General features: G+C 66.2%; 27 protein-coding genes and 1 pseudogene across 27 annotated transcripts; all 28 read right to left on the reverse strand.

Annotated features, from left to right (window-relative positions):
- Window positions 1-18,645: 18,645 nt before the first annotated feature.
- On the reverse strand, window positions 18,646-19,914 carry LOC129532360 (double homeobox protein 4-like protein 4). The gene has a single exon (XM_055381475.2). It carries the CDS (start codon window positions 19,912-19,914, stop codon window positions 18,646-18,648), a length of 1,269 nt encoding a protein of 422 aa, XP_055237450.1.
- A 2,039-nt stretch (window positions 19,915-21,953) lies between these two features.
- Window positions 21,954-23,297, reverse strand: LOC101128508 (double homeobox protein 4-like protein 4). Its single transcript, XM_063703463.1, has 3 exons — window positions 22,602-23,297; window positions 22,377-22,436; window positions 21,954-22,220 (listed from the first exon to the last, which is right to left on the reverse strand). Exons 1-3 carry the CDS (start codon window positions 23,220-23,222, stop codon window positions 21,954-21,956), a joined length of 948 nt encoding a protein of 315 aa, XP_063559533.1. The 5' UTR covers window positions 23,223-23,297.
- A 1,964-nt stretch (window positions 23,298-25,261) lies between these two features.
- LOC129532378 (double homeobox protein 4-like protein 4) lies at window positions 25,262-26,530 on the reverse strand. Its single transcript, XM_055381570.2, has one exon. The coding sequence runs from the start codon at window positions 26,528-26,530 to the stop codon at window positions 25,262-25,264; it is 1,269 nt and encodes a 422-aa protein (XP_055237545.1).
- A 2,140-nt stretch (window positions 26,531-28,670) lies between these two features.
- LOC129532380 (uncharacterized) lies at window positions 28,671-31,236 on the reverse strand (annotated as a pseudogene).
- Window positions 31,237-31,877: 641 nt separating this feature from the next.
- Window positions 31,878-33,146, reverse strand: LOC129532381 (double homeobox protein 4-like protein 4). Its single transcript, XM_055381572.2, has one exon. It carries the CDS (start codon window positions 33,144-33,146, stop codon window positions 31,878-31,880), a length of 1,269 nt encoding a protein of 422 aa, XP_055237547.1.
- A 2,039-nt stretch (window positions 33,147-35,185) lies between these two features.
- Window positions 35,186-36,454, reverse strand: LOC129532382 (double homeobox protein 4-like protein 4). The gene has a single exon (XM_055381573.2). The coding sequence runs from the start codon at window positions 36,452-36,454 to the stop codon at window positions 35,186-35,188; it is 1,269 nt and encodes a 422-aa protein (XP_055237548.1).
- A 2,039-nt stretch (window positions 36,455-38,493) lies between these two features.
- Window positions 38,494-39,762, reverse strand: LOC129532414 (double homeobox protein 4-like protein 4). Its single transcript, XM_055381760.2, has one exon. The coding sequence runs from the start codon at window positions 39,760-39,762 to the stop codon at window positions 38,494-38,496; it is 1,269 nt and encodes a 422-aa protein (XP_055237735.1).
- A 2,039-nt stretch (window positions 39,763-41,801) lies between these two features.
- Window positions 41,802-43,070, reverse strand: LOC129532419 (double homeobox protein 4-like protein 4). The gene has a single exon (XM_055381765.2). It carries the CDS (start codon window positions 43,068-43,070, stop codon window positions 41,802-41,804), a length of 1,269 nt encoding a protein of 422 aa, XP_055237740.1.
- A 2,039-nt stretch (window positions 43,071-45,109) lies between these two features.
- LOC129532420 (double homeobox protein 4-like protein 4) lies at window positions 45,110-46,453 on the reverse strand. Its single transcript, XM_055381766.2, has one exon. It carries the CDS (start codon window positions 46,376-46,378, stop codon window positions 45,110-45,112), a length of 1,269 nt encoding a protein of 422 aa, XP_055237741.1. The 5' UTR covers window positions 46,379-46,453.
- A 1,964-nt stretch (window positions 46,454-48,417) lies between these two features.
- Window positions 48,418-49,686, reverse strand: LOC129523578 (double homeobox protein 4-like protein 4). The gene has a single exon (XM_055381767.2). The coding sequence runs from the start codon at window positions 49,684-49,686 to the stop codon at window positions 48,418-48,420; it is 1,269 nt and encodes a 422-aa protein (XP_055237742.1).
- A 2,039-nt stretch (window positions 49,687-51,725) lies between these two features.
- LOC129532425 (double homeobox protein 4-like protein 4) lies at window positions 51,726-52,994 on the reverse strand. Its single transcript, XM_055381775.2, has one exon. The coding sequence runs from the start codon at window positions 52,992-52,994 to the stop codon at window positions 51,726-51,728; it is 1,269 nt and encodes a 422-aa protein (XP_055237750.1).
- A 2,039-nt stretch (window positions 52,995-55,033) lies between these two features.
- Window positions 55,034-56,302, reverse strand: LOC134757997 (double homeobox protein 4-like protein 4). Its single transcript, XM_063703515.1, has one exon. It carries the CDS (start codon window positions 56,300-56,302, stop codon window positions 55,034-55,036), a length of 1,269 nt encoding a protein of 422 aa, XP_063559585.1.
- Window positions 56,303-58,341: 2,039 nt separating this feature from the next.
- LOC129532423 (double homeobox protein 4-like protein 4) lies at window positions 58,342-59,610 on the reverse strand. Its single transcript, XM_055381770.2, has one exon. The coding sequence runs from the start codon at window positions 59,608-59,610 to the stop codon at window positions 58,342-58,344; it is 1,269 nt and encodes a 422-aa protein (XP_055237745.1).
- A 2,039-nt stretch (window positions 59,611-61,649) lies between these two features.
- Window positions 61,650-62,918, reverse strand: LOC129532421 (double homeobox protein 4-like protein 4). Its single transcript, XM_055381768.2, has one exon. The coding sequence runs from the start codon at window positions 62,916-62,918 to the stop codon at window positions 61,650-61,652; it is 1,269 nt and encodes a 422-aa protein (XP_055237743.2).
- Window positions 62,919-64,957: 2,039 nt separating this feature from the next.
- On the reverse strand, window positions 64,958-66,226 carry LOC129532417 (double homeobox protein 4-like protein 4). The gene has a single exon (XM_055381762.2). The coding sequence runs from the start codon at window positions 66,224-66,226 to the stop codon at window positions 64,958-64,960; it is 1,269 nt and encodes a 422-aa protein (XP_055237737.2).
- Window positions 66,227-68,265: 2,039 nt separating this feature from the next.
- On the reverse strand, window positions 68,266-69,534 carry LOC134757998 (double homeobox protein 4-like protein 4). The gene has a single exon (XM_063703516.1). It carries the CDS (start codon window positions 69,532-69,534, stop codon window positions 68,266-68,268), a length of 1,269 nt encoding a protein of 422 aa, XP_063559586.1.
- Window positions 69,535-71,573: 2,039 nt separating this feature from the next.
- LOC134757999 (double homeobox protein 4-like protein 4) lies at window positions 71,574-72,842 on the reverse strand. The gene has a single exon (XM_063703517.1). It carries the CDS (start codon window positions 72,840-72,842, stop codon window positions 71,574-71,576), a length of 1,269 nt encoding a protein of 422 aa, XP_063559587.1.
- Window positions 72,843-74,881: 2,039 nt separating this feature from the next.
- LOC129532377 (double homeobox protein 4-like protein 4) lies at window positions 74,882-76,150 on the reverse strand. Its single transcript, XM_055381569.2, has one exon. It carries the CDS (start codon window positions 76,148-76,150, stop codon window positions 74,882-74,884), a length of 1,269 nt encoding a protein of 422 aa, XP_055237544.1.
- A 2,039-nt stretch (window positions 76,151-78,189) lies between these two features.
- On the reverse strand, window positions 78,190-79,458 carry LOC134758000 (double homeobox protein 4-like protein 4). The gene has a single exon (XM_063703518.1). It carries the CDS (start codon window positions 79,456-79,458, stop codon window positions 78,190-78,192), a length of 1,269 nt encoding a protein of 422 aa, XP_063559588.1.
- A 2,039-nt stretch (window positions 79,459-81,497) lies between these two features.
- On the reverse strand, window positions 81,498-82,766 carry LOC134758001 (double homeobox protein 4-like protein 4). The gene has a single exon (XM_063703519.1). It carries the CDS (start codon window positions 82,764-82,766, stop codon window positions 81,498-81,500), a length of 1,269 nt encoding a protein of 422 aa, XP_063559589.1.
- Window positions 82,767-84,805: 2,039 nt separating this feature from the next.
- LOC134758002 (double homeobox protein 4-like protein 4) lies at window positions 84,806-86,074 on the reverse strand. The gene has a single exon (XM_063703520.1). It carries the CDS (start codon window positions 86,072-86,074, stop codon window positions 84,806-84,808), a length of 1,269 nt encoding a protein of 422 aa, XP_063559590.1.
- Window positions 86,075-88,113: 2,039 nt separating this feature from the next.
- Window positions 88,114-89,382, reverse strand: LOC134758003 (double homeobox protein 4-like protein 4). The gene has a single exon (XM_063703521.1). It carries the CDS (start codon window positions 89,380-89,382, stop codon window positions 88,114-88,116), a length of 1,269 nt encoding a protein of 422 aa, XP_063559591.1.
- Window positions 89,383-91,421: 2,039 nt separating this feature from the next.
- LOC134758004 (double homeobox protein 4-like protein 4) lies at window positions 91,422-92,765 on the reverse strand. Its single transcript, XM_063703522.1, has one exon. The coding sequence runs from the start codon at window positions 92,688-92,690 to the stop codon at window positions 91,422-91,424; it is 1,269 nt and encodes a 422-aa protein (XP_063559592.1). The 5' UTR covers window positions 92,691-92,765.
- Window positions 92,766-94,729: 1,964 nt separating this feature from the next.
- On the reverse strand, window positions 94,730-96,073 carry LOC134758005 (double homeobox protein 4-like protein 4). The gene has a single exon (XM_063703523.1). It carries the CDS (start codon window positions 95,996-95,998, stop codon window positions 94,730-94,732), a length of 1,269 nt encoding a protein of 422 aa, XP_063559593.1. The 5' UTR covers window positions 95,999-96,073.
- Window positions 96,074-98,037: 1,964 nt separating this feature from the next.
- On the reverse strand, window positions 98,038-99,381 carry LOC134758006 (double homeobox protein 4-like protein 4). The gene has a single exon (XM_063703524.1). It carries the CDS (start codon window positions 99,304-99,306, stop codon window positions 98,038-98,040), a length of 1,269 nt encoding a protein of 422 aa, XP_063559594.1. The 5' UTR covers window positions 99,307-99,381.
- A 1,964-nt stretch (window positions 99,382-101,345) lies between these two features.
- Window positions 101,346-102,689, reverse strand: LOC134758007 (double homeobox protein 4-like protein 4). Its single transcript, XM_063703525.1, has one exon. It carries the CDS (start codon window positions 102,612-102,614, stop codon window positions 101,346-101,348), a length of 1,269 nt encoding a protein of 422 aa, XP_063559595.1. The 5' UTR covers window positions 102,615-102,689.
- Window positions 102,690-104,653: 1,964 nt separating this feature from the next.
- On the reverse strand, window positions 104,654-105,997 carry LOC134758008 (double homeobox protein 4-like protein 4). The gene has a single exon (XM_063703526.1). The coding sequence runs from the start codon at window positions 105,920-105,922 to the stop codon at window positions 104,654-104,656; it is 1,269 nt and encodes a 422-aa protein (XP_063559596.1). The 5' UTR covers window positions 105,923-105,997.
- Window positions 105,998-124,501: 18,504 nt separating this feature from the next.
- Window positions 124,502-126,366, reverse strand: LOC129532418 (double homeobox protein 4-like protein 4). The gene is made up of 2 exons (XM_055381764.2): window positions 125,932-126,366; window positions 124,502-125,899 (listed from the first exon to the last, which is right to left on the reverse strand). The coding sequence occupies exons 1-2, from the start codon at window positions 126,364-126,366 to the stop codon at window positions 124,502-124,504; spliced, it is 1,833 nt and encodes a 610-aa protein (XP_055237739.2).
- Between the last annotated feature and the right edge of the window lie 3,537 nt (window positions 126,367-129,903).

Below are 129,903 nucleotides of genomic sequence, written 5' to 3' on the forward strand. Positions count from 1 at the left end.
TTGTCAGTTGTGGTATAATGAACTCTCATCAGATCTTTCATCACAGCCATTTCATACTTTTGGTCATTTAGATATTATTTCCCCCTGATGCTTTCCTGAAAACTCCTGCAATCAGCTACAGGTCAGAAAATTCGTCTCCAAGACAGGACTCCCTCTGAGACTCACAGAAAAGACTATGACAGGTACTCTGGTTATAGGCTTCTGATGATATTGCTTAAATAACTTTAAGACCATACACTTGACTCAGTTAAGGGCTCCAGAAGTCTGGTTGAGAAATTGATGGGTTCATGACACTGCTAACCCAAGATCCACAAGACTGGAATTGATTACATGGCACTGAATGAACTGATGAAAATTGATTATAATTTTATAGCTTTTTGGAGCATTGCTGGTTATTTAATATTCTAGTTTCTGGATTTAAGAAATCTCTTTCTCTTACTCTAACTGTAACTTGCAACAATTTAGTAGATTATACTTTTGTAAACAGAAATGAAGCATTTATCTTTTTTCCCTGCCTGATTTTTCCAGAATTTTGAAATCCTTACTGAATACTCTTATTTCCACGATGATATAGTTATTAGCAAAAGTCCAATAAGAATCTTTTCACCTTATAACAGGACATAATTGGAAATTTTGGTTATATTATCAAGGTTTTTACTGGAATATGATATTTAGGAAGTGTACCTAAGATCAGTTATGACCAGCAGTTTTAAGGAAGTAAGGTTGACTTTTATGGAGACAATGCTTACAAAGCACTGTGGAAAACTTTAAGGAAAGTTCTTCCTCAAAGATTATAAAGTCACAACTATCCACTATTTTTATATGTGTGTGTGTGTGTGTGTGTGTGTGTGTGTGTGTGTGTGTATTCCAAATCACTTGTCCTAGCTTGCTCCAGCATGCCTGGACAGAACTAGACAAGCCCCAGTCCATAGTACATGCAATTCCTTATTTGGAGATGCTTCCTTAACTATCCCTGTGCAACTTCCTTTTCTTTCTTTCTTCTATTCCCCTTACCTAATTAAGAAAGTTTTAAACTAACAGCCAATCGGGTAAAGTGTAAATTGTGAGGTCCTATTCCAGCCAATGGAAACTGGACACAGCAGTAGGGTAGATACATCAGGTTATAAGTAACTCTGTCTCCTTTGTTTGGTGTGCTCTTGTGGCTGGACAGCTATTGAGTAGCACCCTTTCTGCAGAAAAGTAAAGCTCGCCTTGCTAAGAGATCATTTGTTCCCATGTTAATTCTTTTTTTTTTTTTCTGGAACATCAAAAACTTCATTCCCAACAGCACTCTCAGAAAAGCCAGCCTGATACCTAGATTACAGGGTTCACAGCCTTATAGGTTAGTAAGGAAGGTCATTTCATGGTAGGCCCAGGAATTTAGGGATATTTTGGGGCCTCAAGAAGAGAGGAATTCACACAAAGCTATAAGGACTGCAGCTGAAATTTGATAGTATGTTCTTGGCTTGGCTTTTAGCCTGAATAAGGCCTTAAAAGTCAAATCTGAGATTCTGTATGAAAACTTCCAGCAAAGAAACCTGAAGGCACCTACGTGGTCATCTCCTGTTCTTGCTGCACTTACGTAAATAATCAAGCAAAATCTAACAAAACTAGACTTATTTTTAAAACAAGAATAGTCTTACTTTGATTATGATCAAAAATGATGGTTACTACAGACAGAAATTTAATGTTTCAATGGAAAAGTATAACATGGCTGGGCATGGTGGCACATGCCTATAATTACAGCACTTTGGGAGGCCAGGAGTTCAACATCAGCCTGGGCAACATGGTGAAACCTTGTCTCTACCAAAAATACAAAAATTAGATGGGCATGATGGCATGTGCCTGTAGTCCCAGGTAATCAGGAGGCTGAGGAGGGAGGATCATTTGCACCCAGGAGGTAGAGGTTGCAGTGAGCTGAGATTGCACCTTTGCACTCCAGCCTGGGTGACAGAGCCACACCCTGTCTCAAAAAAAAATTTTTAAAGGAAAACTATAGCCATTGTGGGTTATCAGATTCTAGTCTTGTTTCTTGTTTCTTGACTATTTTTACCTCTTTTTAAACTGGATCCTGCCATCTGATGAATTTTGTCCCACAATGATACTTGGGGAACAAGAAGCCAAGTATTGTCTCTCCTACTAATGCATCTATTTTCAGTTAATTTTAAGGTCTCCAACCCTGGAACAAAGTTAGAAAAGGAAGGTTCTGCTCCCCAAAATGCATAACCAAATTGTGGTACATTCATGTAATGGAATACTATTTAGCCATAGAAAGGAACAAGCTATCAACTCACACAAAGACATGAGTGAATCTTGCATGCACATTGCTAAGTGGAAGAAGACAGTCTGAGGAGGATACACACAGTGTGACCTTATTTAATGAGATACTAGAGAAGGCAAACTACCCAGATGGGAAGCCATTGGCTCCATGGGGTGGGGATTTGAAGCATTCCATATGATACTTTAATAGTGGGATATCTGCCACAATGCATTTTTCAAAATATACAGAATTTTACAGCCAAATGGTTAAAGCAAACTCTATTCAAATTAAATAAAATTACTCAGGATGTGGAGTATCCCAGGACAGAATACATCATGTGAAAAAGAATTTATGCTACAAATTACTATGGTTTGGATGTGGTTTGTCCCCGCAAAAACTCATGTTGAAATTTGACCCCCACTGTGTCAGTGTGGGGTGGTGGGGCCTAGTGGACGGTGTATGGGTCATGGGGACGGATCCTTCATGAATAGATTAATGTCCTCCATGGGGGTGAGTGAGTTCTGTTCTCACAGGAATACATAATTCCTGCAGGACTAGGTAATTAAAAAGAGTCTGTCTTCCTTTGCTTCCCTCTTGCTTTCACTTTTGCTATGTGATCTCTAGTGCACCCCTTGCTCCCCTTCCACTTTCCACCATGAGGTGAAAAAGACTGAGGCCCCACCAGATGCAACTGCCCAATCTCAGACATCCCAGCCACCAGTATTGTGAGCCAAATGAACCTTTTTTACCTATAAATTATGCAGCCTCAGGTATTCTGTTACAGAAGCACAAAATGGACTAAGACACAAATGTAGGTAAAAACTCACTGAAGGTGTAGAGAAAATGGTGTTGACCTAGGTAACTTTGAAAATGAATAGAATCTGTAGGCTGAAGGCAAATGAACTATACTTCATCATTGGATTCCATTTTATAAAGTTCTTTCCAACAGAAGCAATTGTGAACAATTGTAAAACCACGGTGTCTGTATCTGGAATAAAACAATGACTTACATAAGTCACAGATGGTGGGAACCAGGTTTCTCACTGTTGAAGTGGGAGGTTACAAATTAGCAAGGCGAGAAGGCTAGAATGATTCATGTGATAGTAGATCAGAGGTGGAGACATCAATGTAAACTTATGTTTAGTTTAATATAGATACACACAGTTCTACATAGAAAACTTTATAATTAGGTGTGTATAGGTAGGTTAGACACACACATATACTTCCTAGCATTGCCAATGAGGGACAAGATACAATGTGCTCATTCAGCAGCCAGATGCAAGTTTTCCTACCATTCTGAAAGGAATCAGGCTCTTTGAAGAAATGTCTGATACTAGAACTGGGACAGTAAATATAGGAGCCAGGATAATCTGGAAGTATCAGAAAGTAAGTAAGTACTAAAAAAATTAAAATATATCAAAGAAAAATAAGAGCCAATAAAAACAGCTACTGATGGCCAGCACAGGAATGAATTGTGCAACATAATACTGTACTGTTGAATAATAACTAAAGCTTAAAGTAATTATCTAGGTGTCTGTATTTGTATACCTAGGTGAATAAGCAAATGGAGTTGCATAGGAATCTCCTTTGCAAAAGAATTCCAAATAATTGATGTAGACACTTAGCCATTAAGAAGGTGGAGCCAACTCCTCACTCCGTAAGGAGTGAGGCTCTGCATAGTGACTTGCTCCAAAAGAACACATGCAGTACGGACAAGGGGGAAAAATAACTTCACGGTGGAGAAACCTGACAAACAGTAGCTCTGCCAAACGATCCAAGTGAACATCAAAGGTGACAGTTCACCTTGAGAACATGAACAGACAATGGCGGACATTCTACAAAATGCCTGACCCATCCTCCTCAGTACTATCAAGGTCATCATGAGATGGAAAGCCTGACACACTGTCACAGCCAGGAAGAGCCTACGTGATGACTACATGTCATGCGGGATCCTGGATGGGATCCTGGGTCAGAGTAAGACAGAACTAAGGGAGTCCAAATGAAATATGAACTTTAGTTAATAATAGTCTATCAGTGTTGGTTCATTAACTGTGACAAATTATGTAAGATATTAATAAGCCATGTGAGACACACTGATAGAAGTTATTAATAAGAGAGGAAACTAGGTTGCGGCTACATGGGAAATCTCTGCTTTTTTTTTTGACAATTCCTGTGTAAGTAAAAAAGATGATGTAAAATAAAACTTTATTTAAAACACTGTTTTTTTAACACTTCCTTGTTTAATTATTTATACCATGAATTACTAGTAATTGACACGGTTAACTAGTCCTGTTTTTTTAAATAAGAGTATTTATGACACAAAAAATTAAACTGTGCAGACTGATATATAAATCAAATGTTCTTTACATGTTTTCTGTTACAGTAGTAACACATATCTGTAAACTTAATTATCACATGTTTTTCTTGTGCTGTGGTTGTGTCCTGAGTTCATTCTCTAAAATGCTGTTCACCTTAGACCAGGAAAAATATTAACCATACAGACTCTGTTTCAATTCATAGCTAAATACTTTCAAAAGAGTGACTTTGTAAAAATATGTTCCAAAGGCAAATTGATTCATTGTGATGGGATCACTTATTCCAAAGACTTCCTGTCTTTATTTTGTTGCCATGCCTACCTTTTAGCCATAATACAACAGGATCAAATATTGGCCACTGGGAAAAAATATTCAAAGAAAGAAACAATATGAACAGAGCTTATGACCATGATGATTCAATGTTTTACCACAATGCTTTCTAAAACAGAAGAGTGTAAAAGGATATTCAAAGTCAATTTCCTCAGCGAGGCTTTGCAGAAAATGAGGAAACTAGAGAAACAAAAATTGCAGGACATTCTATGGGTGATTTTAAATGTTGCTATGTTTTATGGGAAAAAAATACTTTACCTTTTAAATAATCACAAAGAATTATTGGAAACCCAAACTCTGGAATGTTTGCAAATTTAGTTGAGCTTCTATGTAATTATGTCTATATAGGTAGCCACAAAGTTGATGATTTTTTAAAAACCTGTGCCTTATTTGTGCAGTAAAATACACAATGAATAATTAATGCTCATAGGAAAACCTTATGAAGGGAAAATAAATCTTGGGGACCCAAAATCACTAAGCTAAAGGGAAAAGTCAAGCTGGGAACTGCTTAGGGCAAACCTGCCTCCCATTCTATCCAAAGTCACCCATCTGCTCACCGAGATAAATGCATATCTGATTGCCTCATTTGGAGAGGGTAATCAGCAAAGCAAAAGAATGAAACCATTTGTCTCTTACTTCCCTATGACCTGGAAGCCCCCTCTCTGGCCTTCTCACCTTTCTGGACTGAACCAATGTACATCTTACACGTATTGATTGATGTCTCATGTCTCCCTAAAGTGTATAAAACCAAGCTGTGCCTCGATCACCTTGGGCCCATGTTGTCAGGACCTCCTGAGGAGGCATCACGGGTGCACATCCTCAAGATTGGCAAAATAAACTTTCTAAAAAATCTGAGAGCTGTCTCAGATTTTCAGGGTTCACACATGTAATGTAGGATGTCAATGTTTATAAAACAGACATTATTCTATCTACTATTAGAAATATGCTGCCAATTAACCTTAGACTTTCTCAACAAAATAAAAAATGTTGATGAGGTACAAATAATATATCTAAGCTTAAATAGTGTTGCAAGTTTTAATATGCCTACTTTTCAATTTTCCAATACTATTTTTACTAATTTAACACTGTAAGAAAAGTGAATAATTAAAACATGAATAAAAGTGTTTACAAGGGGTGCACATGTTTCCTCCAGCCTCTGCCTATCCCCAGCTTTCATCCCAACTGTCTTGATGGTGGCTCTAAGCATTTCTCCTTTCTCTATGCCAAGATCTCTCCCAGAAACAAACCCAAATCTTACTATATGTTATGGCACGCTATGACCATGAGCAGCGATGAGCGGCCGAAACCTCAAGGAAGGGATGCTTTTGTAAAACAAGACTTGTAGAATATAACGTGTGAAAGTAAAGCCCATGGCAGAGCTCCCTCCTCAGCACACGGGGAGCAGACAGGAAGCTTTTGCCTCACCTTCCTCAATGGCCTGCAGCCACGTCTCCCAGGTCAGTCTTTAGGACAACGAAACTCTGGTCTTCACTGTGGACACGCCACTCTACCAGGTGCTCCAAAGCCATGGTGACCCATCCTTGGGTGGGTCCTGAGAACAAAGCTGTGGTTCTAATCCTAACCCTAACCGTGTCCCAAGACTTTGAGCCTGAACCTAAATCCTGATCCCTACCCTGGTCCTTAATTCTGACACTTACTTTGACCCTGACTTTGATCTTGACCCTGACAATGACCCCACCTCTAACCATACTTCCGGCCCTGACTGTGACCCAGATCCTAATCCTATGCCTAACCCTATTATTATCTTTACAATCTATCTCTAATCTTACCCTCTAGTGCTAAATAGCTGTACCCAAAAGCACTTTTAAATTATTTAACTTCTTTTCTTGAATTCTCTATGGACATCCTAAAGGAGATGTCAATTTCTATTTTGCATTCCCTCTGAGTGGTATGGTTTCAGATATGAAGTTCTAATACTTTGCAAGACATAAAAAGTTTGGAGGGTAACAGCACTGGGTTGTTAGGGATGTATGTTGGCATTCATGATAGTCATTGGTGCTGTTCTCCAAATATTTTCGGTTCATTTTTTATGAATGCATTCTGACTGTTCCATCCCACCTACTTAAATTTTCCCATGGCCACATGACTTTTTTTTTTTTTTTTTTTTTGCCAATGGCGGTGAGAAGAAATAACATGTAACTTTTTCAGGAGAAATCTCCAAGAAACAGAGTTCTATTCTGCATGCTTTTTTCTCTTTTCTATAGCAATGGGGATCTTATTGATGGTCCCTCCTTCCGTCTGGATTCCTGTGTCAGGATGACACAGCACAGAGCTACCTCTCACCTGACCAGTGATGAGATGTAAATAAATGAGGAAGAATATTTTTGAGCCACTGAAATTTGGAGGTTGTTTATCACCACAGTTTAAGCTAGCCCCCACTGACTGATGCACAGCTGAAGAATGAGTCTGAACTGGATCTGGACAAGACATGTGAAGAGCGCTCCAGACTGAGTAAAATTCAAAGGTTGTCTCCAAGATAACAGTAAGCATAATATGTTATTGGGGTGGGTGCGGGATAAATAAGGTATATCAGCTGAGAATAATAAGAAACTCAACTTTAAAAGACGGTGCTGATTTGGACTGTGGAGAGATTCAAATGCCCTGCTTAGCATTTGAGATTGTGATGGATGAACAAACTAATTAAGAGCCCAAAATGAAAGCTTGGGATAAATATCTGAAGGTGTCTAACATCCCAATTTTTCATCCCAGAATGGGCAGAGTCCTTGACCCCATTCTAGGGAGACTTCCAAAAGAAAAAAGACCTGCATTTCTTCAGCAACCCACACTGAGAGACTTTCCTGCACTTTTGTGGCCTGTGGTTTACACTCCTCACCTTTCATTCTGTCATCAGTGTTTTGGGGAAACACCTTTAACTCTCTGTGACTTACAGGTTATTAAGTGGCCCTTACACTTCCCTCCAGAGATGGAAAAGACTAATGATGATGGTGTCTGAGCTCACAGCAGCAAGCAGGCCTGTGTGCTCAGCAGCTACATGGCTCATCTGCTAGGAGCTTACTAAATACAATGTTCTACAACATTGCTTAACACAAGGGGAGACGCTCCTGACTCAGAGTGTTTAATTGCTCACCTACTTCTTTTTCTGCCCTCTTGGGCTTCTGAAATGAAAAGAAGCCTGGGGTGATACAGTGAGTCAAAGGGGTGCCAGCGACATCACAGCAAAACAGATTCCTAAAAAATCCCTGGCCTAAGATGACAGCCTTGGCTGGATAAGTTTGAATGTGCTGAGAGTGGACATGGTAGAATGAAGGTGGTTGAAATGTTCATATTAAAGAACTTCCACCCAGATTGCAAGAAAAGAGAGAGGAATGGAGATGGCTGCATGAGCCCCTACAATAAAAGCAGATGTTTTGAGATCAGTTATACTTCTTCTGACAAAAATTAAAGACAGAAACCGAAGTTTAGCCTGAGGCTGCAATTAATTGGGCAATAAGCCAGAGGCACATATGGCATAGACAGATTTAAACATTTCTCCCTTATATTAATACAAATACTAAAATTAGAAATACTTTGATTCCAAATAAAACAAATATTTAAAAAATCTAATGAATAAACACTGGGGTCCACAGTAGTATTTGAAGGAGATCTCACAAACAGGTTTGGTTTTTGAAGGTTAGAACTGGTGGTCTAGAGAATTCATTTCATTCCAGAGAAAGAAAGAGAAGAATTTCTTGGGTTCCTTCAGGAATGCATCTAGCTTTGCCTCATCTTTGTTTGAACTATGGATACGGCAGAAGAAAACATGAGGATTTCACAGATTTAAGGTGCAAAGAGTCACTGGGTTTTCTAGGAAGTCTGGGATTCTTCTGCTGGAAAAATAAGTTTGTTGAGAAAAAATTAGTTGGAGGAGGCTGTTATTGAAGTGAAGCAGAATTGTTTTTACTAATCTGCTTATTACCCACTCTGTAGTGTGGAAACAAATTATTCATGAACAAGGTTCTCTTACTGTTCCTAGAATGCAGTGGAAAGAGAACAGATTAGTTTTCCTCCCTCAGAACACAACCCCTAGAGACATCCTACCTCAGATGAGATGTTGCCTAATTATTTTCAAAAGACAGTGAAAAATCATGGATGTAAATGTTTGCTGTAAAATAAATGCATGCTAGAAACAGAAGCATGTGGGTCACAGCTATATTAGAGCTACCTGTGTTCCCCTCTCACTGAGATTAAAACAAAAATGTCCAACACAATCATTCACAGCATGGGAGAGGGGAAGTTGAAGGATGGAAAGGCCAGGCATAAAACGATTTCAGAATTTCCATCCATAAGGAAGTGGCTTTGTGCATTGTCTGTTACTGCGTGCAAGGTGAAATTTGAAGAATGAATACGTGCAGTAACAAGGGCTCCTTTGTCCAACTCACCTCTACAGATATCAAGTTTCAGACATGTTGCATTTTAATTGAAAAGTTGATATAATTTTTTTTAAAGAACACGCGCTGTTTGAAATGACAAAGGCTGCTGTGACAAAAAAGCAGGGAAAGGGAATTTTTTTAAAAAAAGCAAACAACAACAACAAAAACCCCACAGAAAAGCAAACAACAAACTAACAAAAAACAGAGGAAGAAGTCAAACACACTGGGCTGTGACTACTTCCAGGAAGAGGCTACAAGAGGCAGCTGGAAATTCTATTTGCTTTGCAACTGTGGGTTTTCCGGCCTGCTTCCTTTCTAAAGTATATTACTCTGCTTTTGGTTCATGAAGTTATCCATTTCTGTTTTCTGGAAGAGCTATGTATTTTCTTTATCTATCATCTATCTATCTACCTGCCTATCATCTATCTATCTATTTACTATCTATCTTTTCTACCTTTCGCTATCAAGAGCTTGGGTCAAGCAGGATAGAATTCCAGTGTATGTTCACTCTACCATTTAAAACAAGATCTCTTGTAGGCATTCTCCATCACATCATAAACCTGAGCTTTCTAAAACAGGGTGTGGCAAACTACCATGCATGGACTATGTCTGACACAGTCTGCGTTTGTAAGTAAAGTTGTAATGGGACACAGCCAATACATGTGTTATATAATGTCTCTGGCTACTTTCATGGTATAATGGAAGAGCTGAGTCATTGAGAGAGAGACCATATGGCTTGGAAAATTTAAAATATTTAACATTTAGCCCTTTGCAGAAAATATTTGCTGACTCTTGTTTTAAAAGATCTCTGTGGCCGGGCACGGTGGCTCACGCCTGTAATCCCAGCACTTTGGGAGGCCGAGGCTAGTGGATCTCGAGGCCAGGAGATCGAGACCATCCTGGCTAAGCCAGTGAAACCCCGTCTCTACTAAAAATACAAAAAAATTAGCCGGGTGTGGTGGCGGGCGACTGTAGTCCCAGCTACTCCAGAGGCTGAGGCAGGAGAATGGTGTGAACCCGGGAGGAGGAGCTTGCAGTGAGCTGAGATCGTGCCACTGCATTCCAGCCTGGGCGACAGAGGGAGACTCCATCTCAAAAAAAAAGATCTCTGTTTAGAATGCTACCTATTGCCTTCTGGATAGAATCACAACTCTTTACCACAATCGACACAGCTTCAGCCCTGCTTCTATATCCAGCCTCATCTATTTCTGCTCCTCTTCCTTATTTTCCTTCTGGACATGCTGATGGATTGTCAGCTTCCCAGATGTGTGAGGATCTCTCCTGCCTTCCTAATATTCTCATGCTCTCCCTCTGCCTCTGAAGAACTTCCTGCCCCATCTCTCATGCCAAATCCCTTCTTCATTCTTTAAGATGAAGCCCCTTTGCTCCTTCCTTAAAGATGTCTGTCTGGCTTCATTTTGGGGGACGTGCTCCTTCTGCATCTCCCAGAGCCAGCCTGTGTGTGTCAGCTACAACATTTCTTTGCATCTCTGTGTCATATATCACCAAATCTGCCTAAGCTTGAGTGAGTCACTGCATGACAATTTCAGACTCCACCAGCAATGTCCCCACTGACCACGAGGCTTAGACATTTCTCCAGTATGCTCGGGGTTGTGGGATGTTAGCAGTAACCAGCTGGTGAACATCATTTCTTACATCAGAATCAAATCTGTAGATCTCTGCCATTCAGAAGTATTTGGAGTTTAAAATTAGCATAAAGATTTTCCTTAAAATAAGAACAAATGGCTTGAGTAGACTTTTGGAACATAGGATGTTTCCGTTGGTTCATTTCTGTGTTCAGTATTCCCACATGAATCTAAACACGACTCTGCTCTTAGTAGCTCTGTGACCCTGGGAAAGTCACTCAATCTCCCTCAGCTAAATTTTAATGTGTGTGTAATGAGAAAAGAGTTGTGATTTGTATTTAGTGAATAATAACAAACAAAAGACATCTAGCTTTCTGGAACCTGGTATGTAGTAGAACCTCATGGAAATACTAGCTCTGTTGATAAAACTAGACCAAAAGAAGGTTTCAAGGTCAACAATAGTATGAGGCAGTGAAGGACATAGAGGAGAAGCTGCTTCTGCAGCCTGTAGCTCCTGGAGGCCCATTTTGTCCATGATTTAGAAAGAATGCACTACCTTTCCATGAGGAGAAACTGCCCACAGAAATCAAGGCCATTCTTTGAAGACAAACATGTCTTAATAGCCTTTACATTAAGTAATAGTGTAATATAAATAATAATTTATTATTAGTAATAATGTGAAATTATTCACACTACGCTAACCCTAACCCCTAATCCTGACCCTAACCCTAACCCTAACCCTAACTGTAACCCATAACCCTAACCCTAACCCTAACCCAGCCCTAACCCCTAGCCCTAACCCCTAACCCTAACCCCTAACCCTAACCCCTAACCCCTAACCCTAACCCTAACTCTTAACCTGAACCCAAACTTGAACCCGAACCCTAAGCCTTACCCTAAGCCTAAGCCTAACCCCTAACCCTAACCCAAACCCTAAACCTAATGCTCACCCTAACCCTAATCCTCACCCTCACCCTGACCCTCACCCTCACCCTGACCCTCACCCTTACTCTGACCCTCACCCTCACCCTCACCCTAACCCTCACCCTCGCCATTGTGACATATTGCAGGAACCAAAATCCAGGTGATGTAACTCTTGTCTAGCCTCTGCCTACAGGGGGCGTTGTGACATATCTCTACACTGATCACCTAGGTGATGGAACTCTTGTCTAGGCTCTGCCTATGGGGGCACTGTGACAGATCTCTGCACTGATCACCCAAGTGATGTAACACTTGTCTACACTCTGCCTATGGTAGCTTTGTGACATATGTCTGCACTGATGACCCAGATGATGTAACTCTTGTCTAGTCTTTTCCTATGTGGGTTTTGTGACTTGTCTCTGCACTGATCACCCAGATGATGTAACTTTTGTCTAGGCTCTGCTTACTCAGGGGATTGTGACGTATTTCTGCAAAGATCACCCAGGTGATGTAACTCTCCTCTAGGCTCTGCCTACTGGGGGCATTGTTACATATCTCTGCACTGATCACCCAGGTGATGTAACTCTCGTGTTGGATCTGCCTATGGGGGCATTGCAACATATTTCTGCACTGATCACCCAGGTGATGTAACTCTTGTCTAGGCTCTGTCTACTGGGGGCATTGTGACATAATTCTGCACTGATCACCCAGGTGATAGGACTCTTGTCTAGGCTCTGTCTACTGGGGGCATTGTGACATATTTCTGCACTGATCACCCAGGTGATAGGACTCTTGTCTAGGCTCCGCCTACAGGGGGCATAGTGACATATCCCCGTACTGATCATCCAGGTGATATAATTCTTGTGTGGGCTCTGCCTACAAGGGGCACTGTGAAATATCTCTGCACTGATCATCTAGGTGATGTAACTCTTGTCTACACTCTGCCTGCAGGGACGTTGTGGGATATCTCTGCACTGATCAACCAGGTGATGTAACTCTTGTCCAGGCTCTGCTTACAGGGGGTATTGTGACATATCTCTGCACTGATCACCTAAGTGATGCAACACTTGTGCAGGCTCTGCCTACAGGGACATTTCAACATATCTCTGCACTGTTAACCGAGGTGATGTAACTCTTGTCTAGGCTGTGCCCACAGGGGGATTGAGACATGTCTCTGCACTGATCCCGAGGTGATCCAACTCTTGCCTGGTCTCTGCCTACTGGGGACATTGTGACATCTTTCTGCACTGATCTCCCAGGTGATGTAACTTTTGTCTAGGCTCTGCTTACAGGGGGTATTGTGACATATCTCTGCACTGATCACCCAGGTGATGTAACTCTTGTCTAGGATCTGCCTACAGGGTGCTTTGTGACATATCCCTGCAATGATCACCCAGGTGATGTACCACTTGTCAAGGCTCTGCCTACAGGGGCATTGCGATGTATCTCTGCACTGATCACCTAGGTCATGTAACTCTTGTCTAGGCTCTGCCTACAGTGGCATTGTGACATATCTCTGCACTGATCACCCAGGTGATGTAACTCTTGTCTAGGATCTGCCTAAAGGGACTTTGTAACGTAACTCTGCATTGATCATCCAGGTGATGGGGCTTTTGTCTAGGCTCTGCCTAAGGGGGCATTGTGACGTATTTCTGCACTGATCACCTAGGTGACGGACTCTTGTCTTGGATCTGCCTATGGGGACATTGTGACATATCTCTGCTCTGATCACCTAGGTGATGTAACTGTTGTATAAGCTCTGACTACAAGGGAATTGTGAGAGATCTCTCCACTGATCACCCAAGTGATGTAACTATTGTCTAGGCTTTGCCTACAGGGAGTTTTGTGACATACCTTTGCACTGATCATCCAGGTGATGTAACTCATCTAAGCTCTGCCTACAGGGGCTTTGTGACATATCTCTGCACTGATCACCTAGGTGAAGTAACACTTTTATAAGCACTGCCTACAGGGAATTTTGACAAATCTCTGCACTGATCACCTAAGTGATGTAACTCTTGTCTACCCTCTGCCTACAGAGGGCATTGTGAAATATCTCTGCACTGATCACCCAGGCGATGCAACTCTTGTCTAGGATCTGCCTACAGGGGGTATTGTGAAATATCTCTGCACTGATCAACTAGGTGATGTAATTCTTGTCTAGACTCTGCCTACAGGGGCGTTTTGACATATCCCTGAACTGATGACAAAGGTGATGTAACTCTTGCCTAGGCTTTGCCTACAGGGGCGTTTTGACATATCCCTGAACTGATGACAAAGGTGATGTAACTCTTGCCTAGGCTTTGCCTACAGGGGACATTGTGACAAATCTCTGCACTGATCATCCAGGTGATGCAACTCTTCTCTATGCTCTGCCTGCAAGGGGCATTGTGACATATCTCTGCACTGATCACCTGGGTGATGTAACTCTTTTCTAGTCTCTGCCTACAGAGGGCGTTGTGACATCACTCTGCACGGATCACCCGGGTTATGTAACTCTTGTCTAGGCTCTGCCTATGGGAGCATTGTGACGTATCTCTCCACTGATCACCCAAGAGATGTGACTCTTGTCTAAGCTCTGCCTACAGGGGCATTGGGAAATATCTCTGCACCAATCACTGAGGTGATGTAACACTTGTCTAGGCTTTGCCTACAGCGGGATTTATGATATATCTGCACTGATCACCCAGTTGATGTAACTCTTGTCTAGGCTCTGCTTACAGGGGGTATTGTGAGATATCTCTGCACTGATCACCCAGGTGATGTAACTCTTGTCTAGGCTCCGCCTACAGAGGCATTTTAACATATCACTGCACTGATCACCGACATGATGTAACTTGTATAGGCTTCTCCGACAGGGGGCATTGAGACATATCTCTGCACTGATCACTGAGGTGATGCAACTCTTGTCTGGGATCTGCTTACAGGGGGCATTGTGACATATCTGCCCTGATCACCCAGGTGACGTAACTCTTGTCTAGGCTCTGCCTACTGGAGACATTGTGACGTATCTCCACACTGATCACCCAGGTGATGTCACTTTTGTCAAGGATATGGCTACAGGGACATTGTGACATGTCACTGCACTGATCACACAGCTGATGTAACTCTTGTCTAGGCTCTGGCTACAGGGGGCTTGTGACACATCTCTGCACTGATCACCCAGGTGATGTAACACTTGTCTAGGCTCTGCCAAAAGGTGGCATTGTGACATAACTCTGCACTGATCACCCAGGTGATGGGACTCTTGTCTAGGCTCTGCCTACAGGGGCATTGTGACATATCTCTGCAGTGATCACGCAGGTGATATAACTCTTGTCTGTATCTGCCTACTGGCGGCATTGTGGCATATTTCTGCACTGATCACTCAGGTGATGGACTCTTGTCTTGGATCTGCCTATGGGGGCATAGTGACATATCCCTGCACTGATCACCCATGTGATGTAACGCTTGTCTAAGCTGCGCCTAAGGGGGAATTGTGAGAGATATCTCCACTGATCACCCAGGTGATGTAACTATTTTCTGGGATTTGTCTACAGGGGGCTTTGTGACATATTTCTGTACTGATCACCCAGGTGATGTAACACTTGTCTAGGCTCGACCTACAGGGGCTTTGTGACATATTTCTGTACTGATCACCCAGGTGATGTAACTCTTGTCTAGGCTCTGCCTACAGGGGGTGTTGTGACATATCTCTGCACTGATCACCCAGGTGATGTAACATTTATCTAGGCTCTGCCTACAGGGGCGTTTTGACATAGCTCTGCACTGTACACCTAGGTTATGTAACTCTTGGCCACTCTCTGCCCACAGGGGGCTTTGTGAAATATCACTGCACTGATCACCCAGCTGATGTAACTCTTGTCTAGGCTCTGCCTAAAGGGGGTATTGTGACATATCTCTGCACTGATCACCTAGGTGATGTAACTTTTTTCTAGGCTCTGCCTACAGGGCTGTTTTGACATATCTCTGAAGTGATCACCGAGGTGATGTAACTCTTGTCTAGGCTTTGCCTACAGCGGGCATTGTATTATATCTCTGCACTGATCACCCAGGTGATACAACTCTTCTCTAGGCTCTGCCTACAGGGTGCATTGTGACATATCTGTGCACTGATCATGCAGGTGATGTAACTCTTCTCTAGGCTCTGCCTACAAGGTGCTTTGTGACATCATCGAGGTGATGTAACTTTTGCCTAGGCTCTGCCTAAGGGGGCATTGTGACACATCTCTGCACTGATCACTGAGGTGATGTGACCCCTGTCTAAGCTCTCCCTATGGGTGCATTGTGAGATATCTCTGCACTGATTCCCTAGATGATGTAACTCTTTTCTAGGCTTTGCCTAAAGGGGGATTTGCCACATATCTCTGTTCTGATCACCAAGGTGATGTAACCCTTTTCTAGGCTCTGCCTACGGGGGAATTGTGACATATCACTGCACTGATCACCCAGGTGATGTAACTCTTCTCTAGGCTCTACTTTCAGGGGGCTTTGTGATATACCTCTACACTGATCAACTAGGCGATGTAACTATTTTCTAGGCTTTGCCCAGAGGGGGCACTGTTACATATCTCTGCACTGATCACCCAGGTAATGCAACCCTTGTCTACGCTTTGCTTACAGGGGCATCGTGACATATCACTACATTGATCACACAGGTGATGGGACTCTTGCCGACGCTCTGCCTACAGGGGTCTTTGTGACATATCTCTGCACTCATCACTCAGGTGATGGGACTCTTCTCTATACTCTGCCTAGAGGGGGATTTGTGACATATCTCTGCACTGATCACCCAGGTGATGGAAGTCTTGTCTAGGCTCTGTCTATGGGGGCATTGTGTCAAATATCTGCACTGATCACCCAGGTGATGTAACACTTTTCTAGGCTCTGTCTACACGGATTTTTGTGACATATCACTGCACTGATCACCCAGGTGATGTATCTCTTGTCTAGGCTCTGCCTACAGGGGAATTTTGACGTATCACTGTACTGGTCACCCAGGTGATGTATCTCTTGTCTAGGCTCTGCCTACAGGGGTATTGTGACATATCTCTGCACTGATCACCTAGGTGATGTAACTCTTGTCTACACTCTGAATACAGGGGCATTTAGACATATATCTGCACTGATCACCTAGGTGATGTAAGCCTTTTATGGGCTTTGCCTACAGGAGGCTCTGTGACATATCTATGCACTGATCTTTGAGGTGAAGCAACTCTTGTCTAGGCACTGCCTACAGGAGACATTGGTACATATCTCTGCACAGCTCACCCAGGTGATGGACTCTTGTCTTAGATCTGCCTACATGGACATTGTGACACATCTCTGAACTGATCAACCAAGTGATGAAACTCTTGTCTACGCTCTGCCTACAGGGGATTTGTGACATATCTCTGCACTGATCACCCTGAGGAGGGAACTCTTGTCTACGCTCTGCCTACAGGAGGCTTTATGACTTATCCCTGCAGTGATAACCTAGGTGATGTAACACTTGTCTAGGCTCTGCCTACACGGGAATTCTCACATATCTCTACACTGATCACCCAGGTGATGTAACTCCTGTCTAGCTTCAGCCTACAGAAGCATTTTGACATATCTCTGCACTGATCACCCAGGTGATGTAACCCTTGTCTGAGTTCTGCCTACAGGACACTCTGCCTACAGGAGGATTTAAGACTTACCCCTGCACTGATCACTAGGTGATGCAACACTTGTCTGGGTTCTGTCTACACGGGAATTTTCACATATCTCTACACTGATCACCGAAGTGATGTAACCCTTGTATAGGTTCAGCCTACTGGGGAGTTCTGACATACCTCTGCACTGATCACCTAGGTGATGTAAATCATTTCCAGGCTTTTTCTACAGGGGACATTGTGACATATCACTGCACTGACCACCAAAATGATACAAATCTTTTCTAGGCTCCGCAGGTAGGGGTCATTGTGACATATCTCTGAACTGATCATCCAGGTGATGAAACTCCTCTCCAAGCTTTGCCTACAGAGCGTCGGAAGGTGTCGGGAGAGCCTCGGGAGCAATTTCACGGACGGACAAGGGCAGAAAGGCCAGCGGGCACCCTTGCACCTCAGCCGGCCTACACACTGCGCGCAGGTCTAGCCAGGAGGCCGGCAAAGACACCTAGAGGAATTCCCTCCGCCCATCCTTCCGCCCCTCTAGGTCTCCCGTTCCTCTCTCCATCTCTGCCCGCCTTCCCTCCCACCTGGAACGGTCAGCGTCCCCGGCGTGCGCGGGGCCTGCGGTCGGCGTTCCGCCGGCAGGCGCTCCACGGTGGCAGCTGGGAGGCTGCAGGGGCACGGACGGGCGAGCGACGGTGGAGCGGAGGCGCAGAGGAGGCGAGCCGCGGGAGGGATGGCAGGCCTGGGCGCTGCGCGGGCCCGGTGTTTGGCGGGACGGGGGTCTCCACCCAGCCCAGGGGAGGACGCATTTTCCGGGGGTGGGGGGTGGGGGTGGGGGTGGGGAGGGGGTGGTCGGGCGTGGGTGGGGTGCTGGAAAGCCGTGAGAGCTCTGCCCGGGCTGCTCCCACAGCCTAGGCGGCTGCCCGCAAACCCGCGCGTGCGCAGTAGGCGGCCCACCTGCTGCTACCTGGGCCGGCTCTGGGATCCCCGGGATGCCCAGGAAAGAATGGCAGTTCTCTGCTGTGTGGAGTCTCTCGCCGGGCCTAGACCTAGAAGGCAGGAATCCCAGGCGGGTCAGCCCGGCGGGGAAGACACGCCGCTCCACGCCCAGCCAGGTGTTCCCCGCGAAAGAGAGGCCACCGCCCTGCCCCGACCCGACCCGACCCAACCCGACCCGACCCGACCCCGTCCCAACCCCGCGTCCTAAAGCTCCTCCAGCAGAGCCCGGTATTCTTCCTCGCTGAGGGGTGCTTCCAGCGAGGCGGCCTCTTCCAAGGCCTCCAGCTCCCCCGGGGCCTCCGTTTCTAGGAAAGGTTGCGCCCGCTGCAGAAACTCCGGGCTCGCCAGGAGCTCATCCAGCAGCAGGCCGGAGGGGAGTGCAGACGAGCGCCCCGGCTCCTGGAGCGCCTGGGAGGGCGCCCGGATGCCTTGCATCTGCCCCTGCCGCGCGGAGGCCTCCGGGGGCGCGGGCTGGGGAGGTGGAGCTGCCCCGGCTTGGGGTTCCCACGCCGCCCCGGCGACCTGGGGACCCCGGCCCCAGCCCCACCACGGACTCCCCTGGGACGTGGGTGGCGCAAGCACACCTTGGCCCTGTGGCCCCGCTTGAGCGGGCCCAGGCTGTCCCACCGCGCAAGGGCCCGGCGGGCCGTCGCGCTGCGGGTCCCGGTCCTCCCGGCATTTGCCCGGCTGCGGAGGCCACCGAGGAGTCTGAGGGTGGGAGAGCGCCCCTTCCGGAGGAGCCGGGGCAGCGTAGGCAAAATCCCCGCGTGCCGGGGCAGGTTGGGAGATCCCCTCTGCCGGCGCGGCCTGGCTGGGCTGGAGCACGGGGACGGCCCTCGCTCCCTGGCTCACGAAAGCCCCCTGTGGGAGGGCCCCAGGCGCGCAGGGCACGTGGGGTGCGGGAAGCCCCGTTCCCCACGCCCCGGTGTGGGCGAAGGCGACCCACGAGGGAGCAGGGTGACACCCGCCGGGGGCCGCGTCGCACAGGCCGCCTGCGTGCGCGGGCGCCCTGCCACCCTGTCCCGGGTGCCTGGCCCTTCGATTCTGAAACCAGATCTGAATCCTGGACTCCGGGAGGCCCGTCTCTCTGGCCAGCTCTTCCCTGGCGGCGATGCCTGGAAAGCGATCCTTCTCAAAGGCTCGGAGGAGCAGGGCGGTCTGGGATCCGGTGACGGCGGTCCGCTTTCGCCTGCCTTCTTGCGGGCCGCGTCTCCCGGGCCAGGGCCGAGATTCCCGCCGGTGCTGCCTCAGCTGGCGTGACCTCTCATTCTGAAACCAAATCTGGACCCTGGGCTCCGGAATGCCGATAGCCTGGGCCAGCCGTTCTCTGGTGGCGATGCCCGGGTACGGGTTCCGCTCAAAGCAGGCTCGCAGGGCCTCGCTTTGGCTCGGGGTCCAAACGAGTCTCCTTCGCCGTCCTCGTCCTCGGGCTTCCGCGGGGAGGGTGCTGTCCGAAGGTGTCGGGAGGGCCATCGCGGGGAGCCCCGGCCGGAATTTCACGGACGGACACGGGCAGAGAGAGGCCGGCGGGCTCCCGTGCACCTCACTGTGCACTGCGGCAGGTGCAGCCAGACTGTGCACTGCGGCAGGTGCAGCCAGGAAGCCGGCCCAGACAGCCAGCCAGCGGCTCTTATAAAGGCCCACAGGCAGGCAGGCTCCACCCCTTCATGAAGGGCGGTGAGCCCTGGGACAGCACGCCGCCCCCCGCCCCCCAGGAAGGGCCCCAGGGCGTTGAGGCCAGGGTCGGGGTGGGGGGGTTTGAGGTGGGGCGGGGGAGGGCGTGGTGATGGTGGTGGTGGTGGGGCCGGAGAGACGAAGCGGAAGGGGGAGAGGGGGAAGGGGTGAGGGGGGCGCGTTTCGGGGGCTGGCTCTCCCGACCTCTCCACGAATCCCGCGGGAACTGGAAGCCGCTCTCTGGGCTCCCGCGCGTCTTCAGCAGGGAGAAACCAGCCTGGAAGGGTGGAGGGGAGTGTGGAAATGAACCTCCGTGGGAGTCTTGAGCTTTCCAGGCCCTCTCTCCGTGAAGGAGGCAATGCCCGTGGGTGTCGCCGTTGCCGGGACAGTCTCACACACGCAGGCGTGTGGCTCTGGTTCATCTCCACGTAGAAGACCAGAGCGAGACCCCAGAGAGAAGATACATCCCCGGCGCGATGGCCTGACGATGGATTCCTGTGTCCGGCAACATGGGGAGGCTGCAGTGTGGCCGGTTTGGAAACTGGCAAGGAGAGCGAAGGCGCCATGCCGGTCTTCCACCCTTCCCTGGGATGTTTCTGGGTGCCCGCAGAGCTCCGGGAGCAAACAGTCAGCACGGCCAGCCTTTCGGGGGCCCGAGAGACGTGAGCAACAGGCCCCCTTGCAGAGGGCAAAGCAACGTGGAATCCAAAATCGCGCCTCAGTCGTCCTGAGTGTGGCTCCTCCGTGGTCGGGGCTGTCGGCCTCGCGCTCCGTTGCAGGGCTCAGCCTGGGGATGTGCGGTCTGTGCACCAGGCGGTTGAAAACCCGACGGCAACCCGAGTCCCGGTCTTTTGTCTCTGAGGAAACCGCCCACTCCTTGGGCCACGGAATCGGGGCGAATGAGTGCCCCGCCGGCCGACGCGGCGGCGGCTGTGGGCCCAGCCCTCAGCCGACGCCGGGCGCTTACCGTTTTCCCGGAGCGCGGGGGTCCCGTCGCTCCCGGAGGCCGAAGGCCGCTTTTGCTCTCTGCCTTCCTCCCTCTGTCCCTGGCTCCCTGCCGCCCGCCCCCTGTCCCTGCGTCGCTCTGTCTTTCCCTCCGTTCCTCACTGCCTCCCTCTCTCCCACCCTCCCTCCCTCCCTCCTAACGTCCCTCCGCCCATCCTTCCGCCCCTCTAGGTCTCCCGTTCCTCTCTCCATCTCTGCCCGCCTTCCCTCCCGCCTGGAACGGTCAGCGTCCCCGGCGTGCGCGGGGCCTGCGGTCGGCGTTCCGCCGGCAGGCGCTCCACGGTGGCAGCTGGGAGGCTGCAGGGGCACGGACGGGCGAGCGACGGTGGAGCGGAGGCGCAGAGGAGGCGAGCCGCGGGAGGGATGGCAGGCCTGGGCGCTGCGCGGGCCCGGTGTTTGGCGGGACGGGGGTCTCCACCCAGCCCAGGGGAGGACGCATTTTCCGGGGGTGGGGGGTGGGGGTGGGGGTGGGGAGGGGGTGGTCGGGCGTGGGTGGGGTGCTGGAAAGCCGTGAGAGCTCTGCCCGGGCTGCTCCCACAGCCTAGGCGGCTGCCCGCAAACCCGCGCGTGCGCAGTAGGCGGCCCACCTGCTGCTACCTGGGCCGGCTCTGGGATCCCCGGGATGCCCAGGAAAGAATGGCAGTTCTCTGCTGTGTGGAGTCTCTCGCCGGGCCTAGACCTAGAAGGCAGGAATCCCAGGCGGGTCAGCCCGGCGGGGAAGACACGCCGCTCCACGCCCAGCCAGGTGTTCCCCGCGAAAGAGAGGCCACCGCCCTGCCCCGACCCGACCCGACCCAACCCGACCCGACCCGACCCCGTCCCAACCCCGCGTCCTAAAGCTCCTCCAGCAGAGCCCGGTATTCTTCCTCGCTGAGGGGTGCTTCCAGCGAGGCGGCCTCTTCCAAGGCCTCCAGCTCCCCCGGGGCCTCCGTTTCTAGGAAAGGTTGCGCCCGCTGCAGAAACTCCGGGCTCGCCAGGAGCTCATCCAGCAGCAGGCCGGAGGGGAGTGCAGACGAGCGCCCCGGCTCCTGGAGCGCCTGGGAGGGCGCCCGGATGCCTTGCATCTGCCCCTGCCGCGCGGAGGCCTCCGGGGGCGCGGGCTGGGGAGGTGGAGCTGCCCCGGCTTGGGGTTCCCACGCCGCCCCGGCGACCTGGGGACCCCGGCCCCAGCCCCACCACGGACTCCCCTGGGACGTGGGTGGCGCAAGCACACCTTGGCCCTGTGGCCCCGCTTGAGCGGGCCCAGGCTGTCCCACCGCGCAAGGGCCCGGCGGGCCGTCGCGCTGCGGGTCCCGGTCCTCCCGGCATTTGCCCGGCTGCGGAGGCCACCGAGGAGTCTGAGGGTGGGAGAGCGCCCCTTCCGGAGGAGCCGGGGCAGCGTAGGCAAAATCCCCGCGTGCCGGGGCAGGTTGGGAGATCCCCTCTGCCGGCGCGGCCTGGCTGGGCTGGAGCACGGGGACGGCCCTCGCTCCCTGGCTCACGAAAGCCCCCTGTGGGAGGGCCCCAGGCGCGCAGGGCACGTGGGGTGCGGGAAGCCCCGTTCCCCACGCCCCGGTGTGGGCGAAGGCGACCCACGAGGGAGCAGGGTGACACCCGCCGGGGGCCGCGTCGCACAGGCCGCCTGCGTGCGCGGGCGCCCTGCCACCCTGTCCCGGGTGCCTGGCCCTTCGATTCTGAAACCAGATCTGAATCCTGGACTCCGGGAGGCCCGTCTCTCTGGCCAGCTCTTCCCTGGCGGCGATGCCTGGAAAGCGATCCTTCTCAAAGGCTCGGAGGAGCAGGGCGGTCTGGGATCCGGTGACGGCGGTCCGCTTTCGCCTGCCTTCTTGCGGGCCGCGTCTCCCGGGCCAGGGCCGAGATTCCCGCCGGTGCTGCCTCAGCTGGCGTGACCTCTCATTCTGAAACCAAATCTGGACCCTGGGCTCCGGAATGCCGATAGCCTGGGCCAGCCGTTCTCTGGTGGCGATGCCCGGGTACGGGTTCCGCTCAAAGCAGGCTCGCAGGGCCTCGCTTTGGCTCGGGGTCCAAACGAGTCTCCTTCGCCGTCCTCGTCCTTGGGCTTCCGCGGGGAGGGTGCTGTCCGAAGGTGTCGGGAGGGCCATCGCGGGGAGCCCCGGCCGGAATTTCACGGACGGACACGGGCAGAGAGAGGCCGGCGGGCTCCCGTGCACCTCACTGTGCACTGCGGCAGGTGCAGCCAGACTGTGCACTGCGGCAGGTGCAGCCAGGAAGCCGGCCCAGACAGCCAGCCAGCGGCTCTTATAAAGGCCCACAGGCAGGCAGGCTCCACCCCTTCATGAAGGGCGGTGAGCCCTGGGACAGCACGCCGCCCCCCGCCCCCCAGGAAGGGCCCCAGGGCGTTGAGGCCAGGGTCGGGGTGGGGGGGTTTGAGGTGGGGCGGGGGAGGGCGTGGTGATGGTGGTGGTGGTGGGGCCGGAGAGACGAAGCGGAAGGGGGAGAGGGGGAAGGGGTGAGGGGGGCGCGTTTCGGGGGCTGGCTCTCCCGACCTCTCCACGAATCCCGCGGGAACTGGAAGCCGCTCTCTGGGCTCCCGCGCGTCTTCAGCAGGGAGAAACCAGCCTGGAAGGGTGGAGGGGAGTGTGGAAATGAACCTCCGTGGGAGTCTTGAGCTTTCCAGGCCCTCTCTCCGTGAAGGAGGCAATGCCCGTGGGTGTCGCCGTTGCCGGGACAGTCTCACACACGCAGGCGTGTGGCTCTGGTTCATCTCCACGTAGAAGACCAGAGCGAGACCCCAGAGAGAAGATACATCCCCGGCGCGATGGCCTGACGATGGATTCCTGTGTCCGGCAACATGGGGAGGCTGCAGTGTGGCCGGTTTGGAAACTGGCAAGGAGAGCGAAGGCGCCATGCCGGTCTTCCACCCTTCCCTGGGATGTTTCTGGGTGCCCGCAGAGCTCCGGGAGCAAACAGTCAGCACGGCCAGCCTTTCGGGGGCCCGAGAGACGTGAGCAACAGGCCCCCTTGCAGAGGGCAAAGCAACGTGGAATCCAAAATCACGCCTCAGTCGTCCTGAGTGTGGCTCCTCCGTGGTCGGGGCTGTCGGCCTCGCGCTCCGTTGCAGGGCTCAGCCTGGGGATGTGCGGTCTGTGCACCAGGCGGTTGAAAACCCGACGGCAACCCGAGTCCCGGTCTTTTGTCTCTGAGGAAACCGCCCACTCCTTGGGCCACGGAATCGGGGCGAATGAGTGCCCCGCCGGCCGACGCGGCGGCGGCTGTGGGCCCAGCCCTCAGCCGACGCCGGGCGCTTACCGTTTTCCCGGAGCGCGGGGGTCCCGTCGCTCCCGGAGGCCGAAGGCCGCTTTTGCTCTCTGCCTTCCTCCCTCTGTCCCTGGCTCCCTGCCGCCCGCCCCCTGTCCCTGCGTCGCTCTGTCTTTCCCTCCGTTCCTCACTGCCTCCCTCTCTCCCACCCTCCCTCCCTCCCTCCTAACGTCCCTCCGCCCATCCTTCCGCCCCTCTAGGTCTCCCGTTCCTCTCTCCATCTCTGCCCGCCTTCCCTCCCGCCTGGAACGGTCAGCGTCCCCGGCGTGCGCGGGGCCTGCGGTCGGCGTTCCGCCGGCAGGCGCTCCACGGTGGCAGCTGGGAGGCTGCAGGGGCACGGACGGGCGAGCGACGGTGGAGCGGAGGCGCAGAGGAGGCGAGCCGCGGGAGGGATGGCAGGCCTGGGCGCTGCGCGGGCCCGGTGTTTGGCGGGACGGGGGTCTCCACCCAGCCCAGGGGAGGACGCATTTTCCGGGGGTGGGGGGTGGGGGTGGGGGTGGGGAGGGGGTGGTCGGGCGTGGGTGGGGTGCTGGAAAGCCGTGAGAGCTCTGCCCGGGCTGCTCCCACAGCCTAGGCGGCTGCCCGCAAACCCGCGCGTGCGCAGTAGGCGGCCCACCTGCTGCTACCTGGGCCGGCTCTGGGATCCCCGGGATGCCCAGGAAAGAATGGCAGTTCTCTGCTGTGTGGAGTCTCTCGCCGGGCCTAGACCTAGAAGGCAGGAATCCCAGGCGGGTCAGCCCGGCGGGGAAGACACGCCGCTCCACGCCCAGCCAGGTGTTCCCCGCGAAAGAGAGGCCACCGCCCTGCCCCGACCCGACCCGACCCAACCCGACCCGACCCGACCCCGTCCCAACCCCGCGTCCTAAAGCTCCTCCAGCAGAGCCCGGTATTCTTCCTCGCTGAGGGGTGCTTCCAGCGAGGCGGCCTCTTCCAAGGCCTCCAGCTCCCCCGGGGCCTCCGTTTCTAGGAAAGGTTGCGCCCGCTGCAGAAACTCCGGGCTCGCCAGGAGCTCATCCAGCAGCAGGCCGGAGGGGAGTGCAGACGAGCGCCCCGGCTCCTGGAGCGCCTGGGAGGGCGCCCGGATGCCTTGCATCTGCCCCTGCCGCGCGGAGGCCTCCGGGGGCGCGGGCTGGGGAGGTGGAGCTGCCCCGGCTTGGGGTTCCCACGCCGCCCCGGCGACCTGGGGACCCCGGCCCCAGCCCCACCACGGACTCCCCTGGGACGTGGGTGGCGCAAGCACACCTTGGCCCTGTGGCCCCGCTTGAGCGGGCCCAGGCTGTCCCACCGCGCAAGGGCCCGGCGGGCCGTCGCGCTGCGGGTCCCGGTCCTCCCGGCATTTGCCCGGCTGCGGAGGCCACCGAGGAGTCTGAGGGTGGGAGAGCGCCCCTTCCGGAGGAGCCGGGGCAGCGTAGGCAAAATCCCCGCGTGCCGGGGCAGGTTGGGAGATCCCCTCTGCCGGCGCGGCCTGGCTGGGCTGGAGCACGGGGACGGCCCTCGCTCCCTGGCTCACGAAAGCCCCCTGTGGGAGGGCCCCAGGCGCGCAGGGCACGTGGGGTGCGGGAAGCCCCGTTCCCCACGCCCCGGTGTGGGCGAAGGCGACCCACGAGGGAGCAGGGTGACACCCGCCGGGGGCCGCGTCGCACAGGCCGCCTGCGTGCGCGGGCGCCCTGCCACCCTGTCCCGGGTGCCTGGCCCTTCGATTCTGAAACCAGATCTGAATCCTGGACTCCGGGAGGCCCGTCTCTCTGGCCAGCTCTTCCCTGGCGGCGATGCCTGGAAAGCGATCCTTCTCAAAGGCTCGGAGGAGCAGGGCGGTCTGGGATCCGGTGACGGCGGTCCGCTTTCGCCTGCCTTCTTGCGGGCCGCGTCTCCCGGGCCAGGGCCGAGATTCCCGCCGGTGCTGCCTCAGCTGGCGTGACCTCTCATTCTGAAACCAAATCTGGACCCTGGGCTCCGGAATGCCGATAGCCTGGGCCAGCCGTTCTCTGGTGGCGATGCCCGGGTACGGGTTCCGCTCAAAGCAGGCTCGCAGGGCCTCGCTTTGGCTCGGGGTCCAAACGAGTCTCCTTCGCCGTCCTCGTCCTCGGGCTTCCGCGGGGAGGGTGCTGTCCGAAGGTGTCGGGAGGGCCATCGCGGGGAGCCCCGGCCGGAATTTCACGGACGGACACGGGCAGAGAGAGGCCGGCGGGCTCCCGTGCACCTCACTGTGCACTGCGGCAGGTGCAGCCAGACTGTGCACTGCGGCAGGTGCAGCCAGGAAGCCGGCCCAGACAGCCAGCCAGCGGCTCTTATAAAGGCCCACAGGCAGGCAGGCTCCACCCCTTCATGAAGGGCGGTGAGCCCTGGGACAGCACGCCGCCCCCCGCCCCCCAGGAAGGGCCCCAGGGCGTTGAGGCCAGGGTCGGGGTGGGGGGGTTTGAGGTGGGGCGGGGGAGGGCGTGGTGATGGTGGTGGTGGTGGGGCCGGAGAGACGAAGCGGAAGGGGGAGAGGGGGAAGGGGTGAGGGGGGCGCGTTTCGGGGGCTGGCTCTCCCGACCTCTCCACGAATCCCGCGGGAACTGGAAGCCGCTCTCTGGGCTCCCGCGCGTCTTCAGCAGGGAGAAACCAGCCTGGAAGGGTGGAGGGGAGTGTGGAAATGAACCTCCGTGGGAGTCTTGAGCTTTCCAGGCCCTCTCTCCGTGAAGGAGGCAATGCCCGTGGGTGTCGCCGTTGCCGGGACAGTCTCACACACGCAGGCGTGTGGCTCTGGTTCATCTCCACGTAGAAGACCAGAGCGAGACCCCAGAGAGAAGATACATCCCCGGCGCGATGGCCTGACGATGGATTCCTGTGTCCGGCAACATGGGGAGGCTGCAGTGTGGCCGGTTTGGAAACTGGCAAGGAGAGCGAAGGCGCCATGCCGGTCTTCCACCCTTCCCTGGGATGTTTCTGGGTGCCCGCAGAGCTCCGGGAGCAAACAGTCAGCACGGCCAGCCTTTCGGGGGCCCGAGAGACGTGAGCAACAGGCCCCCTTGCAGAGGGCAAAGCAACGTGGAATCCAAAATCACGCCTCAGTCGTCCTGAGTGTGGCTCCTCCGTGGTCGGGGCTGTCGGCCTCGCGCTCCGTTGCAGGGCTCAGCCTGGGGATGTGCGGTCTGTGCACCAGGCGGTTGAAAACCCGACGGCAACCCGAGTCCCGGTCTTTTGTCTCTGAGGAAACCGCCCACTCCTTGGGCCACGGAATCGGGGCGAATGAGTGCCCCGCCGGCCGACGCGGCGGCGGCTGTGGGCCCAGCCCTCAGCCGACGCCGGGCGCTTACCGTTTTCCCGGAGCGCGGGGGTCCCGTCGCTCCCGGAGGCCGAAGGCCGCTTTTGCTCTCTGCCTTCCTCCCTCTGTCCCTGGCTCCCTGCCGCCCGCCCCCTGTCCCTGCGTCGCTCTGTCTTTCCCTCCGTTCCTCACTGCCTCCCTCTCTCCCACCCTCCCTCCCTCCCTCCTAACGTCCCTCCGCCCATCCTTCCGCCCCTCTAGGTCTCCCGTTCCTCTCTCCATCTCTGCCCGCCTTCCCTCCCGCCTGGAACGGTCAGCGTCCCCGGCGTGCGCGGGGCCTGCGGTCGGCGTTCCGCCGGCAGGCGCTCCACGGTGGCAGCTGGGAGGCTGCAGGGGCACGGACGGGCGAGCGACGGTGGAGCGGAGGCGCAGAGGAGGCGAGCCGCGGGAGGGATGGCAGGCCTGGGCGCTGCGCGGGCCCGGTGTTTGGCGGGACGGGGGTCTCCACCCAGCCCAGGGGAGGACGCATTTTCCGGGGGTGGGGGGTGGGGGTGGGGGTGGGGAGGGGGTGGTCGGGCGTGGGTGGGGTGCTGGAAAGCCGTGAGAGCTCTGCCCGGGCTGCTCCCACAGCCTAGGCGGCTGCCCGCAAACCCGCGCGTGCGCAGTAGGCGGCCCACCTGCTGCTACCTGGGCCGGCTCTGGGATCCCCGGGATGCCCAGGAAAGAATGGCAGTTCTCTGCTGTGTGGAGTCTCTCGCCGGGCCTAGACCTAGAAGGCAGGAATCCCAGGCGGGTCAGCCCGGCGGGGAAGACACGCCGCTCCACGCCCAGCCAGGTGTTCCCCGCGAAAGAGAGGCCACCGCCCTGCCCCGACCCGACCCGACCCAACCCGACCCGACCCGACCCCGTCCCAACCCCGCGTCCTAAAGCTCCTCCAGCAGAGCCCGGTATTCTTCCTCGCTGAGGGGTGCTTCCAGCGAGGCGGCCTCTTCCAAGGCCTCCAGCTCCCCCGGGGCCTCCGTTTCTAGGAAAGGTTGCGCCCGCTGCAGAAACTCCGGGCTCGCCAGGAGCTCATCCAGCAGCAGGCCGGAGGGGAGTGCAGACGAGCGCCCCTGCTCCTGGAGCGCCTGGGAGGGCGCCCGGATGCCTTGCATCTGCCCCTGCCGCGCGGAGGCCTCCGGGGGCGCGGGCTGGGGAGGTGGAGCTGCCCCGGCTTGGGGTTCCCACGCCGCCCCGGCGACCTGGGGACCCCGGCCCCAGCCCCACCACGGACTCCCCTGGGACGTGGGTGGCGCAAGCACACCTTGGCCCTGTGGCCCCGCTTGAGCGGGCCCAGGCTGTCCCACCGCGCAAGGGCCCGGCGGGCCGTCGCGCTGCGGGTCCCGGTCCTCCCGGCATTTGCCCGGCTGCGGAGGCCACCGAGGAGTCTGAGGGTGGGAGAGCGCCCCTTCCGGAGGAGCCGGGGCAGCGTAGGCAAAATCCCCGCGTGCCGGGGCAGGTTGGGAGATCCCCTCTGCCGGCGCGGCCTGGCTGGGCTGGAGCACGGGGACGGCCCTCGCTCCCTGGCTCACGAAAGCCCCCTGTGGGAGGGCCCCAGGCGCGCAGGGCACGTGGGGTGCGGGAAGCCCCGTTCCCCACGCCCCGGTGTGGGCGAAGGCGACCCACGAGGGAGCAGGGTGACACCCGCCGGGGGCCGCGTCGCACAGGCCGCCTGCGTGCGCGGGCGCCCTGCCACCCTGTCCCGGGTGCCTGGCCCTTCGATTCTGAAACCAGATCTGAATCCTGGACTCCGGGAGGCCCGTCTCTCTGGCCAGCTCTTCCCTGGCGGCGATGCCTGGAAAGCGATCCTTCTCAAAGGCTCGGAGGAGCAGGGCGGTCTGGGATCCGGTGACGGCGGTCCGCTTTCGCCTGCCTTCTTGCGGGCCGCGTCTCCCGGGCCAGGGCCGAGATTCCCGCCGGTGCTGCCTCAGCTGGCGTGACCTCTCATTCTGAAACCAAATCTGGACCCTGGGCTCCGGAATGCCGATAGCCTGGGCCAGCCGTTCTCTGGTGGCGATGCCCGGGTACGGGTTCCGCTCAAAGCAGGCTCGCAGGGCCTCGCTTTGGCTCGGGGTCCAAACGAGTCTCCTTCGCCGTCCTCGTCCTCGGGCTTCCGCGGGGAGGGTGCTGTCCGAAGGTGTCGGGAGGGCCATCGCGGGGAGCCCCGGCCGGAATTTCACGGACGGACACGGGCAGAGAGAGGCCGGCGGGCTCCCGTGCACCTCACTGTGCACTGCGGCAGGTGCAGCCAGACTGTGCACTGCGGCAGGTGCAGCCAGGAAGCCGGCCCAGACAGCCAGCCAGCGGCTCTTATAAAGGCCCACAGGCAGGCAGGCTCCACCCCTTCATGAAGGGCGGTGAGCCCTGGGACAGCACGCCGCCCCCCGCCCCCCAGGAAGGGCCCCAGGGCGTTGAGGCCAGGGTCGGGGTGGGGGGGTTTGAGGTGGGGCGGGGGAGGGCGTGGTGATGGTGGTGGTGGTGGGGCCGGAGAGACGAAGCGGAAGGGGGAGAGGGGGAAGGGGTGAGGGGGGCGCGTTTCGGGGGCTGGCTCTCCCGACCTCTCCACGAATCCCGCGGGAACTGGAAGCCGCTCTCTGGGCTCCCGCGCGTCTTCAGCAGGGAGAAACCAGCCTGGAAGGGTGGAGGGGAGTGTGGAAATGAACCTCCGTGGGAGTCTTGAGCTTTCCAGGCCCTCTCTCCGTGAAGGAGGCAATGCCCGTGGGTGTCGCCGTTGCCGGGACAGTCTCACACACGCAGGCGTGTGGCTCTGGTTCATCTCCACGTAGAAGACCAGAGCGAGACCCCAGAGAGAAGATACATCCCCGGCGCGATGGCCTGACGATGGATTCCTGTGTCCGGCAACATGGGGAGGCTGCAGTGTGGCCGGTTTGGAAACTGGCAAGGAGAGCGAAGGCGCCATGCCGGTCTTCCACCCTTCCCTGGGATGTTTCTGGGTGCCCGCAGAGCTCCGGGAGCAAACAGTCAGCACGGCCAGCCTTTCGGGGGCCCGAGAGACGTGAGCAACAGGCCCCCTTGCAGAGGGCAAAGCAACGTGGAATCCAAAATCACGCCTCAGTCGTCCTGAGTGTGGCTCCTCCGTGGTCGGGGCTGTCGGCCTCGCGCTCCGTTGCAGGGCTCAGCCTGGGGATGTGCGGTCTGTGCACCAGGCGGTTGAAAACCCGACGGCAACCCGAGTCCCGGTCTTTTGTCTCTGAGGAAACCGCCCACTCCTTGGGCCACGGAATCGGGGCGAATGAGTGCCCCGCCGGCCGACGCGGCGGCGGCTGTGGGCCCAGCCCTCAGCCGACGCCGGGCGCTTACCGTTTTCCCGGAGCGCGGGGGTCCCGTCGCTCCCGGAGGCCGAAGGCCGCTTTTGCTCTCTGCCTTCCTCCCTCTGTCCCTGGCTCCCTGCCGCCCGCCCCCTGTCCCTGCGTCGCTCTGTCTTTCCCTCCGTTCCTCACTGCCTCCCTCTCTCCCACCCTCCCTCCCTCCCTCCTAACGTCCCTCCGCCCATCCTTCCGCCCCTCTAGGTCTCCCGTTCCTCTCTCCATCTCTGCCCGCCTTCCCTCCCGCCTGGAACGGTCAGCGTCCCCGGCGTGCGCGGGGCCTGCGGTCGGCGTTCCGCCGGCAGGCGCTCCACGGTGGCAGCTGGGAGGCTGCAGGGGCACGGACGGGCGAGCGACGGTGGAGCGGAGGCGCAGAGGAGGCGAGCCGCGGGAGGGATGGCAGGCCTGGGCGCTGCGCGGGCCCGGTGTTTGGCGGGACGGGGGTCTCCACCCAGCCCAGGGGAGGACGCATTTTCCGGGGGTGGGGGGTGGGGGTGGGGGTGGGGAGGGGGTGGTCGGGCGTGGGTGGGGTGCTGGAAAGCCGTGAGAGCTCTGCCCGGGCTGCTCCCACAGCCTAGGCGGCTGCCCGCAAACCCGCGCGTGCGCAGTAGGCGGCCCACCTGCTGCTACCTGGGCCGGCTCTGGGATCCCCGGGATGCCCAGGAAAGAATGGCAGTTCTCTGCTGTGTGGAGTCTCTCGCCGGGCCTAGACCTAGAAGGCAGGAATCCCAGGCGGGTCAGCCCGGCGGGGAAGACACGCCGCTCCACGCCCAGCCAGGTGTTCCCCGCGAAAGAGAGGCCACCGCCCTGCCCCGACCCGACCCGACCCAACCCGACCCGACCCGACCCCGTCCCAACCCCGCGTCCTAAAGCTCCTCCAGCAGAGCCCGGTATTCTTCCTCGCTGAGGGGTGCTTCCAGCGAGGCGGCCTCTTCCAAGGCCTCCAGCTCCCCCGGGGCCTCCGTTTCTAGGAAAGGTTGCGCCCGCTGCAGAAACTCCGGGCTCGCCAGGAGCTCATCCAGCAGCAGGCCGGAGGGGAGTGCAGACGAGCGCCCCGGCTCCTGGAGCGCCTGGGAGGGCGCCCGGATGCCTTGCATCTGCCCCTGCCGCGCGGAGGCCTCCGGGGGCGCGGGCTGGGGAGGTGGAGCTGCCCCGGCTTGGGGTTCCCACGCCGCCCCGGCGACCTGGGGACCCCGGCCCCAGCCCCACCACGGACTCCCCTGGGACGTGGGTGGCGCAAGCACACCTTGGCCCTGTGGCCCCGCTTGAGCGGGCCCAGGCTGTCCCACCGCGCAAGGGCCCGGCGGGCCGTCGCGCTGCGGGTCCCGGTCCTCCCGGCATTTGCCCGGCTGCGGAGGCCACCGAGGAGTCTGAGGGTGGGAGAGCGCCCCTTCCGGAGGAGCCGGGGCAGCGTAGGCAAAATCCCCGCGTGCCGGGGCAGGTTGGGAGATCCCCTCTGCCGGCGCGGCCTGGCTGGGCTGGAGCACGGGGACGGCCCTCGCTCCCTGGCTCACGAAAGCCCCCTGTGGGAGGGCCCCAGGCGCGCAGGGCACGTGGGGTGCGGGAAGCCCCGTTCCCCACGCCCCGGTGTGGGCGAAGGCGACCCACGAGGGAGCAGGGTGACACCCGCCGGGGGCCGCGTCGCACAGGCCGCCTGCGTGCGCGGGCGCCCTGCCACCCTGTCCCGGGTGCCTGGCCCTTCGATTCTGAAACCAGATCTGAATCCTGGACTCCGGGAGGCCCGTCTCTCTGGCCAGCTCTTCCCTGGCGGCGATGCCTGGAAAGCGATCCTTCTCAAAGGCTCGGAGGAGCAGGGCGGTCTGGGATCCGGTGACGGCGGTCCGCTTTCGCCTGCCTTCTTGCGGGCCGCGTCTCCCGGGCCAGGGCCGAGATTCCCGCCGGTGCTGCCTCAGCTGGCGTGACCTCTCATTCTGAAACCAAATCTGGACCCTGGGCTCCGGAATGCCGATAGCCTGGGCCAGCCGTTCTCTGGTGGCGATGCCCGGGTACGGGTTCCGCTCAAAGCAGGCTCGCAGGGCCTCGCTTTGGCTCGGGGTCCAAACGAGTCTCCTTCGCCGTCCTCGTCCTCGGGCTTCCGCGGGGAGGGTGCTGTCCGAAGGTGTCGGGAGGGCCATCGCGGGGAGCCCCGGCCGGAATTTCACGGACGGACACGGGCAGAGAGAGGCCGGCGGGCTCCCGTGCACCTCACTGTGCACTGCGGCAGGTGCAGCCAGACTGTGCACTGCGGCAGGTGCAGCCAGGAAGCCGGCCCAGACAGCCAGCCAGCGGCTCTTATAAAGGCCCACAGGCAGGCAGGCTCCACCCCTTCATGAAGGGCGGTGAGCCCTGGGACAGCACGCCGCCCCCCGCCCCCCAGGAAGGGCCCCAGGGCGTTGAGGCCAGGGTCGGGGTGGGGGGGTTTGAGGTGGGGCGGGGGAGGGCGTGGTGATGGTGGTGGTGGTGGGGCCGGAGAGACGAAGCGGAAGGGGGAGAGGGGGAAGGGGTGAGGGGGGCGCGTTTCGGGGGCTGGCTCTCCCGACCTCTCCACGAATCCCGCGGGAACTGGAAGCCGCTCTCTGGGCTCCCGCGCGTCTTCAGCAGGGAGAAACCAGCCTGGAAGGGTGGAGGGGAGTGTGGAAATGAACCTCCGTGGGAGTCTTGAGCTTTCCAGGCCCTCTCTCCGTGAAGGAGGCAATGCCCGTGGGTGTCGCCGTTGCCGGGACAGTCTCACACACGCAGGCGTGTGGCTCTGGTTCATCTCCACGTAGAAGACCAGAGCGAGACCCCAGAGAGAAGATACATCCCCGGCGCGATGGCCTGACGATGGATTCCTGTGTCCGGCAACATGGGGAGGCTGCAGTGTGGCCGGTTTGGAAACTGGCAAGGAGAGCGAAGGCGCCATGCCGGTCTTCCACCCTTCCCTGGGATGTTTCTGGGTGCCCGCAGAGCTCCGGGAGCAAACAGTCAGCACGGCCAGCCTTTCGGGGGCCCGAGAGACGTGAGCAACAGGCCCCCTTGCAGAGGGCAAAGCAACGTGGAATCCAAAATCGCGCCTCAGTCGTCCTGAGTGTGGCTCCTCCGTGGTCGGGGCTGTCGGCCTCGCGCTCCGTTGCAGGGCTCAGCCTGGGGATGTGCGGTCTGTGCACCAGGCGGTTGAAAACCCGACGGCAACCCGAGTCCCGGTCTTTTGTCTCTGAGGAAACCGCCCACTCCTTGGGCCACGGAATCGGGGCGAATGAGTGCCCCGCCGGCCGACGCGGCGGCGGCTGTGGGCCCAGCCCTCAGCCGACGCCGGGCGCTTACCGTTTTCCCGGAGCGCGGGGGTCCCGTCGCTCCCGGAGGCCGAAGGCCGCTTTTGCTCTCTGCCTTCCTCCCTCTGTCCCTGGCTCCCTGCCGCCCGCCCCCTGTCCCTGCGTCGCTCTGTCTTTCCCTCCGTTCCTCACTGCCTCCCTCTCTCCCACCCTCCCTCCCTCCCTCCTAACGTCCCTCCGCCCATCCTTCCGCCCCTCTAGGTCTCCCGTTCCTCTCTCCATCTCTGCCCGCCTTCCCTCCCGCCTGGAACGGTCAGCGTCCCCGGCGTGCGCGGGGCCTGCGGTCGGCGTTCCGCCGGCAGGCGCTCCACGGTGGCAGCTGGGAGGCTGCAGGGGCACGGACGGGCGAGCGACGGTGGAGCGGAGGCGCAGAGGAGGCGAGCCGCGGGAGGGATGGCAGGCCTGGGCGCTGCGCGGGCCCGGTGTTTGGCGGGACGGGGGTCTCCACCCAGCCCAGGGGAGGACGCATTTTCCGGGGGTGGGGGGTGGGGGTGGGGGTGGGGAGGGGGTGGTCGGGCGTGGGTGGGGTGCTGGAAAGCCGTGAGAGCTCTGCCCGGGCTGCTCCCACAGCCTAGGCGGCTGCCCGCAAACCCGCGCGTGCGCAGTAGGCGGCCCACCTGCTGCTACCTGGGCCGGCTCTGGGATCCCCGGGATGCCCAGGAAAGAATGGCAGTTCTCTGCTGTGTGGAGTCTCTCGCCGGGCCTAGACCTAGAAGGCAGGAATCCCAGGCGGGTCAGCCCGGCGGGGAAGACACGCCGCTCCACGCCCAGCCAGGTGTTCCCCGCGAAAGAGAGGCCACCGCCCTGCCCCGACCCGACCCGACCCAACCCGACCCGACCCGACCCCGTCCCAACCCCGCGTCCTAAAGCTCCTCCAGCAGAGCCCGGTATTCTTCCTCGCTGAGGGGTGCTTCCAGCGAGGCGGCCTCTTCCAAGGCCTCCAGCTCCCCCGGGGCCTCCGTTTCTAGGAAAGGTTGCGCCCGCTGCAGAAACTCCGGGCTCGCCAGGAGCTCATCCAGCAGCAGGCCGGAGGGGAGTGCAGACGAGCGCCCCGGCTCCTGGAGCGCCTGGGAGGGCGCCCGGATGCCTTGCATCTGCCCCTGCCGCGCGGAGGCCTCCGGGGGCGCGGGCTGGGGAGGTGGAGCTGCCCCGGCTTGGGGTTCCCACGCCGCCCCGGCGACCTGGGGACCCCGGCCCCAGCCCCACCACGGACTCCCCTGGGACGTGGGTGGCGCAAGCACACCTTGGCCCTGTGGCCCCGCTTGAGCGGGCCCAGGCTGTCCCACCGCGCAAGGGCCCGGCGGGCCGTCGCGCTGCGGGTCCCGGTCCTCCCGGCATTTGCCCGGCTGCGGAGGCCACCGAGGAGTCTGAGGGTGGGAGAGCGCCCCTTCCGGAGGAGCCGGGGCAGCGTAGGCAAAATCCCCGCGTGCCGGGGCAGGTTGGGAGATCCCCTCTGCCGGCGCGGCCTGGCTGGGCTGGAGCACGGGGACGGCCCTCGCTCCCTGGCTCACGAAAGCCCCCTGTGGGAGGGCCCCAGGCGCGCAGGGCACGTGGGGTGCGGGAAGCCCCGTTCCCCACGCCCCGGTGTGGGCGAAGGCGACCCACGAGGGAGCAGGGTGACACCCGCCGGGGGCCGCGTCGCACAGGCCGCCTGCGTGCGCGGGCGCCCTGCCACCCTGTCCCGGGTGCCTGGCCCTTCGATTCTGAAACCAGATCTGAATCCTGGACTCCGGGAGGCCCGTCTCTCTGGCCAGCTCTTCCCTGGCGGCGATGCCTGGAAAGCGATCCTTCTCAAAGGCTCGGAGGAGCAGGGCGGTCTGGGATCCGGTGACGGCGGTCCGCTTTCGCCTGCCTTCTTGCGGGCCGCGTCTCCCGGGCCAGGGCCGAGATTCCCGCCGGTGCTGCCTCAGCTGGCGTGACCTCTCATTCTGAAACCAAATCTGGACCCTGGGCTCCGGAATGCCGATAGCCTGGGCCAGCCGTTCTCTGGTGGCGATGCCCGGGTACGGGTTCCGCTCAAAGCAGGCTCGCAGGGCCTCGCTTTGGCTCGGGGTCCAAACGAGTCTCCTTCGCCGTCCTCGTCCTCGGGCTTCCGCGGGGAGGGTGCTGTCCGAAGGTGTCGGGAGGGCCATCGCGGGGAGCCCCGGCCGGAATTTCACGGACGGACACGGGCAGAGAGAGGCCGGCGGGCTCCCGTGCACCTCACTGTGCACTGCGGCAGGTGCAGCCAGACTGTGCACTGCGGCAGGTGCAGCCAGGAAGCCGGCCCAGACAGCCAGCCAGCGGCTCTTATAAAGGCCCACAGGCAGGCAGGCTCCACCCCTTCATGAAGGGCGGTGAGCCCTGGGACAGCACGCCGCCCCCCGCCCCCCAGGAAGGGCCCCAGGGCGTTGAGGCCAGGGTCGGGGTGGGGGGGTTTGAGGTGGGGCGGGGGAGGGCGTGGTGATGGTGGTGGTGGTGGGGCCGGAGAGACGAAGCGGAAGGGGGAGAGGGGGAAGGGGTGAGGGGGGCGCGTTTCGGGGGCTGGCTCTCCCGACCTCTCCACGAATCCCGCGGGAACTGGAAGCCGCTCTCTGGGCTCCCGCGCGTCTTCAGCAGGGAGAAACCAGCCTGGAAGGGTGGAGGGGAGTGTGGAAATGAACCTCCGTGGGAGTCTTGAGCTTTCCAGGCCCTCTCTCCGTGAAGGAGGCAATGCCCGTGGGTGTCGCCGTTGCCGGGACAGTCTCACACACGCAGGCGTGTGGCTCTGGTTCATCTCCACGTAGAAGACCAGAGCGAGACCCCAGAGAGAAGATACATCCCCGGCGCGATGGCCTGACGATGGATTCCTGTGTCCGGCAACATGGGGAGGCTGCAGTGTGGCCGGTTTGGAAACTGGCAAGGAGAGCGAAGGCGCCATGCCGGTCTTCCACCCTTCCCTGGGATGTTTCTGGGTGCCCGCAGAGCTCCGGGAGCAAACAGTCAGCACGGCCAGCCTTTCGGGGGCCCGAGAGACGTGAGCAACAGGCCCCCTTGCAGAGGGCAAAGCAACGTGGAATCCAAAATCGCGCCTCAGTCGTCCTGAGTGTGGCTCCTCCGTGGTCGGGGCTGTCGGCCTCGCGCTCCGTTGCAGGGCTCAGCCTGGGGATGTGCGGTCTGTGCACCAGGCGGTTGAAAACCCGACGGCAACCCGAGTCCCGGTCTTTTGTCTCTGAGGAAACCGCCCACTCCTTGGGCCACGGAATCGGGGCGAATGAGTGCCCCGCCGGCCGACGCGGCGGCGGCTGTGGGCCCAGCCCTCAGCCGACGCCGGGCGCTTACCGTTTTCCCGGAGCGCGGGGGTCCCGTCGCTCCCGGAGGCCGAAGGCCGCTTTTGCTCTCTGCCTTCCTCCCTCTGTCCCTGGCTCCCTGCCGCCCGCCCCCTGTCCCTGCGTCGCTCTGTCTTTCCCTCCGTTCCTCACTGCCTCCCTCTCTCCCACCCTCCCTCCCTCCCTCCTAACGTCCCTCCGCCCATCCTTCCGCCCCTCTAGGTCTCCCGTTCCTCTCTCCATCTCTGCCCGCCTTCCCTCCCGCCTGGAACGGTCAGCGTCCCCGGCGTGCGCGGGGCCTGCGGTCGGCGTTCCGCCGGCAGGCGCTCCACGGTGGCAGCTGGGAGGCTGCAGGGGCACGGACGGGCGAGCGACGGTGGAGCGGAGGCGCAGAGGAGGCGAGCCGCGGGAGGGATGGCAGGCCTGGGCGCTGCGCGGGCCCGGTGTTTGGCGGGACGGGGGTCTCCACCCAGCCCAGGGGAGGACGCATTTTCCGGGGGTGGGGGGTGGGGGTGGGGGTGGGGAGGGGGTGGTCGGGCGTGGGTGGGGTGCTGGAAAGCCGTGAGAGCTCTGCCCGGGCTGCTCCCACAGCCTAGGCGGCTGCCCGCAAACCCGCGCGTGCGCAGTAGGCGGCCCACCTGCTGCTACCTGGGCCGGCTCTGGGATCCCCGGGATGCCCAGGAAAGAATGGCAGTTCTCTGCTGTGTGGAGTCTCTCGCCGGGCCTAGACCTAGAAGGCAGGAATCCCAGGCGGGTCAGCCCGGCGGGGAAGACACGCCGCTCCACGCCCAGCCAGGTGTTCCCCGCGAAAGAGAGGCCACCGCCCTGCCCCGACCCGACCCGACCCAACCCGACCCGACCCGACCCCGTCCCAACCCCGCGTCCTAAAGCTCCTCCAGCAGAGCCCGGTATTCTTCCTCGCTGAGGGGTGCTTCCAGCGAGGCGGCCTCTTCCAAGGCCTCCAGCTCCCCCGGGGCCTCCGTTTCTAGGAAAGGTTGCGCCCGCTGCAGAAACTCCGGGCTCGCCAGGAGCTCATCCAGCAGCAGGCCGGAGGGGAGTGCAGACGAGCGCCCCGGCTCCTGGAGCGCCTGGGAGGGCGCCCGGATGCCTTGCATCTGCCCCTGCCGCGCGGAGGCCTCCGGGGGCGCGGGCTGGGGAGGTGGAGCTGCCCCGGCTTGGGGTTCCCACGCCGCCCCGGCGACCTGGGGACCCCGGCCCCAGCCCCACCACGGACTCCCCTGGGACGTGGGTGGCGCAAGCACACCTTGGCCCTGTGGCCCCGCTTGAGCGGGCCCAGGCTGTCCCACCGCGCAAGGGCCCGGCGGGCCGTCGCGCTGCGGGTCCCGGTCCTCCCGGCATTTGCCCGGCTGCGGAGGCCACCGAGGAGTCTGAGGGTGGGAGAGCGCCCCTTCCGGAGGAGCCGGGGCAGCGTAGGCAAAATCCCCGCGTGCCGGGGCAGGTTGGGAGATCCCCTCTGCCGGCGCGGCCTGGCTGGGCTGGAGCACGGGGACGGCCCTCGCTCCCTGGCTCACGAAAGCCCCCTGTGGGAGGGCCCCAGGCGCGCAGGGCACGTGGGGTGCGGGAAGCCCCGTTCCCCACGCCCCGGTGTGGGCGAAGGCGACCCACGAGGGAGCAGGGTGACACCCGCCGGGGGCCGCGTCGCACAGGCCGCCTGCGTGCGCGGGCGCCCTGCCACCCTGTCCCGGGTGCCTGGCCCTTCGATTCTGAAACCAGATCTGAATCCTGGACTCCGGGAGGCCCGTCTCTCTGGCCAGCTCTTCCCTGGCGGCGATGCCTGGAAAGCGATCCTTCTCAAAGGCTCGGAGGAGCAGGGCGGTCTGGGATCCGGTGACGGCGGTCCGCTTTCGCCTGCCTTCTTGCGGGCCGCGTCTCCCGGGCCAGGGCCGAGATTCCCGCCGGTGCTGCCTCAGCTGGCGTGACCTCTCATTCTGAAACCAAATCTGGACCCTGGGCTCCGGAATGCCGATAGCCTGGGCCAGCCGTTCTCTGGTGGCGATGCCCGGGTACGGGTTCCGCTCAAAGCAGGCTCGCAGGGCCTCGCTTTGGCTCGGGGTCCAAACGAGTCTCCTTCGCCGTCCTCGTCCTCGGGCTTCCGCGGGGAGGGTGCTGTCCGAAGGTGTCGGGAGGGCCATCGCGGGGAGCCCCGGCCGGAATTTCACGGACGGACACGGGCAGAGAGAGGCCGGCGGGCTCCCGTGCACCTCACTGTGCACTGCGGCAGGTGCAGCCAGACTGTGCACTGCGGCAGGTGCAGCCAGGAAGCCGGCCCAGACAGCCAGCCAGCGGCTCTTATAAAGGCCCACAGGCAGGCAGGCTCCACCCCTTCATGAAGGGCGGTGAGCCCTGGGACAGCACGCCGCCCCCCGCCCCCCAGGAAGGGCCCCAGGGCGTTGAGGCCAGGGTCGGGGTGGGGGGGTTTGAGGTGGGGCGGGGGAGGGCGTGGTGATGGTGGTGGTGGTGGGGCCGGAGAGACGAAGCGGAAGGGGGAGAGGGGGAAGGGGTGAGGGGGGCGCGTTTCGGGGGCTGGCTCTCCCGACCTCTCCACGAATCCCGCGGGAACTGGAAGCCGCTCTCTGGGCTCCCGCGCGTCTTCAGCAGGGAGAAACCAGCCTGGAAGGGTGGAGGGGAGTGTGGAAATGAACCTCCGTGGGAGTCTTGAGCTTTCCAGGCCCTCTCTCCGTGAAGGAGGCAATGCCCGTGGGTGTCGCCGTTGCCGGGACAGTCTCACACACGCAGGCGTGTGGCTCTGGTTCATCTCCACGTAGAAGACCAGAGCGAGACCCCAGAGAGAAGATACATCCCCGGCGCGATGGCCTGACGATGGATTCCTGTGTCCGGCAACATGGGGAGGCTGCAGTGTGGCCGGTTTGGAAACTGGCAAGGAGAGCGAAGGCGCCATGCCGGTCTTCCACCCTTCCCTGGGATGTTTCTGGGTGCCCGCAGAGCTCCGGGAGCAAACAGTCAGCACGGCCAGCCTTTCGGGGGCCCGAGAGACGTGAGCAACAGGCCCCCTTGCAGAGGGCAAAGCAACGTGGAATCCAAAATCGCGCCTCAGTCGTCCTGAGTGTGGCTCCTCCGTGGTCGGGGCTGTCGGCCTCGCGCTCCGTTGCAGGGCTCAGCCTGGGGATGTGCGGTCTGTGCACCAGGCGGTTGAAAACCCGACGGCAACCCGAGTCCCGGTCTTTTGTCTCTGAGGAAACCGCCCACTCCTTGGGCCACGGAATCGGGGCGAATGAGTGCCCCGCCGGCCGACGCGGCGGCGGCTGTGGGCCCAGCCCTCAGCCGACGCCGGGCGCTTACCGTTTTCCCGGAGCGCGGGGGTCCCGTCGCTCCCGGAGGCCGAAGGCCGCTTTTGCTCTCTGCCTTCCTCCCTCTGTCCCTGGCTCCCTGCCGCCCGCCCCCTGTCCCTGCGTCGCTCTGTCTTTCCCTCCGTTCCTCACTGCCTCCCTCTCTCCCACCCTCCCTCCCTCCCTCCTAACGTCCCTCCGCCCATCCTTCCGCCCCTCTAGGTCTCCCGTTCCTCTCTCCATCTCTGCCCGCCTTCCCTCCCGCCTGGAACGGTCAGCGTCCCCGGCGTGCGCGGGGCCTGCGGTCGGCGTTCCGCCGGCAGGCGCTCCACGGTGGCAGCTGGGAGGCTGCAGGGGCACGGACGGGCGAGCGACGGTGGAGCGGAGGCGCAGAGGAGGCGAGCCGCGGGAGGGATGGCAGGCCTGGGCGCTGCGCGGGCCCGGTGTTTGGCGGGACGGGGGTCTCCACCCAGCCCAGGGGAGGACGCATTTTCCGGGGGTGGGGGGTGGGGGTGGGGGTGGGGAGGGGGTGGTCGGGCGTGGGTGGGGTGCTGGAAAGCCGTGAGAGCTCTGCCCGGGCTGCTCCCACAGCCTAGGCGGCTGCCCGCAAACCCGCGCGTGCGCAGTAGGCGGCCCACCTGCTGCTACCTGGGCCGGCTCTGGGATCCCCGGGATGCCCAGGAAAGAATGGCAGTTCTCTGCTGTGTGGAGTCTCTCGCCGGGCCTAGACCTAGAAGGCAGGAATCCCAGGCGGGTCAGCCCGGCGGGGAAGACACGCCGCTCCACGCCCAGCCAGGTGTTCCCCGCGAAAGAGAGGCCACCGCCCTGCCCCGACCCGACCCGACCCAACCCGACCCGACCCGACCCCGTCCCAACCCCGCGTCCTAAAGCTCCTCCAGCAGAGCCCGGTATTCTTCCTCGCTGAGGGGTGCTTCCAGCGAGGCGGCCTCTTCCAAGGCCTCCAGCTCCCCCGGGGCCTCCGTTTCTAGGAAAGGTTGCGCCCGCTGCAGAAACTCCGGGCTCGCCAGGAGCTCATCCAGCAGCAGGCCGGAGGGGAGTGCAGACGAGCGCCCCGGCTCCTGGAGCGCCTGGGAGGGCGCCCGGATGCCTTGCATCTGCCCCTGCCGCGCGGAGGCCTCCGGGGGCGCGGGCTGGGGAGGTGGAGCTGCCCCGGCTTGGGGTTCCCACGCCGCCCCGGCGACCTGGGGACCCCGGCCCCAGCCCCACCACGGACTCCCCTGGGACGTGGGTGGCGCAAGCACACCTTGGCCCTGTGGCCCCGCTTGAGCGGGCCCAGGCTGTCCCACCGCGCAAGGGCCCGGCGGGCCGTCGCGCTGCGGGTCCCGGTCCTCCCGGCATTTGCCCGGCTGCGGAGGCCACCGAGGAGTCTGAGGGTGGGAGAGCGCCCCTTCCGGAGGAGCCGGGGCAGCGTAGGCAAAATCCCCGCGTGCCGGGGCAGGTTGGGAGATCCCCTCTGCCGGCGCGGCCTGGCTGGGCTGGAGCACGGGGACGGCCCTCGCTCCCTGGCTCACGAAAGCCCCCTGTGGGAGGGCCCCAGGCGCGCAGGGCACGTGGGGTGCGGGAAGCCCCGTTCCCCACGCCCCGGTGTGGGCGAAGGCGACCCACGAGGGAGCAGGGTGACACCCGCCGGGGGCCGCGTCGCACAGGCCGCCTGCGTGCGCGGGCGCCCTGCCACCCTGTCCCGGGTGCCTGGCCCTTCGATTCTGAAACCAGATCTGAATCCTGGACTCCGGGAGGCCCGTCTCTCTGGCCAGCTCTTCCCTGGCGGCGATGCCTGGAAAGCGATCCTTCTCAAAGGCTCGGAGGAGCAGGGCGGTCTGGGATCCGGTGACGGCGGTCCGCTTTCGCCTGCCTTCTTGCGGGCCGCGTCTCCCGGGCCAGGGCCGAGATTCCCGCCGGTGCTGCCTCAGCTGGCGTGACCTCTCATTCTGAAACCAAATCTGGACCCTGGGCTCCGGAATGCCGATAGCCTGGGCCAGCCGTTCTCTGGTGGCGATGCCCGGGTACGGGTTCCGCTCAAAGCAGGCTCGCAGGGCCTCGCTTTGGCTCGGGGTCCAAACGAGTCTCCTTCGCCGTCCTCGTCCTCGGGCTTCCGCGGGGAGGGTGCTGTCCGAAGGTGTCGGGAGGGCCATCGCGGGGAGCCCCGGCCGGAATTTCACGGACGGACACGGGCAGAGAGAGGCCGGCGGGCTCCCGTGCACCTCACTGTGCACTGCGGCAGGTGCAGCCAGACTGTGCACTGCGGCAGGTGCAGCCAGGAAGCCGGCCCAGACAGCCAGCCAGCGGCTCTTATAAAGGCCCACAGGCAGGCAGGCTCCACCCCTTCATGAAGGGCGGTGAGCCCTGGGACAGCACGCCGCCCCCCGCCCCCCAGGAAGGGCCCCAGGGCGTTGAGGCCAGGGTCGGGGTGGGGGGGTTTGAGGTGGGGCGGGGGAGGGCGTGGTGATGGTGGTGGTGGTGGGGCCGGAGAGACGAAGCGGAAGGGGGAGAGGGGGAAGGGGTGAGGGGGGCGCGTTTCGGGGGCTGGCTCTCCCGACCTCTCCACGAATCCCGCGGGAACTGGAAGCCGCTCTCTGGGCTCCCGCGCGTCTTCAGCAGGGAGAAACCAGCCTGGAAGGGTGGAGGGGAGTGTGGAAATGAACCTCCGTGGGAGTCTTGAGCTTTCCAGGCCCTCTCTCCGTGAAGGAGGCAATGCCCGTGGGTGTCGCCGTTGCCGGGACAGTCTCACACACGCAGGCGTGTGGCTCTGGTTCATCTCCACGTAGAAGACCAGAGCGAGACCCCAGAGAGAAGATACATCCCCGGCGCGATGGCCTGACGATGGATTCCTGTGTCCGGCAACATGGGGAGGCTGCAGTGTGGCCGGTTTGGAAACTGGCAAGGAGAGCGAAGGCGCCATGCCGGTCTTCCACCCTTCCCTGGGATGTTTCTGGGTGCCCGCAGAGCTCCGGGAGCAAACAGTCAGCACGGCCAGCCTTTCGGGGGCCCGAGAGACGTGAGCAACAGGCCCCCTTGCAGAGGGCAAAGCAACGTGGAATCCAAAATCGCGCCTCAGTCGTCCTGAGTGTGGCTCCTCCGTGGTCGGGGCTGTCGGCCTCGCGCTCCGTTGCAGGGCTCAGCCTGGGGATGTGCGGTCTGTGCACCAGGCGGTTGAAAACCCGACGGCAACCCGAGTCCCGGTCTTTTGTCTCTGAGGAAACCGCCCACTCCTTGGGCCACGGAATCGGGGCGAATGAGTGCCCCGCCGGCCGACGCGGCGGCGGCTGTGGGCCCAGCCCTCAGCCGACGCCGGGCGCTTACCGTTTTCCCGGAGCGCGGGGGTCCCGTCGCTCCCGGAGGCCGAAGGCCGCTTTTGCTCTCTGCCTTCCTCCCTCTGTCCCTGGCTCCCTGCCGCCCGCCCCCTGTCCCTGCGTCGCTCTGTCTTTCCCTCCGTTCCTCACTGCCTCCCTCTCTCCCACCCTCCCTCCCTCCCTCCTAACGTCCCTCCGCCCATCCTTCCGCCCCTCTAGGTCTCCCGTTCCTCTCTCCATCTCTGCCCGCCTTCCCTCCCGCCTGGAACGGTCAGCGTCCCCGGCGTGCGCGGGGCCTGCGGTCGGCGTTCCGCCGGCAGGCGCTCCACGGTGGCAGCTGGGAGGCTGCAGGGGCACGGACGGGCGAGCGACGGTGGAGCGGAGGCGCAGAGGAGGCGAGCCGCGGGAGGGATGGCAGGCCTGGGCGCTGCGCGGGCCCGGTGTTTGGCGGGACGGGGGTCTCCACCCAGCCCAGGGGAGGACGCATTTTCCGGGGGTGGGGGGTGGGGGTGGGGGTGGGGAGGGGGTGGTCGGGCGTGGGTGGGGTGCTGGAAAGCCGTGAGAGCTCTGCCCGGGCTGCTCCCACAGCCTAGGCGGCTGCCCGCAAACCCGCGCGTGCGCAGTAGGCGGCCCACCTGCTGCTACCTGGGCCGGCTCTGGGATCCCCGGGATGCCCAGGAAAGAATGGCAGTTCTCTGCTGTGTGGAGTCTCTCGCCGGGCCTAGACCTAGAAGGCAGGAATCCCAGGCGGGTCAGCCCGGCGGGGAAGACACGCCGCTCCACGCCCAGCCAGGTGTTCCCCGCGAAAGAGAGGCCACCGCCCTGCCCCGACCCGACCCGACCCAACCCGACCCGACCCGACCCCGTCCCAACCCCGCGTCCTAAAGCTCCTCCAGCAGAGCCCGGTATTCTTCCTCGCTGAGGGGTGCTTCCAGCGAGGCGGCCTCTTCCAAGGCCTCCAGCTCCCCCGGGGCCTCCGTTTCTAGGAAAGGTTGCGCCCGCTGCAGAAACTCCGGGCTCGCCAGGAGCTCATCCAGCAGCAGGCCGGAGGGGAGTGCAGACGAGCGCCCCGGCTCCTGGAGCGCCTGGGAGGGCGCCCGGATGCCTTGCATCTGCCCCTGCCGCGCGGAGGCCTCCGGGGGCGCGGGCTGGGGAGGTGGAGCTGCCCCGGCTTGGGGTTCCCACGCCGCCCCGGCGACCTGGGGACCCCGGCCCCAGCCCCACCACGGACTCCCCTGGGACGTGGGTGGCGCAAGCACACCTTGGCCCTGTGGCCCCGCTTGAGCGGGCCCAGGCTGTCCCACCGCGCAAGGGCCCGGCGGGCCGTCGCGCTGCGGGTCCCGGTCCTCCCGGCATTTGCCCGGCTGCGGAGGCCACCGAGGAGTCTGAGGGTGGGAGAGCGCCCCTTCCGGAGGAGCCGGGGCAGCGTAGGCAAAATCCCCGCGTGCCGGGGCAGGTTGGGAGATCCCCTCTGCCGGCGCGGCCTGGCTGGGCTGGAGCACGGGGACGGCCCTCGCTCCCTGGCTCACGAAAGCCCCCTGTGGGAGGGCCCCAGGCGCGCAGGGCACGTGGGGTGCGGGAAGCCCCGTTCCCCACGCCCCGGTGTGGGCGAAGGCGACCCACGAGGGAGCAGGGTGACACCCGCCGGGGGCCGCGTCGCACAGGCCGCCTGCGTGCGCGGGCGCCCTGCCACCCTGTCCCGGGTGCCTGGCCCTTCGATTCTGAAACCAGATCTGAATCCTGGACTCCGGGAGGCCCGTCTCTCTGGCCAGCTCTTCCCTGGCGGCGATGCCTGGAAAGCGATCCTTCTCAAAGGCTCGGAGGAGCAGGGCGGTCTGGGATCCGGTGACGGCGGTCCGCTTTCGCCTGCCTTCTTGCGGGCCGCGTCTCCCGGGCCAGGGCCGAGATTCCCGCCGGTGCTGCCTCAGCTGGCGTGACCTCTCATTCTGAAACCAAATCTGGACCCTGGGCTCCGGAATGCCGATAGCCTGGGCCAGCCGTTCTCTGGTGGCGATGCCCGGGTACGGGTTCCGCTCAAAGCAGGCTCGCAGGGCCTCGCTTTGGCTCGGGGTCCAAACGAGTCTCCTTCGCCGTCCTCGTCCTCGGGCTTCCGCGGGGAGGGTGCTGTCCGAAGGTGTCGGGAGGGCCATCGCGGGGAGCCCCGGCCGGAATTTCACGGACGGACACGGGCAGAGAGAGGCCGGCGGGCTCCCGTGCACCTCACTGTGCACTGCGGCAGGTGCAGCCAGACTGTGCACTGCGGCAGGTGCAGCCAGGAAGCCGGCCCAGACAGCCAGCCAGCGGCTCTTATAAAGGCCCACAGGCAGGCAGGCTCCACCCCTTCATGAAGGGCGGTGAGCCCTGGGACAGCACGCCGCCCCCCGCCCCCCAGGAAGGGCCCCAGGGCGTTGAGGCCAGGGTCGGGGTGGGGGGGTTTGAGGTGGGGCGGGGGAGGGCGTGGTGATGGTGGTGGTGGTGGGGCCGGAGAGACGAAGCGGAAGGGGGAGAGGGGGAAGGGGTGAGGGGGGCGCGTTTCGGGGGCTGGCTCTCCCGACCTCTCCACGAATCCCGCGGGAACTGGAAGCCGCTCTCTGGGCTCTCGCGCGTCTTCAGCAGGGAGAAACCAGCCTGGAAGGGTGGAGGGGAGTGTGGAAATGAACCTCCGTGGGAGTCTTGAGCTTTCCAGGCCCTCTCTCCGTGAAGGAGGCAATGCCCGTGGGTGTCGCCGTTGCCGGGACAGTCTCACACACGCAGGCGTGTGGCTCTGGTTCATCTCCACGTAGAAGACCAGAGCGAGACCCCAGAGAGAAGATACATCCCCGGCGCGATGGCCTGACGATGGATTCCTGTGTCCGGCAACATGGGGAGGCTGCAGTGTGGCCGGTTTGGAAACTGGCAAGGAGAGCGAAGGCGCCATGCCGGTCTTCCACCCTTCCCTGGGATGTTTCTGGGTGCCCGCAGAGCTCCGGGAGCAAACAGTCAGCACGGCCAGCCTTTCGGGGGCCCGAGAGACGTGAGCAACAGGCCCCCTTGCAGAGGGCAAAGCAACGTGGAATCCAAAATCGCGCCTCAGTCGTCCTGAGTGTGGCTCCTCCGTGGTCGGGGCTGTCGGCCTCGCGCTCCGTTGCAGGGCTCAGCCTGGGGATGTGCGGTCTGTGCACCAGGCGGTTGAAAACCCGACGGCAACCCGAGTCCCGGTCTTTTGTCTCTGAGGAAACCGCCCACTCCTTGGGCCACGGAATCGGGGCGAATGAGTGCCCCGCCGGCCGACGCGGCGGCGGCTGTGGGCCCAGCCCTCAGCCGACGCCGGGCGCTTACCGTTTTCCCGGAGCGCGGGGGTCCCGTCGCTCCCGGAGGCCGAAGGCCGCTTTTGCTCTCTGCCTTCCTCCCTCTGTCCCTGGCTCCCTGCCGCCCGCCCCCTGTCCCTGCGTCGCTCTGTCTTTCCCTCCGTTCCTCACTGCCTCCCTCTCTCCCACCCTCCCTCCCTCCCTCCTAACGTCCCTCCGCCCATCCTTCCGCCCCTCTAGGTCTCCCGTTCCTCTCTCCATCTCTGCCCGCCTTCCCTCCCGCCTGGAACGGTCAGCGTCCCCGGCGTGCGCGGGGCCTGCGGTCGGCGTTCCGCCGGCAGGCGCTCCACGGTGGCAGCTGGGAGGCTGCAGGGGCACGGACGGGCGAGCGACGGTGGAGCGGAGGCGCAGAGGAGGCGAGCCGCGGGAGGGATGGCAGGCCTGGGCGCTGCGCGGGCCCGGTGTTTGGCGGGACGGGGGTCTCCACCCAGCCCAGGGGAGGACGCATTTTCCGGGGGTGGGGGGTGGGGGTGGGGGTGGGGAGGGGGTGGTCGGGCGTGGGTGGGGTGCTGGAAAGCCGTGAGAGCTCTGCCCGGGCTGCTCCCACAGCCTAGGCGGCTGCCCGCAAACCCGCGCGTGCGCAGTAGGCGGCCCACCTGCTGCTACCTGGGCCGGCTCTGGGATCCCCGGGATGCCCAGGAAAGAATGGCAGTTCTCTGCTGTGTGGAGTCTCTCGCCGGGCCTAGACCTAGAAGGCAGGAATCCCAGGCGGGTCAGCCCGGCGGGGAAGACACGCCGCTCCACGCCCAGCCAGGTGTTCCCCGCGAAAGAGAGGCCACCGCCCTGCCCCGACCCGACCCGACCCAACCCGACCCGACCCGACCCCGTCCCAACCCCGCGTCCTAAAGCTCCTCCAGCAGAGCCCGGTATTCTTCCTCGCTGAGGGGTGCTTCCAGCGAGGCGGCCTCTTCCAAGGCCTCCAGCTCCCCCGGGGCCTCCGTTTCTAGGAAAGGTTGCGCCCGCTGCAGAAACTCCGGGCTCGCCAGGAGCTCATCCAGCAGCAGGCCGGAGGGGAGTGCAGACGAGCGCCCCGGCTCCTGGAGCGCCTGGGAGGGCGCCCGGATGCCTTGCATCTGCCCCTGCCGCGCGGAGGCCTCCGGGGGCGCGGGCTGGGGAGGTGGAGCTGCCCCGGCTTGGGGTTCCCACGCCGCCCCGGCGACCTGGGGACCCCGGCCCCAGCCCCACCACGGACTCCCCTGGGACGTGGGTGGCGCAAGCACACCTTGGCCCTGTGGCCCCGCTTGAGCGGGCCCAGGCTGTCCCACCGCGCAAGGGCCCGGCGGGCCGTCGCGCTGCGGGTCCCGGTCCTCCCGGCATTTGCCCGGCTGCGGAGGCCACCGAGGAGTCTGAGGGTGGGAGAGCGCCCCTTCCGGAGGAGCCGGGGCAGCGTAGGCAAAATCCCCGCGTGCCGGGGCAGGTTGGGAGATCCCCTCTGCCGGCGCGGCCTGGCTGGGCTGGAGCACGGGGACGGCCCTCGCTCCCTGGCTCACGAAAGCCCCCTGTGGGAGGGCCCCAGGCGCGCAGGGCACGTGGGGTGCGGGAAGCCCCGTTCCCCACGCCCCGGTGTGGGCGAAGGCGACCCACGAGGGAGCAGGGTGACACCCGCCGGGGGCCGCGTCGCACAGGCCGCCTGCGTGCGCGGGCGCCCTGCCACCCTGTCCCGGGTGCCTGGCCCTTCGATTCTGAAACCAGATCTGAATCCTGGACTCCGGGAGGCCCGTCTCTCTGGCCAGCTCTTCCCTGGCGGCGATGCCTGGAAAGCGATCCTTCTCAAAGGCTCGGAGGAGCAGGGCGGTCTGGGATCCGGTGACGGCGGTCCGCTTTCGCCTGCCTTCTTGCGGGCCGCGTCTCCCGGGCCAGGGCCGAGATTCCCGCCGGTGCTGCCTCAGCTGGCGTGACCTCTCATTCTGAAACCAAATCTGGACCCTGGGCTCCGGAATGCCGATAGCCTGGGCCAGCCGTTCTCTGGTGGCGATGCCCGGGTACGGGTTCCGCTCAAAGCAGGCTCGCAGGGCCTCGCTTTGGCTCGGGGTCCAAACGAGTCTCCTTCGCCGTCCTCGTCCTCGGGCTTCCGCGGGGAGGGTGCTGTCCGAAGGTGTCGGGAGGGCCATCGCGGGGAGCCCCGGCCGGAATTTCACGGACGGACACGGGCAGAGAGAGGCCGGCGGGCTCCCGTGCACCTCACTGTGCACTGCGGCAGGTGCAGCCAGACTGTGCACTGCGGCAGGTGCAGCCAGGAAGCCGGCCCAGACAGCCAGCCAGCGGCTCTTATAAAGGCCCACAGGCAGGCAGGCTCCACCCCTTCATGAAGGGCGGTGAGCCCTGGGACAGCACGCCGCCCCCCGCCCCCCAGGAAGGGCCCCAGGGCGTTGAGGCCAGGGTCGGGGTGGGGGGGTTTGAGGTGGGGCGGGGGAGGGCGTGGTGATGGTGGTGGTGGTGGGGCCGGAGAGACGAAGCGGAAGGGGGAGAGGGGGAAGGGGTGAGGGGGGCGCGTTTCGGGGGCTGGCTCTCCCGACCTCTCCACGAATCCCGCGGGAACTGGAAGCCGCTCTCTGGGCTCCCGCGCGTCTTCAGCAGGGAGAAACCAGCCTGGAAGGGTGGAGGGGAGTGTGGAAATGAACCTCCGTGGGAGTCTTGAGCTTTCCAGGCCCTCTCTCCGTGAAGGAGGCAATGCCCGTGGGTGTCGCCGTTGCCGGGACAGTCTCACACACGCAGGCGTGTGGCTCTGGTTCATCTCCACGTAGAAGACCAGAGCGAGACCCCAGAGAGAAGATACATCCCCGGCGCGATGGCCTGACGATGGATTCCTGTGTCCGGCAACATGGGGAGGCTGCAGTGTGGCCGGTTTGGAAACTGGCAAGGAGAGCGAAGGCGCCATGCCGGTCTTCCACCCTTCCCTGGGATGTTTCTGGGTGCCCGCAGAGCTCCGGGAGCAAACAGTCAGCACGGCCAGCCTTTCGGGGGCCCGAGAGACGTGAGCAACAGGCCCCCTTGCAGAGGGCAAAGCAACGTGGAATCCAAAATCGCGCCTCAGTCGTCCTGAGTGTGGCTCCTCCGTGGTCGGGGCTGTCGGCCTCGCGCTCCGTTGCAGGGCTCAGCCTGGGGATGTGCGGTCTGTGCACCAGGCGGTTGAAAACCCGACGGCAACCCGAGTCCCGGTCTTTTGTCTCTGAGGAAACCGCCCACTCCTTGGGCCACGGAATCGGGGCGAATGAGTGCCCCGCCGGCCGACGCGGCGGCGGCTGTGGGCCCAGCCCTCAGCCGACGCCGGGCGCTTACCGTTTTCCCGGAGCGCGGGGGTCCCGTCGCTCCCGGAGGCCGAAGGCCGCTTTTGCTCTCTGCCTTCCTCCCTCTGTCCCTGGCTCCCTGCCGCCCGCCCCCTGTCCCTGCGTCGCTCTGTCTTTCCCTCCGTTCCTCACTGCCTCCCTCTCTCCCACCCTCCCTCCCTCCCTCCTAACGTCCCTCCGCCCATCCTTCCGCCCCTCTAGGTCTCCCGTTCCTCTCTCCATCTCTGCCCGCCTTCCCTCCCGCCTGGAACGGTCAGCGTCCCCGGCGTGCGCGGGGCCTGCGGTCGGCGTTCCGCCGGCAGGCGCTCCACGGTGGCAGCTGGGAGGCTGCAGGGGCACGGACGGGCGAGCGACGGTGGAGCGGAGGCGCAGAGGAGGCGAGCCGCGGGAGGGATGGCAGGCCTGGGCGCTGCGCGGGCCCGGTGTTTGGCGGGACGGGGGTCTCCACCCAGCCCAGGGGAGGACGCATTTTCCGGGGGTGGGGGGTGGGGGTGGGGGTGGGGAGGGGGTGGTCGGGCGTGGGTGGGGTGCTGGAAAGCCGTGAGAGCTCTGCCCGGGCTGCTCCCACAGCCTAGGCGGCTGCCCGCAAACCCGCGCGTGCGCAGTAGGCGGCCCACCTGCTGCTACCTGGGCCGGCTCTGGGATCCCCGGGATGCCCAGGAAAGAATGGCAGTTCTCTGCTGTGTGGAGTCTCTCGCCGGGCCTAGACCTAGAAGGCAGGAATCCCAGGCGGGTCAGCCCGGCGGGGAAGACACGCCGCTCCACGCCCAGCCAGGTGTTCCCCGCGAAAGAGAGGCCACCGCCCTGCCCCGACCCGACCCGACCCAACCCGACCCGACCCGACCCCGTCCCAACCCCGCGTCCTAAAGCTCCTCCAGCAGAGCCCGGTATTCTTCCTCGCTGAGGGGTGCTTCCAGCGAGGCGGCCTCTTCCAAGGCCTCCAGCTCCCCCGGGGCCTCCGTTTCTAGGAAAGGTTGCGCCCGCTGCAGAAACTCCGGGCTCGCCAGGAGCTCATCCAGCAGCAGGCCGGAGGGGAGTGCAGACGAGCGCCCCGGCTCCTGGAGCGCCTGGGAGGGCGCCCGGATGCCTTGCATCTGCCCCTGCCGCGCGGAGGCCTCCGGGGGCGCGGGCTGGGGAGGTGGAGCTGCCCCGGCTTGGGGTTCCCACGCCGCCCCGGCGACCTGGGGACCCCGGCCCCAGCCCCACCACGGACTCCCCTGGGACGTGGGTGGCGCAAGCACACCTTGGCCCTGTGGCCCCGCTTGAGCGGGCCCAGGCTGTCCCACCGCGCAAGGGCCCGGCGGGCCGTCGCGCTGCGGGTCCCGGTCCTCCCGGCATTTGCCCGGCTGCGGAGGCCACCGAGGAGTCTGAGGGTGGGAGAGCGCCCCTTCCGGAGGAGCCGGGGCAGCGTAGGCAAAATCCCCGCGTGCCGGGGCAGGTTGGGAGATCCCCTCTGCCGGCGCGGCCTGGCTGGGCTGGAGCACGGGGACGGCCCTCGCTCCCTGGCTCACGAAAGCCCCCTGTGGGAGGGCCCCAGGCGCGCAGGGCACGTGGGGTGCGGGAAGCCCCGTTCCCCACGCCCCGGTGTGGGCGAAGGCGACCCACGAGGGAGCAGGGTGACACCCGCCGGGGGCCGCGTCGCACAGGCCGCCTGCGTGCGCGGGCGCCCTGCCACCCTGTCCCGGGTGCCTGGCCCTTCGATTCTGAAACCAGATCTGAATCCTGGACTCCGGGAGGCCCGTCTCTCTGGCCAGCTCTTCCCTGGCGGCGATGCCTGGAAAGCGATCCTTCTCAAAGGCTCGGAGGAGCAGGGCGGTCTGGGATCCGGTGACGGCGGTCCGCTTTCGCCTGCCTTCTTGCGGGCCGCGTCTCCCGGGCCAGGGCCGAGATTCCCGCCGGTGCTGCCTCAGCTGGCGTGACCTCTCATTCTGAAACCAAATCTGGACCCTGGGCTCCGGAATGCCGATAGCCTGGGCCAGCCGTTCTCTGGTGGCGATGCCCGGGTACGGGTTCCGCTCAAAGCAGGCTCGCAGGGCCTCGCTTTGGCTCGGGGTCCAAACGAGTCTCCTTCGCCGTCCTCGTCCTCGGGCTTCCGCGGGGAGGGTGCTGTCCGAAGGTGTCGGGAGGGCCATCGCGGGGAGCCCCGGCCGGAATTTCACGGACGGACACGGGCAGAGAGAGGCCGGCGGGCTCCCGTGCACCTCACTGTGCACTGCGGCAGGTGCAGCCAGACTGTGCACTGCGGCAGGTGCAGCCAGGAAGCCGGCCCAGACAGCCAGCCAGCGGCTCTTATAAAGGCCCACAGGCAGGCAGGCTCCACCCCTTCATGAAGGGCGGTGAGCCCTGGGACAGCACGCCGCCCCCCGCCCCCCAGGAAGGGCCCCAGGGCGTTGAGGCCAGGGTCGGGGTGGGGGGGTTTGAGGTGGGGCGGGGGAGGGCGTGGTGATGGTGGTGGTGGTGGGGCCGGAGAGACGAAGCGGAAGGGGGAGAGGGGGAAGGGGTGAGGGGGGCGCGTTTCGGGGGCTGGCTCTCCCGACCTCTCCACGAATCCCGCGGGAACTGGAAGCCGCTCTCTGGGCTCCCGCGCGTCTTCAGCAGGGAGAAACCAGCCTGGAAGGGTGGAGGGGAGTGTGGAAATGAACCTCCGTGGGAGTCTTGAGCTTTCCAGGCCCTCTCTCCGTGAAGGAGGCAATGCCCGTGGGTGTCGCCGTTGCCGGGACAGTCTCACACACGCAGGCGTGTGGCTCTGGTTCATCTCCACGTAGAAGACCAGAGCGAGACCCCAGAGAGAAGATACATCCCCGGCGCGATGGCCTGACGATGGATTCCTGTGTCCGGCAACATGGGGAGGCTGCAGTGTGGCCGGTTTGGAAACTGGCAAGGAGAGCGAAGGCGCCATGCCGGTCTTCCACCCTTCCCTGGGATGTTTCTGGGTGCCCGCAGAGCTCCGGGAGCAAACAGTCAGCACGGCCAGCCTTTCGGGGGCCCGAGAGACGTGAGCAACAGGCCCCCTTGCAGAGGGCAAAGCAACGTGGAATCCAAAATCGCGCCTCAGTCGTCCTGAGTGTGGCTCCTCCGTGGTCGGGGCTGTCGGCCTCGCGCTCCGTTGCAGGGCTCAGCCTGGGGATGTGCGGTCTGTGCACCAGGCGGTTGAAAACCCGACGGCAACCCGAGTCCCGGTCTTTTGTCTCTGAGGAAACCGCCCACTCCTTGGGCCACGGAATCGGGGCGAATGAGTGCCCCGCCGGCCGACGCGGCGGCGGCTGTGGGCCCAGCCCTCAGCCGACGCCGGGCGCTTACCGTTTTCCCGGAGCGCGGGGGTCCCGTCGCTCCCGGAGGCCGAAGGCCGCTTTTGCTCTCTGCCTTCCTCCCTCTGTCCCTGGCTCCCTGCCGCCCGCCCCCTGTCCCTGCGTCGCTCTGTCTTTCCCTCCGTTCCTCACTGCCTCCCTCTCTCCCACCCTCCCTCCCTCCCTCCTAACGTCCCTCCGCCCATCCTTCCGCCCCTCTAGGTCTCCCGTTCCTCTCTCCATCTCTGCCCGCCTTCCCTCCCGCCTGGAACGGTCAGCGTCCCCGGCGTGCGCGGGGCCTGCGGTCGGCGTTCCGCCGGCAGGCGCTCCACGGTGGCAGCTGGGAGGCTGCAGGGGCACGGACGGGCGAGCGACGGTGGAGCGGAGGCGCAGAGGAGGCGAGCCGCGGGAGGGATGGCAGGCCTGGGCGCTGCGCGGGCCCGGTGTTTGGCGGGACGGGGGTCTCCACCCAGCCCAGGGGAGGACGCATTTTCCGGGGGTGGGGGGTGGGGGTGGGGGTGGGGAGGGGGTGGTCGGGCGTGGGTGGGGTGCTGGAAAGCCGTGAGAGCTCTGCCCGGGCTGCTCCCACAGCCTAGGCGGCTGCCCGCAAACCCGCGCGTGCGCAGTAGGCGGCCCACCTGCTGCTACCTGGGCCGGCTCTGGGATCCCCGGGATGCCCAGGAAAGAATGGCAGTTCTCTGCTGTGTGGAGTCTCTCGCCGGGCCTAGACCTAGAAGGCAGGAATCCCAGGCGGGTCAGCCCGGCGGGGAAGACACGCCGCTCCACGCCCAGCCAGGTGTTCCCCGCGAAAGAGAGGCCACCGCCCTGCCCCGACCCGACCCGACCCAACCCGACCCGACCCGACCCCGTCCCAACCCCGCGTCCTAAAGCTCCTCCAGCAGAGCCCGGTATTCTTCCTCGCTGAGGGGTGCTTCCAGCGAGGCGGCCTCTTCCAAGGCCTCCAGCTCCCCCGGGGCCTCCGTTTCTAGGAAAGGTTGCGCCCGCTGCAGAAACTCCGGGCTCGCCAGGAGCTCATCCAGCAGCAGGCCGGAGGGGAGTGCAGACGAGCGCCCCGGCTCCTGGAGCGCCTGGGAGGGCGCCCGGATGCCTTGCATCTGCCCCTGCCGCGCGGAGGCCTCCGGGGGCGCGGGCTGGGGAGGTGGAGCTGCCCCGGCTTGGGGTTCCCACGCCGCCCCGGCGACCTGGGGACCCCGGCCCCAGCCCCACCACGGACTCCCCTGGGACGTGGGTGGCGCAAGCACACCTTGGCCCTGTGGCCCCGCTTGAGCGGGCCCAGGCTGTCCCACCGCGCAAGGGCCCGGCGGGCCGTCGCGCTGCGGGTCCCGGTCCTCCCGGCATTTGCCCGGCTGCGGAGGCCACCGAGGAGTCTGAGGGTGGGAGAGCGCCCCTTCCGGAGGAGCCGGGGCAGCGTAGGCAAAATCCCCGCGTGCCGGGGCAGGTTGGGAGATCCCCTCTGCCGGCGCGGCCTGGCTGGGCTGGAGCACGGGGACGGCCCTCGCTCCCTGGCTCACGAAAGCCCCCTGTGGGAGGGCCCCAGGCGCGCAGGGCACGTGGGGTGCGGGAAGCCCCGTTCCCCACGCCCCGGTGTGGGCGAAGGCGACCCACGAGGGAGCAGGGTGACACCCGCCGGGGGCCGCGTCGCACAGGCCGCCTGCGTGCGCGGGCGCCCTGCCACCCTGTCCCGGGTGCCTGGCCCTTCGATTCTGAAACCAGATCTGAATCCTGGACTCCGGGAGGCCCGTCTCTCTGGCCAGCTCTTCCCTGGCGGCGATGCCTGGAAAGCGATCCTTCTCAAAGGCTCGGAGGAGCAGGGCGGTCTGGGATCCGGTGACGGCGGTCCGCTTTCGCCTGCCTTCTTGCGGGCCGCGTCTCCCGGGCCAGGGCCGAGATTCCCGCCGGTGCTGCCTCAGCTGGCGTGACCTCTCATTCTGAAACCAAATCTGGACCCTGGGCTCCGGAATGCCGATAGCCTGGGCCAGCCGTTCTCTGGTGGCGATGCCCGGGTACGGGTTCCGCTCAAAGCAGGCTCGCAGGGCCTCGCTTTGGCTCGGGGTCCAAACGAGTCTCCTTCGCCGTCCTCGTCCTCGGGCTTCCGCGGGGAGGGTGCTGTCCGAAGGTGTCGGGAGGGCCATCGCGGGGAGCCCCGGCCGGAATTTCACGGACGGACACGGGCAGAGAGAGGCCGGCGGGCTCCCGTGCACCTCACTGTGCACTGCGGCAGGTGCAGCCAGACTGTGCACTGCGGCAGGTGCAGCCAGGAAGCCGGCCCAGACAGCCAGCCAGCGGCTCTTATAAAGGCCCACAGGCAGGCAGGCTCCACCCCTTCATGAAGGGCGGTGAGCCCTGGGACAGCACGCCGCCCCCCGCCCCCCAGGAAGGGCCCCAGGGCGTTGAGGCCAGGGTCGGGGTGGGGGGGTTTGAGGTGGGGCGGGGGAGGGCGTGGTGATGGTGGTGGTGGTGGGGCCGGAGAGACGAAGCGGAAGGGGGAGAGGGGGAAGGGGTGAGGGGGGCGCGTTTCGGGGGCTGGCTCTCCCGACCTCTCCACGAATCCCGCGGGAACTGGAAGCCGCTCTCTGGGCTCCCGCGCGTCTTCAGCAGGGAGAAACCAGCCTGGAAGGGTGGAGGGGAGTGTGGAAATGAACCTCCGTGGGAGTCTTGAGCTTTCCAGGCCCTCTCTCCGTGAAGGAGGCAATGCCCGTGGGTGTCGCCGTTGCCGGGACAGTCTCACACACGCAGGCGTGTGGCTCTGGTTCATCTCCACGTAGAAGACCAGAGCGAGACCCCAGAGAGAAGATACATCCCCGGCGCGATGGCCTGACGATGGATTCCTGTGTCCGGCAACATGGGGAGGCTGCAGTGTGGCCGGTTTGGAAACTGGCAAGGAGAGCGAAGGCGCCATGCCGGTCTTCCACCCTTCCCTGGGATGTTTCTGGGTGCCCGCAGAGCTCCGGGAGCAAACAGTCAGCACGGCCAGCCTTTCGGGGGCCCGAGAGACGTGAGCAACAGGCCCCCTTGCAGAGGGCAAAGCAACGTGGAATCCAAAATCGCGCCTCAGTCGTCCTGAGTGTGGCTCCTCCGTGGTCGGGGCTGTCGGCCTCGCGCTCCGTTGCAGGGCTCAGCCTGGGGATGTGCGGTCTGTGCACCAGGCGGTTGAAAACCCGACGGCAACCCGAGTCCCGGTCTTTTGTCTCTGAGGAAACCGCCCACTCCTTGGGCCACGGAATCGGGGCGAATGAGTGCCCCGCCGGCCGACGCGGCGGCGGCTGTGGGCCCAGCCCTCAGCCGACGCCGGGCGCTTACCGTTTTCCCGGAGCGCGGGGGTCCCGTCGCTCCCGGAGGCCGAAGGCCGCTTTTGCTCTCTGCCTTCCTCCCTCTGTCCCTGGCTCCCTGCCGCCCGCCCCCTGTCCCTGCGTCGCTCTGTCTTTCCCTCCGTTCCTCACTGCCTCCCTCTCTCCCACCCTCCCTCCCTCCCTCCTAACGTCCCTCCGCCCATCCTTCCGCCCCTCTAGGTCTCCCGTTCCTCTCTCCATCTCTGCCCGCCTTCCCTCCCGCCTGGAACGGTCAGCGTCCCCGGCGTGCGCGGGGCCTGCGGTCGGCGTTCCGCCGGCAGGCGCTCCACGGTGGCAGCTGGGAGGCTGCAGGGGCACGGACGGGCGAGCGACGGTGGAGCGGAGGCGCAGAGGAGGCGAGCCGCGGGAGGGATGGCAGGCCTGGGCGCTGCGCGGGCCCGGTGTTTGGCGGGACGGGGGTCTCCACCCAGCCCAGGGGAGGACGCATTTTCCGGGGGTGGGGGGTGGGGGTGGGGGTGGGGAGGGGGTGGTCGGGCGTGGGTGGGGTGCTGGAAAGCCGTGAGAGCTCTGCCCGGGCTGCTCCCACAGCCTAGGCGGCTGCCCGCAAACCCGCGCGTGCGCAGTAGGCGGCCCACCTGCTGCTACCTGGGCCGGCTCTGGGATCCCCGGGATGCCCAGGAAAGAATGGCAGTTCTCTGCTGTGTGGAGTCTCTCGCCGGGCCTAGACCTAGAAGGCAGGAATCCCAGGCGGGTCAGCCCGGCGGGGAAGACACGCCGCTCCACGCCCAGCCAGGTGTTCCCCGCGAAAGAGAGGCCACCGCCCTGCCCCGACCCGACCCGACCCAACCCGACCCGACCCGACCCCGTCCCAACCCCGCGTCCTAAAGCTCCTCCAGCAGAGCCCGGTATTCTTCCTCGCTGAGGGGTGCTTCCAGCGAGGCGGCCTCTTCCAAGGCCTCCAGCTCCCCCGGGGCCTCCGTTTCTAGGAAAGGTTGCGCCCGCTGCAGAAACTCCGGGCTCGCCAGGAGCTCATCCAGCAGCAGGCCGGAGGGGAGTGCAGACGAGCGCCCCGGCTCCTGGAGCGCCTGGGAGGGCGCCCGGATGCCTTGCATCTGCCCCTGCCGCGCGGAGGCCTCCGGGGGCGCGGGCTGGGGAGGTGGAGCTGCCCCGGCTTGGGGTTCCCACGCCGCCCCGGCGACCTGGGGACCCCGGCCCCAGCCCCACCACGGACTCCCCTGGGACGTGGGTGGCGCAAGCACACCTTGGCCCTGTGGCCCCGCTTGAGCGGGCCCAGGCTGTCCCACCGCGCAAGGGCCCGGCGGGCCGTCGCGCTGCGGGTCCCGGTCCTCCCGGCATTTGCCCGGCTGCGGAGGCCACCGAGGAGTCTGAGGGTGGGAGAGCGCCCCTTCCGGAGGAGCCGGGGCAGCGTAGGCAAAATCCCCGCGTGCCGGGGCAGGTTGGGAGATCCCCTCTGCCGGCGCGGCCTGGCTGGGCTGGAGCACGGGGACGGCCCTCGCTCCCTGGCTCACGAAAGCCCCCTGTGGGAGGGCCCCAGGCGCGCAGGGCACGTGGGGTGCGGGAAGCCCCGTTCCCCACGCCCCGGTGTGGGCGAAGGCGACCCACGAGGGAGCAGGGTGACACCCGCCGGGGGCCGCGTCGCACAGGCCGCCTGCGTGCGCGGGCGCCCTGCCACCCTGTCCCGGGTGCCTGGCCCTTCGATTCTGAAACCAGATCTGAATCCTGGACTCCGGGAGGCCCGTCTCTCTGGCCAGCTCTTCCCTGGCGGCGATGCCTGGAAAGCGATCCTTCTCAAAGGCTCGGAGGAGCAGGGCGGTCTGGGATCCGGTGACGGCGGTCCGCTTTCGCCTGCCTTCTTGCGGGCCGCGTCTCCCGGGCCAGGGCCGAGATTCCCGCCGGTGCTGCCTCAGCTGGCGTGACCTCTCATTCTGAAACCAAATCTGGACCCTGGGCTCCGGAATGCCGATAGCCTGGGCCAGCCGTTCTCTGGTGGCGATGCCCGGGTACGGGTTCCGCTCAAAGCAGGCTCGCAGGGCCTCGCTTTGGCTCGGGGTCCAAACGAGTCTCCTTCGCCGTCCTCGTCCTCGGGCTTCCGCGGGGAGGGTGCTGTCCGAAGGTGTCGGGAGGGCCATCGCGGGGAGCCCCGGCCGGAATTTCACGGACGGACACGGGCAGAGAGAGGCCGGCGGGCTCCCGTGCACCTCACTGTGCACTGCGGCAGGTGCAGCCAGACTGTGCACTGCGGCAGGTGCAGCCAGGAAGCCGGCCCAGACAGCCAGCCAGCGGCTCTTATAAAGGCCCACAGGCAGGCAGGCTCCACCCCTTCATGAAGGGCGGTGAGCCCTGGGACAGCACGCCGCCCCCCGCCCCCCAGGAAGGGCCCCAGGGCGTTGAGGCCAGGGTCGGGGTGGGGGGGTTTGAGGTGGGGCGGGGGAGGGCGTGGTGATGGTGGTGGTGGTGGGGCCGGAGAGACGAAGCGGAAGGGGGAGAGGGGGAAGGGGTGAGGGGGGCGCGTTTCGGGGGCTGGCTCTCCCGACCTCTCCACGAATCCCGCGGGAACTGGAAGCCGCTCTCTGGGCTCCCGCGCGTCTTCAGCAGGGAGAAACCAGCCTGGAAGGGTGGAGGGGAGTGTGGAAATGAACCTCCGTGGGAGTCTTGAGCTTTCCAGGCCCTCTCTCCGTGAAGGAGGCAATGCCCGTGGGTGTCGCCGTTGCCGGGACAGTCTCACACACGCAGGCGTGTGGCTCTGGTTCATCTCCACGTAGAAGACCAGAGCGAGACCCCAGAGAGAAGATACATCCCCGGCGCGATGGCCTGACGATGGATTCCTGTGTCCGGCAACATGGGGAGGCTGCAGTGTGGCCGGTTTGGAAACTGGCAAGGAGAGCGAAGGCGCCATGCCGGTCTTCCACCCTTCCCTGGGATGTTTCTGGGTGCCCGCAGAGCTCCGGGAGCAAACAGTCAGCACGGCCAGCCTTTCGGGGGCCCGAGAGACGTGAGCAACAGGCCCCCTTGCAGAGGGCAAAGCAACGTGGAATCCAAAATCGCGCCTCAGTCGTCCTGAGTGTGGCTCCTCCGTGGTCGGGGCTGTCGGCCTCGCGCTCCGTTGCAGGGCTCAGCCTGGGGATGTGCGGTCTGTGCACCAGGCGGTTGAAAACCCGACGGCAACCCGAGTCCCGGTCTTTTGTCTCTGAGGAAACCGCCCACTCCTTGGGCCACGGAATCGGGGCGAATGAGTGCCCCGCCGGCCGACGCGGCGGCGGCTGTGGGCCCAGCCCTCAGCCGACGCCGGGCGCTTACCGTTTTCCCGGAGCGCGGGGGTCCCGTCGCTCCCGGAGGCCGAAGGCCGCTTTTGCTCTCTGCCTTCCTCCCTCTGTCCCTGGCTCCCTGCCGCCCGCCCCCTGTCCCTGCGTCGCTCTGTCTTTCCCTCCGTTCCTCACTGCCTCCCTCTCTCCCACCCTCCCTCCCTCCCTCCTAACGTCCCTCCGCCCATCCTTCCGCCCCTCTAGGTCTCCCGTTCCTCTCTCCATCTCTGCCCGCCTTCCCTCCCGCCTGGAACGGTCAGCGTCCCCGGCGTGCGCGGGGCCTGCGGTCGGCGTTCCGCCGGCAGGCGCTCCACGGTGGCAGCTGGGAGGCTGCAGGGGCACGGACGGGCGAGCGACGGTGGAGCGGAGGCGCAGAGGAGGCGAGCCGCGGGAGGGATGGCAGGCCTGGGCGCTGCGCGGGCCCGGTGTTTGGCGGGACGGGGGTCTCCACCCAGCCCAGGGGAGGACGCATTTTCCGGGGGTGGGGGGTGGGGGTGGGGGTGGGGAGGGGGTGGTCGGGCGTGGGTGGGGTGCTGGAAAGCCGTGAGAGCTCTGCCCGGGCTGCTCCCACAGCCTAGGCGGCTGCCCGCAAACCCGCGCGTGCGCAGTAGGCGGCCCACCTGCTGCTACCTGGGCCGGCTCTGGGATCCCCGGGATGCCCAGGAAAGAATGGCAGTTCTCTGCTGTGTGGAGTCTCTCGCCGGGCCTAGACCTAGAAGGCAGGAATCCCAGGCGGGTCAGCCCGGCGGGGAAGACACGCCGCTCCACGCCCAGCCAGGTGTTCCCCGCGAAAGAGAGGCCACCGCCCTGCCCCGACCCGACCCGACCCAACCCGACCCGACCCGACCCCGTCCCAACCCCGCGTCCTAAAGCTCCTCCAGCAGAGCCCGGTATTCTTCCTCGCTGAGGGGTGCTTCCAGCGAGGCGGCCTCTTCCAAGGCCTCCAGCTCCCCCGGGGCCTCCGTTTCTAGGAAAGGTTGCGCCCGCTGCAGAAACTCCGGGCTCGCCAGGAGCTCATCCAGCAGCAGGCCGGAGGGGAGTGCAGACGAGCGCCCCGGCTCCTGGAGCGCCTGGGAGGGCGCCCGGATGCCTTGCATCTGCCCCTGCCGCGCGGAGGCCTCCGGGGGCGCGGGCTGGGGAGGTGGAGCTGCCCCGGCTTGGGGTTCCCACGCCGCCCCGGCGACCTGGGGACCCCGGCCCCAGCCCCACCACGGACTCCCCTGGGACGTGGGTGGCGCAAGCACACCTTGGCCCTGTGGCCCCGCTTGAGCGGGCCCAGGCTGTCCCACCGCGCAAGGGCCCGGCGGGCCGTCGCGCTGCGGGTCCCGGTCCTCCCGGCATTTGCCCGGCTGCGGAGGCCACCGAGGAGTCTGAGGGTGGGAGAGCGCCCCTTCCGGAGGAGCCGGGGCAGCGTAGGCAAAATCCCCGCGTGCCGGGGCAGGTTGGGAGATCCCCTCTGCCGGCGCGGCCTGGCTGGGCTGGAGCACGGGGACGGCCCTCGCTCCCTGGCTCACGAAAGCCCCCTGTGGGAGGGCCCCAGGCGCGCAGGGCACGTGGGGTGCGGGAAGCCCCGTTCCCCACGCCCCGGTGTGGGCGAAGGCGACCCACGAGGGAGCAGGGTGACACCCGCCGGGGGCCGCGTCGCACAGGCCGCCTGCGTGCGCGGGCGCCCTGCCACCCTGTCCCGGGTGCCTGGCCCTTCGATTCTGAAACCAGATCTGAATCCTGGACTCCGGGAGGCCCGTCTCTCTGGCCAGCTCTTCCCTGGCGGCGATGCCTGGAAAGCGATCCTTCTCAAAGGCTCGGAGGAGCAGGGCGGTCTGGGATCCGGTGACGGCGGTCCGCTTTCGCCTGCCTTCTTGCGGGCCGCGTCTCCCGGGCCAGGGCCGAGATTCCCGCCGGTGCTGCCTCAGCTGGCGTGACCTCTCATTCTGAAACCAAATCTGGACCCTGGGCTCCGGAATGCCGATAGCCTGGGCCAGCCGTTCTCTGGTGGCGATGCCCGGGTACGGGTTCCGCTCAAAGCAGGCTCGCAGGGCCTCGCTTTGGCTCGGGGTCCAAACGAGTCTCCTTCGCCGTCCTCGTCCTCGGGCTTCCGCGGGGAGGGTGCTGTCCGAAGGTGTCGGGAGGGCCATCGCGGGGAGCCCCGGCCGGAATTTCACGGACGGACACGGGCAGAGAGAGGCCGGCGGGCTCCCGTGCACCTCACTGTGCACTGCGGCAGGTGCAGCCAGACTGTGCACTGCGGCAGGTGCAGCCAGGAAGCCGGCCCAGACAGCCAGCCAGCGGCTCTTATAAAGGCCCACAGGCAGGCAGGCTCCACCCCTTCATGAAGGGCGGTGAGCCCTGGGACAGCACGCCGCCCCCCGCCCCCCAGGAAGGGCCCCAGGGCGTTGAGGCCAGGGTCGGGGTGGGGGGGTTTGAGGTGGGGCGGGGGAGGGCGTGGTGATGGTGGTGGTGGTGGGGCCGGAGAGACGAAGCGGAAGGGGGAGAGGGGGAAGGGGTGAGGGGGGCGCGTTTCGGGGGCTGGCTCTCCCGACCTCTCCACGAATCCCGCGGGAACTGGAAGCCGCTCTCTGGGCTCCCGCGCGTCTTCAGCAGGGAGAAACCAGCCTGGAAGGGTGGAGGGGAGTGTGGAAATGAACCTCCGTGGGAGTCTTGAGCTTTCCAGGCCCTCTCTCCGTGAAGGAGGCAATGCCCGTGGGTGTCGCCGTTGCCGGGACAGTCTCACACACGCAGGCGTGTGGCTCTGGTTCATCTCCACGTAGAAGACCAGAGCGAGACCCCAGAGAGAAGATACATCCCCGGCGCGATGGCCTGACGATGGATTCCTGTGTCCGGCAACATGGGGAGGCTGCAGTGTGGCCGGTTTGGAAACTGGCAAGGAGAGCGAAGGCGCCATGCCGGTCTTCCACCCTTCCCTGGGATGTTTCTGGGTGCCCGCAGAGCTCCGGGAGCAAACAGTCAGCACGGCCAGCCTTTCGGGGGCCCGAGAGACGTGAGCAACAGGCCCCCTTGCAGAGGGCAAAGCAACGTGGAATCCAAAATCGCGCCTCAGTCGTCCTGAGTGTGGCTCCTCCGTGGTCGGGGCTGTCGGCCTCGCGCTCCGTTGCAGGGCTCAGCCTGGGGATGTGCGGTCTGTGCACCAGGCGGTTGAAAACCCGACGGCAACCCGAGTCCCGGTCTTTTGTCTCTGAGGAAACCGCCCACTCCTTGGGCCACGGAATCGGGGCGAATGAGTGCCCCGCCGGCCGACGCGGCGGCGGCTGTGGGCCCAGCCCTCAGCCGACGCCGGGCGCTTACCGTTTTCCCGGAGCGCGGGGGTCCCGTCGCTCCCGGAGGCCGAAGGCCGCTTTTGCTCTCTGCCTTCCTCCCTCTGTCCCTGGCTCCCTGCCGCCCGCCCCCTGTCCCTGCGTCGCTCTGTCTTTCCCTCCGTTCCTCACTGCCTCCCTCTCTCCCACCCTCCCTCCCTCCCTCCTAACGTCCCTCCGCCCATCCTTCCGCCCCTCTAGGTCTCCCGTTCCTCTCTCCATCTCTGCCCGCCTTCCCTCCCGCCTGGAACGGTCAGCGTCCCCGGCGTGCGCGGGGCCTGCGGTCGGCGTTCCGCCGGCAGGCGCTCCACGGTGGCAGCTGGGAGGCTGCAGGGGCACGGACGGGCGAGCGACGGTGGAGCGGAGGCGCAGAGGAGGCGAGCCGCGGGAGGGATGGCAGGCCTGGGCGCTGCGCGGGCCCGGTGTTTGGCGGGACGGGGGTCTCCACCCAGCCCAGGGGAGGACGCATTTTCCGGGGGTGGGGGGTGGGGGTGGGGGTGGGGAGGGGGTGGTCGGGCGTGGGTGGGGTGCTGGAAAGCCGTGAGAGCTCTGCCCGGGCTGCTCCCACAGCCTAGGCGGCTGCCCGCAAACCCGCGCGTGCGCAGTAGGCGGCCCACCTGCTGCTACCTGGGCCGGCTCTGGGATCCCCGGGATGCCCAGGAAAGAATGGCAGTTCTCTGCTGTGTGGAGTCTCTCGCCGGGCCTAGACCTAGAAGGCAGGAATCCCAGGCGGGTCAGCCCGGCGGGGAAGACACGCCGCTCCACGCCCAGCCAGGTGTTCCCCGCGAAAGAGAGGCCACCGCCCTGCCCCGACCCGACCCGACCCAACCCGACCCGACCCGACCCCGTCCCAACCCCGCGTCCTAAAGCTCCTCCAGCAGAGCCCGGTATTCTTCCTCGCTGAGGGGTGCTTCCAGCGAGGCGGCCTCTTCCAAGGCCTCCAGCTCCCCCGGGGCCTCCGTTTCTAGGAAAGGTTGCGCCCGCTGCAGAAACTCCGGGCTCGCCAGGAGCTCATCCAGCAGCAGGCCGGAGGGGAGTGCAGACGAGCGCCCCGGCTCCTGGAGCGCCTGGGAGGGCGCCCGGATGCCTTGCATCTGCCCCTGCCGCGCGGAGGCCTCCGGGGGCGCGGGCTGGGGAGGTGGAGCTGCCCCGGCTTGGGGTTCCCACGCCGCCCCGGCGACCTGGGGACCCCGGCCCCAGCCCCACCACGGACTCCCCTGGGACGTGGGTGGCGCAAGCACACCTTGGCCCTGTGGCCCCGCTTGAGCGGGCCCAGGCTGTCCCACCGCGCAAGGGCCCGGCGGGCCGTCGCGCTGCGGGTCCCGGTCCTCCCGGCATTTGCCCGGCTGCGGAGGCCACCGAGGAGTCTGAGGGTGGGAGAGCGCCCCTTCCGGAGGAGCCGGGGCAGCGTAGGCAAAATCCCCGCGTGCCGGGGCAGGTTGGGAGATCCCCTCTGCCGGCGCGGCCTGGCTGGGCTGGAGCACGGGGACGGCCCTCGCTCCCTGGCTCACGAAAGCCCCCTGTGGGAGGGCCCCAGGCGCGCAGGGCACGTGGGGTGCGGGAAGCCCCGTTCCCCACGCCCCGGTGTGGGCGAAGGCGACCCACGAGGGAGCAGGGTGACACCCGCCGGGGGCCGCGTCGCACAGGCCGCCTGCGTGCGCGGGCGCCCTGCCACCCTGTCCCGGGTGCCTGGCCCTTCGATTCTGAAACCAGATCTGAATCCTGGACTCCGGGAGGCCCGTCTCTCTGGCCAGCTCTTCCCTGGCGGCGATGCCTGGAAAGCGATCCTTCTCAAAGGCTCGGAGGAGCAGGGCGGTCTGGGATCCGGTGACGGCGGTCCGCTTTCGCCTGCCTTCTTGCGGGCCGCGTCTCCCGGGCCAGGGCCGAGATTCCCGCCGGTGCTGCCTCAGCTGGCGTGACCTCTCATTCTGAAACCAAATCTGGACCCTGGGCTCCGGAATGCCGATAGCCTGGGCCAGCCGTTCTCTGGTGGCGATGCCCGGGTACGGGTTCCGCTCAAAGCAGGCTCGCAGGGCCTCGCTTTGGCTCGGGGTCCAAACGAGTCTCCTTCGCCGTCCTCGTCCTCGGGCTTCCGCGGGGAGGGTGCTGTCCGAAGGTGTCGGGAGGGCCATCGCGGGGAGCCCCGGCCGGAATTTCACGGACGGACACGGGCAGAGAGAGGCCGGCGGGCTCCCGTGCACCTCACTGTGCACTGCGGCAGGTGCAGCCAGACTGTGCACTGCGGCAGGTGCAGCCAGGAAGCCGGCCCAGACAGCCAGCCAGCGGCTCTTATAAAGGCCCACAGGCAGGCAGGCTCCACCCCTTCATGAAGGGCGGTGAGCCCTGGGACAGCACGCCGCCCCCCGCCCCCCAGGAAGGGCCCCAGGGCGTTGAGGCCAGGGTCGGGGTGGGGGGGTTTGAGGTGGGGCGGGGGAGGGCGTGGTGATGGTGGTGGTGGTGGGGCCGGAGAGACGAAGCGGAAGGGGGAGAGGGGGAAGGGGTGAGGGGGGCGCGTTTCGGGGGCTGGCTCTCCCGACCTCTCCACGAATCCCGCGGGAACTGGAAGCCGCTCTCTGGGCTCCCGCGCGTCTTCAGCAGGGAGAAACCAGCCTGGAAGGGTGGAGGGGAGTGTGGAAATGAACCTCCGTGGGAGTCTTGAGCTTTCCAGGCCCTCTCTCCGTGAAGGAGGCAATGCCCGTGGGTGTCGCCGTTGCCGGGACAGTCTCACACACGCAGGCGTGTGGCTCTGGTTCATCTCCACGTAGAAGACCAGAGCGAGACCCCAGAGAGAAGATACATCCCCGGCGCGATGGCCTGACGATGGATTCCTGTGTCCGGCAACATGGGGAGGCTGCAGTGTGGCCGGTTTGGAAACTGGCAAGGAGAGCGAAGGCGCCATGCCGGTCTTCCACCCTTCCCTGGGATGTTTCTGGGTGCCCGCAGAGCTCCGGGAGCAAACAGTCAGCACGGCCAGCCTTTCGGGGGCCCGAGAGACGTGAGCAACAGGCCCCCTTGCAGAGGGCAAAGCAACGTGGAATCCAAAATCACGCCTCAGTCGTCCTGAGTGTGGCTCCTCCGTGGTCGGGGCTGTCGGCCTCGCGCTCCGTTGCAGGGCTCAGCCTGGGGATGTGCGGTCTGTGCACCAGGCGGTTGAAAACCCGACGGCAACCCGAGTCCCGGTCTTTTGTCTCTGAGGAAACCGCCCACTCCTTGGGCCACGGAATCGGGGCGAATGAGTGCCCCGCCGGCCGACGCGGCGGCGGCTGTGGGCCCAGCCCTCAGCCGACGCCGGGCGCTTACCGTTTTCCCGGAGCGCGGGGGTCCCGTCGCTCCCGGAGGCCGAAGGCCGCTTTTGCTCTCTGCCTTCCTCCCTCTGTCCCTGGCTCCCTGCCGCCCGCCCCCTGTCCCTGCGTCGCTCTGTCTTTCCCTCCGTTCCTCACTGCCTCCCTCTCTCCCACCCTCCCTCCCTCCCTCCTAACGTCCCTCCGCCCATCCTTCCGCCCCTCTAGGTCTCCCGTTCCTCTCTCCATCTCTGCCCGCCTTCCCTCCCGCCTGGAACGGTCAGCGTCCCCGGCGTGCGCGGGGCCTGCGGTCGGCGTTCCGCCGGCAGGCGCTCCACGGTGGCAGCTGGGAGGCTGCAGGGGCACGGACGGGCGAGCGACGGTGGAGCGGAGGCGCAGAGGAGGCGAGCCGCGGGAGGGATGGCAGGCCTGGGCGCTGCGCGGGCCCGGTGTTTGGCGGGACGGGGGTCTCCACCCAGCCCAGGGGAGGACGCATTTTCCGGGGGTGGGGGGTGGGGGTGGGGGTGGGGAGGGGGTGGTCGGGCGTGGGTGGGGTGCTGGAAAGCCGTGAGAGCTCTGCCCGGGCTGCTCCCACAGCCTAGGCGGCTGCCCGCAAACCCGCGCGTGCGCAGTAGGCGGCCCACCTGCTGCTACCTGGGCCGGCTCTGGGATCCCCGGGATGCCCAGGAAAGAATGGCAGTTCTCTGCTGTGTGGAGTCTCTCGCCGGGCCTAGACCTAGAAGGCAGGAATCCCAGGCGGGTCAGCCCGGCGGGGAAGACACGCCGCTCCACGCCCAGCCAGGTGTTCCCCGCGAAAGAGAGGCCACCGCCCTGCCCCGACCCGACCCGACCCAACCCGACCCGACCCGACCCCGTCCCAACCCCGCGTCCTAAAGCTCCTCCAGCAGAGCCCGGTATTCTTCCTCGCTGAGGGGTGCTTCCAGCGAGGCGGCCTCTTCCAAGGCCTCCAGCTCCCCCGGGGCCTCCGTTTCTAGGAAAGGTTGCGCCCGCTGCAGAAACTCCGGGCTCGCCAGGAGCTCATCCAGCAGCAGGCCGGAGGGGAGTGCAGACGAGCGCCCCGGCTCCTGGAGCGCCTGGGAGGGCGCCCGGATGCCTTGCATCTGCCCCTGCCGCGCGGAGGCCTCCGGGGGCGCGGGCTGGGGAGGTGGAGCTGCCCCGGCTTGGGGTTCCCACGCCGCCCCGGCGACCTGGGGACCCCGGCCCCAGCCCCACCACGGACTCCCCTGGGACGTGGGTGGCGCAAGCACACCTTGGCCCTGTGGCCCCGCTTGAGCGGGCCCAGGCTGTCCCACCGCGCAAGGGCCCGGCGGGCCGTCGCGCTGCGGGTCCCGGTCCTCCCGGCATTTGCCCGGCTGCGGAGGCCACCGAGGAGTCTGAGGGTGGGAGAGCGCCCCTTCCGGAGGAGCCGGGGCAGCGTAGGCAAAATCCCCGCGTGCCGGGGCAGGTTGGGAGATCCCCTCTGCCGGCGCGGCCTGGCTGGGCTGGAGCACGGGGACGGCCCTCGCTCCCTGGCTCACGAAAGCCCCCTGTGGGAGGGCCCCAGGCGCGCAGGGCACGTGGGGTGCGGGAAGCCCCGTTCCCCACGCCCCGGTGTGGGCGAAGGCGACCCACGAGGGAGCAGGGTGACACCCGCCGGGGGCCGCGTCGCACAGGCCGCCTGCGTGCGCGGGCGCCCTGCCACCCTGTCCCGGGTGCCTGGCCCTTCGATTCTGAAACCAGATCTGAATCCTGGACTCCGGGAGGCCCGTCTCTCTGGCCAGCTCTTCCCTGGCGGCGATGCCTGGAAAGCGATCCTTCTCAAAGGCTCGGAGGAGCAGGGCGGTCTGGGATCCGGTGACGGCGGTCCGCTTTCGCCTGCCTTCTTGCGGGCCGCGTCTCCCGGGCCAGGGCCGAGATTCCCGCCGGTGCTGCCTCAGCTGGCGTGACCTCTCATTCTGAAACCAAATCTGGACCCTGGGCTCCGGAATGCCGATAGCCTGGGCCAGCCGTTCTCTGGTGGCGATGCCCGGGTACGGGTTCCGCTCAAAGCAGGCTCGCAGGGCCTCGCTTTGGCTCGGGGTCCAAACGAGTCTCCTTCGCCGTCCTCGTCCTCGGGCTTCCGCGGGGAGGGTGCTGTCCGAAGGTGTCGGGAGGGCCATCGCGGGGAGCCCCGGCCGGAATTTCACGGACGGACACGGGCAGAGAGAGGCCGGCGGGCTCCCGTGCACCTCACTGTGCACTGCGGCAGGTGCAGCCAGACTGTGCACTGCGGCAGGTGCAGCCAGGAAGCCGGCCCAGACAGCCAGCCAGCGGCTCTTATAAAGGCCCACAGGCAGGCAGGCTCCACCCCTTCATGAAGGGCGGTGAGCCCTGGGACAGCACGCCGCCCCCCGCCCCCCAGGAAGGGCCCCAGGGCGTTGAGGCCAGGGTCGGGGTGGGGGGGTTTGAGGTGGGGCGGGGGAGGGCGTGGTGATGGTGGTGGTGGTGGGGCCGGAGAGACGAAGCGGAAGGGGGAGAGGGGGAAGGGGTGAGGGGGGCGCGTTTCGGGGGCTGGCTCTCCCGACCTCTCCACGAATCCCGCGGGAACTGGAAGCCGCTCTCTGGGCTCCCGCGCGTCTTCAGCAGGGAGAAACCAGCCTGGAAGGGTGGAGGGGAGTGTGGAAATGAACCTCCGTGGGAGTCTTGAGCTTTCCAGGCCCTCTCTCCGTGAAGGAGGCAATGCCCGTGGGTGTCGCCGTTGCCGGGACAGTCTCACACACGCAGGCGTGTGGCTCTGGTTCATCTCCACGTAGAAGACCAGAGCGAGACCCCAGAGAGAAGATACATCCCCGGCGCGATGGCCTGACGATGGATTCCTGTGTCCGGCAACATGGGGAGGCTGCAGTGTGGCCGGTTTGGAAACTGGCAAGGAGAGCGAAGGCGCCATGCCGGTCTTCCACCCTTCCCTGGGATGTTTCTGGGTGCCCGCAGAGCTCCGGGAGCAAACAGTCAGCACGGCCAGCCTTTCGGGGGCCCGAGAGACGTGAGCAACAGGCCCCCTTGCAGAGGGCAAAGCAACGTGGAATCCAAAATCGCGCCTCAGTCGTCCTGAGTGTGGCTCCTCCGTGGTCGGGGCTGTCGGCCTCGCGCTCCGTTGCAGGGCTCAGCCTGGGGATGTGCGGTCTGTGCACCAGGCGGTTGAAAACCCGACGGCAACCCGAGTCCCGGTCTTTTGTCTCTGAGGAAACCGCCCACTCCTTGGGCCACGGAATCGGGGCGAATGAGTGCCCCGCCGGCCGACGCGGCGGCGGCTGTGGGCCCAGCCCTCAGCCGACGCCGGGCGCTTACCGTTTTCCCGGAGCGCGGGGGTCCCGTCGCTCCCGGAGGCCGAAGGCCGCTTTTGCTCTCTGCCTTCCTCCCTCTGTCCCTGGCTCCCTGCCGCCCGCCCCCTGTCCCTGCGTCGCTCTGTCTTTCCCTCCGTTCCTCACTGCCTCCCTCTCTCCCACCCTCCCTCCCTCCCTCCTAACGTCCCTCCGCCCATCCTTCCGCCCCTCTAGGTCTCCCGTTCCTCTCTCCATCTCTGCCCGCCTTCCCTCCCGCCTGGAACGGTCAGCGTCCCCGGCGTGCGCGGGGCCTGCGGTCGGCGTTCCGCCGGCAGGCGCTCCACGGTGGCAGCTGGGAGGCTGCAGGGGCACGGACGGGCGAGCGACGGTGGAGCGGAGGCGCAGAGGAGGCGAGCCGCGGGAGGGATGGCAGGCCTGGGCGCTGCGCGGGCCCGGTGTTTGGCGGGACGGGGGTCTCCACCCAGCCCAGGGGAGGACGCATTTTCCGGGGGTGGGGGGTGGGGGTGGGGGTGGGGAGGGGGTGGTCGGGCGTGGGTGGGGTGCTGGAAAGCCGTGAGAGCTCTGCCCGGGCTGCTCCCACAGCCTAGGCGGCTGCCCGCAAACCCGCGCGTGCGCAGTAGGCGGCCCACCTGCTGCTACCTGGGCCGGCTCTGGGATCCCCGGGATGCCCAGGAAAGAATGGCAGTTCTCTGCTGTGTGGAGTCTCTCGCCGGGCCTAGACCTAGAAGGCAGGAATCCCAGGCGGGTCAGCCCGGCGGGGAAGACACGCCGCTCCACGCCCAGCCAGGTGTTCCCCGCGAAAGAGAGGCCACCGCCCTGCCCCGACCCGACCCGACCCAACCCGACCCGACCCGACCCCGTCCCAACCCCGCGTCCTAAAGCTCCTCCAGCAGAGCCCGGTATTCTTCCTCGCTGAGGGGTGCTTCCAGCGAGGCGGCCTCTTCCAAGGCCTCCAGCTCCCCCGGGGCCTCCGTTTCTAGGAAAGGTTGCGCCCGCTGCAGAAACTCCGGGCTCGCCAGGAGCTCATCCAGCAGCAGGCCGGAGGGGAGTGCAGACGAGCGCCCCGGCTCCTGGAGCGCCTGGGAGGGCGCCCGGATGCCTTGCATCTGCCCCTGCCGCGCGGAGGCCTCCGGGGGCGCGGGCTGGGGAGGTGGAGCTGCCCCGGCTTGGGGTTCCCACGCCGCCCCGGCGACCTGGGGACCCCGGCCCCAGCCCCACCACGGACTCCCCTGGGACGTGGGTGGCGCAAGCACACCTTGGCCCTGTGGCCCCGCTTGAGCGGGCCCAGGCTGTCCCACCGCGCAAGGGCCCGGCGGGCCGTCGCGCTGCGGGTCCCGGTCCTCCCGGCATTTGCCCGGCTGCGGAGGCCACCGAGGAGTCTGAGGGTGGGAGAGCGCCCCTTCCGGAGGAGCCGGGGCAGCGTAGGCAAAATCCCCGCGTGCCGGGGCAGGTTGGGAGATCCCCTCTGCCGGCGCGGCCTGGCTGGGCTGGAGCACGGGGACGGCCCTCGCTCCCTGGCTCACGAAAGCCCCCTGTGGGAGGGCCCCAGGCGCGCAGGGCACGTGGGGTGCGGGAAGCCCCGTTCCCCACGCCCCGGTGTGGGCGAAGGCGACCCACGAGGGAGCAGGGTGACACCCGCCGGGGGCCGCGTCGCACAGGCCGCCTGCGTGCGCGGGCGCCCTGCCACCCTGTCCCGGGTGCCTGGCCCTTCGATTCTGAAACCAGATCTGAATCCTGGACTCCGGGAGGCCCGTCTCTCTGGCCAGCTCTTCCCTGGCGGCGATGCCTGGAAAGCGATCCTTCTCAAAGGCTCGGAGGAGCAGGGCGGTCTGGGATCCGGTGACGGCGGTCCGCTTTCGCCTGCCTTCTTGCGGGCCGCGTCTCCCGGGCCAGGGCCGAGATTCCCGCCGGTGCTGCCTCAGCTGGCGTGACCTCTCATTCTGAAACCAAATCTGGACCCTGGGCTCCGGAATGCCGATAGCCTGGGCCAGCCGTTCTCTGGTGGCGATGCCCGGGTACGGGTTCCGCTCAAAGCAGGCTCGCAGGGCCTCGCTTTGGCTCGGGGTCCAAACGAGTCTCCTTCGCCGTCCTCGTCCTCGGGCTTCCGCGGGGAGGGTGCTGTCCGAAGGTGTCGGGAGGGCCATCGCGGGGAGCCCCGGCCGGAATTTCACGGACGGACACGGGCAGAGAGAGGCCGGCGGGCTCCCGTGCACCTCACTGTGCACTGCGGCAGGTGCAGCCAGACTGTGCACTGCGGCAGGTGCAGCCAGGAAGCCGGCCCAGACAGCCAGCCAGCGGCTCTTATAAAGGCCCACAGGCAGGCAGGCTCCACCCCTTCATGAAGGGCGGTGAGCCCTGGGACAGCACGCCGCCCCCCGCCCCCCAGGAAGGGCCCCAGGGCGTTGAGGCCAGGGTCGGGGTGGGGGGGTTTGAGGTGGGGCGGGGGAGGGCGTGGTGATGGTGGTGGTGGTGGGGCCGGAGAGACGAAGCGGAAGGGGGAGAGGGGGAAGGGGTGAGGGGGGCGCGTTTCGGGGGCTGGCTCTCCCGACCTCTCCACGAATCCCGCGGGAACTGGAAGCCGCTCTCTGGGCTCCCGCGCGTCTTCAGCAGGGAGAAACCAGCCTGGAAGGGTGGAGGGGAGTGTGGAAATGAACCTCCGTGGGAGTCTTGAGCTTTCCAGGCCCTCTCTCCGTGAAGGAGGCAATGCCCGTGGGTGTCGCCGTTGCCGGGACAGTCTCACACACGCAGGCGTGTGGCTCTGGTTCATCTCCACGTAGAAGACCAGAGCGAGACCCCAGAGAGAAGATACATCCCCGGCGCGATGGCCTGACGATGGATTCCTGTGTCCGGCAACATGGGGAGGCTGCAGTGTGGCCGGTTTGGAAACTGGCAAGGAGAGCGAAGGCGCCATGCCGGTCTTCCACCCTTCCCTGGGATGTTTCTGGGTGCCCGCAGAGCTCCGGGAGCAAACAGTCAGCACGGCCAGCCTTTCGGGGGCCCGAGAGACGTGAGCAACAGGCCCCCTTGCAGAGGGCAAAGCAACGTGGAATCCAAAATCACGCCTCAGTCGTCCTGAGTGTGGCTCCTCCGTGGTCGGGGCTGTCGGCCTCGCGCTCCGTTGCAGGGCTCAGCCTGGGGATGTGCGGTCTGTGCACCAGGCGGTTGAAAACCCGACGGCAACCCGAGTCCCGGTCTTTTGTCTCTGAGGAAACCGCCCACTCCTTGGGCCACGGAATCGGGGCGAATGAGTGCCCCGCCGGCCGACGCGGCGGCGGCTGTGGGCCCAGCCCTCAGCCGACGCCGGGCGCTTACCGTTTTCCCGGAGCGCGGGGGTCCCGTCGCTCCCGGAGGCCGAAGGCCGCTTTTGCTCTCTGCCTTCCTCCCTCTGTCCCTGGCTCCCTGCCGCCCGCCCCCTGTCCCTGCGTCGCTCTGTCTTTCCCTCCGTTCCTCACTGCCTCCCTCTCTCCCACCCTCCCTCCCTCCCTCCTAACGTCCCTCCGCCCATCCTTCCGCCCCTCTAGGTCTCCCGTTCCTCTCTCCATCTCTGCCCGCCTTCCCTCCCGCCTGGAACGGTCAGCGTCCCCGGCGTGCGCGGGGCCTGCGGTCGGCGTTCCGCCGGCAGGCGCTCCACGGTGGCAGCTGGGAGGCTGCAGGGGCACGGACGGGCGAGCGACGGTGGAGCGGAGGCGCAGAGGAGGCGAGCCGCGGGAGGGATGGCAGGCCTGGGCGCTGCGCGGGCCCGGTGTTTGGCGGGACGGGGGTCTCCACCCAGCCCAGGGGAGGACGCATTTTCCGGGGGTGGGGGGTGGGGGTGGGGGTGGGGAGGGGGTGGTCGGGCGTGGGTGGGGTGCTGGAAAGCCGTGAGAGCTCTGCCCGGGCTGCTCCCACAGCCTAGGCGGCTGCCCGCAAACCCGCGCGTGCGCAGTAGGCGGCCCACCTGCTGCTACCTGGGCCGGCTCTGGGATCCCCGGGATGCCCAGGAAAGAATGGCAGTTCTCTGCTGTGTGGAGTCTCTCGCCGGGCCTAGACCTAGAAGGCAGGAATCCCAGGCGGGTCAGCCCGGCGGGGAAGACACGCCGCTCCACGCCCAGCCAGGTGTTCCCCGCGAAAGAGAGGCCACCGCCCTGCCCCGACCCGACCCGACCCAACCCGACCCGACCCGACCCCGTCCCAACCCCGCGTCCTAAAGCTCCTCCAGCAGAGCCCGGTATTCTTCCTCGCTGAGGGGTGCTTCCAGCGAGGCGGCCTCTTCCAAGGCCTCCAGCTCCCCCGGGGCCTCCGTTTCTAGGAAAGGTTGCGCCCGCTGCAGAAACTCCGGGCTCGCCAGGAGCTCATCCAGCAGCAGGCCGGAGGGGAGTGCAGACGAGCGCCCCGGCTCCTGGAGCGCCTGGGAGGGCGCCCGGATGCCTTGCATCTGCCCCTGCCGCGCGGAGGCCTCCGGGGGCGCGGGCTGGGGAGGTGGAGCTGCCCCGGCTTGGGGTTCCCACGCCGCCCCGGCGACCTGGGGACCCCGGCCCCAGCCCCACCACGGACTCCCCTGGGACGTGGGTGGCGCAAGCACACCTTGGCCCTGTGGCCCCGCTTGAGCGGGCCCAGGCTGTCCCACCGCGCAAGGGCCCGGCGGGCCGTCGCGCTGCGGGTCCCGGTCCTCCCGGCATTTGCCCGGCTGCGGAGGCCACCGAGGAGTCTGAGGGTGGGAGAGCGCCCCTTCCGGAGGAGCCGGGGCAGCGTAGGCAAAATCCCCGCGTGCCGGGGCAGGTTGGGAGATCCCCTCTGCCGGCGCGGCCTGGCTGGGCTGGAGCACGGGGACGGCCCTCGCTCCCTGGCTCACGAAAGCCCCCTGTGGGAGGGCCCCAGGCGCGCAGGGCACGTGGGGTGCGGGAAGCCCCGTTCCCCACGCCCCGGTGTGGGCGAAGGCGACCCACGAGGGAGCAGGGTGACACCCGCCGGGGGCCGCGTCGCACAGGCCGCCTGCGTGCGCGGGCGCCCTGCCACCCTGTCCCGGGTGCCTGGCCCTTCGATTCTGAAACCAGATCTGAATCCTGGACTCCGGGAGGCCCGTCTCTCTGGCCAGCTCTTCCCTGGCGGCGATGCCTGGAAAGCGATCCTTCTCAAAGGCTCGGAGGAGCAGGGCGGTCTGGGATCCGGTGACGGCGGTCCGCTTTCGCCTGCCTTCTTGCGGGCCGCGTCTCCCGGGCCAGGGCCGAGATTCCCGCCGGTGCTGCCTCAGCTGGCGTGACCTCTCATTCTGAAACCAAATCTGGACCCTGGGCTCCGGAATGCCGATAGCCTGGGCCAGCCGTTCTCTGGTGGCGATGCCCGGGTACGGGTTCCGCTCAAAGCAGGCTCGCAGGGCCTCGCTTTGGCTCGGGGTCCAAACGAGTCTCCTTCGCCGTCCTCGTCCTCGGGCTTCCGCGGGGAGGGTGCTGTCCGAAGGTGTCGGGAGGGCCATCGCGGGGAGCCCCGGCCGGAATTTCACGGACAGACACGGGCAGAGAGAGGCCGGCGGGCTCCCGTGCACCTCACTGTGCACTGCGGCAGGTGCAGCCAGACTGTGCACTGCGGCAGGTGCAGCCAGGAAGCCGGCCCAGACAGCCAGCCAGCGGCTCTTATAAAGGCCCACAGGCAGGCAGGCTCCACCCCTTCATGAAGGGCGGTGAGCCCTGGGACAGCACGCCGCCCCCCGCCCCCCAGGAAGGGCCCCAGGGCGTTGAGGCCAGGGTCGGGGTGGGGGGGTTTGAGGTGGGGCGGGGGAGGGCGTGGTGATGGTGGTGGTGGTGGGGCCGGAGAGACGAAGCGGAAGGGGGAGAGGGGGAAGGGGTGAGGGGGGCGCGTTTCGGGGGCTGGCTCTCCCGACCTCTCCACGAATCCCGCGGGAACTGGAAGCCGCTCTCTGGGCTCCCGCGCGTCTTCAGCAGGGAGAAACCAGCCTGGAAGGGTGGAGGGGAGTGTGGAAATGAACCTCCGTGGGAGTCTTGAGCTTTCCAGGCCCTCTCTCCGTGAAGGAGGCAATGCCCGTGGGTGTCGCCGTTGCCGGGACAGTCTCACACACGCAGGCGTGTGGCTCTGGTTCATCTCCACGTAGAAGACCAGAGCGAGACCCCAGAGAGAAGATACATCCCCGGCGCGATGGCCTGACGATGGATTCCTGTGTCCGGCAACATGGGGAGGCTGCAGTGTGGCCGGTTTGGAAACTGGCAAGGAGAGCGAAGGCGCCATGCCGGTCTTCCACCCTTCCCTGGGATGTTTCTGGGTGCCCGCAGAGCTCCGGGAGCAAACAGTCAGCACGGCCAGCCTTTCGGGGGCCCGAGAGACGTGAGCAACAGGCCCCCTTGCAGAGGGCAAAGCAACGTGGAATCCAAAATCACGCCTCAGTCGTCCTGAGTGTGGCTCCTCCGTGGTCGGGGCTGTCGGCCTCGCGCTCCGTTGCAGGGCTCAGCCTGGGGATGTGCGGTCTGTGCACCAGGCGGTTGAAAACCCGACGGCAACCCGAGTCCCGGTCTTTTGTCTCTGAGGAAACCGCCCACTCCTTGGGCCACGGAATCGGGGCGAATGAGTGCCCCGCCGGCCGACGCGGCGGCGGCTGTGGGCCCAGCCCTCAGCCGACGCCGGGCGCTTACCGTTTTCCCGGAGCGCGGGGGTCCCGTCGCTCCCGGAGGCCGAAGGCCGCTTTTGCTCTCTGCCTTCCTCCCTCTGTCCCTGGCTCCCTGCCGCCCGCCCCCTGTCCCTGCGTCGCTCTGTCTTTCCCTCCGTTCCTCACTGCCTCCCTCTCTCCCACCCTCCCTCCCTCCCTCCTAACGTCCCTCCGCCCATCCTTCCGCCCCTCTAGGTCTCCCGTTCCTCTCTCCATCTCTGCCCGCCTTCCCTCCCGCCTGGAACGGTCAGCGTCCCCGGCGTGCGCGGGGCCTGCGGTCGGCGTTCCGCCGGCAGGCGCTCCACGGTGGCAGCTGGGAGGCTGCAGGGGCACGGACGGGCGAGCGACGGTGGAGCGGAGGCGCAGAGGAGGCGAGCCGCGGGAGGGATGGCAGGCCTGGGCGCTGCGCGGGCCCGGTGTTTGGCGGGACGGGGGTCTCCACCCAGCCCAGGGGAGGACGCATTTTCCGGGGGTGGGGGGTGGGGGTGGGGGTGGGGAGGGGGTGGTCGGGCGTGGGTGGGGTGCTGGAAAGCCGTGAGAGCTCTGCCCGGGCTGCTCCCACAGCCTAGGCGGCTGCCCGCAAACCCGCGCGTGCGCAGTAGGCGGCCCACCTGCTGCTACCTGGGCCGGCTCTGGGATCCCCGGGATGCCCAGGAAAGAATGGCAGTTCTCTGCTGTGTGGAGTCTCTCGCCGGGCCTAGACCTAGAAGGCAGGAATCCCAGGCGGGTCAGCCCGGCGGGGAAGACACGCCGCTCCACGCCCAGCCAGGTGTTCCCCGCGAAAGAGAGGCCACCGCCCTGCCCCGACCCGACCCGACCCAACCCGACCCGACCCGACCCCGTCCCAACCCCGCGTCCTAAAGCTCCTCCAGCAGAGCCCGGTATTCTTCCTCGCTGAGGGGTGCTTCCAGCGAGGCGGCCTCTTCCAAGGCCTCCAGCTCCCCCGGGGCCTCCGTTTCTAGGAAAGGTTGCGCCCGCTGCAGAAACTCCGGGCTCGCCAGGAGCTCATCCAGCAGCAGGCCGGAGGGGAGTGCAGACGAGCGCCCCGGCTCCTGGAGCGCCTGGGAGGGCGCCCGGATGCCTTGCATCTGCCCCTGCCGCGCGGAGGCCTCCGGGGGCGCGGGCTGGGGAGGTGGAGCTGCCCCGGCTTGGGGTTCCCACGCCGCCCCGGCGACCTGGGGACCCCGGCCCCAGCCCCACCACGGACTCCCCTGGGACGTGGGTGGCGCAAGCACACCTTGGCCCTGTGGCCCCGCTTGAGCGGGCCCAGGCTGTCCCACCGCGCAAGGGCCCGGCGGGCCGTCGCGCTGCGGGTCCCGGTCCTCCCGGCATTTGCCCGGCTGCGGAGGCCACCGAGGAGTCTGAGGGTGGGAGAGCGCCCCTTCCGGAGGAGCCGGGGCAGCGTAGGCAAAATCCCCGCGTGCCGGGGCAGGTTGGGAGATCCCCTCTGCCGGCGCGGCCTGGCTGGGCTGGAGCACGGGGACGGCCCTCGCTCCCTGGCTCACGAAAGCCCCCTGTGGGAGGGCCCCAGGCGCGCAGGGCACGTGGGGTGCGGGAAGCCCCGTTCCCCACGCCCCGGTGTGGGCGAAGGCGACCCACGAGGGAGCAGGGTGACACCCGCCGGGGGCCGCGTCGCACAGGCCGCCTGCGTGCGCGGGCGCCCTGCCACCCTGTCCCGGGTGCCTGGCCCTTCGATTCTGAAACCAGATCTGAATCCTGGACTCCGGGAGGCCCGTCTCTCTGGCCAGCTCTTCCCTGGCGGCGATGCCTGGAAAGCGATCCTTCTCAAAGGCTCGGAGGAGCAGGGCGGTCTGGGATCCGGTGACGGCGGTCCGCTTTCGCCTGCCTTCTTGCGGGCCGCGTCTCCCGGGCCAGGGCCGAGATTCCCGCCGGTGCTGCCTCAGCTGGCGTGACCTCTCATTCTGAAACCAAATCTGGACCCTGGGCTCCGGAATGCCGATAGCCTGGGCCAGCCGTTCTCTGGTGGCGATGCCCGGGTACGGGTTCCGCTCAAAGCAGGCTCGCAGGGCCTCGCTTTGGCTCGGGGTCCAAACGAGTCTCCTTCGCCGTCCTCGTCCTCGGGCTTCCGCGGGGAGGGTGCTGTCCGAAGGTGTCGGGAGGGCCATCGCGGGGAGCCCCGGCCGGAATTTCACGGACGGACACGGGCAGAGAGAGGCCGGCGGGCTCCCGTGCACCTCACTGTGCACTGCGGCAGGTGCAGCCAGACTGTGCACTGCGGCAGGTGCAGCCAGGAAGCCGGCCCAGACAGCCAGCCAGCGGCTCTTATAAAGGCCCACAGGCAGGCAGGCTCCACCCCTTCATGAAGGGCGGTGAGCCCTGGGACAGCACGCCGCCCCCCGCCCCCCAGGAAGGGCCCCAGGGCGTTGAGGCCAGGGTCGGGGTGGGGGGGTTTGAGGTGGGGCGGGGGAGGGCGTGGTGATGGTGGTGGTGGTGGGGCCGGAGAGACGAAGCGGAAGGGGGAGAGGGGGAAGGGGTGAGGGGGGCGCGTTTCGGGGGCTGGCTCTCCCGACCTCTCCACGAATCCCGCGGGAACTGGAAGCCGCTCTCTGGGCTCCCGCGCGTCTTCAGCAGGGAGAAACCAGCCTGGAAGGGTGGAGGGGAGTGTGGAAATGAACCTCCGTGGGAGTCTTGAGCTTTCCAGGCCCTCTCTCCGTGAAGGAGGCAATGCCCGTGGGTGTCGCCGTTGCCGGGACAGTCTCACACACGCAGGCGTGTGGCTCTGGTTCATCTCCACGTAGAAGACCAGAGCGAGACCCCAGAGAGAAGATACATCCCCGGCGCGATGGCCTGACGATGGATTCCTGTGTCCGGCAACATGGGGAGGCTGCAGTGTGGCCGGTTTGGAAACTGGCAAGGAGAGCGAAGGCGCCATGCCGGTCTTCCACCCTTCCCTGGGATGTTTCTGGGTGCCCGCAGAGCTCCGGGAGCAAACAGTCAGCACGGCCAGCCTTTCGGGGGCCCGAGAGACGTGAGCAACAGGCCCCCTTGCAGAGGGCAAAGCAACGTGGAATCCAAAATCACGCCTCAGTCGTCCTGAGTGTGGCTCCTCCGTGGTCGGGGCTGTCGGCCTCGCGCTCCGTTGCAGGGCTCAGCCTGGGGATGTGCGGTCTGTGCACCAGGCGGTTGAAAACCCGACGGCAACCCGAGTCCCGGTCTTTTGTCTCTGAGGAAACCGCCCACTCCTTGGGCCACGGAATCGGGGCGAATGAGTGCCCCGCCGGCCGACGCGGCGGCGGCTGTGGGCCCAGCCCTCAGCCGACGCCGGGCGCTTACCGTTTTCCCGGAGCGCGGGGGTCCCGTCGCTCCCGGAGGCCGAAGGCCGCTTTTGCTCTCTGCCTTCCTCCCTCTGTCCCTGGCTCCCTGCCGCCCGCCCCCTGTCCCTGCGTCGCTCTGTCTTTCCCTCCGTTCCTCACTGCCTCCCTCTCTCCCACCCTCCCTCCCTCCCTCCTAACGTCCCTCCGCCCATCCTTCCGCCCCTCTAGGTCTCCCGTTCCTCTCTCCATCTCTGCCCGCCTTCCCTCCCGCCTGGAACGGTCAGCGTCCCCGGCGTGCGCGGGGCCTGCGGTCGGCGTTCCGCCGGCAGGCGCTCCACGGTGGCAGCTGGGAGGCTGCAGGGGCACGGACGGGCGAGCGACGGTGGAGCGGAGGCGCAGAGGAGGCGAGCCGCGGGAGGGATGGCAGGCCTGGGCGCTGCGCGGGCCCGGTGTTTGGCGGGACGGGGGTCTCCACCCAGCCCAGGGGAGGACGCATTTTCCGGGGGTGGGGGGTGGGGGTGGGGGTGGGGAGGGGGTGGTCGGGCGTGGGTGGGGTGCTGGAAAGCCGTGAGAGCTCTGCCCGGGCTGCTCCCACAGCCTAGGCGGCTGCCCGCAAACCCGCGCGTGCGCAGTAGGCGGCCCACCTGCTGCTACCTGGGCCGGCTCTGGGATCCCCGGGATGCCCAGGAAAGAATGGCAGTTCTCTGCTGTGTGGAGTCTCTCGCCGGGCCTAGACCTAGAAGGCAGGAATCCCAGGCGGGTCAGCCCGGCGGGGAAGACACGCCGCTCCACGCCCAGCCAGGTGTTCCCCGCGAAAGAGAGGCCACCGCCCTGCCCCGACCCGACCCGACCCAACCCGACCCGACCCGACCCCGTCCCAACCCCGCGTCCTAAAGCTCCTCCAGCAGAGCCCGGTATTCTTCCTCGCTGAGGGGTGCTTCCAGCGAGGCGGCCTCTTCCAAGGCCTCCAGCTCCCCCGGGGCCTCCGTTTCTAGGAAAGGTTGCGCCCGCTGCAGAAACTCCGGGCTCGCCAGGAGCTCATCCAGCAGCAGGCCGGAGGGGAGTGCAGACGAGCGCCCCGGCTCCTGGAGCGCCTGGGAGGGCGCCCGGATGCCTTGCATCTGCCCCTGCCGCGCGGAGGCCTCCGGGGGCGCGGGCTGGGGAGGTGGAGCTGCCCCGGCTTGGGGTTCCCACGCCGCCCCGGCGACCTGGGGACCCCGGCCCCAGCCCCACCACGGACTCCCCTGGGACGTGGGTGGCGCAAGCACACCTTGGCCCTGTGGCCCCGCTTGAGCGGGCCCAGGCTGTCCCACCGCGCAAGGGCCCGGCGGGCCGTCGCGCTGCGGGTCCCGGTCCTCCCGGCATTTGCCCGGCTGCGGAGGCCACCGAGGAGTCTGAGGGTGGGAGAGCGCCCCTTCCGGAGGAGCCGGGGCAGCGTAGGCAAAATCCCCGCGTGCCGGGGCAGGTTGGGAGATCCCCTCTGCCGGCGCGGCCTGGCTGGGCTGGAGCACGGGGACGGCCCTCGCTCCCTGGCTCACGAAAGCCCCCTGTGGGAGGGCCCCAGGCGCGCAGGGCACGTGGGGTGCGGGAAGCCCCGTTCCCCACGCCCCGGTGTGGGCGAAGGCGACCCACGAGGGAGCAGGGTGACACCCGCCGGGGGCCGCGTCGCACAGGCCGCCTGCGTGCGCGGGCGCCCTGCCACCCTGTCCCGGGTGCCTGGCCCTTCGATTCTGAAACCAGATCTGAATCCTGGACTCCGGGAGGCCCGTCTCTCTGGCCAGCTCTTCCCTGGCGGCGATGCCTGGAAAGCGATCCTTCTCAAAGGCTCGGAGGAGCAGGGCGGTCTGGGATCCGGTGACGGCGGTCCGCTTTCGCCTGCCTTCTTGCGGGCCGCGTCTCCCGGGCCAGGGCCGAGATTCCCGCCGGTGCTGCCTCAGCTGGCGTGACCTCTCATTCTGAAACCAAATCTGGACCCTGGGCTCCGGAATGCCGATAGCCTGGGCCAGCCGTTCTCTGGTGGCGATGCCCGGGTACGGGTTCCGCTCAAAGCAGGCTCGCAGGGCCTCGCTTTGGCTCGGGGTCCAAACGAGTCTCCTTCGCCGTCCTCGTCCTCGGGCTTCCGCGGGGAGGGTGCTGTCCGAAGGTGTCGGGAGGGCCATCGCGGGGAGCCCCGGCCGGAATTTCACGGACGGACACGGGCAGAGAGAGGCCGGCGGGCTCCCGTGCACCTCACTGTGCACTGCGGCAGGTGCAGCCAGACTGTGCACTGCGGCAGGTGCAGCCAGGAAGCCGGCCCAGACAGCCAGCCAGCGGCTCTTATAAAGGCCCACAGGCAGGCAGGCTCCACCCCTTCATGAAGGGCGGTGAGCCCTGGGACAGCACGCCGCCCCCCGCCCCCCAGGAAGGGCCCCAGGGCGTTGAGGCCAGGGTCGGGGTGGGGGGGTTTGAGGTGGGGCGGGGGAGGGCGTGGTGATGGTGGTGGTGGTGGGGCCGGAGAGACGAAGCGGAAGGGGGAGAGGGGGAAGGGGTGAGGGGGGCGCGTTTCGGGGGCTGGCTCTCCCGACCTCTCCACGAATCCCGCGGGAACTGGAAGCCGCTCTCTGGGCTCCCGCGCGTCTTCAGCAGGGAGAAACCAGCCTGGAAGGGTGGAGGGGAGTGTGGAAATGAACCTCCGTGGGAGTCTTGAGCTTTCCAGGCCCTCTCTCCGTGAAGGAGGCAATGCCCGTGGGTGTCGCCGTTGCCGGGACAGTCTCACACACGCAGGCGTGTGGCTCTGGTTCATCTCCACGTAGAAGACCAGAGCGAGACCCCAGAGAGAAGATACATCCCCGGCGCGATGGCCTGACGATGGATTCCTGTGTCCGGCAACATGGGGAGGCTGCAGTGTGGCCGGTTTGGAAACTGGCAAGGAGAGCGAAGGCGCCATGCCGGTCTTCCACCCTTCCCTGGGATGTTTCTGGGTGCCCGCAGAGCTCCGGGAGCAAACAGTCAGCACGGCCAGCCTTTCGGGGGCCCGAGAGACGTGAGCAACAGGCCCCCTTGCAGAGGGCAAAGCAACGTGGAATCCAAAATCACGCCTCAGTCGTCCTGAGTGTGGCTCCTCCGTGGTCGGGGCTGTCGGCCTCGCGCTCCGTTGCAGGGCTCAGCCTGGGGATGTGCGGTCTGTGCACCAGGCGGTTGAAAACCCGACGGCAACCCGAGTCCCGGTCTTTTGTCTCTGAGGAAACCGCCCACTCCTTGGGCCACGGAATCGGGGCGAATGAGTGCCCCGCCGGCCGACGCGGCGGCGGCTGTGGGCCCAGCCCTCAGCCGACGCCGGGCGCTTACCGTTTTCCCGGAGCGCGGGGGTCCCGTCGCTCCCGGAGGCCGAAGGCCGCTTTTGCTCTCTGCCTTCCTCCCTCTGTCCCTGGCTCCCTGCCGCCCGCCCCCTGTCCCTGCGTCGCTCTGTCTTTCCCTCCGTTCCTCACTGCCTCCCTCTCTCCCACCCTCCCTCCCTCCCTCCTAACGTCCCTCCGCCCATCCTTCCGCCCCTCTAGGTCTCCCGTTCCTCTCTCCATCTCTGCCCGCCTTCCCTCCCGCCTGGAACGGTCAGCGTCCCCGGCGTGCGCGGGGCCTGCGGTCGGCGTTCCGCCGGCAGGCGCTCCACGGTGGCAGCTGGGAGGCTGCAGGGGCACGGACGGGCGAGCGACGGTGGAGCGGAGGCGCAGAGGAGGCGAGCCGCGGGAGGGATGGCAGGCCTGGGCGCTGCGCGGGCCCGGTGTTTGGCGGGACGGGGGTCTCCACCCAGCCCAGGGGAGGACGCATTTTCCGGGGGTGGGGGGTGGGGGTGGGGGTGGGGAGGGGGTGGTCGGGCGTGGGTGGGGTGCTGGAAAGCCGTGAGAGCTCTGCCCGGGCTGCTCCCACAGCCTAGGCGGCTGCCCGCAAACCCGCGCGTGCGCAGTAGGCGGCCCACCTGCTGCTACCTGGGCCGGCTCTGGGATCCCCGGGATGCCCAGGAAAGAATGGCAGTTCTCTGCTGTGTGGAGTCTCTCGCCGGGCCTAGACCTAGAAGGCAGGAATCCCAGGCGGGTCAGCCCGGCGGGGAAGACACGCCGCTCCACGCCCAGCCAGGTGTTCCCCGCGAAAGAGAGGCCACCGCCCTGCCCCGACCCGACCCGACCCAACCCGACCCGACCCGACCCCGTCCCAACCCCGCGTCCTAAAGCTCCTCCAGCAGAGCCCGGTATTCTTCCTCGCTGAGGGGTGCTTCCAGCGAGGCGGCCTCTTCCAAGGCCTCCAGCTCCCCCGGGGCCTCCGTTTCTAGGAAAGGTTGCGCCCGCTGCAGAAACTCCGGGCTCGCCAGGAGCTCATCCAGCAGCAGGCCGGAGGGGAGTGCAGACGAGCGCCCCGGCTCCTGGAGCGCCTGGGAGGGCGCCCGGATGCCTTGCATCTGCCCCTGCCGCGCGGAGGCCTCCGGGGGCGCGGGCTGGGGAGGTGGAGCTGCCCCGGCTTGGGGTTCCCACGCCGCCCCGGCGACCTGGGGACCCCGGCCCCAGCCCCACCACGGACTCCCCTGGGACGTGGGTGGCGCAAGCACACCTTGGCCCTGTGGCCCCGCTTGAGCGGGCCCAGGCTGTCCCACCGCGCAAGGGCCCGGCGGGCCGTCGCGCTGCGGGTCCCGGTCCTCCCGGCATTTGCCCGGCTGCGGAGGCCACCGAGGAGTCTGAGGGTGGGAGAGCGCCCCTTCCGGAGGAGCCGGGGCAGCGTAGGCAAAATCCCCGCGTGCCGGGGCAGGTTGGGAGATCCCCTCTGCCGGCGCGGCCTGGCTGGGCTGGAGCACGGGGACGGCCCTCGCTCCCTGGCTCACGAAAGCCCCCTGTGGGAGGGCCCCAGGCGCGCAGGGCACGTGGGGTGCGGGAAGCCCCGTTCCCCACGCCCCGGTGTGGGCGAAGGCGACCCACGAGGGAGCAGGGTGACACCCGCCGGGGGCCGCGTCGCACAGGCCGCCTGCGTGCGCGGGCGCCCTGCCACCCTGTCCCGGGTGCCTGGCCCTTCGATTCTGAAACCAGATCTGAATCCTGGACTCCGGGAGGCCCGTCTCTCTGGCCAGCTCTTCCCTGGCGGCGATGCCTGGAAAGCGATCCTTCTCAAAGGCTCGGAGGAGCAGGGCGGTCTGGGATCCGGTGACGGCGGTCCGCTTTCGCCTGCCTTCTTGCGGGCCGCGTCTCCCGGGCCAGGGCCGAGATTCCCGCCGGTGCTGCCTCAGCTGGCGTGACCTCTCATTCTGAAACCAAATCTGGACCCTGGGCTCCGGAATGCCGATAGCCTGGGCCAGCCGTTCTCTGGTGGCGATGCCCGGGTACGGGTTCCGCTCAAAGCAGGCTCGCAGGGCCTCGCTTTGGCTCGGGGTCCAAACGAGTCTCCTTCGCCGTCCTCGTCCTCGGGCTTCCGCGGGGAGGGTGCTGTCCGAAGGTGTCGGGAGGGCCATCGCGGGGAGCCCCGGCCGGAATTTCACGGACAGACACGGGCAGAGAGAGGCCGGCGGGCTCCCGTGCACCTCACTGTGCACTGCGGCAGGTGCAGCCAGACTGTGCACTGCGGCAGGTGCAGCCAGGAAGCCGGCCCAGACAGCCAGCCAGCGGCTCTTATAAAGGCCCACAGGCAGGCAGGCTCCACCCCTTCATGAAGGGCGGTGAGCCCTGGGACAGCACGCCGCCCCCCGCCCCCCAGGAAGGGCCCCAGGGCGTTGAGGCCAGGGTCGGGGTGGGGGGGTTTGAGGTGGGGCGGGGGAGGGCGTGGTGATGGTGGTGGTGGTGGGGCCGGAGAGACGAAGCGGAAGGGGGAGAGGGGGAAGGGGTGAGGGGGGCGCGTTTCGGGGGCTGGCTCTCCCGACCTCTCCACGAATCCCGCGGGAACTGGAAGCCGCTCTCTGGGCTCCCGCGCGTCTTCAGCAGGGAGAAACCAGCCTGGAAGGGTGGAGGGGAGTGTGGAAATGAACCTCCGTGGGAGTCTTGAGCTTTCCAGGCCCTCTCTCCGTGAAGGAGGCAATGCCCGTGGGTGTCGCCGTTGCCGGGACAGTCTCACACACGCAGGCGTGTGGCTCTGGTTCATCTCCACGTAGAAGACCAGAGCGAGACCCCAGAGAGAAGATACATCCCCGGCGCGATGGCCTGACGATGGATTCCTGTGTCCGGCAACATGGGGAGGCTGCAGTGTGGCCGGTTTGGAAACTGGCAAGGAGAGCGAAGGCGCCATGCCGGTCTTCCACCCTTCCCTGGGATGTTTCTGGGTGCCCGCAGAGCTCCGGGAGCAAACAGTCAGCACGGCCAGCCTTTCGGGGGCCCGAGAGACGTGAGCAACAGGCCCCCTTGCAGAGGGCAAAGCAACGTGGAATCCAAAATCACGCCTCAGTCGTCCTGAGTGTGGCTCCTCCGTGGTCGGGGCTGTCGGCCTCGCGCTCCGTTGCAGGGCTCAGCCTGGGGATGTGCGGTCTGTGCACCAGGCGGTTGAAAACCCGACGGCAACCCGAGTCCCGGTCTTTTGTCTCTGAGGAAACCGCCCACTCCTTGGGCCACGGAATCGGGGCGAATGAGTGCCCCGCCGGCCGACGCGGCGGCGGCTGTGGGCCCAGCCCTCAGCCGACGCCGGGCGCTTACCGTTTTCCCGGAGCGCGGGGGTCCCGTCGCTCCCGGAGGCCGAAGGCCGCTTTTGCTCTCTGCCTTCCTCCCTCTGTCCCTGGCTCCCTGCCGCCCGCCCCCTGTCCCTGCGTCGCTCTGTCTTTCCCTCCGTTCCTCACTGCCTCCCTCTCTCCCACCCTCCCTCCCTCCCTCCTAACGTCCCTCCGCCCATCCTTCCGCCCCTCTAGGTCTCCCGTTCCTCTCTCCATCTCTGCCCGCCTTCCCTCCCGCCTGGAACGGTCAGCGTCCCCGGCGTGCGCGGGGCCTGCGGTCGGCGTTCCGCCGGCAGGCGCTCCACGGTGGCAGCTGGGAGGCTGCAGGGGCACGGACGGGCGAGCGACGGTGGAGCGGAGGCGCAGAGGAGGCGAGCCGCGGGAGGGATGGCAGGCCTGGGCGCTGCGCGGGCCCGGTGTTTGGCGGGACGGGGGTCTCCACCCAGCCCAGGGGAGGACGCATTTTCCGGGGGTGGGGGGTGGGGGTGGGGGTGGGGAGGGGGTGGTCGGGCGTGGGTGGGGTGCTGGAAAGCCGTGAGAGCTCTGCCCGGGCTGCTCCCACAGCCTAGGCGGCTGCCCGCAAACCCGCGCGTGCGCAGTAGGCGGCCCACCTGCTGCTACCTGGGCCGGCTCTGGGATCCCCGGGATGCCCAGGAAAGAATGGCAGTTCTCTGCTGTGTGGAGTCTCTCGCCGGGCCTAGACCTAGAAGGCAGGAATCCCAGGCGGGTCAGCCCGGCGGGGAAGACACGCCGCTCCACGCCCAGCCAGGTGTTCCCCGCGAAAGAGAGGCCACCGCCCTGCCCCGACCCGACCCGACCCAACCCGACCCGACCCGACCCCGTCCCAACCCCGCGTCCTAAAGCTCCTCCAGCAGAGCCCGGTATTCTTCCTCGCTGAGGGGTGCTTCCAGCGAGGCGGCCTCTTCCAAGGCCTCCAGCTCCCCCGGGGCCTCCGTTTCTAGGAAAGGTTGCGCCCGCTGCAGAAACTCCGGGCTCGCCAGGAGCTCATCCAGCAGCAGGCCGGAGGGGAGTGCAGACGAGCGCCCCGGCTCCTGGAGCGCCTGGGAGGGCGCCCGGATGCCTTGCATCTGCCCCTGCCGCGCGGAGGCCTCCGGGGGCGCGGGCTGGGGAGGTGGAGCTGCCCCGGCTTGGGGTTCCCACGCCGCCCCGGCGACCTGGGGACCCCGGCCCCAGCCCCACCACGGACTCCCCTGGGACGTGGGTGGCGCAAGCACACCTTGGCCCTGTGGCCCCGCTTGAGCGGGCCCAGGCTGTCCCACCGCGCAAGGGCCCGGCGGGCCGTCGCGCTGCGGGTCCCGGTCCTCCCGGCATTTGCCCGGCTGCGGAGGCCACCGAGGAGTCTGAGGGTGGGAGAGCGCCCCTTCCGGAGGAGCCGGGGCAGCGTAGGCAAAATCCCCGCGTGCCGGGGCAGGTTGGGAGATCCCCTCTGCCGGCGCGGCCTGGCTGGGCTGGAGCACGGGGACGGCCCTCGCTCCCTGGCTCACGAAAGCCCCCTGTGGGAGGGCCCCAGGCGCGCAGGGCACGTGGGGTGCGGGAAGCCCCGTTCCCCACGCCCCGGTGTGGGCGAAGGCGACCCACGAGGGAGCAGGGTGACACCCGCCGGGGGCCGCGTCGCACAGGCCGCCTGCGTGCGCGGGCGCCCTGCCACCCTGTCCCGGGTGCCTGGCCCTTCGATTCTGAAACCAGATCTGAATCCTGGACTCCGGGAGGCCCGTCTCTCTGGCCAGCTCTTCCCTGGCGGCGATGCCTGGAAAGCGATCCTTCTCAAAGGCTCGGAGGAGCAGGGCGGTCTGGGATCCGGTGACGGCGGTCCGCTTTCGCCTGCCTTCTTGCGGGCCGCGTCTCCCGGGCCAGGGCCGAGATTCCCGCCGGTGCTGCCTCAGCTGGCGTGACCTCTCATTCTGAAACCAAATCTGGACCCTGGGCTCCGGAATGCCGATAGCCTGGGCCAGCCGTTCTCTGGTGGCGATGCCCGGGTACGGGTTCCGCTCAAAGCAGGCTCGCAGGGCCTCGCTTTGGCTCGGGGTCCAAACGAGTCTCCTTCGCCGTCCTCGTCCTCGGGCTTCCGCGGGGAGGGTGCTGTCCGAAGGTGTCGGGAGGGCCATCGCGGGGAGCCCCGGCCGGAATTTCACGGACGGACACGGGCAGAGAGAGGCCGGCGGGCTCCCGTGCACCTCACTGTGCACTGCGGCAGGTGCAGCCAGACTGTGCACTGCGGCAGGTGCAGCCAGGAAGCCGGCCCAGACAGCCAGCCAGCGGCTCTTATAAAGGCCCACAGGCAGGCAGGCTCCACCCCTTCATGAAGGGCGGTGAGCCCTGGGACAGCACGCCGCCCCCCGCCCCCCAGGAAGGGCCCCAGGGCGTTGAGGCCAGGGTCGGGGTGGGGGGGTTTGAGGTGGGGCGGGGGAGGGCGTGGTGATGGTGGTGGTGGTGGGGCCGGAGAGACGAAGCGGAAGGGGGAGAGGGGGAAGGGGTGAGGGGGGCGCATTTCGGGGGCTGGCTCTCCCGACCTCTCCACGAATCCCGCGGGAACTGGAAGCCGCTCTCTGGGCTCCCGCGCGTCTTCAGCAGGGAGAAACCAGCCTGGAAGGGTGGAGGGGAGTGTGGAAATGAACCTCCGTGGGAGTCTTGAGCTTTCCAGGCCCTCTCTCCGTGAAGGAGGCAATGCCCGTGGGTGTCGCCGTTGCCGGGACAGTCTCACACACGCAGGCGTGTGGCTCTGGTTCATCTCCACGTAGAAGACCAGAGCGAGACCCCAGAGAGAAGATACATCCCCGGCGCGATGGCCTGACGATGGATTCCTGTGTCCGGCAACATGGGGAGGCTGCAGTGTGGCCGGTTTGGAAACTGGCAAGGAGAGCGAAGGCGCCATGCCGGTCTTCCACCCTTCCCTGGGATGTTTCTGGGTGCCCGCAGAGCTCCGGGAGCAAACAGTCAGCACGGCCAGCCTTTCGGGGGCCCGAGAGACGTGAGCAACAGGCCCCCTTGCAGAGGGCAAAGCAACGTGGAATCCAAAATCACGCCTCAGTCGTCCTGAGTGTGGCTCCTCCGTGGTCGGGGCTGTCGGCCTCGCGCTCCGTTGCAGGGCTCAGCCTGGGGATGTGCGGTCTGTGCACCAGGCGGTTGAAAACCCGACGGCAACCCGAGTCCCGGTCTTTTGTCTCTGAGGAAACCGCCCACTCCTTGGGCCACGGAATCGGGGCGAATGAGTGCCCCGCCGGCCGACGCGGCGGCGGCTGTGGGCCCAGCCCTCAGCCGACGCCGGGCGCTTACCGTTTTCCCGGAGCGCGGGGGTCCCGTCGCTCCCGGAGGCCGAAGGCCGCTTTTGCTCTCTGCCTTCCTCCCTCTGTCCCTGGCTCCCTGCCGCCCGCCCCCTGTCCCTGCGTCGCTCTGTCTTTCCCTCCGTTCCTCACTGCCTCCCTCTCTCCCACCCTCCCTCCCTCCCTCCTAACGTCCCTCCGCCCATCCTTCCGCCCCTCTAGGTCTCCCGTTCCTCTCTCCATCTCTGCCCGCCTTCCCTCCCGCCTGGAACGGTCAGCGTCCCCGGCGTGCGCGGGGCCTGCGGTCGGCGTTCCGCCGGCAGGCGCTCCACGGTGGCAGCTGGGAGGCTGCAGGGGCACGGACGGGCGAGCGACGGTGGAGCGGAGGCGCAGAGGAGGCGAGCCGCGGGAGGGATGGCAGGCCTGGGCGCTGCGCGGGCCCGGTGTTTGGCGGGACGGGGGTCTCCACCCAGCCCAGGGGAGGACGCATTTTCCGGGGGTGGGGGGTGGGGGTGGGGGTGGGGAGGGGGTGGTCGGGCGTGGGTGGGGTGCTGGAAAGCCGTGAGAGCTCTGCCCGGGCTGCTCCCACAGCCTAGGCGGCTGCCCGCAAACCCGCGCGTGCGCAGTAGGCGGCCCACCTGCTGCTACCTGGGCCGGCTCTGGGATCCCCGGGATGCCCAGGAAAGAATGGCAGTTCTCTGCTGTGTGGAGTCTCTCGCCGGGCCTAGACCTAGAAGGCAGGAATCCCAGGCGGGTCAGCCCGGCGGGGAAGACACGCCGCTCCACGCCCAGCCAGGTGTTCCCCGCGAAAGAGAGGCCACCGCCCTGCCCCGACCCGACCCGACCCAACCCGACCCGACCCGACCCCGTCCCAACCCCGCGTCCTAAAGCTCCTCCAGCAGAGCCCGGTATTCTTCCTCGCTGAGGGGTGCTTCCAGCGAGGCGGCCTCTTCCAAGGCCTCCAGCTCCCCCGGGGCCTCCGTTTCTAGGAAAGGTTGCGCCCGCTGCAGAAACTCCGGGCTCGCCAGGAGCTCATCCAGCAGCAGGCCGGAGGGGAGTGCAGACGAGCGCCCCGGCTCCTGGAGCGCCTGGGAGGGCGCCCGGATGCCTTGCATCTGCCCCTGCCGCGCGGAGGCCTCCGGGGGCGCGGGCTGGGGAGGTGGAGCTGCCCCGGCTTGGGGTTCCCACGCCGCCCCGGCGACCTGGGGACCCCGGCCCCAGCCCCACCACGGACTCCCCTGGGACGTGGGTGGCGCAAGCACACCTTGGCCCTGTGGCCCCGCTTGAGCGGGCCCAGGCTGTCCCACCGCGCAAGGGCCCGGCGGGCCGTCGCGCTGCGGGTCCCGGTCCTCCCGGCATTTGCCCGGCTGCGGAGGCCACCGAGGAGTCTGAGGGTGGGAGAGCGCCCCTTCCGGAGGAGCCGGGGCAGCGTAGGCAAAATCCCCGCGTGCCGGGGCAGGTTGGGAGATCCCCTCTGCCGGCGCGGCCTGGCTGGGCTGGAGCACGGGGACGGCCCTCGCTCCCTGGCTCACGAAAGCCCCCTGTGGGAGGGCCCCAGGCGCGCAGGGCACGTGGGGTGCGGGAAGCCCCGTTCCCCACGCCCCGGTGTGGGCGAAGGCGACCCACGAGGGAGCAGGGTGACACCCGCCGGGGGCCGCGTCGCACAGGCCGCCTGCGTGCGCGGGCGCCCTGCCACCCTGTCCCGGGTGCCTGGCCCTTCGATTCTGAAACCAGATCTGAATCCTGGACTCCGGGAGGCCCGTCTCTCTGGCCAGCTCTTCCCTGGCGGCGATGCCTGGAAAGCGATCCTTCTCAAAGGCTCGGAGGAGCAGGGCGGTCTGGGATCCGGTGACGGCGGTCCGCTTTCGCCTGCCTTCTTGCGGGCCGCGTCTCCCGGGCCAGGGCCGAGATTCCCGCCGGTGCTGCCTCAGCTGGCGTGACCTCTCATTCTGAAACCAAATCTGGACCCTGGGCTCCGGAATGCCGATAGCCTGGGCCAGCCGTTCTCTGGTGGCGATGCCCGGGTACGGGTTCCGCTCAAAGCAGGCTCGCAGGGCCTCGCTTTGGCTCGGGGTCCAAACGAGTCTCCTTCGCCGTCCTCGTCCTCGGGCTTCCGCGGGGAGGGTGCTGTCCGAAGGTGTCGGGAGGGCCATCGCGGGGAGCCCCGGCCGGAATTTCACGGACGGACACGGGCAGAGAGAGGCCGGCGGGCTCCCGTGCACCTCACTGTGCACTGCGGCAGGTGCAGCCAGACTGTGCACTGCGGCAGGTGCAGCCAGGAAGCCGGCCCAGACAGCCAGCCAGCGGCTCTTATAAAGGCCCACAGGCAGGCAGGCTCCACCCCTTCATGAAGGGCGGTGAGCCCTGGGACAGCACGCCGCCCCCCGCCCCCCAGGAAGGGCCCCAGGGCGTTGAGGCCAGGGTCGGGGTGGGGGGGTTTGAGGTGGGGCGGGGGAGGGCGTGGTGATGGTGGTGGTGGTGGGGCCGGAGAGACGAAGCGGAAGGGGGAGAGGGGGAAGGGGTGAGGGGGGCGCGTTTCGGGGGCTGGCTCTCCCGACCTCTCCACGAATCCCGCGGGAACTGGAAGCCGCTCTCTGGGCTCCCGCGCGTCTTCAGCAGGGAGAAACCAGCCTGGAAGGGTGGAGGGGAGTGTGGAAATGAACCTCCGTGGGAGTCTTGAGCTTTCCAGGCCCTCTCTCCGTGAAGGAGGCAATGCCCGTGGGTGTCGCCGTTGCCGGGACAGTCTCACACACGCAGGCGTGTGGCTCTGGTTCATCTCCACGTAGAAGACCAGAGCGAGACCCCAGAGAGAAGATACATCCCCGGCGCGATGGCCTGACGATGGATTCCTGTGTCCGGCAACATGGGGAGGCTGCAGTGTGGCCGGTTTGGAAACTGGCAAGGAGAGCGAAGGCGCCATGCCGGTCTTCCACCCTTCCCTGGGATGTTTCTGGGTGCCCGCAGAGCTCCGGGAGCAAACAGTCAGCACGGCCAGCCTTTCGGGGGCCCGAGAGACGTGAGCAACAGGCCCCCTTGCAGAGGGCAAAGCAACGTGGAATCCAAAATCACGCCTCAGTCGTCCTGAGTGTGGCTCCTCCGTGGTCGGGGCTGTCGGCCTCGCGCTCCGTTGCAGGGCTCAGCCTGGGGATGTGCGGTCTGTGCACCAGGCGGTTGAAAACCCGACGGCAACCCGAGTCCCGGTCTTTTGTCTCTGAGGAAACCGCCCACTCCTTGGGCCACGGAATCGGGGCGAATGAGTGCCCCGCCGGCCGACGCGGCGGCGGCTGTGGGCCCAGCCCTCAGCCGACGCCGGGCGCTTACCGTTTTCCCGGAGCGCGGGGGTCCCGTCGCTCCCGGAGGCCGAAGGCCGCTTTTGCTCTCTGCCTTCCTCCCTCTGTCCCTGGCTCCCTGCCGCCCGCCCCCTGTCCCTGCGTCGCTCTGTCTTTCCCTCCGTTCCTCACTGCCTCCCTCTCTCCCACCCTCCCTCCCTCCCTCCTAACGTCCCTCCGCCCATCCTTCCGCCCCTCTAGGTCTCCCGTTCCTCTCTCCATCTCTGCCCGCCTTCCCTCCCGCCTGGAACGGTCAGCGTCCCCGGCGTGCGCGGGGCCTGCGGTCGGCGTTCCGCCGGCAGGCGCTCCACGGTGGCAGCTGGGAGGCTGCAGGGGCACGGACGGGCGAGCGACGGTGGAGCGGAGGCGCAGAGGAGGCGAGCCGCGGGAGGGATGGCAGGCCTGGGCGCTGCGCGGGCCCGGTGTTTGGCGGGACGGGGGTCTCCACCCAGCCCAGGGGAGGACGCATTTTCCGGGGGTGGGGGGTGGGGGTGGGGGTGGGGAGGGGGTGGTCGGGCGTGGGTGGGGTGCTGGAAAGCCGTGAGAGCTCTGCCCGGGCTGCTCCCACAGCCTAGGCGGCTGCCCGCAAACCCGCGCGTGCGCAGTAGGCGGCCCACCTGCTGCTACCTGGGCCGGCTCTGGGATCCCCGGGATGCCCAGGAAAGAATGGCAGTTCTCTGCTGTGTGGAGTCTCTCGCCGGGCCTAGACCTAGAAGGCAGGAATCCCAGGCGGGTCAGCCCGGCGGGGAAGACACGCCGCTCCACGCCCAGCCAGGTGTTCCCCGCGAAAGAGAGGCCACCGCCCTGCCCCGACCCGACCCGACCCAACCCGACCCGACCCGACCCCGTCCCAACCCCGCGTCCTAAAGCTCCTCCAGCAGAGCCCGGTATTCTTCCTCGCTGAGGGGTGCTTCCAGCGAGGCGGCCTCTTCCAAGGCCTCCAGCTCCCCCGGGGCCTCCGTTTCTAGGAAAGGTTGCGCCCGCTGCAGAAACTCCGGGCTCGCCAGGAGCTCATCCAGCAGCAGGCCGGAGGGGAGTGCAGACGAGCGCCCCGGCTCCTGGAGCGCCTGGGAGGGCGCCCGGATGCCTTGCATCTGCCCCTGCCGCGCGGAGGCCTCCGGGGGCGCGGGCTGGGGAGGTGGAGCTGCCCCGGCTTGGGGTTCCCACGCCGCCCCGGCGACCTGGGGACCCCGGCCCCAGCCCCACCACGGACTCCCCTGGGACGTGGGTGGCGCAAGCACACCTTGGCCCTGTGGCCCCGCTTGAGCGGGCCCAGGCTGTCCCACCGCGCAAGGGCCCGGCGGGCCGTCGCGCTGCGGGTCCCGGTCCTCCCGGCATTTGCCCGGCTGCGGAGGCCACCGAGGAGTCTGAGGGTGGGAGAGCGCCCCTTCCGGAGGAGCCGGGGCAGCGTAGGCAAAATCCCCGCGTGCCGGGGCAGGTTGGGAGATCCCCTCTGCCGGCGCGGCCTGGCTGGGCTGGAGCACGGGGACGGCCCTCGCTCCCTGGCTCACGAAAGCCCCCTGTGGGAGGGCCCCAGGCGCGCAGGGCACGTGGGGTGCGGGAAGCCCCGTTCCCCACGCCCCGGTGTGGGCGAAGGCGACCCACGAGGGAGCAGGGTGACACCCGCCGGGGGCCGCGTCGCACAGGCCGCCTGCGTGCGCGGGCGCCCTGCCACCCTGTCCCGGGTGCCTGGCCCTTCGATTCTGAAACCAGATCTGAATCCTGGACTCCGGGAGGCCCGTCTCTCTGGCCAGCTCTTCCCTGGCGGCGATGCCTGGAAAGCGATCCTTCTCAAAGGCTCGGAGGAGCAGGGCGGTCTGGGATCCGGTGACGGCGGTCCGCTTTCGCCTGCCTTCTTGCGGGCCGCGTCTCCCGGGCCAGGGCCGAGATTCCCGCCGGTGCTGCCTCAGCTGGCGTGACCTCTCATTCTGAAACCAAATCTGGACCCTGGGCTCCGGAATGCCGATAGCCTGGGCCAGCCGTTCTCTGGTGGCGATGCCCGGGTACGGGTTCCGCTCAAAGCAGGCTCGCAGGGCCTCGCTTTGGCTCGGGGTCCAAACGAGTCTCCTTCGCCGTCCTCGTCCTCGGGCTTCCGCGGGGAGGGTGCTGTCCGAAGGTGTCGGGAGGGCCATCGCGGGGAGCCCCGGCCGGAATTTCACGGACGGACACGGGCAGAGAGAGGCCGGCGGGCTCCCGTGCACCTCACTGTGCACTGCGGCAGGTGCAGCCAGACTGTGCACTGCGGCAGGTGCAGCCAGGAAGCCGGCCCAGACAGCCAGCCAGCGGCTCTTATAAAGGCCCACAGGCAGGCAGGCTCCACCCCTTCATGAAGGGCGGTGAGCCCTGGGACAGCACGCCGCCCCCCGCCCCCCAGGAAGGGCCCCAGGGCGTTGAGGCCAGGGTCGGGGTGGGGGGGTTTGAGGTGGGGCGGGGGAGGGCGTGGTGATGGTGGTGGTGGTGGGGCCGGAGAGACGAAGCGGAAGGGGGAGAGGGGGAAGGGGTGAGGGGGGCGCGTTTCGGGGGCTGGCTCTCCCGACCTCTCCACGAATCCCGCGGGAACTGGAAGCCGCTCTCTGGGCTCCCGCGCGTCTTCAGCAGGGAGAAACCAGCCTGGAAGGGTGGAGGGGAGTGTGGAAATGAACCTCCGTGGGAGTCTTGAGCTTTCCAGGCCCTCTCTCCGTGAAGGAGGCAATGCCCGTGGGTGTCGCCGTTGCCGGGACAGTCTCACACACGCAGGCGTGTGGCTCTGGTTCATCTCCACGTAGAAGACCAGAGCGAGACCCCAGAGAGAAGATACATCCCCGGCGCGATGGCCTGACGATGGATTCCTGTGTCCGGCAACATGGGGAGGCTGCAGTGTGGCCGGTTTGGAAACTGGCAAGGAGAGCGAAGGCGCCATGCCGGTCTTCCACCCTTCCCTGGGATGTTTCTGGGTGCCCGCAGAGCTCCGGGAGCAAACAGTCAGCACGGCCAGCCTTTCGGGGGCCCGAGAGACGTGAGCAACAGGCCCCCTTGCAGAGGGCAAAGCAACGTGGAATCCAAAATCACGCCTCAGTCGTCCTGAGTGTGGCTCCTCCGTGGTCGGGGCTGTCGGCCTCGCGCTCCGTTGCAGGGCTCAGCCTGGGGATGTGCGGTCTGTGCACCAGGCGGTTGAAAACCCGACGGCAACCCGAGTCCCGGTCTTTTGTCTCTGAGGAAACCGCCCACTCCTTGGGCCACGGAATCGGGGCGAATGAGTGCCCCGCCGGCCGACGCGGCGGCGGCTGTGGGCCCAGCCCTCAGCCGACGCCGGGCGCTTACCGTTTTCCCGGAGCGCGGGGGTCCCGTCGCTCCCGGAGGCCGAAGGCCGCTTTTGCTCTCTGCCTTCCTCCCTCTGTCCCTGGCTCCCTGCCGCCCGCCCCCTGTCCCTGCGTCGCTCTGTCTTTCCCTCCGTTCCTCACTGCCTCCCTCTCTCCCACCCTCCCTCCCTCCCTCCTAACGTCCCTCCGCCCATCCTTCCGCCCCTCTAGGTCTCCCGTTCCTCTCTCCATCTCTGCCCGCCTTCCCTCCCGCCTGGAACGGTCAGCGTCCCCGGCGTGCGCGGGGCCTGCGGTCGGCGTTCCGCCGGCAGGCGCTCCACGGTGGCAGCTGGGAGGCTGCAGGGGCACGGACGGGCGAGCGACGGTGGAGCGGAGGCGCAGAGGAGGCGAGCCGCGGGAGGGATGGCAGGCCTGGGCGCTGCGCGGGCCCGGTGTTTGGCGGGACGGGGGTCTCCACCCAGCCCAGGGGAGGACGCATTTTCCGGGGGTGGGGGGTGGGGGTGGGGGTGGGGAGGGGGTGGTCGGGCGTGGGTGGGGTGCTGGAAAGCCGTGAGAGCTCTGCCCGGGCTGCTCCCACAGCCTAGGCGGCTGCCCGCAAACCCGCGCGTGCGCAGTAGGCGGCCCACCTGCTGCTACCTGGGCCGGCTCTGGGATCCCCGGGATGCCCAGGAAAGAATGGCAGTTCTCTGCTGTGTGGAGTCTCTCGCCGGGCCTAGACCTAGAAGGCAGGAATCCCAGGCGGGTCAGCCCGGCGGGGAAGACACGCCGCTCCACGCCCAGCCAGGTGTTCCCCGCGAAAGAGAGGCCACCGCCCTGCCCCGACCCGACCCGACCCAACCCGACCCGACCCGACCCCGTCCCAACCCCGCGTCCTAAAGCTCCTCCAGCAGAGCCCGGTATTCTTCCTCGCTGAGGGGTGCTTCCAGCGAGGCGGCCTCTTCCAAGGCCTCCAGCTCCCCCGGGGCCTCCGTTTCTAGGAAAGGTTGCGCCCGCTGCAGAAACTCCGGGCTCGCCAGGAGCTCATCCAGCAGCAGGCCGGAGGGGAGTGCAGACGAGCGCCCCGGCTCCTGGAGCGCCTGGGAGGGCGCCCGGATGCCTTGCATCTGCCCCTGCCGCGCGGAGGCCTCCGGGGGCGCGGGCTGGGGAGGTGGAGCTGCCCCGGCTTGGGGTTCCCACGCCGCCCCGGCGACCTGGGGACCCCGGCCCCAGCCCCACCACGGACTCCCCTGGGACGTGGGTGGCGCAAGCACACCTTGGCCCTGTGGCCCCGCTTGAGCGGGCCCAGGCTGTCCCACCGCGCAAGGGCCCGGCGGGCCGTCGCGCTGCGGGTCCCGGTCCTCCCGGCATTTGCCCGGCTGCGGAGGCCACCGAGGAGTCTGAGGGTGGGAGAGCGCCCCTTCCGGAGGAGCCGGGGCAGCGTAGGCAAAATCCCCGCGTGCCGGGGCAGGTTGGGAGATCCCCTCTGCCGGCGCGGCCTGGCTGGGCTGGAGCACGGGGACGGCCCTCGCTCCCTGGCTCACGAAAGCCCCCTGTGGGAGGGCCCCAGGCGCGCAGGGCACGTGGGGTGCGGGAAGCCCCGTTCCCCACGCCCCGGTGTGGGCGAAGGCGACCCACGAGGGAGCAGGGTGACACCCGCCGGGGGCCGCGTCGCACAGGCCGCCTGCGTGCGCGGGCGCCCTGCCACCCTGTCCCGGGTGCCTGGCCCTTCGATTCTGAAACCAGATCTGAATCCTGGACTCCGGGAGGCCCGTCTCTCTGGCCAGCTCTTCCCTGGCGGCGATGCCTGGAAAGCGATCCTTCTCAAAGGCTCGGAGGAGCAGGGCGGTCTGGGATCCGGTGACGGCGGTCCGCTTTCGCCTGCCTTCTTGCGGGCCGCGTCTCCCGGGCCAGGGCCGAGATTCCCGCCGGTGCTGCCTCAGCTGGCGTGACCTCTCATTCTGAAACCAAATCTGGACCCTGGGCTCCGGAATGCCGATAGCCTGGGCCAGCCGTTCTCTGGTGGCGATGCCCGGGTACGGGTTCCGCTCAAAGCAGGCTCGCAGGGCCTCGCTTTGGCTCGGGGTCCAAACGAGTCTCCTTCGCCGTCCTCGTCCTCGGGCTTCCGCGGGGAGGGTGCTGTCCGAAGGTGTCGGGAGGGCCATCGCGGGGAGCCCCGGCCGGAATTTCACGGACGGACACGGGCAGAGAGAGGCCGGCGGGCTCCCGTGCACCTCACTGTGCACTGCGGCAGGTGCAGCCAGACTGTGCACTGCGGCAGGTGCAGCCAGGAAGCCGGCCCAGACAGCCAGCCAGCGGCTCTTATAAAGGCCCACAGGCAGGCAGGCTCCACCCCTTCATGAAGGGCGGTGAGCCCTGGGACAGCACGCCGCCCCCCGCCCCCCAGGAAGGGCCCCAGGGCGTTGAGGCCAGGGTCGGGGTGGGGGGGTTTGAGGTGGGGCGGGGGAGGGCGTGGTGATGGTGGTGGTGGTGGGGCCGGAGAGACGAAGCGGAAGGGGGAGAGGGGGAAGGGGTGAGGGGGGCGCGTTTCGGGGGCTGGCTCTCCCGACCTCTCCACGAATCCCGCGGGAACTGGAAGCCGCTCTCTGGGCTCCCGCGCGTCTTCAGCAGGGAGAAACCAGCCTGGAAGGGTGGAGGGGAGTGTGGAAATGAACCTCCGTGGGAGTCTTGAGCTTTCCAGGCCCTCTCTCCGTGAAGGAGGCAATGCCCGTGGGTGTCGCCGTTGCCGGGACAGTCTCACACACGCAGGCGTGTGGCTCTGGTTCATCTCCACGTAGAAGACCAGAGCGAGACCCCAGAGAGAAGATACATCCCCGGCGCGATGGCCTGACGATGGATTCCTGTGTCCGGCAACATGGGGAGGCTGCAGTGTGGCCGGTTTGGAAACTGGCAAGGAGAGCGAAGGCGCCATGCCGGTCTTCCACCCTTCCCTGGGATGTTTCTGGGTGCCCGCAGAGCTCCGGGAGCAAACAGTCAGCACGGCCAGCCTTTCGGGGGCCCGAGAGACGTGAGCAACAGGCCCCCTTGCAGAGGGCAAAGCAACGTGGAATCCAAAATCACGCCTCAGTCGTCCTGAGTGTGGCTCCTCCGTGGTCGGGGCTGTCGGCCTCGCGCTCCGTTGCAGGGCTCAGCCTGGGGATGTGCGGTCTGTGCACCAGGCGGTTGAAAACCCGACGGCAACCCGAGTCCCGGTCTTTTGTCTCTGAGGAAACCGCCCACTCCTTGGGCCACGGAATCGGGGCGAATGAGTGCCCCGCCGGCCGACGCGGCGGCGGCTGTGGGCCCAGCCCTCAGCCGACGCCGGGCGCTTACCGTTTTCCCGGAGCGCGGGGGTCCCGTCGCTCCCGGAGGCCGAAGGCCGCTTTTGCTCTCTGCCTTCCTCCCTCTGTCCCTGGCTCCCTGCCGCCCGCCCCCTGTCCCTGCGTCGCTCTGTCTTTCCCTCCGTTCCTCACTGCCTCCCTCTCTCCCACCCTCCCTCCCTCCCTCCTAACGTCCCTCCGCCCATCCTTCCGCCCCTCTAGGTCTCCCGTTCCTCTCTCCATCTCTGCCCGCCTTCCCTCCCGCCTGGAACGGTCAGCGTCCCCGGCGTGCGCGGGGCCTGCGGTCGGCGTTCCGCCGGCAGGCGCTCCACGGTGGCAGCTGGGAGGCTGCAGGGGCACGGACGGGCGAGCGACGGTGGAGCGGAGGCGCAGAGGAGGCGAGCCGCGGGAGGGATGGCAGGCCTGGGCGCTGCGCGGGCCCGGTGTTTGGCGGGACGGGGGTCTCCACCCAGCCCAGGGGAGGACGCATTTTCCGGGGGTGGGGGGTGGGGGTGGGGGTGGGGAGGGGGTGGTCGGGCGTGGGTGGGGTGCTGGAAAGCCGTGAGAGCTCTGCCCGGGCTGCTCCCACAGCCTAGGCGGCTGCCCGCAAACCCGCGCGTGCGCAGTAGGCGGCCCACCTGCTGCTACCTGGGCCGGCTCTGGGATCCCCGGGATGCCCAGGAAAGAATGGCAGTTCTCTGCTGTGTGGAGTCTCTCGCCGGGCCTAGACCTAGAAGGCAGGAATCCCAGGCGGGTCAGCCCGGCGGGGAAGACACGCCGCTCCACGCCCAGCCAGGTGTTCCCCGCGAAAGAGAGGCCACCGCCCTGCCCCGACCCGACCCGACCCAACCCGACCCGACCCGACCCCGTCCCAACCCCGCGTCCTAAAGCTCCTCCAGCAGAGCCCGGTATTCTTCCTCGCTGAGGGGTGCTTCCAGCGAGGCGGCCTCTTCCAAGGCCTCCAGCTCCCCCGGGGCCTCCGTTTCTAGGAAAGGTTGCGCCCGCTGCAGAAACTCCGGGCTCGCCAGGAGCTCATCCAGCAGCAGGCCGGAGGGGAGTGCAGACGAGCGCCCCGGCTCCTGGAGCGCCTGGGAGGGCGCCCGGATGCCTTGCATCTGCCCCTGCCGCGCGGAGGCCTCCGGGGGCGCGGGCTGGGGAGGTGGAGCTGCCCCGGCTTGGGGTTCCCACGCCGCCCCGGCGACCTGGGGACCCCGGCCCCAGCCCCACCACGGACTCCCCTGGGACGTGGGTGGCGCAAGCACACCTTGGCCCTGTGGCCCCGCTTGAGCGGGCCCAGGCTGTCCCACCGCGCAAGGGCCCGGCGGGCCGTCGCGCTGCGGGTCCCGGTCCTCCCGGCATTTGCCCGGCTGCGGAGGCCACCGAGGAGTCTGAGGGTGGGAGAGCGCCCCTTCCGGAGGAGCCGGGGCAGCGTAGGCAAAATCCCCGCGTGCCGGGGCAGGTTGGGAGATCCCCTCTGCCGGCGCGGCCTGGCTGGGCTGGAGCACGGGGACGGCCCTCGCTCCCTGGCTCACGAAAGCCCCCTGTGGGAGGGCCCCAGGCGCGCAGGGCACGTGGGGTGCGGGAAGCCCCGTTCCCCACGCCCCGGTGTGGGCGAAGGCGACCCACGAGGGAGCAGGGTGACACCCGCCGGGGGCCGCGTCGCACAGGCCGCCTGCGTGCGCGGGCGCCCTGCCACCCTGTCCCGGGTGCCTGGCCCTTCGATTCTGAAACCAGATCTGAATCCTGGACTCCGGGAGGCCCGTCTCTCTGGCCAGCTCTTCCCTGGCGGCGATGCCTGGAAAGCGATCCTTCTCAAAGGCTCGGAGGAGCAGGGCGGTCTGGGATCCGGTGACGGCGGTCCGCTTTCGCCTGCCTTCTTGCGGGCCGCGTCTCCCGGGCCAGGGCCGAGATTCCCGCCGGTGCTGCCTCAGCTGGCGTGACCTCTCATTCTGAAACCAAATCTGGACCCTGGGCTCCGGAATGCCGATAGCCTGGGCCAGCCGTTCTCTGGTGGCGATGCCCGGGTACGGGTTCCGCTCAAAGCAGGCTCGCAGGGCCTCGCTTTGGCTCGGGGTCCAAACGAGTCTCCTTCGCCGTCCTCGTCCTCGGGCTTCCGCGGGGAGGGTGCTGTCCGAAGGTGTCGGGAGGGCCATCGCGGGGAGCCCCGGCCGGAATTTCACGGACGGACACGGGCAGAGAGAGGCCGGCGGGCTCCCGTGCACCTCACTGTGCACTGCGGCAGGTGCAGCCAGACTGTGCACTGCGGCAGGTGCAGCCAGGAAGCCGGCCCAGACAGCCAGCCAGCGGCTCTTATAAAGGCCCACAGGCAGGCAGGCTCCACCCCTTCATGAAGGGCGGTGAGCCCTGGGACAGCACGCCGCCCCCCGCCCCCCAGGAAGGGCCCCAGGGCGTTGAGGCCAGGGTCGGGGTGGGGGGGTTTGAGGTGGGGCGGGGGAGGGCGTGGTGATGGTGGTGGTGGTGGGGCCGGAGAGACGAAGCGGAAGGGGGAGAGGGGGAAGGGGTGAGGGGGGCGCGTTTCGGGGGCTGGCTCTCCCGACCTCTCCACGAATCCCGCGGGAACTGGAAGCCGCTCTCTGGGCTCCCGCGCGTCTTCAGCAGGGAGAAACCAGCCTGGAAGGGTGGAGGGGAGTGTGGAAATGAACCTCCGTGGGAGTCTTGAGCTTTCCAGGCCCTCTCTCCGTGAAGGAGGCAATGCCCGTGGGTGTCGCCGTTGCCGGGACAGTCTCACACACGCAGGCGTGTGGCTCTGGTTCATCTCCACGTAGAAGACCAGAGCGAGACCCCAGAGAGAAGATACATCCCCGGCGCGATGGCCTGACGATGGATTCCTGTGTCCGGCAACATGGGGAGGCTGCAGTGTGGCCGGTTTGGAAACTGGCAAGGAGAGCGAAGGCGCCATGCCGGTCTTCCACCCTTCCCTGGGATGTTTCTGGGTGCCCGCAGAGCTCCGGGAGCAAACAGTCAGCACGGCCAGCCTTTCGGGGGCCCGAGAGACGTGAGCAACAGGCCCCCTTGCAGAGGGCAAAGCAACGTGGAATCCAAAATCACGCCTCAGTCGTCCTGAGTGTGGCTCCTCCGTGGTCGGGGCTGTCGGCCTCGCGCTCCGTTGCAGGGCTCAGCCTGGGGATGTGCGGTCTGTGCACCAGGCGGTTGAAAACCCGACGGCAACCCGAGTCCCGGTCTTTTGTCTCTGAGGAAACCGCCCACTCCTTGGGCCACGGAATCGGGGCGAATGAGTGCCCCGCCGGCCGACGCGGCGGCGGCTGTGGGCCCAGCCCTCAGCCGACGCCGGGCGCTTACCGTTTTCCCGGAGCGCGGGGGTCCCGTCGCTCCCGGAGGCCGAAGGCCGCTTTTGCTCTCTGCCTTCCTCCCTCTGTCCCTGGCTCCCTGCCGCCCGCCCCCTGTCCCTGCGTCGCTCTGTCTTTCCCTCCGTTCCTCACTGCCTCCCTCTCTCCCACCCTCCCTCCCTCCCTCCTAACGTCCCTCCGCCCATCCTTCCGCCCCTCTAGGTCTCCCGTTCCTCTCTCCATCTCTGCCCGCCTTCCCTCCCGCCTGGAACGGTCAGCGTCCCCGGCGTGCGCGGGGCCTGCGGTCGGCGTTCCGCCGGCAGGCGCTCCACGGTGGCAGCTGGGAGGCTGCAGGGGCACGGACGGGCGAGCGACGGTGGAGCGGAGGCGCAGAGGAGGCGAGCCGCGGGAGGGATGGCAGGCCTGGGCGCTGCGCGGGCCCGGTGTTTGGCGGGACGGGGGTCTCCACCCAGCCCAGGGGAGGACGCATTTTCCGGGGGTGGGGGGTGGGGGTGGGGGTGGGGAGGGGGTGGTCGGGCGTGGGTGGGGTGCTGGAAAGCCGTGAGAGCTCTGCCCGGGCTGCTCCCACAGCCTAGGCGGCTGCCCGCAAACCCGCGCGTGCGCAGTAGGCGGCCCACCTGCTGCTACCTGGGCCGGCTCTGGGATCCCCGGGATGCCCAGGAAAGAATGGCAGTTCTCTGCTGTGTGGAGTCTCTCGCCGGGCCTAGACCTAGAAGGCAGGAATCCCAGGCGGGTCAGCCCGGCGGGGAAGACACGCCGCTCCACGCCCAGCCAGGTGTTCCCCGCGAAAGAGAGGCCACCGCCCTGCCCCGACCCGACCCGACCCAACCCGACCCGACCCGACCCCGTCCCAACCCCGCGTCCTAAAGCTCCTCCAGCAGAGCCCGGTATTCTTCCTCGCTGAGGGGTGCTTCCAGCGAGGCGGCCTCTTCCAAGGCCTCCAGCTCCCCCGGGGCCTCCGTTTCTAGGAAAGGTTGCGCCCGCTGCAGAAACTCCGGGCTCGCCAGGAGCTCATCCAGCAGCAGGCCGGAGGGGAGTGCAGACGAGCGCCCCGGCTCCTGGAGCGCCTGGGAGGGCGCCCGGATGCCTTGCATCTGCCCCTGCCGCGCGGAGGCCTCCGGGGGCGCGGGCTGGGGAGGTGGAGCTGCCCCGGCTTGGGGTTCCCACGCCGCCCCGGCGACCTGGGGACCCCGGCCCCAGCCCCACCACGGACTCCCCTGGGACGTGGGTGGCGCAAGCACACCTTGGCCCTGTGGCCCCGCTTGAGCGGGCCCAGGCTGTCCCACCGCGCAAGGGCCCGGCGGGCCGTCGCGCTGCGGGTCCCGGTCCTCCCGGCATTTGCCCGGCTGCGGAGGCCACCGAGGAGTCTGAGGGTGGGAGAGCGCCCCTTCCGGAGGAGCCGGGGCAGCGTAGGCAAAATCCCCGCGTGCCGGGGCAGGTTGGGAGATCCCCTCTGCCGGCGCGGCCTGGCTGGGCTGGAGCACGGGGACGGCCCTCGCTCCCTGGCTCACGAAAGCCCCCTGTGGGAGGGCCCCAGGCGCGCAGGGCACGTGGGGTGCGGGAAGCCCCGTTCCCCACGCCCCGGTGTGGGCGAAGGCGACCCACGAGGGAGCAGGGTGACACCCGCCGGGGGCCGCGTCGCACAGGCCGCCTGCGTGCGCGGGCGCCCTGCCACCCTGTCCCGGGTGCCTGGCCCTTCGATTCTGAAACCAGATCTGAATCCTGGACTCCGGGAGGCCCGTCTCTCTGGCCAGCTCTTCCCTGGCGGCGATGCCTGGAAAGCGATCCTTCTCAAAGGCTCGGAGGAGCAGGGCGGTCTGGGATCCGGTGACGGCGGTCCGCTTTCGCCTGCCTTCTTGCGGGCCGCGTCTCCCGGGCCAGGGCCGAGATTCCCGCCGGTGCTGCCTCAGCTGGCGTGACCTCTCATTCTGAAACCAAATCTGGACCCTGGGCTCCGGAATGCCGATAGCCTGGGCCAGCCGTTCTCTGGTGGCGATGCCCGGGTACGGGTTCCGCTCAAAGCAGGCTCGCAGGGCCTCGCTTTGGCTCGGGGTCCAAACGAGTCTCCTTCGCCGTCCTCGTCCTCGGGCTTCCGCGGGGAGGGTGCTGTCCGAAGGTGTCGGGAGGGCCATCGCGGGGAGCCCCGGCCGGAATTTCACGGACGGACACGGGCAGAGAGAGGCCGGCGGGCTCCCGTGCACCTCACTGTGCACTGCGGCAGGTGCAGCCAGACTGTGCACTGCGGCAGGTGCAGCCAGGAAGCCGGCCCAGACAGCCAGCCAGCGGCTCTTATAAAGGCCCACAGGCAGGCAGGCTCCACCCCTTCATGAAGGGCGGTGAGCCCTGGGACAGCACGCCGCCCCCCGCCCCCCAGGAAGGGCCCCAGGGCGTTGAGGCCAGGGTCGGGGTGGGGGGGTTTGAGGTGGGGCGGGGGAGGGCGTGGTGATGGTGGTGGTGGTGGGGCCGGAGAGACGAAGCGGAAGGGGGAGAGGGGGAAGGGGTGAGGGGGGCGCGTTTCGGGGGCTGGCTCTCCCGACCTCTCCACGAATCCCGCGGGAACTGGAAGCCGCTCTCTGGGCTCCCGCGCGTCTTCAGCAGGGAGAAACCAGCCTGGAAGGGTGGAGGGGAGTGTGGAAATGAACCTCCGTGGGAGTCTTGAGCTTTCCAGGCCCTCTCTCCGTGAAGGAGGCAATGCCCGTGGGTGTCGCCGTTGCCGGGACAGTCTCACACACGCAGGCGTGTGGCTCTGGTTCATCTCCACGTAGAAGACCAGAGCGAGACCCCAGAGAGAAGATACATCCCCGGCGCGATGGCCTGACGATGGATTCCTGTGTCCGGCAACATGGGGAGGCTGCAGTGTGGCCGGTTTGGAAACTGGCAAGGAGAGCGAAGGCGCCATGCCGGTCTTCCACCCTTCCCTGGGATGTTTCTGGGTGCCCGCAGAGCTCCGGGAGCAAACAGTCAGCACGGCCAGCCTTTCGGGGGCCCGAGAGACGTGAGCAACAGGCCCCCTTGCAGAGGGCAAAGCAACGTGGAATCCAAAATCACGCCTCAGTCGTCCTGAGTGTGGCTCCTCCGTGGTCGGGGCTGTCGGCCTCGCGCTCCGTTGCAGGGCTCAGCCTGGGGATGTGCGGTCTGTGCACCAGGCGGTTGAAAACCCGACGGCAACCCGAGTCCCGGTCTTTTGTCTCTGAGGAAACCGCCCACTCCTTGGGCCACGGAATCGGGGCGAATGAGTGCCCCGCCGGCCGACGCGGCGGCGGCTGTGGGCCCAGCCCTCAGCCGACGCCGGGCGCTTACCGTTTTCCCGGAGCGCGGGGGTCCCGTCGCTCCCGGAGGCCGAAGGCCGCTTTTGCTCTCTGCCTTCCTCCCTCTGTCCCTGGCTCCCTGCCGCCCGCCCCCTGTCCCTGCGTCGCTCTGTCTTTCCCTCCGTTCCTCACTGCCTCCCTCTCTCCCACCCTCCCTCCCTCCCTCCTAACGTCCCTCCGCCCATCCTTCCGCCCCTCTAGGTCTCCCGTTCCTCTCTCCATCTCTGCCCGCCTTCCCTCCCGCCTGGAACGGTCAGCGTCCCCGGCGTGCGCGGGGCCTGCGGTCGGCGTTCCGCCGGCAGGCGCTCCACGGTGGCAGCTGGGAGGCTGCAGGGGCACGGACGGGCGAGCGACGGTGGAGCGGAGGCGCAGAGGAGGCGAGCCGCGGGAGGGATGGCAGGCCTGGGCGCTGCGCGGGCCCGGTGTTTGGCGGGACGGGGGTCTCCACCCAGCCCAGGGGAGGACGCATTTTCCGGGGGTGGGGGGTGGGGGTGGGGGTGGGGAGGGGGTGGTCGGGCGTGGGTGGGGTGCTGGAAAGCCGTGAGAGCTCTGCCCGGGCTGCTCCCACAGCCTAGGCGGCTGCCCGCAAACCCGCGCGTGCGCAGTAGGCGGCCCACCTGCTGCTACCTGGGCCGGCTCTGGGATCCCCGGGATGCCCAGGAAAGAATGGCAGTTCTCTGCTGTGTGGAGTCTCTCGCCGGGCCTAGACCTAGAAGGCAGGAATCCCAGGCGGGTCAGCCCGGCGGGGAAGACACGCCGCTCCACGCCCAGCCAGGTGTTCCCCGCGAAAGAGAGGCCACCGCCCTGCCCCGACCCGACCCGACCCAACCCGACCCGACCCGACCCCGTCCCAACCCCGCGTCCTAAAGCTCCTCCAGCAGAGCCCGGTATTCTTCCTCGCTGAGGGGTGCTTCCAGCGAGGCGGCCTCTTCCAAGGCCTCCAGCTCCCCCGGGGCCTCCGTTTCTAGGAAAGGTTGCGCCCGCTGCAGAAACTCCGGGCTCGCCAGGAGCTCATCCAGCAGCAGGCCGGAGGGGAGTGCAGACGAGCGCCCCGGCTCCTGGAGCGCCTGGGAGGGCGCCCGGATGCCTTGCATCTGCCCCTGCCGCGCGGAGGCCTCCGGGGGCGCGGGCTGGGGAGGTGGAGCTGCCCCGGCTTGGGGTTCCCACGCCGCCCCGGCGACCTGGGGACCCCGGCCCCAGCCCCACCACGGACTCCCCTGGGACGTGGGTGGCGCAAGCACACCTTGGCCCTGTGGCCCCGCTTGAGCGGGCCCAGGCTGTCCCACCGCGCAAGGGCCCGGCGGGCCGTCGCGCTGCGGGTCCCGGTCCTCCCGGCATTTGCCCGGCTGCGGAGGCCACCGAGGAGTCTGAGGGTGGGAGAGCGCCCCTTCCGGAGGAGCCGGGGCAGCGTAGGCAAAATCCCCGCGTGCCGGGGCAGGTTGGGAGATCCCCTCTGCCGGCGCGGCCTGGCTGGGCTGGAGCACGGGGACGGCCCTCGCTCCCTGGCTCACGAAAGCCCCCTGTGGGAGGGCCCCAGGCGCGCAGGGCACGTGGGGTGCGGGAAGCCCCGTTCCCCACGCCCCGGTGTGGGCGAAGGCGACCCACGAGGGAGCAGGGTGACACCCGCCGGGGGCCGCGTCGCACAGGCCGCCTGCGTGCGCGGGCGCCCTGCCACCCTGTCCCGGGTGCCTGGCCCTTCGATTCTGAAACCAGATCTGAATCCTGGACTCCGGGAGGCCCGTCTCTCTGGCCAGCTCTTCCCTGGCGGCGATGCCTGGAAAGCGATCCTTCTCAAAGGCTCGGAGGAGCAGGGCGGTCTGGGATCCGGTGACGGCGGTCCGCTTTCGCCTGCCTTCTTGCGGGCCGCGTCTCCCGGGCCAGGGCCGAGATTCCCGCCGGTGCTGCCTCAGCTGGCGTGACCTCTCATTCTGAAACCAAATCTGGACCCTGGGCTCCGGAATGCCGATAGCCTGGGCCAGCCGTTCTCTGGTGGCGATGCCCGGGTACGGGTTCCGCTCAAAGCAGGCTCGCAGGGCCTCGCTTTGGCTCGGGGTCCAAACGAGTCTCCTTCGCCGTCCTCGTCCTCGGGCTTCCGCGGGGAGGGTGCTGTCCGAAGGTGTCGGGAGGGCCATCGCGGGGAGCCCCGGCCGGAATTTCACGGACGGACACGGGCAGAGAGAGGCCGGCGGGCTCCCGTGCACCTCACTGTGCACTGCGGCAGGTGCAGCCAGACTGTGCACTGCGGCAGGTGCAGCCAGGAAGCCGGCCCAGACAGCCAGCCAGCGGCTCTTATAAAGGCCCACAGGCAGGCAGGCTCCACCCCTTCATGAAGGGCGGTGAGCCCTGGGACAGCACGCCGCCCCCCGCCCCCCAGGAAGGGCCCCAGGGCGTTGAGGCCAGGGTCGGGGTGGGGGGGTTTGAGGTGGGGCGGGGGAGGGCGTGGTGATGGTGGTGGTGGTGGGGCCGGAGAGACGAAGCGGAAGGGGGAGAGGGGGAAGGGGTGAGGGGGGCGCGTTTCGGGGGCTGGCTCTCCCGACCTCTCCACGAATCCCGCGGGAACTGGAAGCCGCTCTCTGGGCTCCCGCGCGTCTTCAGCAGGGAGAAACCAGCCTGGAAGGGTGGAGGGGAGTGTGGAAATGAACCTCCGTGGGAGTCTTGAGCTTTCCAGGCCCTCTCTCCGTGAAGGAGGCAATGCCCGTGGGTGTCGCCGTTGCCGGGACAGTCTCACACACGCAGGCGTGTGGCTCTGGTTCATCTCCACGTAGAAGACCAGAGCGAGACCCCAGAGAGAAGATACATCCCCGGCGCGATGGCCTGACGATGGATTCCTGTGTCCGGCAACATGGGGAGGCTGCAGTGTGGCCGGTTTGGAAACTGGCAAGGAGAGCGAAGGCGCCATGCCGGTCTTCCACCCTTCCCTGGGATGTTTCTGGGTGCCCGCAGAGCTCCGGGAGCAAACAGTCAGCACGGCCAGCCTTTCGGGGGCCCGAGAGACGTGAGCAACAGGCCCCCTTGCAGAGGGCAAAGCAACGTGGAATCCAAAATCACGCCTCAGTCGTCCTGAGTGTGGCTCCTCCGTGGTCGGGGCTGTCGGCCTCGCGCTCCGTTGCAGGGCTCAGCCTGGGGATGTGCGGTCTGTGCACCAGGCGGTTGAAAACCCGACGGCAACCCGAGTCCCGGTCTTTTGTCTCTGAGGAAACCGCCCACTCCTTGGGCCACGGAATCGGGGCGAATGAGTGCCCCGCCGGCCGACGCGGCGGCGGCTGTGGGCCCAGCCCTCAGCCGACGCCGGGCGCTTACCGTTTTCCCGGAGCGCGGGGGTCCCGTCGCTCCCGGAGGCCGAAGGCCGCTTTTGCTCTCTGCCTTCCTCCCTCTGTCCCTGGCTCCCTGCCGCCCGCCCCCTGTCCCTGCGTCGCTCTGTCTTTCCCTCCGTTCCTCACTGCCTCCCTCTCTCCCACCCTCCCTCCCTCCCTCCTAACGTCCCTCCGCCCATCCTTCCGCCCCTCTAGGTCTCCCGTTCCTCTCTCCATCTCTGCCCGCCTTCCCTCCCGCCTGGAACGGTCAGCGTCCCCGGCGTGCGCGGGGCCTGCGGTCGGCGTTCCGCCGGCAGGCGCTCCACGGTGGCAGCTGGGAGGCTGCAGGGGCACGGACGGGCGAGCGACGGTGGAGCGGAGGCGCAGAGGAGGCGAGCCGCGGGAGGGATGGCAGGCCTGGGCGCTGCGCGGGCCCGGTGTTTGGCGGGACGGGGGTCTCCACCCAGCCCAGGGGAGGACGCATTTTCCGGGGGTGGGGGGTGGGGGTGGGGGTGGGGAGGGGGTGGTCGGGCGTGGGTGGGGTGCTGGAAAGCCGTGAGAGCTCTGCCCGGGCTGCTCCCACAGCCTAGGCGGCTGCCCGCAAACCCGCGCGTGCGCAGTAGGCGGCCCACCTGCTGCTACCTGGGCCGGCTCTGGGATCCCCGGGATGCCCAGGAAAGAATGGCAGTTCTCTGCTGTGTGGAGTCTCTCGCCGGGCCTAGACCTAGAAGGCAGGAATCCCAGGCGGGTCAGCCCGGCGGGGAAGACACGCCGCTCCACGCCCAGCCAGGTGTTCCCCGCGAAAGAGAGGCCACCGCCCTGCCCCGACCCGACCCGACCCAACCCGACCCGACCCGACCCCGTCCCAACCCCGCGTCCTAAAGCTCCTCCAGCAGAGCCCGGTATTCTTCCTCGCTGAGGGGTGCTTCCAGCGAGGCGGCCTCTTCCAAGGCCTCCAGCTCCCCCGGGGCCTCCGTTTCTAGGAAAGGTTGCGCCCGCTGCAGAAACTCCGGGCTCGCCAGGAGCTCATCCAGCAGCAGGCCGGAGGGGAGTGCAGACGAGCGCCCCGGCTCCTGGAGCGCCTGGGAGGGCGCCCGGATGCCTTGCATCTGCCCCTGCCGCGCGGAGGCCTCCGGGGGCGCGGGCTGGGGAGGTGGAGCTGCCCCGGCTTGGGGTTCCCACGCCGCCCCGGCGACCTGGGGACCCCGGCCCCAGCCCCACCACGGACTCCCCTGGGACGTGGGTGGCGCAAGCACACCTTGGCCCTGTGGCCCCGCTTGAGCGGGCCCAGGCTGTCCCACCGCGCAAGGGCCCGGCGGGCCGTCGCGCTGCGGGTCCCGGTCCTCCCGGCATTTGCCCGGCTGCGGAGGCCACCGAGGAGTCTGAGGGTGGGAGAGCGCCCCTTCCGGAGGAGCCGGGGCAGCGTAGGCAAAATCCCCGCGTGCCGGGGCAGGTTGGGAGATCCCCTCTGCCGGCGCGGCCTGGCTGGGCTGGAGCACGGGGACGGCCCTCGCTCCCTGGCTCACGAAAGCCCCCTGTGGGAGGGCCCCAGGCGCGCAGGGCACGTGGGGTGCGGGAAGCCCCGTTCCCCACGCCCCGGTGTGGGCGAAGGCGACCCACGAGGGAGCAGGGTGACACCCGCCGGGGGCCGCGTCGCACAGGCCGCCTGCGTGCGCGGGCGCCCTGCCACCCTGTCCCGGGTGCCTGGCCCTTCGATTCTGAAACCAGATCTGAATCCTGGACTCCGGGAGGCCCGTCTCTCTGGCCAGCTCTTCCCTGGCGGCGATGCCTGGAAAGCGATCCTTCTCAAAGGCTCGGAGGAGCAGGGCGGTCTGGGATCCGGTGACGGCGGTCCGCTTTCGCCTGCCTTCTTGCGGGCCGCGTCTCCCGGGCCAGGGCCGAGATTCCCGCCGGTGCTGCCTCAGCTGGCGTGACCTCTCATTCTGAAACCAAATCTGGACCCTGGGCTCCGGAATGCCGATAGCCTGGGCCAGCCGTTCTCTGGTGGCGATGCCCGGGTACGGGTTCCGCTCAAAGCAGGCTCGCAGGGCCTCGCTTTGGCTCGGGGTCCAAACGAGTCTCCTTCGCCGTCCTCGTCCTCGGGCTTCCGCGGGGAGGGTGCTGTCCGAAGGTGTCGGGAGGGCCATCGCGGGGAGCCCCGGCCGGAATTTCACGGACGGACACGGGCAGAGAGAGGCCGGCGGGCTCCCGTGCACCTCACTGTGCACTGCGGCAGGTGCAGCCAGACTGTGCACTGCGGCAGGTGCAGCCAGGAAGCCGGCCCAGACAGCCAGCCAGCGGCTCTTATAAAGGCCCACAGGCAGGCAGGCTCCACCCCTTCATGAAGGGCGGTGAGCCCTGGGACAGCACGCCGCCCCCCGCCCCCCAGGAAGGGCCCCAGGGCGTTGAGGCCAGGGTCGGGGTGGGGGGGTTTGAGGTGGGGCGGGGGAGGGCGTGGTGATGGTGGTGGTGGTGGGGCCGGAGAGACGAAGCGGAAGGGGGAGAGGGGGAAGGGGTGAGGGGGGCGCGTTTCGGGGGCTGGCTCTCCCGACCTCTCCACGAATCCCGCGGGAACTGGAAGCCGCTCTCTGGGCTCCCGCGCGTCTTCAGCAGGGAGAAACCAGCCTGGAAGGGTGGAGGGGAGTGTGGAAATGAACCTCCGTGGGAGTCTTGAGCTTTCCAGGCCCTCTCTCCGTGAAGGAGGCAATGCCCGTGGGTGTCGCCGTTGCCGGGACAGTCTCACACACGCAGGCGTGTGGCTCTGGTTCATCTCCACGTAGAAGACCAGAGCGAGACCCCAGAGAGAAGATACATCCCCGGCGCGATGGCCTGACGATGGATTCCTGTGTCCGGCAACATGGGGAGGCTGCAGTGTGGCCGGTTTGGAAACTGGCAAGGAGAGCGAAGGCGCCATGCCGGTCTTCCACCCTTCCCTGGGATGTTTCTGGGTGCCCGCAGAGCTCCGGGAGCAAACAGTCAGCACGGCCAGCCTTTCGGGGGCCCGAGAGACGTGAGCAACAGGCCCCCTTGCAGAGGGCAAAGCAACGTGGAATCCAAAATCACGCCTCAGTCGTCCTGAGTGTGGCTCCTCCGTGGTCGGGGCTGTCGGCCTCGCGCTCCGTTGCAGGGCTCAGCCTGGGGATGTGCGGTCTGTGCACCAGGCGGTTGAAAACCCGACGGCAACCCGAGTCCCGGTCTTTTGTCTCTGAGGAAACCGCCCACTCCTTGGGCCACGGAATCGGGGCGAATGAGTGCCCCGCCGGCCGACGCGGCGGCGGCTGTGGGCCCAGCCCTCAGCCGACGCCGGGCGCTTACCGTTTTCCCGGAGCGCGGGGGTCCCGTCGCTCCCGGAGGCCGAAGGCCGCTTTTGCTCTCTGCCTTCCTCCCTCTGTCCCTGGCTCCCTGCCGCCCGCCCCCTGTCCCTGCGTCGCTCTGTCTTTCCCTCCGTTCCTCACTGCCTCCCTCTCTCCCACCCTCCCTCCCTCCCTCCTAACGTCCCTCCGCCCATCCTTCCGCCCCTCTAGGTCTCCCGTTCCTCTCTCCATCTCTGCCCGCCTTCCCTCCCGCCTGGAACGGTCAGCGTCCCCGGCGTGCGCGGGGCCTGCGGTCGGCGTTCCGCCGGCAGGCGCTCCACGGTGGCAGCTGGGAGGCTGCAGGGGCACGGACGGGCGAGCGACGGTGGAGCGGAGGCGCAGAGGAGGCGAGCCGCGGGAGGGATGGCAGGCCTGGGCGCTGCGCGGGCCCGGTGTTTGGCGGGACGGGGGTCTCCACCCAGCCCAGGGGAGGACGCATTTTCCGGGGGTGGGGGGTGGGGGTGGGGGTGGGGAGGGGGTGGTCGGGCGTGGGTGGGGTGCTGGAAAGCCGTGAGAGCTCTGCCCGGGCTGCTCCCACAGCCTAGGCGGCTGCCCGCAAACCCGCGCGTGCGCAGTAGGCGGCCCACCTGCTGCTACCTGGGCCGGCTCTGGGATCCCCGGGATGCCCAGGAAAGAATGGCAGTTCTCTGCTGTGTGGAGTCTCTCGCCGGGCCTAGACCTAGAAGGCAGGAATCCCAGGCGGGTCAGCCCGGCGGGGAAGACACGCCGCTCCACGCCCAGCCAGGTGTTCCCCGCGAAAGAGAGGCCACCGCCCTGCCCCGACCCGACCCGACCCAACCCGACCCGACCCGACCCCGTCCCAACCCCGCGTCCTAAAGCTCCTCCAGCAGAGCCCGGTATTCTTCCTCGCTGAGGGGTGCTTCCAGCGAGGCGGCCTCTTCCAAGGCCTCCAGCTCCCCCGGGGCCTCCGTTTCTAGGAAAGGTTGCGCCCGCTGCAGAAACTCCGGGCTCGCCAGGAGCTCATCCAGCAGCAGGCCGGAGGGGAGTGCAGACGAGCGCCCCGGCTCCTGGAGCGCCTGGGAGGGCGCCCGGATGCCTTGCATCTGCCCCTGCCGCGCGGAGGCCTCCGGGGGCGCGGGCTGGGGAGGTGGAGCTGCCCCGGCTTGGGGTTCCCACGCCGCCCCGGCGACCTGGGGACCCCGGCCCCAGCCCCACCACGGACTCCCCTGGGACGTGGGTGGCGCAAGCACACCTTGGCCCTGTGGCCCCGCTTGAGCGGGCCCAGGCTGTCCCACCGCGCAAGGGCCCGGCGGGCCGTCGCGCTGCGGGTCCCGGTCCTCCCGGCATTTGCCCGGCTGCGGAGGCCACCGAGGAGTCTGAGGGTGGGAGAGCGCCCCTTCCGGAGGAGCCGGGGCAGCGTAGGCAAAATCCCCGCGTGCCGGGGCAGGTTGGGAGATCCCCTCTGCCGGCGCGGCCTGGCTGGGCTGGAGCACGGGGACGGCCCTCGCTCCCTGGCTCACGAAAGCCCCCTGTGGGAGGGCCCCAGGCGCGCAGGGCACGTGGGGTGCGGGAAGCCCCGTTCCCCACGCCCCGGTGTGGGCGAAGGCGACCCACGAGGGAGCAGGGTGACACCCGCCGGGGGCCGCGTCGCACAGGCCGCCTGCGTGCGCGGGCGCCCTGCCACCCTGTCCCGGGTGCCTGGCCCTTCGATTCTGAAACCAGATCTGAATCCTGGACTCCGGGAGGCCCGTCTCTCTGGCCAGCTCTTCCCTGGCGGCGATGCCTGGAAAGCGATCCTTCTCAAAGGCTCGGAGGAGCAGGGCGGTCTGGGATCCGGTGACGGCGGTCCGCTTTCGCCTGCCTTCTTGCGGGCCGCGTCTCCCGGGCCAGGGCCGAGATTCCCGCCGGTGCTGCCTCAGCTGGCGTGACCTCTCATTCTGAAACCAAATCTGGACCCTGGGCTCCGGAATGCCGATAGCCTGGGCCAGCCGTTCTCTGGTGGCGATGCCCGGGTACGGGTTCCGCTCAAAGCAGGCTCGCAGGGCCTCGCTTTGGCTCGGGGTCCAAACGAGTCTCCTTCGCCGTCCTCGTCCTCGGGCTTCCGCGGGGAGGGTGCTGTCCGAAGGTGTCGGGAGGGCCATCGCGGGGAGCCCCGGCCGGAATTTCACGGACGGACACGGGCAGAGAGAGGCCGGCGGGCTCCCGTGCACCTCACTGTGCACTGCGGCAGGTGCAGCCAGACTGTGCACTGCGGCAGGTGCAGCCAGGAAGCCGGCCCAGACAGCCAGCCAGCGGCTCTTATAAAGGCCCACAGGCAGGCAGGCTCCACCCCTTCATGAAGGGCGGTGAGCCCTGGGACAGCACGCCGCCCCCCGCCCCCCAGGAAGGGCCCCAGGGCGTTGAGGCCAGGGTCGGGGTGGGGGGGTTTGAGGTGGGGCGGGGGAGGGCGTGGTGATGGTGGTGGTGGTGGGGCCGGAGAGACGAAGCGGAAGGGGGAGAGGGGGAAGGGGTGAGGGGGGCGCGTTTCGGGGGCTGGCTCTCCCGACCTCTCCACGAATCCCGCGGGAACTGGAAGCCGCTCTCTGGGCTCCCGCGCGTCTTCAGCAGGGAGAAACCAGCCTGGAAGGGTGGAGGGGAGTGTGGAAATGAACCTCCGTGGGAGTCTTGAGCTTTCCAGGCCCTCTCTCCGTGAAGGAGGCAATGCCCGTGGGTGTCGCCGTTGCCGGGACAGTCTCACACACGCAGGCGTGTGGCTCTGGTTCATCTCCACGTAGAAGACCAGAGCGAGACCCCAGAGAGAAGATACATCCCCGGCGCGATGGCCTGACGATGGATTCCTGTGTCCGGCAACATGGGGAGGCTGCAGTGTGGCCGGTTTGGAAACTGGCAAGGAGAGCGAAGGCGCCATGCCGGTCTTCCACCCTTCCCTGGGATGTTTCTGGGTGCCCGCAGAGCTCCGGGAGCAAACAGTCAGCACGGCCAGCCTTTCGGGGGCCCGAGAGACGTGAGCAACAGGCCCCCTTGCAGAGGGCAAAGCAACGTGGAATCCAAAATCACGCCTCAGTCGTCCTGAGTGTGGCTCCTCCGTGGTCGGGGCTGTCGGCCTCGCGCTCCGTTGCAGGGCTCAGCCTGGGGATGTGCGGTCTGTGCACCAGGCGGTTGAAAACCCGACGGCAACCCGAGTCCCGGTCTTTTGTCTCTGAGGAAACCGCCCACTCCTTGGGCCACGGAATCGGGGCGAATGAGTGCCCCGCCGGCCGACGCGGCGGCGGCTGTGGGCCCAGCCCTCAGCCGACGCCGGGCGCTTACCGTTTTCCCGGAGCGCGGGGGTCCCGTCGCTCCCGGAGGCCGAAGGCCGCTTTTGCTCTCTGCCTTCCTCCCTCTGTCCCTGGCTCCCTGCCGCCCGCCCCCTGTCCCTGCGTCGCTCTGTCTTTCCCTCCGTTCCTCACTGCCTCCCTCTCTCCCACCCTCCCTCCCTCCCTCCTAACGTCCCTCCGCCCATCCTTCCGCCCCTCTAGGTCTCCCGTTCCTCTCTCCATCTCTGCCCGCCTTCCCTCCCGCCTGGAACGGTCAGCGTCCCCGGCGTGCGCGGGGCCTGCGGTCGGCGTTCCGCCGGCAGGCGCTCCACGGTGGCAGCTGGGAGGCTGCAGGGGCACGGACGGGCGAGCGACGGTGGAGCGGAGGCGCAGAGGAGGCGAGCCGCGGGAGGGATGGCAGGCCTGGGCGCTGCGCGGGCCCGGTGTTTGGCGGGACGGGGGTCTCCACCCAGCCCAGGGGAGGACGCATTTTCCGGGGGTGGGGGGTGGGGGTGGGGGTGGGGAGGGGGTGGTCGGGCGTGGGTGGGGTGCTGGAAAGCCGTGAGAGCTCTGCCCGGGCTGCTCCCACAGCCTAGGCGGCTGCCCGCAAACCCGCGCGTGCGCAGTAGGCGGCCCACCTGCTGCTACCTGGGCCGGCTCTGGGATCCCCGGGATGCCCAGGAAAGAATGGCAGTTCTCTGCTGTGTGGAGTCTCTCGCCGGGCCTAGACCTAGAAGGCAGGAATCCCAGGCGGGTCAGCCCGGCGGGGAAGACACGCCGCTCCACGCCCAGCCAGGTGTTCCCCGCGAAAGAGAGGCCACCGCCCTGCCCCGACCCGACCCGACCCAACCCGACCCGACCCGACCCCGTCCCAACCCCGCGTCCTAAAGCTCCTCCAGCAGAGCCCGGTATTCTTCCTCGCTGAGGGGTGCTTCCAGCGAGGCGGCCTCTTCCAAGGCCTCCAGCTCCCCCGGGGCCTCCGTTTCTAGGAAAGGTTGCGCCCGCTGCAGAAACTCCGGGCTCGCCAGGAGCTCATCCAGCAGCAGGCCGGAGGGGAGTGCAGACGAGCGCCCCGGCTCCTGGAGCGCCTGGGAGGGCGCCCGGATGCCTTGCATCTGCCCCTGCCGCGCGGAGGCCTCCGGGGGCGCGGGCTGGGGAGGTGGAGCTGCCCCGGCTTGGGGTTCCCACGCCGCCCCGGCGACCTGGGGACCCCGGCCCCAGCCCCACCACGGACTCCCCTGGGACGTGGGTGGCGCAAGCACACCTTGGCCCTGTGGCCCCGCTTGAGCGGGCCCAGGCTGTCCCACCGCGCAAGGGCCCGGCGGGCCGTCGCGCTGCGGGTCCCGGTCCTCCCGGCATTTGCCCGGCTGCGGAGGCCACCGAGGAGTCTGAGGGTGGGAGAGCGCCCCTTCCGGAGGAGCCGGGGCAGCGTAGGCAAAATCCCCGCGTGCCGGGGCAGGTTGGGAGATCCCCTCTGCCGGCGCGGCCTGGCTGGGCTGGAGCACGGGGACGGCCCTCGCTCCCTGGCTCACGAAAGCCCCCTGTGGGAGGGCCCCAGGCGCGCAGGGCACGTGGGGTGCGGGAAGCCCCGTTCCCCACGCCCCGGTGTGGGCGAAGGCGACCCACGAGGGAGCAGGGTGACACCCGCCGGGGGCCGCGTCGCACAGGCCGCCTGCGTGCGCGGGCGCCCTGCCACCCTGTCCCGGGTGCCTGGCCCTTCGATTCTGAAACCAGATCTGAATCCTGGACTCCGGGAGGCCCGTCTCTCTGGCCAGCTCTTCCCTGGCGGCGATGCCTGGAAAGCGATCCTTCTCAAAGGCTCGGAGGAGCAGGGCGGTCTGGGATCCGGTGACGGCGGTCCGCTTTCGCCTGCCTTCTTGCGGGCCGCGTCTCCCGGGCCAGGGCCGAGATTCCCGCCGGTGCTGCCTCAGCTGGCGTGACCTCTCATTCTGAAACCAAATCTGGACCCTGGGCTCCGGAATGCCGATAGCCTGGGCCAGCCGTTCTCTGGTGGCGATGCCCGGGTACGGGTTCCGCTCAAAGCAGGCTCGCAGGGCCTCGCTTTGGCTCGGGGTCCAAACGAGTCTCCTTCGCCGTCCTCGTCCTCGGGCTTCCGCGGGGAGGGTGCTGTCCGAAGGTGTCGGGAGGGCCATCGCGGGGAGCCCCGGCCGGAATTTCACGGACGGACACGGGCAGAGAGAGGCCGGCGGGCTCCCGTGCACCTCACTGTGCACTGCGGCAGGTGCAGCCAGACTGTGCACTGCGGCAGGTGCAGCCAGGAAGCCGGCCCAGACAGCCAGCCAGCGGCTCTTATAAAGGCCCACAGGCAGGCAGGCTCCACCCCTTCATGAAGGGCGGTGAGCCCTGGGACAGCACGCCGCCCCCCGCCCCCCAGGAAGGGCCCCAGGGCGTTGAGGCCAGGGTCGGGGTGGGGGGGTTTGAGGTGGGGCGGGGGAGGGCGTGGTGATGGTGGTGGTGGTGGGGCCGGAGAGACGAAGCGGAAGGGGGAGAGGGGGAAGGGGTGAGGGGGGCGCGTTTCGGGGGCTGGCTCTCCCGACCTCTCCACGAATCCCGCGGGAACTGGAAGCCGCTCTCTGGGCTCCCGCGCGTCTTCAGCAGGGAGAAACCAGCCTGGAAGGGTGGAGGGGAGTGTGGAAATGAACCTCCGTGGGAGTCTTGAGCTTTCCAGGCCCTCTCTCCGTGAAGGAGGCAATGCCCGTGGGTGTCGCCGTTGCCGGGACAGTCTCACACACGCAGGCGTGTGGCTCTGGTTCATCTCCACGTAGAAGACCAGAGCGAGACCCCAGAGAGAAGATACATCCCCGGCGCGATGGCCTGACGATGGATTCCTGTGTCCGGCAACATGGGGAGGCTGCAGTGTGGCCGGTTTGGAAACTGGCAAGGAGAGCGAAGGCGCCATGCCGGTCTTCCACCCTTCCCTGGGATGTTTCTGGGTGCCCGCAGAGCTCCGGGAGCAAACAGTCAGCACGGCCAGCCTTTCGGGGGCCCGAGAGACGTGAGCAACAGGCCCCCTTGCAGAGGGCAAAGCAACGTGGAATCCAAAATCACGCCTCAGTCGTCCTGAGTGTGGCTCCTCCGTGGTCGGGGCTGTCGGCCTCGCGCTCCGTTGCAGGGCTCAGCCTGGGGATGTGCGGTCTGTGCACCAGGCGGTTGAAAACCCGACGGCAACCCGAGTCCCGGTCTTTTGTCTCTGAGGAAACCGCCCACTCCTTGGGCCACGGAATCGGGGCGAATGAGTGCCCCGCCGGCCGACGCGGCGGCGGCTGTGGGCCCAGCCCTCAGCCGACGCCGGGCGCTTACCGTTTTCCCGGAGCGCGGGGGTCCCGTCGCTCCCGGAGGCCGAAGGCCGCTTTTGCTCTCTGCCTTCCTCCCTCTGTCCCTGGCTCCCTGCCGCCCGCCCCCTGTCCCTGCGTCGCTCTGTCTTTCCCTCCGTTCCTCACTGCCTCCCTCTCTCCCACCCTCCCTCCCTCCCTCCTAACGTCCCTCCGCCCATCCTTCCGCCCCTCTAGGTCTCCCGTTCCTCTCTCCATCTCTGCCCGCCTTCCCTCCCGCCTGGAACGGTCAGCGTCCCCGGCGTGCGCGGGGCCTGCGGTCGGCGTTCCGCCGGCAGGCGCTCCACGGTGGCAGCTGGGAGGCTGCAGGGGCACGGACGGGCGAGCGACGGTGGAGCGGAGGCGCAGAGGAGGCGAGCCGCGGGAGGGATGGCAGGCCTGGGCGCTGCGCGGGCCCGGTGTTTGGCGGGACGGGGGTCTCCACCCAGCCCAGGGGAGGACGCATTTTCCGGGGGTGGGGGGTGGGGGTGGGGGTGGGGAGGGGGTGGTCGGGCGTGGGTGGGGTGCTGGAAAGCCGTGAGAGCTCTGCCCGGGCTGCTCCCACAGCCTAGGCGGCTGCCCGCAAACCCGCGCGTGCGCAGTAGGCGGCCCACCTGCTGCTACCTGGGCCGGCTCTGGGATCCCCGGGATGCCCAGGAAAGAATGGCAGTTCTCTGCTGTGTGGAGTCTCTCGCCGGGCCTAGACCTAGAAGGCAGGAATCCCAGGCGGGTCAGCCCGGCGGGGAAGACACGCCGCTCCACGCCCAGCCAGGTGTTCCCCGCGAAAGAGAGGCCACCGCCCTGCCCCGACCCGACCCGACCCAACCCGACCCGACCCGACCCCGTCCCAACCCCGCGTCCTAAAGCTCCTCCAGCAGAGCCCGGTATTCTTCCTCGCTGAGGGGTGCTTCCAGCGAGGCGGCCTCTTCCAAGGCCTCCAGCTCCCCCGGGGCCTCCGTTTCTAGGAAAGGTTGCGCCCGCTGCAGAAACTCCGGGCTCGCCAGGAGCTCATCCAGCAGCAGGCCGGAGGGGAGTGCAGACGAGCGCCCCGGCTCCTGGAGCGCCTGGGAGGGCGCCCGGATGCCTTGCATCTGCCCCTGCCGCGCGGAGGCCTCCGGGGGCGCGGGCTGGGGAGGTGGAGCTGCCCCGGCTTGGGGTTCCCACGCCGCCCCGGCGACCTGGGGACCCCGGCCCCAGCCCCACCACGGACTCCCCTGGGACGTGGGTGGCGCAAGCACACCTTGGCCCTGTGGCCCCGCTTGAGCGGGCCCAGGCTGTCCCACCGCGCAAGGGCCCGGCGGGCCGTCGCGCTGCGGGTCCCGGTCCTCCCGGCATTTGCCCGGCTGCGGAGGCCACCGAGGAGTCTGAGGGTGGGAGAGCGCCCCTTCCGGAGGAGCCGGGGCAGCGTAGGCAAAATCCCCGCGTGCCGGGGCAGGTTGGGAGATCCCCTCTGCCGGCGCGGCCTGGCTGGGCTGGAGCACGGGGACGGCCCTCGCTCCCTGGCTCACGAAAGCCCCCTGTGGGAGGGCCCCAGGCGCGCAGGGCACGTGGGGTGCGGGAAGCCCCGTTCCCCACGCCCCGGTGTGGGCGAAGGCGACCCACGAGGGAGCAGGGTGACACCCGCCGGGGGCCGCGTCGCACAGGCCGCCTGCGTGCGCGGGCGCCCTGCCACCCTGTCCCGGGTGCCTGGCCCTTCGATTCTGAAACCAGATCTGAATCCTGGACTCCGGGAGGCCCGTCTCTCTGGCCAGCTCTTCCCTGGCGGCGATGCCTGGAAAGCGATCCTTCTCAAAGGCTCGGAGGAGCAGGGCGGTCTGGGATCCGGTGACGGCGGTCCGCTTTCGCCTGCCTTCTTGCGGGCCGCGTCTCCCGGGCCAGGGCCGAGATTCCCGCCGGTGCTGCCTCAGCTGGCGTGACCTCTCATTCTGAAACCAAATCTGGACCCTGGGCTCCGGAATGCCGATAGCCTGGGCCAGCCGTTCTCTGGTGGCGATGCCCGGGTACGGGTTCCGCTCAAAGCAGGCTCGCAGGGCCTCGCTTTGGCTCGGGGTCCAAACGAGTCTCCTTCGCCGTCCTCGTCCTCGGGCTTCCGCGGGGAGGGTGCTGTCCGAAGGTGTCGGGAGGGCCATCGCGGGGAGCCCCGGCCGGAATTTCACGGACGGACACGGGCAGAGAGAGGCCGGCGGGCTCCCGTGCACCTCACTGTGCACTGCGGCAGGTGCAGCCAGACTGTGCACTGCGGCAGGTGCAGCCAGGAAGCCGGCCCAGACAGCCAGCCAGCGGCTCTTATAAAGGCCCACAGGCAGGCAGGCTCCACCCCTTCATGAAGGGCGGTGAGCCCTGGGACAGCACGCCGCCCCCCGCCCCCCAGGAAGGGCCCCAGGGCGTTGAGGCCAGGGTCGGGGTGGGGGGGTTTGAGGTGGGGCGGGGGAGGGCGTGGTGATGGTGGTGGTGGTGGGGCCGGAGAGACGAAGCGGAAGGGGGAGAGGGGGAAGGGGTGAGGGGGGCGCGTTTCGGGGGCTGGCTCTCCCGACCTCTCCACGAATCCCGCGGGAACTGGAAGCCGCTCTCTGGGCTCCCGCGCGTCTTCAGCAGGGAGAAACCAGCCTGGAAGGGTGGAGGGGAGTGTGGAAATGAACCTCCGTGGGAGTCTTGAGCTTTCCAGGCCCTCTCTCCGTGAAGGAGGCAATGCCCGTGGGTGTCGCCGTTGCCGGGACAGTCTCACACACGCAGGCGTGTGGCTCTGGTTCATCTCCACGTAGAAGACCAGAGCGAGACCCCAGAGAGAAGATACATCCCCGGCGCGATGGCCTGACGATGGATTCCTGTGTCCGGCAACATGGGGAGGCTGCAGTGTGGCCGGTTTGGAAACTGGCAAGGAGAGCGAAGGCGCCATGCCGGTCTTCCACCCTTCCCTGGGATGTTTCTGGGTGCCCGCAGAGCTCCGGGAGCAAACAGTCAGCACGGCCAGCCTTTCGGGGGCCCGAGAGACGTGAGCAACAGGCCCCCTTGCAGAGGGCAAAGCAACGTGGAATCCAAAATCACGCCTCAGTCGTCCTGAGTGTGGCTCCTCCGTGGTCGGGGCTGTCGGCCTCGCGCTCCGTTGCAGGGCTCAGCCTGGGGATGTGCGGTCTGTGCACCAGGCGGTTGAAAACCCGACGGCAACCCGAGTCCCGGTCTTTTGTCTCTGAGGAAACCGCCCACTCCTTGGGCCACGGAATCGGGGCGAATGAGTGCCCCGCCGGCCGACGCGGCGGCGGCTGTGGGCCCAGCCCTCAGCCGACGCCGGGCGCTTACCGTTTTCCCGGAGCGCGGGGGTCCCGTCGCTCCCGGAGGCCGAAGGCCGCTTTTGCTCTCTGCCTTCCTCCCTCTGTCCCTGGCTCCCTGCCGCCCGCCCCCTGTCCCTGCGTCGCTCTGTCTTTCCCTCCGTTCCTCACTGCCTCCCTCTCTCCCACCCTCCCTCCCTCCCTCCTAACGTCCCTCCGCCCATCCTTCCGCCCCTCTAGGTCTCCCGTTCCTCTCTCCATCTCTGCCCGCCTTCCCTCCCGCCTGGAACGGTCAGCGTCCCCGGCGTGCGCGGGGCCTGCGGTCGGCGTTCCGCCGGCAGGCGCTCCACGGTGGCAGCTGGGAGGCTGCAGGGGCACGGACGGGCGAGCGACGGTGGAGCGGAGGCGCAGAGGAGGCGAGCCGCGGGAGGGATGGCAGGCCTGGGCGCTGCGCGGGCCCGGTGTTTGGCGGGACGGGGGTCTCCACCCAGCCCAGGGGAGGACGCATTTTCCGGGGGTGGGGGGTGGGGGTGGGGGTGGGGAGGGGGTGGTCGGGCGTGGGTGGGGTGCTGGAAAGCCGTGAGAGCTCTGCCCGGGCTGCTCCCACAGCCTAGGCGGCTGCCCGCAAACCCGCGCGTGCGCAGTAGGCGGCCCACCTGCTGCTACCTGGGCCGGCTCTGGGATCCCCGGGATGCCCAGGAAAGAATGGCAGTTCTCTGCTGTGTGGAGTCTCTCGCCGGGCCTAGACCTAGAAGGCAGGAATCCCAGGCGGGTCAGCCCGGCGGGGAAGACACGCCGCTCCACGCCCAGCCAGGTGTTCCCCGCGAAAGAGAGGCCACCGCCCTGCCCCGACCCGACCCGACCCAACCCGACCCGACCCGACCCCGTCCCAACCCCGCGTCCTAAAGCTCCTCCAGCAGAGCCCGGTATTCTTCCTCGCTGAGGGGTGCTTCCAGCGAGGCGGCCTCTTCCAAGGCCTCCAGCTCCCCCGGGGCCTCCGTTTCTAGGAAAGGTTGCGCCCGCTGCAGAAACTCCGGGCTCGCCAGGAGCTCATCCAGCAGCAGGCCGGAGGGGAGTGCAGACGAGCGCCCCGGCTCCTGGAGCGCCTGGGAGGGCGCCCGGATGCCTTGCATCTGCCCCTGCCGCGCGGAGGCCTCCGGGGGCGCGGGCTGGGGAGGTGGAGCTGCCCCGGCTTGGGGTTCCCACGCCGCCCCGGCGACCTGGGGACCCCGGCCCCAGCCCCACCACGGACTCCCCTGGGACGTGGGTGGCGCAAGCACACCTTGGCCCTGTGGCCCCGCTTGAGCGGGCCCAGGCTGTCCCACCGCGCAAGGGCCCGGCGGGCCGTCGCGCTGCGGGTCCCGGTCCTCCCGGCATTTGCCCGGCTGCGGAGGCCACCGAGGAGTCTGAGGGTGGGAGAGCGCCCCTTCCGGAGGAGCCGGGGCAGCGTAGGCAAAATCCCCGCGTGCCGGGGCAGGTTGGGAGATCCCCTCTGCCGGCGCGGCCTGGCTGGGCTGGAGCACGGGGACGGCCCTCGCTCCCTGGCTCACGAAAGCCCCCTGTGGGAGGGCCCCAGGCGCGCAGGGCACGTGGGGTGCGGGAAGCCCCGTTCCCCACGCCCCGGTGTGGGCGAAGGCGACCCACGAGGGAGCAGGGTGACACCCGCCGGGGGCCGCGTCGCACAGGCCGCCTGCGTGCGCGGGCGCCCTGCCACCCTGTCCCGGGTGCCTGGCCCTTCGATTCTGAAACCAGATCTGAATCCTGGACTCCGGGAGGCCCGTCTCTCTGGCCAGCTCTTCCCTGGCGGCGATGCCTGGAAAGCGATCCTTCTCAAAGGCTCGGAGGAGCAGGGCGGTCTGGGATCCGGTGACGGCGGTCCGCTTTCGCCTGCCTTCTTGCGGGCCGCGTCTCCCGGGCCAGGGCCGAGATTCCCGCCGGTGCTGCCTCAGCTGGCGTGACCTCTCATTCTGAAACCAAATCTGGACCCTGGGCTCCGGAATGCCGATAGCCTGGGCCAGCCGTTCTCTGGTGGCGATGCCCGGGTACGGGTTCCGCTCAAAGCAGGCTCGCAGGGCCTCGCTTTGGCTCGGGGTCCAAACGAGTCTCCTTCGCCGTCCTCGTCCTCGGGCTTCCGCGGGGAGGGTGCTGTCCGAAGGTGTCGGGAGGGCCATCGCGGGGAGCCCCGGCCGGAATTTCACGGACGGACACGGGCAGAGAGAGGCCGGCGGGCTCCCGTGCACCTCACTGTGCACTGCGGCAGGTGCAGCCAGGAAGCCGGCCCAGACAGCCAGCCAGCGGCTCTTATAAAGGCCCACAGGCAGGCAGGCTCCACCCCTTCATGAAGGGCGGTGAGCCCTGGGACAGCACGCCGCCCCCCGCCCCCCAGGAAGGGCCCCAGGGCGTTGAGGCCAGGGTCGGGGTGGGGGGGTTTGAGGTGGGGCGGGGGAGGGCGTGGTGATGGTGGTGGTGGTGGGGCCGGAGAGACGAAGCGGAAGGGGGAGAGGGGGAAGGGGTGAGGGGGGCGCGTTTCGGGGGCTGGCTCTCCCGACCTCTCCACGAATCCCGCGGGAACTGGAAGCCGCTCTCTGGGCTCCCGCGCGTCTTCAGCAGGGAGAAACCAGCCTGGAAGGGTGGAGGGGAGTGTGGAAATGAACCTCCGTGGGAGTCTTGAGCTTTCCAGGCCCTCTCTCCGTGAAGGAGGCAATGCCCGTGGGTGTCGCCGTTGCCGGGACAGTCTCACACACGCAGGCGTGTGGCTCTGGTTCATCTCCACGTAGAAGACCAGAGCGAGACCCCAGAGAGAAGATACATCCCCGGCGCGATGGCCTGACGATGGATTCCTGTGTCCGGCAACATGGGGAGGCTGCAGTGTGGCCGGTTTGGAAACTGGCAAGGAGAGCGAAGGCGCCATGCCGGTCTTCCACCCTTCCCTGGGATGTTTCTGGGTGCCCGCAGAGCTCCGGGAGCAAACAGTCAGCACGGCCAGCCTTTCGGGGGCCCGAGAGACGTGAGCAACAGGCCCCCTTGCAGAGGGCAAAGCAACGTGGAATCCAAAATCACGCCTCAGTCGTCCTGAGTGTGGCTCCTCCGTGGTCGGGGCTGTCGGCCTCGCGCTCCGTTGCAGGGCTCAGCCTGGGGATGTGCGGTCTGTGCACCAGGCGGTTGAAAACCCGACGGCAACCCGAGTCCCGGTCTTTTGTCTCTGAGGAAACCGCCCACTCCTTGGGCCACGGAATCGGGGCGAATGAGTGCCCCGCCGGCCGACGCGGCGGCGGCTGTGGGCCCAGCCCTCAGCCGACGCCGGGCGCTTACCGTTTTCCCGGAGCGCGGGGGTCCCGTCGCTCCCGGAGGCCGAAGGCCGCTTTTGCTCTCTGCCTTCCTCCCTCTGTCCCTGGCTCCCTGCCGCCCGCCCCCTGTCCCTGCGTCGCTCTGTCTTTCCCTCCGTTCCTCACTGCCTCCCTCTCTCCCACCCTCCCTCCCTCCCTCCTAACGTCCCTCCGCCCATCCTTCCGCCCCTCTAGGTCTCCCGTTCCTCTCTCCATCTCTGCCCGCCTTCCCTCCCGCCTGGAACGGTCAGCGTCCCCGGCGTGCGCGGGGCCTGCGGTCGGCGTTCCGCCGGCAGGCGCTCCACGGTGGCAGCTGGGAGGCTGCAGGGGCACGGACGGGCGAGCGACGGTGGAGCGGAGGCGCAGAGGAGGCGAGCCGCGGGAGGGATGGCAGGCCTGGGCGCTGCGCGGGCCCGGTGTTTGGCGGGACGGGGGTCTCCACCCAGCCCAGGGGAGGACGCATTTTCCGGGGGTGGGGGGTGGGGGTGGGGGTGGGGAGGGGGTGGTCGGGCGTGGGTGGGGTGCTGGAAAGCCGTGAGAGCTCTGCCCGGGCTGCTCCCACAGCCTAGGCGGCTGCCCGCAAACCCGCGCGTGCGCAGTAGGCGGCCCACCTGCTGCTACCTGGGCCGGCTCTGGGATCCCCGGGATGCCCAGGAAAGAATGGCAGTTCTCTGCTGTGTGGAGTCTCTCGCCGGGCCTAGACCTAGAAGGCAGGAATCCCAGGCGGGTCAGCCCGGCGGGGAAGACACGCCGCTCCACGCCCAGCCAGGTGTTCCCCGCGAAAGAGAGGCCACCGCCCTGCCCCGACCCGACCCGACCCAACCCGACCCGACCCGACCCCGTCCCAACCCCGCGTCCTAAAGCTCCTCCAGCAGAGCCCGGTATTCTTCCTCGCTGAGGGGTGCTTCCAGCGAGGCGGCCTCTTCCAAGGCCTCCAGCTCCCCCGGGGCCTCCGTTTCTAGGAAAGGTTGCGCCCGCTGCAGAAACTCCGGGCTCGCCAGGAGCTCATCCAGCAGCAGGCCGGAGGGGAGTGCAGACGAGCGCCCCGGCTCCTGGAGCGCCTGGGAGGGCGCCCGGATGCCTTGCATCTGCCCCTGCCGCGCGGAGGCCTCCGGGGGCGCGGGCTGGGGAGGTGGAGCTGCCCCGGCTTGGGGTTCCCACGCCGCCCCGGCGACCTGGGGACCCCGGCCCCAGCCCCACCACGGACTCCCCTGGGACGTGGGTGGCGCAAGCACACCTTGGCCCTGTGGCCCCGCTTGAGCGGGCCCAGGCTGTCCCACCGCGCAAGGGCCCGGCGGGCCGTCGCGCTGCGGGTCCCGGTCCTCCCGGCATTTGCCCGGCTGCGGAGGCCACCGAGGAGTCTGAGGGTGGGAGAGCGCCCCTTCCGGAGGAGCCGGGGCAGCGTAGGCAAAATCCCCGCGTGCCGGGGCAGGTTGGGAGATCCCCTCTGCCGGCGCGGCCTGGCTGGGCTGGAGCACGGGGACGGCCCTCGCTCCCTGGCTCACGAAAGCCCCCTGTGGGAGAGCCCCAGGCGCGCAAATCCCGATGCCTCCACATCTCCCTTCACACACTTCTGATTTGAGGCACAACAGATTTATTAAAAATGGCATAAGGGTCTCCAGAGGTGTGCACAGATTTTCCCAGATCCCCAAATGCAATGAGAAACTATTCAGATCATTTATGTTCTCGCAAGATTCTGGAAGGAATTTGGCTCTCCGTGCGAATGCATTGGAAGTTTCTGGGAGGGGGAGAAAATGCCTTGGATGATTGCAGAGTTGAAGAAGCATAAGACAGGAAATGTTCCTCTGTTACGGTAAGAAAAATAAAAGTAGCTTTTTCCAGAACAATTTCCACTGGAGCAGAGTTTCCCACACCATATTCAAACTCTGTCCTTCTCCGTGACCTTTAATAGGGTTTTTTGTTTTTCTCTTGTAAATTTTTTTCCATTGCTGCAGATAGGTAATCAAGTCTGGCTTACAGACTGTCCACTACAGTTTCTTTTTTCACCCAGAACAGTAACTGGGCTAATCAGAAAATGCCCAACTCCCAGTATCTCCTTCAGGAGAGAATTAAAACAGTAGAATATGTGTTGAAATGTTTGGCTTTTTGATAAATTGTCTAATGACTAGATTCTGTCTCTCCTGATGTGGAGTGCTCAAGGACATGATGGAGTCATATAGATGACAGTTTGTGTCTGCTGAGAAGAAAGATGAGTGCTTGTTGCAGCACTAGGGAAACTGCAATACCACAGACAGTCAACTGGGGAAGAAAATAGACAATAGAATCTAAAGTACATTGATAAAAAATTCTCTTTAACTTGGAAACACACCCAAGTCCAGAGAAAATATATTTGGGAATGTGTTTGTGAAGCACCTAGAATCTATAGCCTGGACTATTGCTGTCGGTATCCCCCTTTACTGAGCCAGTCTTTAAATGCTAGATTTGATTAGTGCTGTATAGATCCCCAGATCTCTTTTAAAAAAATCACAAGGCACACAGAGAAGGCAGAAAATATTCCCCATTGGAAGAAAAACATAAATATCCAGAAACTGAATTTTAACAAATAAAGATTTTTGCATATCTGATAGAGAACTTAAAATAATCATCTTAAGCATTCTCAATGAACAAAAATATAACAAAAAGAGACAACTGAGTGAAATTTAAAAATAATGAATGAGCAAAATAAGATATCAACAAAGAGATAAAAACTATTTTTAAAAACCCAACAGAAATAATAGAGTTGGAGAATATAATAACTGAGTTTTATAAATTCACTACAGAGAAACAACAGCAAACAGTGGAGCAGAAAAAAGAAAATTGTACATATATTATTCACAAATATTGAGTCCTGGAAACTAATATTTTAAAGAATGGGAAAAATGCGGGTGAAATATAAGACTTACTGGACACCATCAAGTAGACCAATACATTCAGAGATAGAGTCTTTTAAAAAGAATAGAGGGAGAAAATGGCATAAA

This window comes from Gorilla gorilla, chromosome 2 (genome assembly GCF_029281585.2).
Source record: "Gorilla gorilla gorilla isolate KB3781 chromosome 2, NHGRI_mGorGor1-v2.1_pri, whole genome shotgun sequence".
Classification (NCBI taxonomy): Eukaryota; Metazoa; Chordata; class Mammalia; order Primates; family Hominidae; genus Gorilla; species Gorilla gorilla.

Coding starts and splice junctions, on each gene's coding strand:
- LOC129523578 (XM_055381767.2), bottom strand. CDS start 49,686: ATGGCCCTCCCGACACCTTCGGACAGCACCCTCCCCGCGGAAGCCCGA.
- LOC134758001 (XM_063703519.1), bottom strand. CDS start 82,766: ATGGCCCTCCCGACACCTTCGGACAGCACCCTCCCCGCGGAAGCCCGA.
- LOC134758006 (XM_063703524.1), bottom strand. CDS start 99,306: ATGGCCCTCCCGACACCTTCGGACAGCACCCTCCCCGCGGAAGCCCGA.
- LOC101128508 (XM_063703463.1), bottom strand. CDS start 23,222: ATGGCCCTCCCGACACCTTCGGACAGCACCCTCCCCGCGGAAGCCCAA. Junction 22,437..22,601: donor CCCTCCCACAGGGGGCTTTC/GTGAGCCAGGGA, acceptor TGGCCTCCGCAG/CCGGGCAAATGCCGGGAGGA. Junction 22,221..22,376: donor GCCCGCCGGGCCCTTGCGCG/GTGGGACAGCCT, acceptor CCACCTCCCCAG/CCCGCGCCCCCGGAGGCCTC.
- LOC129532377 (XM_055381569.2), bottom strand. CDS start 76,150: ATGGCCCTCCCGACACCTTCGGACAGCACCCTCCCCGCGGAAGCCCGA.
- LOC129532425 (XM_055381775.2), bottom strand. CDS start 52,994: ATGGCCCTCCCGACACCTTCGGACAGCACCCTCCCCGCGGAAGCCCGA.
- LOC134758000 (XM_063703518.1), bottom strand. CDS start 79,458: ATGGCCCTCCCGACACCTTCGGACAGCACCCTCCCCGCGGAAGCCCGA.
- LOC134758005 (XM_063703523.1), bottom strand. CDS start 95,998: ATGGCCCTCCCGACACCTTCGGACAGCACCCTCCCCGCGGAAGCCCGA.
- LOC129532421 (XM_055381768.2), bottom strand. CDS start 62,918: ATGGCCCTCCCGACACCTTCGGACAGCACCCTCCCCGCGGAAGCCCGA.
- LOC129532414 (XM_055381760.2), bottom strand. CDS start 39,762: ATGGCCCTCCCGACACCTTCGGACAGCACCCTCCCCGCGGAAGCCCGA.
- LOC134758002 (XM_063703520.1), bottom strand. CDS start 86,074: ATGGCCCTCCCGACACCTTCGGACAGCACCCTCCCCGCGGAAGCCCGA.
- LOC129532417 (XM_055381762.2), bottom strand. CDS start 66,226: ATGGCCCTCCCGACACCTTCGGACAGCACCCTCCCCGCGGAAGCCCGA.
- LOC134757999 (XM_063703517.1), bottom strand. CDS start 72,842: ATGGCCCTCCCGACACCTTCGGACAGCACCCTCCCCGCGGAAGCCCGA.
- LOC129532382 (XM_055381573.2), bottom strand. CDS start 36,454: ATGGCCCTCCCGACACCTTCGGACAGCACCCTCCCCGCGGAAGCCCGA.
- LOC134757997 (XM_063703515.1), bottom strand. CDS start 56,302: ATGGCCCTCCCGACACCTTCGGACAGCACCCTCCCCGCGGAAGCCCGA.
- LOC129532420 (XM_055381766.2), bottom strand. CDS start 46,378: ATGGCCCTCCCGACACCTTCGGACAGCACCCTCCCCGCGGAAGCCCGA.
- LOC129532423 (XM_055381770.2), bottom strand. CDS start 59,610: ATGGCCCTCCCGACACCTTCGGACAGCACCCTCCCCGCGGAAGCCCGA.
- LOC134758003 (XM_063703521.1), bottom strand. CDS start 89,382: ATGGCCCTCCCGACACCTTCGGACAGCACCCTCCCCGCGGAAGCCCGA.
- LOC129532419 (XM_055381765.2), bottom strand. CDS start 43,070: ATGGCCCTCCCGACACCTTCGGACAGCACCCTCCCCGCGGAAGCCCGA.
- LOC134757998 (XM_063703516.1), bottom strand. CDS start 69,534: ATGGCCCTCCCGACACCTTCGGACAGCACCCTCCCCGCGGAAGCCCGA.
- LOC129532381 (XM_055381572.2), bottom strand. CDS start 33,146: ATGGCCCTCCCGACACCTTCGGACAGCACCCTCCCCGCGGAAGCCCGA.
- LOC129532360 (XM_055381475.2), bottom strand. CDS start 19,914: ATGGCCCTCCCGACACCTTCGGACAGCACCCTCCCCGCGGAAGCCCGA.
- LOC134758008 (XM_063703526.1), bottom strand. CDS start 105,922: ATGGCCCTCCCGACACCTTCGGACAGCACCCTCCCCGCGGAAGCCCGA.
- LOC129532418 (XM_055381764.2), bottom strand. CDS start 126,366: ATGAACCAGAGCCACACGCCTGCGTGTGTGAGACTGTCCCGGCAACGG. Junction 125,900..125,931: donor TCACCGCCCTTCATGAAGGG/GTGGAGCCTGCC, acceptor GGCCTTTATAAG/AGCCGCTGGCTGGCTGTCTG.
- LOC134758004 (XM_063703522.1), bottom strand. CDS start 92,690: ATGGCCCTCCCGACACCTTCGGACAGCACCCTCCCCGCGGAAGCCCGA.
- LOC129532378 (XM_055381570.2), bottom strand. CDS start 26,530: ATGGCCCTCCCGACACCTTCGGACAGCACCCTCCCCGCGGAAGCCCGA.
- LOC134758007 (XM_063703525.1), bottom strand. CDS start 102,614: ATGGCCCTCCCGACACCTTCGGACAGCACCCTCCCCGCGGAAGCCCGA.